Below are 144,179 nucleotides of genomic sequence, written 5' to 3' on the forward strand. Positions count from 1 at the left end.
GGGACGAAATACAGGGAGTGCAGGTTTATAGAAGTCAGACGGCATTTACAAGAGCCGAACAGCATGAAAGGGAATGAGTAGTTGAAAAGCTAATGAGACTGGGTTATAGACTATCCCCAACGTTTTTCAATCTCTACACTGAGCAAGCTGGGATGGAAAGCAAGGCGAAATTCTTTAAGGGAATTAAAGTTCAGGGAGAAGGAATAAAAACTTCGTATTTTGCCAATGACATTGTAATTCTGTCTCAGCAAACGCAAAGGACTTGGAAGGGAAGCTGAACAGAATTGGATCTTATCTTGATGAGAGGTCATGAAATGAACAACAAGAGAAGTAAGACAGTGGTGATGGAATGTAGTCGAATTGAATCAGGAGATGCTGTGTGTATTACGTTATCAAACTACTTGAAAAATCCAGCATATCTCGGGTATTTATTTATAGCTGTACCCGAGACTTTACACGCATGGAATTTATTTTCTTTGTATATAACATTTGAAGTAGTATGATTGGGGACATAAACGGATTGATGAAATGTAACATGGGAGAGCCACCCAGAGCTGGCCTTGCGAAAAGCAACTGACAATAAGGTCCGCACCTCCAACATGAAATATTTGGCCTTGTGCTTTTTTTATGGTCATGGTATTACATAGTCTCACCAAGAACGTTTAAAATGAAGTGGTAAACTATTATGAATAAGTGGGATCTGAGGTATAAAAATTCGCTCCCCTGCACCACTTCCTCTCAAAATTTGTACTTCTATGATGTTATGCTGAGAGAAGTAACTTTAAGCCACTGTGGGTGAAAGGTTCTGAGGAATGAAATAATGTATGATAGTCTCGATGAGAGTTATGTCGTACCTCGTTTTCGGAAGGAGTTTCCAAAGAGCGAATTGAAGCCTGATGTTGTCGAGCTGCCTCATGACCTGCATTGAATTCTTGAGAGCACATATCCTCTGCCATGCACTGAAAAGAGCTTCAATGTTTACGCATCAAGGCTGATAATGAGGTCTTGGGGTAGGACTTTACATTCCTCCACCAGTGTGGTTGACAATTGCTGGATGGGCGTTCGTGCATGTTGACGTGCTGCAGGACGTATTCCCAAAGTGTTTCTACACGTTCCCGATGGGATTTAAGCCGGGGGAACGGGTAGACAAGTTCATTCGCCTTATATCCTCTTGTCGCAAGAGCTTCAACACATGTGCAGGTAGATGCGGTAGCGCATTGTCATCCATAAAAATAAAGTCAGGGAGTCAGGGCTGGATGCATCACTGGAAAGTTGCACAAAGTATAGTATCACAATAACATCGATAGGTGAGTGTATCTTGTTCAAAAATTTGGACGTCAGTACGCGCATGCAACACTATGCCTCCCCACACCGTAACACCTGGACCGCTAAGACGATCATGCTCGACAACGTTCCTGGGTGCAGTACGTGTTTCCACCTCTCGCCAGATTAGGGTACGTCCAGAACTGTCATAGGCTCGTTTTGGTTCTACACGTTCAAATGTTCAAATGCGTGTGAATTCCTAAGGGACTAAACTAGTGAGGTCATTGGTTCCTAGACTTACACACTACTTAAACTAACTTATGCTAAGAACAACACACACACACACACACACACACCCATGCCCGAGCGAGGTGCTACAGGTGGAGGCAGAATGTTGTATGGGAGTTCTGACCTTCAGACCAGCGTGCGATTTGCAGGGGGGGGGGATGGGGGGGATTTCCCCCCCCTCTGCATCAGACCATCCCCTCCTCTGGCTGTAGTGTATGCATCCCAACCTGGGATGTTTATTTCCCACGCACTGGAGTAAAACTTTACATATAATTTAAATTTGTGGAGCCGAACACTGAAAGTTTTTAATACAGTCTATTAATACTATTAATATGTTTGCTTATTAATTTTGCAAAAGTGTTATGTAGTAGTTAAGCATTTCAAAACATTTAGAACTAAATCATCATTGTCATGTTGTCATTGTTGCTTTCGTCTAAGGTGCGTCATCCGTTTACTTGTGAGCTTGCGAGGAAAGTAGTGTGGCAGTCATACCGCAGCAGTCGTACCGCAGAGTTGGGTGAGCTGGGGGCTGAAAGTCCCACCTAGAGGGTTGTGACCGGCCCGGTACCTGTGCGAACATTTACCGTTAGGCCATCTTTTGGCAATGGTATGGCGCGGACTAACGCGCCTGGGACGAAAGCACACATTACTAAATAACGCACCATCGTCTGCTTCTAGTTCCTAGGATACTATTTCTCGGACCTTCTTGAAATGCTCTTCCACCATCGTTTACTTTTCCTTTGGTTTTCATTTCCGTTGTTAGCTGCATGTGCAAGTACCAAGTAGGCCGCCGCTGCGATACTTTATCATCCTTTATACTGCAAGACCGACACACGTGTGGCACAAATTCTGTTGCTTTGGTATAAATTAACCTGCCGCATGCAACGTACGCCGCAAGATGTTGCCTGTTGTAGCATGCTACAAGACGACGCACGCCCCATTTCTGTAGCATGCCACAATGTTGCAAGATGTCGCCCCAGCGTAAACGAGGCTTTAGAGCCAGGTCTGTATTGTATGATGGATGTGATGTGTTGCGTACGAAACTAAAACCTGCTATCAGATCCAAACGTCGTGGAAAACTGTGAAGAGGTGTTATCCTGCAGCAAGATAACGCTCGCCCGTATTCTGCCAAACAGACAGCAGACGCAATAAAGGAGTTGAGATTCGAGGTGCTGTAACATCCACCATACGGTACAGACCTGGCTCCAAGTGATTTTCACATGTTTCGACATTTAACGGAAGCACTACAGGGAAGAAGATTTAAAGGTGATGAAAACGTCATTGCTGCGGTGCAAAATTGGTTACAGATGCAACCGAAAAACGTGTTTTCTGATGAAATAAAAAAAAAAAACACTTAAAACGTCGGGAAAACTGCATTGAAGTCCAGGGAGGTTACGTAGAAAAATATCGCATGTTTCGGTTTTCTATCATCAGAATAAGTACAGCTTTTCACAAACGTGCCTTTACTTCTTGAATTCCCGTCGTATACCTGTATGTAGATGATTTTGTAAATAAGCTTTACCTATAATGTACTTATAAAGATATAACAAGGGATGGCTTCTCTGATAATGCATACGCGTTAATAGTGAGTTTCGGCATTAACATCTATTTATAAATAACTGTTTAACCATGGGTAACGCCACGGTCTAAGCTAGTGACATATATAATTATACTAACCCCCTAAGACATCCCCCCCCCCCCCCCCCCCCCCACTGGTAAAAGCACAAATCGCACACTGCTTCAGACTCTTGAATACGGTACACTCACTGGTCACTGTTATGTGACACGGTACTCCAACGCAATTTGCATCTTTTCAGAAGTTCGTTCAGCTCTGACTTCATTTTTATGGGCGTCAGTTAGAGTGTGCATCGAACTGCGCAGATGAAGGAGCTGTTGGAACGAACGGATATTTGACGAATTGACTGGACTACCCGTTACCTCAACTTAAATCCCATCGAGCACTTTTGGGATGCCTTGGGGAGACGTATCGCAGCAGCTGTCAACCGCATAGGTGGACGAGTGGAAGGCCCTACCACAAGACCACTTTATGAATCTTGTGGCCAGGGAGGGAACACATTGCAGAGCATGCATTGCCGTTCATAGTGATCACTCACTCCGATCCTCTTGTTTCCGCGATGAAATAAGTAAAGACAAATATTTTCATGATTTGTTTTATTGTCGTTTCAGATAATTACGTTATAAATTACATTGTTTCAATTTTTATTTTTTAAATTTTTCTGAAATGTTTAAGGTACACGTATGTGTACTTTAGGTCTTAACCAGTGGAAGAAAAAAATTTATAACGTATATTAATATTTTTGTTCGTGGACTTTTAAAAAGCAGTTGTTTTTAAGTACACTCATACATGTGTATTTCACTACTTGTATACATTTATAGTGCATGAAGTACATCCTTCACAGCTAAATTCAGAATCATTCTTCGCGATTCAGCTGAGTCGTATATTCAAAACATCGTAAGTCGCACTGCAAGCAGGACGTGGTGCGATCTAGCAGCAAAAACTGACACTACGCTACTTACACGGACGTGTGAAACAGGTCTTTAGTTGGCAAAATCCGTTCATTAATTTTGGGATGTGAATTCTCAAAGTCCAGATAAATGAACAAATTGATTGAAGAGGTTAACAACCATGTCCCACCATGTCCATGGAAACCACCATAAATCGTGATGACTTCTGTGTTATTACTGTCTTTGATTGTACATGTCATTTCTATTCGTCTCATTGCGTATTTCTTGCGGTTACCTTCTGTACTGTGCTGTACTGTACTGTAACAGTTCTTCCTGTGGTCCAAGTTTCATTGAGCTGTGTTGCTTGGCAGCGACACATGATGAGATTAAATTTTGCACATCAGCTTATTACTGGGAATTGGAAATATAATCTGTTAAATATTTTTTATTAAGAATAAGCCGAGCGGTCTAAGGCGTCGTGTCACGGTCCATGCGGCTCCCCCCGTCGAAAGTTCGAGTCCTCCTTCGAGCATGGGTCTGTGTGTGTTGTCCTTAGCGTAAGTTAGTGTAAGATTAAGTAGTGTGTAAGCTTAGGGACCGATGACGTCATCAGTTTAGTCTCATAAGACCTTACCACAAAAATATTAAGAATAAAGTCTGTTCTCTTATTAATTTTTCTCCATTCACACTTCATTATTGTTTTTTATTTATTCGCTATCGATGTCCAAGCAAGGATGAAACCATGGTTAACAAACAACATTAAAACGTAAACACAGATGAACAGCGACAAAAATGATTAAGAGATAGCGTTTATTCTCCATAACAAAATACACATCTTCACTGCACAAGCCACCTTTCGATATGTCAGACAGTACTTCTTATGCCTCTGTCATTTACCCCTCTTCTTGTTCCATTTACGAATGCTTCGCAGGTAGAACGTCTGCGCAGGTAGCCTTGGTATAAACTCGTATTTTGCGCTTCACTTCACGAGGCTCAGGTGAGATGAAGTGAGATATTGCCTGGCTGTTCTTGGAATGTACGCTCTCAGAATGTTAACACTAATCTCTTCTTGGTGCATAATGTTCCTCTTGTACTATATAACAAGCAAAACTCCATATATCAGACACTCAGATTGGTACCAAACATTGTATGTCGATAAAGCACCAACCAAAACTTCAATTTAGTTTGTACTATGTGCCGTCGTCTAGGAGAACCGGCGTAAATTTTAATTAAAAGTAACATCAGAACTACTGAGCATAGGAAAAGCATAATCATTAATAATCATTAGATATAGCTTCCGTGGGAAAGTTAGTGCAGCGTTTGATCTTTGTACCGAGGTTCGTGGGTTAGAACCCTAATGGTGACTTTTTTTTACTGTATTATGCGTGAAAGTGTTATACGGAACGACATGTTTATGATATGCAAAAGGGCTGTTTGGAGTTTACAGCAGTGTTCCCTTGGCTGTCTTCTTTCGCTTCGTTTCTTCGAAAGTAATAAACCTAGAGAATAAATTTGTAGTTTCACAGAATATACAATCAGAACAGAAAAATGAAGAAACAATTCCGTGACACGTGCTGAAGTAACGGCATTAATAGTAATAATAACAGGCGTAATAGAACTAACAGTGGCAATAATAAAGAAAATAATACGATGAATAATGAGTTCATCATGTTCAAAACTCAATGCTAACACGACCACACACACACACACACACACACACACACACACACATCCGTTTCACTCATTCAGGAACAGAGCAATGGTTGCATTTGCGAACGAAGAAGCGTGTCAAGCAAATTACATATAACAGTTCACGTGTAAACAGTTAAAAAAAATTGTCGTCATAGGATTTTAAACCCGGAATCTTTGGTACGGCGACCTGAAGCTCTACCAACTCGCCCAACGGAAATCTGTAACCATTTACTCACAGATAAGCATTTTCTGTGCTCCGTAGTTCTGATGTTACTTGTAATTACCTTTTACGTATATTCTACTGGACGACAGCACATAGCACGAACTAAGTCGGAGTTTTGATCGATACTCTATCGGCATACAACGTTCGGTGCCGATCTGCGTCTCTGACATCTGGAGATTTGGGTGCAAGATTGTAGTATGGGGGGCACTGCAGCGACGCTGTGGCGCTTGCTAAACGAACGCTAGACGTAAAACACCGCCCATCTTCGATGTTCTTTATTTCTTATATTAATCCTATGAGGTACTTAACGTCCTCACACTGACGAGGGACGTTGGGACGTTGAATACTCGTATCAGTGGAATGAAGCGTTTCTGACCTACCTATATCATGTGTAAATCACATTTATTTTGGATTCCTACAGTATTATTATTGTAATCGTATGTAACAGTTCCTCGTTATACCGCTACGAACGGTTGCTCCTAGATGTTTTCGGGTATTACTGTTTCCAGCGATTTATCGACAACAGCGTAATCAAACAGTAATGGGTACCCGTCATGTGATGTGTAGTATCATAGGAAGTGTACAGGGAAGTCCACAATTCCTATTTCACCTTCCTAGAAGTTATAGAAGAGACAAAGTTTTACGAAGGAGCATACACTATCTGATAAATCCGACTGCCTGTTAGTGGATACTAAGAGGAGGCCACTTTCTATGAGGTTTCTGAATGCCGGTGGAGGATGGCACCACATTCTTCTTCATGAGCCAAAACCAGAGGAGGCAATGTTGTTGGACGTTGGGACCTGGAGCGAAGTCAACGTTCTGACTCTTGCCAAAGGTGTTCCATTGAGTTCACGTCGGGACTCTGGGCAGTCCAGTCAATTTCAGGGATTTTTGTTGTCCACAAGCTGTTGCCTCGCAAATGCTGCTTTATGACAAGGTGTATTGTTGTGCTGTTACTGTAATCGTCTTAGAACTGTTCCTCTACTCTACACATAACACAGCATTCCAAAATGTTTAAATATCCTTCGTCGTTTAGCATTTTCTTGAGCACGATAGGGGGACCAAACCATAAACACGAAAAACAGCCCCACACTGCGACACATCCTCCTTTGCTGCTGGCACTACACATGATGGCAGGTAACGTTCTCCAGGATTTCGCCGAACCGAAATCCTTTGGATAGCCACAAGGTACACCAACATCCAAACCACTCGTTTCCAGATATCCACTGTCCAGCAGTGTCGCTCTTCACATCACCTCAAGTGCCGCTTGACAGTGACTGCAGAAATGGGGGACTTAAGCGGAACTGCACGACCACGACACTCCATTCTTTGTATTTCCCTACACACAGTCACCATCCTAGCTGTACTGCTGGCAGTACTTTGGACCTCACGGCTGATTGCATCTGCTGATTTAATGCGATTTTTTGCAACCAGCCTCCACAATGCTCGACAGTCCCTGTCCTTCTCCGTCAGTATGCAAGGTATACCTGGTCTTGGTTTATCTGTGTTTATTCTTTTTCTTCTTTATTGTGATTTCATTCCCCTGCTACATATGGGCAGCGAGGGCCGGCAGTGGCACAATCCGCAACTCTTCAGCCAAGTGACATGAAAGTTAATAAAAGGAGAAAACTATATGTATAAAGGGGTTAAAAGGGGTTAAAAACAGAATAACTGGAGACAATGGGGGTTAAAATATACACTGACATGGACATGTTCATTGTGGGAAAGTTAAAAAAGTCGACATAAAGTTAAAAAACACAATTGGCAATTCGTGAAGCACATAAAATACACTGAAGTCACACACACAGGTTAAAAGTTGCCCACAGTATTAAAACACTCCAGAACAAAGACACTTTAAAATCATTGTAAGATATGAAGCACACATCATGAAGAATAAAACCTGCTGAGGGAGTGGCCTGAGAGGAGGGAAAAAGAGGGCAGAGCAATGTGCAGTAGTGGAGGCGGCAGGATGAGAAGGAAAGCGGGGTCAGGGTGCGCACCAAGGGGCAGGAGATGGGTGGGGTGGGAGATGGAGAGGGAAAGCTAGTCAGGAGGGAGTGCAGAGACAAAAAAGAGGTGCGATGGAAAGGGAGGAGAGTACAGGTATGAAAACCACTCAGGGGAAGGGAAGAAGAGGGGAGAGGGAGCCCTGAGGAGTGGGAGGGGGGAAGGCAGGGTTATAGTTGGTAGGTGCCAGAGAGAAGCTCAATATCTGGGAGAAGTAGGTGCTGTAAGTTGCGTTCGGAAAGGAGATGGAGGGTGTGGAGATGGAGAAAGGGCAAGACACAACGGTAAAGGTGCGGCAATGGGCAAGGGGTGGAGAGGAAGGCAGGCAACAGGGGGTGGGGGGATCGAGTCGGCGGACAATGTACAGGGTGCAGATGTGTTCAAGGAAAAGAAGAAGGTGGTGGAAGGGGATGAGGTTGTAGAGGATACGTGTGGGGGACGGAAGTTGGATACGGAAGGCGAGGCAGAGTGCATAGCGTTCTAGGATTTGGAGGGCTTTATAGAATCTGGGTGGGGCGGAAATCCAAGTGACACTGGCATAACAAGGGATGGAACAGATCAAGGATCTGTAAGTGTGAAGGCTTGTGGATGGGTATGTGTATTCCTTCGCATTTCCACTTCATAATTATGTCACCAACAGCCGACTTGGGTACGTTCAAAAGATTTGAAGCATCCCTGAGGGATTAATAACCTAGGTGGCATTCAATGACTATTATGTATTCGCGGTCGCACTACTCTATTGACAGTACAACACTCTTTGCTTACTTTTATACTGGCGGGTCCGCCTCTCCTGACATCTAGCAGACGTTTCCGCACTGCACAGCGGTGGCTAAATGCTTCTGATCAGAAAGTGCAGAAACGAGCCTTACTGATGTTTCAAGAAAAACAAAACATATTAACTGTTTTAAGTCTTGCTCTGTTAGCAAGCCAGGGAGCCATGTTTGCGTCGAAGCAAGCCGTTGTTTCACAGTCTCTCCTCGATTCCGGTAGATTTCAGCGTCAGTGTGTGGGCGAATATCACTGATAATGTCCACAAAATTACTATGACTTGTAGACTGTGAGATATTAGAAAGTGTTCGTTTTACTTTATGTCGCGATCTACAACCGAGAAAATTTTGTAGAAATTGACTCCGATGGCGAAACACTACGGACGTAAATAACTGATAATGGTTTGATTAGACTGCACACATCTACCTGATTTTCCTGCAGTATGTGTGGACTGAGTTCTCGAAACAAGACTCACTCATAAGAGTTTCGTTCTGATGGGAAGGAAATCCATTTTGCTTTGCCGTGTTACACTATCCGAATTCGACATCTGGAGAGGGTGAGATATAGAGGTGGTACAGCGTTACACCCCCTGGTTCCAATGTAGAAGTCTGGCAGAAATTCAGTTTTCAGTCATCCTTGCTGTAAAATATTTGATTTAATTTTTCTTTACAGTGTTCGGGTTTCTGTTACCCAAGATATCAGTCACAACTTCATTTCTGAAGTTTGATGATAAGCAAACGTCGAAAATTTCTGTCTCGTGCAAAAGCACTTGCAGCAGCGCGAAGAGTTAAATTTTTCGAAAATTATCAGTGATAAAGCCATCTTTGAAACGGCCATAACAAATCTCTGTCTGAGCCGTCTTATTAGCGTAAATTATCAATCTCAAACTATTTTCTAATTCTCCACAGTACTTTTTGATCAACACAGAATATCTCTCTGTTTGGTTTTGTAAATAATAAACCACTGTATGGTTCTTAAATGGTAAACTGAACAACTAATTTTCACTTCTTGTGGACTTTATTATACAAAATAGTTCTTGATAGCAAGACGTCAATCAGCGTATTGATACACAGTAACATTACATGTTAGTCAGTTAACACAACGAATTAATTTATTTTTCAGTTACAATATTTTTCTTAAGTAATTCAACTGAGGGCAGAGATCAATAACAGTCGCCGGCAGGATCTTCTCTTCGGCGCAGGCCGCCGATTACTGTGTTGCGCTAGTCGACTTATTATCTCTGGCAACAGCGATTATACGAAAAATTATATAAAAATTGTCAAAGCAACATATTTAAATAAGAAAACAAATTCAGAATCGAGTAACTTGATAGCGCTAGAAACATTATTTATTATTTTTTGTTCTCACTTGGCCTGAACTGATTAGAGCTTAAGGTCTTCTCTTACATCTGACCAGGAACAACACATACCACAGATAGCAGAAAAACATTCACAGGAATAGTAATAATAATAGTAATAATAATAATAATTGACACTAATGATGGTAATAATGGTCGACGCTAGTGATAATGACGAAAATAATAAGTGACACTAATAATAGGACAGGGCATTAAGAATGATATAGATTAGTTTATCACATTTGAATACATCTTTAGTATTATAGAAGCGGAAGGGATAAGGAAAGAGGAGGAAATTGAAATGAGAGTGAGAGTGGTTGTTATGAATTTAAATAAAGAACTCAGCCGAAATGGGGGAGGGAAAAGCTGTGGGGGAGCGGTGATTGACGAGAGTGAGCTCACTATTGTAATAGAAGGTGGGCCACTAGCTGTCCTTCGAAGTTTGCAAGAAATTTAATTTAGCTCATTTTTTGAGGAAGATTGTTCCAAAGTCAAGTTCCTGATAAGGAAAATCATTTGTAGTATCATGGCAGTATTATCTGATGGTACAAAGAGGATTTTACTTCGTTGAGAACGAGTGTTTCCGCTGTGCTGACTGGACTCGCATTCGGGAGGACGACGGTTCAATCCCGTCTCCGGCCATCCTGATTTAGGTTTTCCGTGATTTCCCTAAATCGCTTCAGGCTAATGCCGGGATGGTTCCTGTGAAAGGGCACGGCCGATTTCCTTCCCCATCCTTTCCTCATCCGAGATTGCGCTCCGTCTCTAATGACCTCGTTGTCGACGGGACGTTAAACACTAAATCTCCTCTTCCCTCCGCTGTGCTGTTCGGATAGTAATGTGAGAGTTGAAGATAACTAAGAGGACTACAATGATTAAGAAGACGATAGAGCATACATAGATTATGATAGTCTGTACGCTTATCGGCACGTAGGCATGAGTGATATGGTCGAAATAGCTATGTCACAAATGCACACATGCATCCATCGCTAGTTCTAGCCTGCGTGAGCCTTCGGACGAAATTCCTTACGCTTCTCTTCTCACCTGCACCTACTGGGGCGGTGACAATCCTGATGTAACTGACGCTAATTTCCGTTACACCACAGTCGGCCGCTATGATCCTCGGATTTTCACTTCCTTAGACTTTTTTTCGTGACGCTTTTAGGAGGAGTCTTCCTTAAGTAGAGAAGAAGCTGGTTGCACACATCGTGTGGTTGGAATATTTCGCCATACACCAATGTATGAGAATTTACTTACAGCTACAGCTACATTAGGGGGGCGCTTAGTTAAGTTCAATTATATTTCTTTGTGGTACTACAGACTAGCTCGATTACACAAAAAGAATGTGCATAATTTGGGCTCAACAGGAAAAGGGGAAGCGGTGCCCCTGGGTTCTTATGTTTGGCAAAAAACGAAAACTCGCTTAAAATTTTAATTTCTTTCTCTTATACACAGTTGTATAGAAGTAACTGTCTAATTTAATTACTTTCAATTTGATTAATAATCTCGCTTTCTTATCTTTGCTAATAACTCTATAACATTTTTGTACAGATTTTCTTACAGTGCTTTGTAGTCCTCCAGGAACTTTTCTCATCCAAAAGATTGATAATTTTTCGGTTTATTAACTCGGTGTAGATCGTCAGCGAAGTTTTCATTGTAATTCGAATGCAAAATATCAGTCGGAATTTGTCACTCACGTCAAATTTGGTAAAAAGAATAGACTTGTTTTATTAGAAGCAAACAGCTCATTATCGATAATTTTTGGGGTTTAGTCGATTCCTACTTCAGTCCTTTTAGTACCTTCGTTTGACGATTATGTTTTTCGGTTCAGTGAGATTCAAACAATGCAAAAGTAACAGATTCAGGAAACAAGTTCCACAAATGATTTTGCAGTTTTTTGAGGCTACACTAAAAAAATAACCACCGACTACCCTATATTTAACAAATTTTGTAAAGAAGGTGAAACCAAATACGCCATTTTAGATACGTAAGGGGCACAGACTACACTTCATGGAAAATACGAATATCACAATCTGCCTACTCCTCTCGTGGAACTAATTAAAATTCGTCATAAAATACGAATATTTTCATGGAATATTTTACTCACTCCAATGATCTCTCATGATAAATAGCCTCTAGAATACAGAGAAATACCCCACAAGATGGTACTTTGCCAAGAATGATAGCATTTAACTTAAAAAGTTCTTCCTATTGTTGTAGTTGCCTTCGATTTTGATACAAAGCTTCTGACTCTCGACGACAGTGTCAAGATTCGTGTTTTTGTCCAAGAAATCGTCACTTTGACGCACATTTAAATAGTGCAAATTTTGGAATAGAACTCTGAAGTTAGTCCGAAGACGGAGTTTCCTTACTGTTATTTCATAGGGACCATACCCCAACAAATAAATCATCTCCCGTAGGAGAACTGGTGACGAAGAAATTACACTTGCCACGATTGCTGCCTGCCCTCGAGAGTGAAAGACGAGTGGGTTGGTGGGGGTTCTCATCCCTCTGTCTACCCACCTTTGAGTCACTGGCACGTCACGACGCCCGACAAATATGATATGTGAAATGACAATGCATTTAGTTAAGGAGATAAAGTAAACAACGTACTTAAATTAGGTAATGAATGAATGTTTCTTAAAGAAGCAATTTTTGTGAAGTTGTAGGTTTTATTTTTCTTTAGTTTTTCAGATTTTGAAGCCCTAAAGGCACCTCTTCACCTTACCCTACTAAGCGCAAATTTCACTCTGCTCTTTTTTTAGATGGAATCAAAGTGAACTGGCGCGTAGCCCAAAAGAAAGTGGGGGAGAGCGTTGTACTTTGGAACACTTCTCAGACTTCCGCCTCTAGCCAGACTGGAAATAGTAGATTAACATATTTTCCTATTCCATTTTGAAATTTCTAAATTCACTAGATGTGTGCTGCAGTTTTTTCTCAGAAATCACAAAAAAGAGCTCCGAAAATGTAAGGTTTCTGAAAATGTGAAAAACTCCTCCAAGGTACTACATAGTCATGTACATGGCAAAAAACATTCCACTCAAATTTAAAAGTGTTACAGTGGAGCAAATCTTGTCTATAGCGTATTTAATAGTCTATGTGTTACACCATTACTGTACAACACGCCAAACGTAACACGTGAAATCTTATCAAAAACCAGTTACGAGTTAAACAACATTTTTCAATAGAAGCTGTCAGCAATTAACTCAAATTTGCATTTTCGAGACAGGGAAAATTGTTGAAACATTAGAGAAACTCAGTTACTTTGCAAATACCGCGTGTTCCATCGTAAAAAGTCCTTTTTCTGTTTCAAAGTGCAAGATGGCGCACGACCGACGAATTATGGTTTAATTGTCCACACGTTACGTAACTGATATTTAAAATATGCAGAATTTTGCTCACCGTAAAACTCTGTAACTGATGGATTAACAGCATCTTCCAAATAGCTTTAATGCGCTATACGACACTTAAAATGTAGAACTCGTAATATTTACAAACGCTGCACGAAACACAATTTCGTGTCGCACAACGGAAACCAATAATCACCATTATTTAGACTGTCCTTGGATGCTACACTCACCCATACCACTGTATTCTGGATGTGATGATCCAGTACAAAAGCGGTGTCTTGATTCTGGCTTTCTTCTTTACCGCGTCATTTATTAACTTACCCGTCTTGATGTTGTAAATGGTGGATCTAAGAAATTTCATTTCCGATGCTTGAAGTCTCAATGACTGTTTTTGTGAGGGTGCATACCGTAGGTCAATATTAGTATAAAGCAAGTCCTGAACACCAATGATTTTGCTTTTTTTTGGAATCATGTTGTATCATAAAAGGGCTCTTACTTGTTGATAGAATTCGGAACCGTTTTGCACTTTGCTGGTAATCTCCCGTCTAATCACCTCTGGAGACTATACTTCCGAGATACGGAAAACTATCCACACACTCTGGCTGGTGCTCTCCTAGTTTCACAATTGCGAGATACCCATTTCTGTTGACTGCCGTTACCACTGTCTTGGGTGTTACTGACGTGGAGGTTGTACTCCTGAAACTGCGATTTCCACTCGTTGACTCTGGTATGAAATTTCTTTCTGTTTCATCCGAGATCATGACATCGTCGGCAAAGATTAAGTTCACCAAAGCGAGATATATGCAGTATGTTGACCCTTCTTAGAAAGTACACTCTCGGAATATTAACAGCAAACATCTACGTGATGCTCAACGTCTCTCTTATAATGTTTGCCACTGTTATTTGATGAGCACATCCCCCGATATTTTCGAGCGTACTAAAACGCCGCTCTTCTTGTGATCTTTTCTATCTTAACTCTCAGTCCCACCTGATAAAGGTTACAGGCTGACAAGGAATATAGAGGAACCGGTCAAGTGAAACGGAGCTACCCTTTTTTTTACCCTGGCGTCTATTCGTCACTCTTTAGGTAGCTCCTGATGTTTACTCCGATATGTTTTTAGTCGTTGCAGTTTCCAGTGGTTCATTGCTTGTAGTGTAACGGAATATTAATGGATTTATCCACCTATTTATACGCTATACGTTACATATAGTTATGTAGAGGGTCACCTGCTCATCTCAGTACCGAGCGATTTATCACTTATCTTAGTATCTGTCATTTCGGTGGTCGTACGACGACTGAAGAAGGAATCGTATTAGTTTGGTGCATAAGTTCGAAGCGTTTTTGTTTTGCTTGTTGGTATTCCGGTTGATGCGGATTTATTTTTCGATTGTCTGTTTTATTTGTAGTTCACTGTTGCTATCTGAGTTTACATATTGTCACTTTGTCATTTGGAGAGAGTGGGTGGAGCTTTGGAAGCTAGAAGACAGAGTACCAACTTGAGAAATCGCGACATTTCCGACGTATTCTTCCGTTTAAGTTCAATAGAGGGGTGACTGCAGCTGAGGCATCCAGAAACATTTGTGCAGTGTTTGAGGATAATGCCATTGGACAGAGAACGGCAGGAAAGTGGTTTTCTTGTTTTAATGAGGGTCGTTTTGACATTAGTGACCTCCATGTTTAGGAAGACCTTGAAAGGTCTCTGTTGGATTCCTTTCATGTTAATTTCTTAAATCTGTTGTCATTTACGGCATACATTCCACTTCTAAATTTACTGTAGTGTTTCTGACTATCTGGGAGGAGACTGAGCAGTGGAATGTGTTACTTTTACACATAAACAAGAACGATCAGTCACATTACTACACTTTAAACACAGTTTATATGTAATTCATGTCACACAGTCTTATATGGAACCTACATCCACTTTCTTTTATATGGTGTATATGATAAGATACTGTTATCCCCCTTCCCTTCTGTGTGAAAGGATGAATGAGCAAATGTATTTCTAGTTGCATGCTTGATGGTAGCAGAAAAGCCTGTCTGCTTGAGAACGGAAGGACCAACGTCGGAACAGGTAGCTATGCTTTCTAAAAGCAAAAGGGTTTCTATTCTTGGTATGGTCCTGTCTGTCCCTTGTCAGTTGGTATAGCAAGCTGCCTCTCTGGTCACTTCCGATTGTATCTGTGAGGCACCCTCGGTAGGGGCCCACGCCAGTCTGTCTGCGGCGAGTGTCTGAAGTGGTAAGATCTCTGGCTAAGTGCGTCTCTTTTTGTTTCAGGTTTAGATCTAAAATATCTTAGATCTTACGTTATCTTAAATTATAACGCAGTGTAATTCGAGTGTGAAGTTCAGAATATCTTCCAGTAGTTGCTTTGTCACTACTTTGTGAACAAAGTGGAACCACGTGTTGATGATCCGTAACTCTAATTAAGATCATCAATCTTAAATGTGAATGTGCGTGAGATTATGACATCTCGTCTTGACAATATTTTTCAATATAGCAACTTTTCTTTACGTTCAACCCACGTGGGGTGTACTTTGTGAGACCAGTACCACGTGCTTATGTAACTGTTTGACCCATCAGGTTAATAGTATGACGATAGTAACCAGTTCGAGGTTTTTCTTTTGTAAATTGCATTTCGATGTAATTTATTTTAATTATCAAAATTTATTTTGGAGTTACACTCTTTGTTTAAACCAAGTTGACCATGTGAAGCATGTGGTGTAATCATCAAAGTAGCCCTCAGCTATTCTTTTCGAGAAGATTTCACAGACAATTAGTATGAATTTAGTATACCAGTGTGTGGTAATTTCATGATGGGCAGGATTGCGCTATGACCGTAACTTCTTTGGGTGAAAATTGAATCGGTTGGTTGTGGTTAATTTCCTCTTGTCTATGTTTCTACGTTCTTCGTGTGTTATTTTATGAATGCAGTGTTGTATGCAGTCTCCCAATCTTGGCTCCATATTTGATGTGTTCCGTAAGATTACAAACTCACATTTTCACAATCCAGTTTAGTTATGAATCAAGGTTAATATGTTGAAATTTTAACGAAACAATGATCAATGTTCAAATATAAACTGATTTATTTCTTTTTATTTAAATTCTCTTGTCAGTTGTCGTAAGATGACTATTAAAAGGTTATAATTAATGTTAGTCTGGTTGGCACTTTGGTAAACTAGACTGGATACCTGGTGAAACAGTTTCAGTAATGCAAGGATAACTTCCCCAGGTAGCTCACAACTTTTAACCCGCTTTTATTATCTTGAATATCAGCACCGCTTTCAGAACAACTTAATGAATCAACTTTGCAACCTTCGGGATTTGATGAAGATCAGTTAAACACATTAATTCACAATGATCTACGTTAGGGTACTCGAGAACTGGCAAATGTGGTGAAATGTTATCGTTCCACCGTCATGCGACATTTGGTGCAAAAATCGGGTGTGTTGGTTCCGCATGCTCTAACACAAAATCACGAAAATCAGTGGGTGGCCTTATGTGCGGATCTCTGCCCACTCGTCATCAATTGGCCCGTGAACAACACCGACCATTCTTAGCTTGTATCGTTACCAGTGACGGATAAGGATGTCTTTATACTAACATAAGGAAAAGAAATGAATGGTTGGGGCCAAACGAAGCTGCAACTACCAGACCTGCTCTCATCCACAGAAGACACTGTTATGCATCTGGTTGAACAGCGGCGGTGTGGTGTACTACGAACTGCTTCTCCGCGGTGTAACCATCTCCGTTTATTATCAACAAATGAGACATCTTACAGTCGCAGTCCAAGAACAACGACCAGGAAGTGATACTACTACACGATAAAGCCCGTCCACATTCTGCTAGACTGACGGAAAGTTCATCTTATTCTTCTTTTCCTTTCTCTATCGAGCAATTTTCAAGGAACTTTCTATCCGGGTGAAAATGAGCTCCGAACGTGTCTCGACGAGCTCTCTGTCTCAAACGACATGATTTCTACAGTCATGGAATCGGAATGTTACCCTAGCGTTGACAGGCTTTGTAAATAGTGAATAGGAATGTATTTTTGATGAATAAAGTTTGTTTTATGTATATCTCTTGTGCTTATTGAACTTATGGAAAAACACTACGTAATCAGGCACCAATCTAATATGATCTTCTGCAGTCAAGCGGAATTCAGTTCTAGGATCTTCAGTGTGTCATTTTTCATTTCGATGCCAGAATGGTCGCTAATCGACAGTATTGATTATTTTTATCCGTTTTACGGTAGCCTAAAACTTCTTACGACAGAATTTCCTAGGATTTTCTATCGTATTAGACGATAATCATTTACTTTCTAATCCACTGAACGCTTCTCTCTTGATGCTCCTTAGTTATAATGTAGAGGATCTGATAGCGATTGCCGGCCGGAGTGGTCGAGCGGTTCAAGGCGCTACGGTCTGGAACTGCACGACCGCTACGGTCACAGGTTCGAATCCTGCCTCGGGCATCGGTGTGTGTGATGTCCTTAGCTTAGTTAGGCTGCAGTGGTTCTAAGTTCTAGGGGACTGATGACTTCAGAAGTTAAGTCCCATAGTGCTCAGACCCAATTGAACCAATTGATAGCGATTGGTGTTCGCATTAGACCACAATGTATTGTGGAATACGTGTAGCGTCATTGAATAAACAGTACCGTATAAATGATTTTTCCGATTTTTCGGTTTTGCTCACAAGGGGAAGGCCTCAGACACGGCCAACCGATTCGGCTCAAATTTGGCAGGTCGCTTGTGTACGACCTAAAATCTAAGATATTTTGGATCAACACCCCCTCGTTTTTGAGAAAATCACCCCTAAAGATTATGACGAGCAATCGACTCAAAATTGGCAGGATCGATAGATAATTGTAAATAGAGCATTTTTCATCATCAGATATGGGGTCCGAAAACACATACTTTTCCAGAAATCGAGGTAAGAAACATTTACAACTGCCCCTTCTCTACCCACATGGTAAACGCATTTCGCCGACAGCACCGACACCGTAACGGATAAGGTAACGGTCTGGGAATCGGTGAACACGTGTTTGAATCTCGAAGAAACCTAGCGGATGTTCTTCTTTTCTTTTGAATTTTTCCATATCTCAACTGACAGGGATAGGAGGGTTAATAAGGTAAGTAAATCAATAATGGAATGCTAGTAATAAGGTGGGCAAATAAATTTCTCAAACCTCTTGGGATATTAAACAACTAAAATGTTACTCCAGGTCACTTTACAATGGCTCTTTCAGTCACTGTTTCGTGCCCTCACTTTTCTTCGAACAAATAGATGGATGGTACTTGTCATATAAACATTCGAAACAAATGTACTCACGGCACCAAGAACATCTAATGAATGCGATCTTTCGACAGCTACAGTGCTCCTTCCGAAGAGTAGGCGGAAAACGAACTTGGTTTACATTTAAAAATATGTCTTTTTCGGGAATTACTTTTGATGCGTACCACGCATACGATATCGTTGCCTGAAAAATCGGTGCTGAAAGTTGGTTATGAATTATGCTGTGAATAGTTATTGCATCCGTGCGATTGTGCAATTCTCGCTAGGATTCCAGAAGCACACTGCAATTCTGAAGCCTGGAAATAAAGCTTTTAACCTGGTCATAGAAATAAACATCACACGGCTGGCACACAGGTGTGCAGTTTGGCGGTATTTTACTGTGCACGTAGTTTGACCCTCGCCATCTATAAATATTGTGTCATATATAGTAGTATTAATTTTTCCACTCCAAGATTCCAATAATAGACAAAACTTGTTATCAGAAACGTATGGTTTTAAAACATTCTCAAGAAATGTTCTGTAAATCGCATTCTTCAGTTTCCCGGATTTGGAGCAGGTAATGTAAACATTTTTCAACGAGTCGGTTAAACGATTGACCTCTTCTATAACCCGAGGACCAAATGCAAAATTCGTTTGTTGTAAACACAAGAAAACCTTAGGCAACACTTTTCCAGAGGCTGTGATGGCATATTGCGCCGTGTACGAATGTGTTAGTTTGTTTTTACTACCAGCTACGACAAGGGTTCGTTTTTCTCCCTTATACGATAGCGTGCGTCGAATGTTCACCCGATACTCGCACCCTGTTTGATCGGTGTTGATCACGTAATCACGATTAAAACCGGTCATAAGTGACGCCGTTTACGTGCTGAAAAGAGCCGCCACTTTCTGTATATCTTCTATATTTTGTACATCATTATGAGACAAGTATTTAGTGACGTGCCGTTGACGAATTTTATGCTCCGATTTGAAATTTCTTGCCCAAGATAATGATGCAGCAAATGTAAAATCCTTGTTGGCCGTATACTGAAGAGCTGCACCTGCAGCCCACTCCTGAAGTATTCTCGTTGTTACGTTCTCGTTACGTCAACGAGATTCGACAAATCGGTCGTATGTCCACTTATTTATCGCTTGGTATTTGTCGTATCTTGTCCCTCCTTTAACGATACCACTTTCCCACAATTTCAAGTCCTTCTTCCTTTTCAGGGTTGTTGTTGCTCCATTCTTTTGCAGTGTTTGTAGGTTCCAATTTAGATGATTCCTGACTAGCGCTACCGCCTTTACTTTTACTTCAAGGGGTATGGCGAGTTGTTCAATCGTTTAGTAACCGGTTCGTAATACTCATTGGGGACAGATGAAGCACATATTCCCAGTGACGTGGAAATTTCCAAAGTGTTATGACCATTTTGCGATTCACTAGTCGGGATATCTTCCACTGAATCACCTTCTGCTTCCTCTTCATGGTATAGTACTTCATTATCAACTCAAGTCATTTCGTTCGTCAGCTCCAAAAATCGCTCGACGGTAGCCGCTCCTATCAATCTGGAACGCCAAGAAACAGAACTGCCTGCTTCCGGTAGTGCACTGATAATGCATCAGTGTTGCAACACTTTTACAAACCAAAACACAGCGTCGGTAACTTCCCGCTTGCTGTCGTCTGTGACAGGCTCCCAACTACATATTACAGCGCTGGTCGAAGGGTGGACATCTTTCATTATTCAGATTATGCACTTGAAAGATATGACACAACAAATAATAGCTAGTTACTACGGCATAAACAGACGAGCTAATTACTACAAACTACATACAGTACTCGTCATATGTTACTTACGGAAGAACACTGTATTCATACATAAAACGTCTTTCATTCGGCGTATTAACGATGGAAAAATCACTACATGTATCGGCGAGGTTCGCGGCAGCCTAATGACGGAAAACAACTCTTTCCGATCGACTTCTATAAGGCTCGTGCTGGACACCTTCACTCTTCCAGGTTCACAAGTATGATATGACGAAGAGGCAACCGGGACAACATAACTCTCCCCGCGTGCATTCTGTCCCGTGCCTCGCTGTAAACAAGCGTCGCGCGGTTGGCTATTTGTGATCCCTCATGAGGAATTCGCAGCACTCTTAAGAACTCGGAGTTGTTTTCATGCGACAAGCCTTAAAAGTTTAATACTTTACTAACTCACGACGTTTGTGAAATTAGTTTGCCTACCTTATTATTATCATTTCTTATTGATTTACTTACCTTATTAACCCTCATATCCCTATCAATTGAGATATGGAAAAATACAAACGAAAAGAATAACATCGACTAGGTTTCTTCGAGATTCGTACCCAGTTTTTCCGATTCCCAGCCCACACCTTACCCGTTGCGCTATCCTTGCTGTCGGCGACAAGCGGTTACCATGTGGGTACAGAAGCGGCAGTTGTAAAAGTTTCTTTCCTCGATTTCTGGAAAATTTTGCGTTTGCGGACCCCATACCTGATGAAGAAAAATGCTCTATTTACCATTATCTATCGATCCCTCCAATTTTGAGTCGATTGCTCGTCATAATCTTTAGGGGCAATTTTCTCAAAACGTCGAGGGTGTTGACCCAAAATGTCTTAGATTCCTTTGTTTAAGGTTGTACACAAGTGACCTGCCAAATTTGAGCCGAATCGGTTGGCCGTGTCTGAGGCCTTCCCCTTGTCAGTTGGAATACTTAGTGTCTCTACTGTTATCGAGTGAATTAAGAATTTTCAATAAATTTGCAATGAAAATGAAGCCGAGGGACTACCACGTAAGTCAAAGAAGATTAAAAGAAGGAACACATTCCATGTAACTGCGAAAGAATAGAATACAGCGTAACTGGAGTGTCGTAATCACCATGAGGCCGTTCGAGGAAGATGCTGTCTATAGGGAGGTTACAACACCATCAGACTGTAGCCAAACGCAGAAAGACCTGCAGAGTATCGACTATTGGCTCAATGGTTGGCATTTGTCACTCTCAAAAACAATTATCTACATTCATAAGCTACTTTCATGTCAGCAATGATTTTTTTCTCGATGAAAAGTATTGTGTGAAACGCTGTACAGTTCCATCAACAGAAGTATTGACTCAAGGACTGCTTTCGAACACGCTGAGACACGTAACAAGCAAGAACAATGTACTGTGACCGCGCACGCTTCTACATTTACGCGGAAAATCGATATAGAGTCAGTTGCGAGCTATTTTTTCTTCGACGACCATGTAGAGTTTTCTAATGCCAATAATCTGTGTGTTATAGTGTACAGGCTGTCCAAGCAGTGCCGGTATTACTTTTAAAAAATCGCGAATAGTGCTTTGTTCAAAAATGTTTAGCAGCTCTCAAAAACTTTTTCTTTCTCTTTTGTTGCAGATTTAGCTTGAAGTGCATCAAAACGGCGATAAAGCGGAAGAAGGCACATCGTGTCATCCGCTTGCAAAACCCGAATGTGTGCCAACAGTACTGCGGAATTACCGACGTCAGCATTAGATGGCACCACCGGCAAAAACAAGGATAATGATGTTGTTTAAAAAGCTGAAAGAGACGGGCAGCTTCAAAGACCAAAATACATAGTGATTGCAGTTATGAAGAACTTAAATTGGAACGATTACATAGATAGCATGTAGGGAATGCGAACAAAAGAATGCGTTTTATTGGCGCCTATAACATAACAGATCTACTGAAGAGACTGCCTACACTATGCTTACCGTCCTACTCTGGAGTGCTGTTGTGCGGTATTGGACCCTTACCACATAGGATGACAGAGGACGTCGAGAAAGGTCAAAGAAACACAACTCTTCGTATTGTTGAGAAACAGGGGAAGAGTGTCACGGATATGATACAGGAGATGGGATGCCGATCAGTAAAACAAAAGCGTGTTCCGCTATGGCGAGATCTTTTCACGAAATTTCGATCGCCAACCACCTCCTCCGAGTGCGAAAATATTTCGTTGGTGCCTACGTACATGGGGTGATAGTCGTAACGTAGATATCGACGCAGGCGTCTCTCAGTCACGTGTTGACAGAGGGCACGCTGCATTTCAATGCAGCCTTCAGAGTTCTCATGCATCACGTGAATTTCAGAAGATCAGTTGTCATAAAGCGTTACGAACTGGCTACGCCTTTCGCGTACAAAGTGCAAATGGTGTACACATTATAGAAAAACGATCGTTTTCTGCAGTATACATACGCGTGTTCCACACTGGGCCCCATAGATACTGAGAATTATAACCTGGACAAGTGCCTGTTTTCAGATGAATCAATGTTCCACATTTCAGGACACATGAATCACCACAAGATTAGGGTTTTAGGGTCCGAAAACCCACCCAACACGCGATAACATATATGTGATAGGCCGTAATTTAATGCCTGGTGTGGCCCAATACACTAGATGGTGACAGGTCCATTTATCTTCGCAGGGAAACCATAACGGGAAATGTTTACCTGGATATAACAGTTCCTGCTACCAAAGACAGCAGAGCTACAGCCGTCCACAATCTTCCAGGGCGATGGTGCACCCCCACATTAGAGTTTTAACATGCGGGATATGTTGAATGACACGCTTCCTGAGAATTGGGTCGGTCCTGATGGTCCCATCGCATGTCCCCCATGCTCTCCCGATGTCAAATCATTAGACTTATTTTTGTTGGATTACGTCAAGGATCGCGTATACACAACACCAGTCCCTCTTGCAGAGTCAATGAAGCTATCAGAACTTTTGATGGTCCAGTGCTAACCTGTACACGGGAAGATCTCAAATAGCACCATGATGTTATATGAGAGACGAGCGGAGCATACCCTGAAATTCTGGCATAACAGAAAAACACTTTTGAGAGTTGCTAAACGCTTTACAACAAACCACTAACCTATGTCTCTAATAGTTTCCAAGGTAAGATTTTTTTGAAATGATAACCGCTCTTCCCTATATACAGGGTGTCTCCGTGATGACCTTACAAACTTTCAGGGATGATGGAGAAGGTTAGATGTATCAATCAGAGTTAAGGGACGCTGTACCGGGAACGACCGAGTCGACAGCTGTAAGCGAAAATCGCTCTGATAGCTCTACAGTGGAATACGTGTTAGTCAGATCCCTGGCTCGTGCAATATATCCCACTTGTTAGTCGTCAACGGATGTGGTTCCAAAATGATGGACCCCCGTCTCACTTTGAGCTAACGGTGCATAACCACCTCGATCAGACAATCCCTGAAAAGTGGGTAGGCGGAGAAGATCCTGTTTCGTGACCAGCTCGTTCAGCTGGTCTCACCCCATTTGGTTTCTTCTTATGAGGCCATGTGAAAAGTCTCGTGTACGTGACACCTTTCCAGGATCTCCTGGCAAGAATTCCCGCTGCTCCGTCCATGTTCAAACGACACCATGGATGCTAGAATGGGTGCAACAGAACTTTGTGCGACGACTCTATTGAAACGTCCCCTTAGAAAAATTAATGAATTACTGTGTTGATAAACCTCTTACATTATTTGATTTTCAAACAGCTGAGCGGAACTGAACGTACTCAGACATTTCGCTGTAGCCTATTCTGATCAACACTAAACTGACAGCCAATATTTTTTAGCGCAACGCAATCTGACTTTCAATAATCCCTACAAAAGAATGGCCCTGACTAACATTAACCTATACCTTTTATGTATCACTTACCTCACAAAAATCTTCGTTACTCGAACTACTGCAATACAGCGAGCGCCAATACTGCCAGCCAAATAAAAGATTCTAACTACTGAAGGCACTAACTACTGATAGGCATGGTTAGCAAATGAAAGATTTTGATAGAGAACAAACAATGTATTTACCTTAATAGTGTTCAAAAGTCATATATATCAGTCCATGATATCCAATATTACAAATTTACTCTTTCTGATGGACACACGTCCAGATCGTCCGCTCTCAAAATTCCACCATCTCTCTCCCCACATCCACCACTGCTGGCGGCTCATCTCCAACTGCGCAACGCTACGCGCTGTTAACAGCCAACTGCCCAACGCTACAATGGCGAGTATTACAACAATGACAACCAGCCACACACTGCACACAGGACAGCCAGTGATTTTCATACAGAGCGCTACGTAGCGTTACCAATATAAAAACCTAAACAGCCTACTTACACTCTGCCCGCATTGACGCTGGTGGACGCCGTTTTCAATAACTGCTGCAAACGTAGCACATTGTGAAACTTGAGCAGCTAAACGGGATTCATTATTACTGCACTGTACACTTCAGATCTTCGGTCTCTTTGACATCAAGTTACGTGCGCCGTCACTAGTCCATCAACAGAGACACTGTCTGAGGGTATTGGGGAGTATTCAGCGGGAACTCTGCACATGATCAAGGTTCGGAAGTTGGGGCCCTTAGTTTGAGCGCTGCGCGAAGCTAAAATTTTAGCTTATACTTTTCGTCTCGGTCGTTTCCAGATTAGGTTCCCCTACCTCAAACTCATACATTTACCCTTCTCCATCATTCCTGAAAGTTTGCAACATCATCACGGAACCACTCAGTAAAATCTACGGTGTAAGGCTTGTTTGAGCAACATGTGTCCCTCATTGTACTACAACTTTCTCAAACGATACTACATCTTGCGCGGCACGTAATTAATATATGGCCCACGAAAAAGACCTCAAAAGCTTTTCGTGGGCAGATTCACTGGAAATCCGTAGCAATTTAAAGCTTTACCTGAAGAGTGCAAACGGTCTGCTTTTTTAAAATCCTTTTTTTCCCGAGTGTGTAAGCAAGTATGATGTAACCTATTTTTAAATCTTTGAATAACTTTAAATGGACATCTGTAGGATGACGCAATATGACGAGAAATTACAAGAATTAGCCCAATGCATGTAACGACCGTCAAGCCGTGAGCATAGCCCGAGATGCTGCAGCAGGACCTAATAAAAATGTAATTAAATTATAAAAAGTTAGTAACAAAGATATGTTATTTAATTATATAAACGAGAGTATACGTCTATATTTAAGTGCGTTGAATTCGAAGTTGTGATACCTGTGGAATCAGTCCTGCAATAGGCCTACAATCATTTAGTTCCCAATCGCAGCGTAATTAAACCGGCTTCCTACAGAATACTTTTTTTTTTGTAGAGAACTGTTCTCTATTGTTATAAGTTTTGCTAATCAGTTATGACAGTACCTCGTGTCTCTTATTTTCCGTAAGAGACGTTGACGTAAGAATGTTTCTACATCTACATCTACGTGGTCAAGCTCTCTCTCTACTGTTCCACTCTCGAACGGCACGCGGAAAAAACAAGCACTTAAATTTTTTTGTGCGAGCCCTGATTTCTCCTATTTTATCGTGATGATCATTTCTCCCTCTGTAGGTGGGTGCCAACAGAATGTTTTCGCAATCGGAGGAGAAAACTGTTGATTGAAATTTCATGAGAAGATCCCGTCGCAACGAAAAACGCCTTTGTTTTAATGTTTGCCACTCCAATTCACGTATCATGTCTGTGACACTATCTCCCCTATTTCGTGATAATACAAAACGAGCTACACTTCTTTGTCGGACCCTGTGTAGGAGTTCGGTCGCCGTGCGGTTATATGGACTTCATTGCCTGGTTGCAGAATCCTTTTTCTGTAAAGCTCTTTTGGGACACAACTAGAAATAATCTATGATACGCATTTTTTGCTTCTGTAACTCACTTAAACACTTCTCTTCACGGACGTACGCACGTTTAACACTAACTTCAGAAGAGAAGGAGCAATTGCAGTTATACATAATACAGTCCGTAGGGTCTGCCTGGGCTCAACAACCACAGCAACAAGATCACATCTCAGAGATATACCTATCTTATCCAAAGAATACTCTAACTCAGTGCGGAACAGCAGGATTTTCTCTGGCGTACTCACGCTCAAGTTCAACATATTTACATACTATTTCAGATTATTTGATTTAATCACATTTCATTGAGAAAATAAATGCAATTAAATGAAGAACTGCGTAGATAATTTGTTCTTTAGACCCAGATAGTTGTTTCTTTTCATTGTGACCTGAAGTCCCACATCACAGTGAGTGTAAATAATTTAGAGACCGTCTAACAACGATAACTGCCTGTGAGCACTAGCATGTCATAGAAGCGTGTACGTACATGGAATGCCTTCAAGGAGTCGACGCAAAGCGGTAAGTCAGGAGAGCCAAATACGTGAGCTGTCGGCGGTACTGGTTCACGGAGAATGAATGTGGCTCTCAGAAAAATTTTGCGCCGTAGAAGGGAACGACCGCATTACGAAAAAAATTATCTCCATAGCTGCTGACCATTGCTGGAGTTGCCACCGGAGATTTAGAGCACCACTTTTTATCTTCGGGACAGCACGTGAGCTTCCCGTTCCCGCAGTACAGGAAAATGTGAGAAGTGTTCTCCGTAGAGCAGAATCCGTTTGCGAGACTGTCCATCGCCTTGGCCACTTTTTGGGCTCGGACTTTCGGAGTGATCTCACTTCCAAGAAGCATTTAAGAGGAACGGTACCATATTGGCATGAGCAGGTGCTGTGTGATGTAACGACACCTGTCTGGCTGGCGACAAGAAATGCAGACACAGTGGGGGACACTCGAGTTACAAAAGCTCATTCCATTGTTCTGTCCAAGTGTTGCTAACACCTGCAGTACATGCAGACTTCTGCTGAATCGACGAGACCTACGTAGACGAGGTTAGGTTAGCCGTAATCCTTCGCGGTTTCTCGTCCAGGGCTTACGTGAGGATAATGCAACGCAATACTTTCCGCATTACGTTCTACATTATATGGACGGCGTTGTGTGATATGGAGAGCTCGTGGATTCATCCCGTGTGGTTGCTCACCTCCTACGCGGCTCTGACTTCCTGCAGGAATATTTGCAGCTATATGGGCTGGAGAAATATATGGAAACACCAAAAACACATTACCATACCTCATACGGCGTAAGAAACCAGTAGGCGTCCAAAACAACTTCCAGTCATCTCGGAATGGATAAATACTGGTCCTTTATGGTTTTCGAGAGAATCTTTTACCATTCTTCCTGCAGAAAGGTGGCAGGACGATGAGGGAGATGGTCAGAAGTCACGCTCCTTCTCTTCGAGGTAGACAACAGAGGCTCAGTAACAACAGTAATAATGAGATCTGTTGACCGTGGGTGCCAGGGGAGAAGCGACAGTTCACCCTCGTGCTCACAAAACCAATCCCTGACGATGAGAGTTGTGCGAAGAGAGGCCCTGACGTCTTGGAACACAACGTCACCATTGAGGAACAAACATTGTACCATTAGACGGGTGTGATCGACCAAAAGGTTACATTATCTTTAGCAATAAAGCGGCTATGCAGAGTAAACATGGGGCCAGTGGAATATCACAATATGAGTGCCCAAATCATCACCGAAACCGCCCTACACGCTCCCCCCACGCCCCCTCCCCCTCACTCCATCTTGGGACAAATTCGACCAGAAACTGGAAACAGTTTGCAACAGGACTCATCTGAACAAATTATTTTCTTCTATCGCTCCATAGTCACGGTTTTATGGCTTCGGCACCACATTTTTCTGCTATGTGCATTTGCAAAAACGTTGAGAGGTTTGTCGAACTCCAGTTCACCCTAAATTTCACTGCTTTTGGAGCTTCCTTCGCGTTGTCTTGGTGTTGACAGGATTCGCAAGAGTGACATTCAGTTCTGCAGTGACTTTTACAGTTGTCATCATCTTATTTTTCCTCTCAATCATATTGAACGTCCGTCCGTCACAATTACTCAACACAGACTTCCGTCTGCCTTGTGATGTGTTTTCCATTTCCCTGTGAGCGGCATAAATCTTCGATACGGTGCCTCTTAGCAACACCAAACATTTTAGCTCTCTTGGTTACGGAAGCACCCAGCATACTAATACCAACAATTCACCCACGTTCGAATTTCCTTCGTTCCAACATAATGCACTCACAACACGGAACACTGTTATAACTGCGACTGACACTTCCAACGTACTAGGGGCATTAAGCAGATGCCGTTCGTGGTTAAATACAGGGTTATTACAAATGATTGAAGCGATTTCACAGCTCTACAATAACTTTATTATTTGAGATATTTTCACAATGCTTTGCACACACATACAAAAACTCAAAAAGTTTTTTAGGCATTCACAAATGTTCGATATGTGCCCCTTTAGTGATTCGGCAGACATCAAGCCGATAATCAAGTTCCTCCCACACTCGGCGCAGCATGTCCCCATCAATGAGTTCGAAAGCATCGTTGATGCGAGATCTCAGTTCTGGCACGTTTCTTGGTAGAGGAGGTTTAAACACTGAATCTTTCACATAAACCCACAGAAAGAAATCGCATGGGATTAAGTCGGGAGAGCGTGGAGGCCATGACATGAATTGCTGATCATGATCTCCCCCACAAGTTTTCCATCGGTTTTCCAATCTCCTGTTTAAGAAATGCCGAACATCATGATGGAAATGCGGTGGAGCACCATCCTGTTGAAAGATGAAGTCGGCGCTGTCGGTCTCCAGTTCTGGCATGAGCCAATTTTCCGCGGGCTACGCGTGAAACTTGCCCGCACGCGTTCAACCGTTTCTTCGCTCACTGCAGGCCGACCCGTTTATTTCCCCTTACAGAGGCATCCAGAAGCTTTAAACTGCGCATACCATCGCCGAATGGGGTTAGCAGTTGGTGGATCTTTGTTCGTCCTGAAGTGTCGTTGCACTGTTATGACTGACTGATGTGAGTGCATTTCAAGCACGACATACGCTTTCTCGGCTCCTGTCGCCATTTTGTCTCACTGCGCTCTCGAGCGCTCTGACAGCAGAAACCTGAAGTGCAGCTTCAGCCGAACAAAACTTTATGAGTTTTTCTACGTATCTGTAGTGTGTCGTGACCATATATTAATGAATGGAGCTACAGTGAATTTATGAAATCGCTTCAATCATTTGTAATAGCCCTGTACAGCAGCGCAGCCTGTAGGCTTGACTAGCATCTGAACTTACGTTCAAGCATGCATTTCTCACGCTGTTTCTATATTTTTGTGCAACCTCTATACGTGTGCGGGAACTGGCAGAACATTCTTCACGCAGAGTTGCGGCAGGGGAATATATCACTTGGGGCCTCTGTCGGTGAGCTAGTGTATCGATAAATTTCGTAAGTCATCAATTTTTCTCATCGGAAATTACATAAATAGTGGCTGAACTCAAATCAGAGCCCCGTCCTTAAAATTTCTGCCCCTGTTTGGGGAAAATTTCTGTTCTGGTTTAGCCCTTTTGCGACCAGCGGAATGTATGTACCCGCATACAAATTTACTCTGAGGTGACAAAGTCACGGGATGGCGGTACGCACATACACAGATGGCGGTAGTATCTAGTACACAAGGTGTAAGAGGACAGTGCATTGGTGAAGCTGTCATTTCGTGATTCGTGTGAAAAAGTTTCCGATATGATTGTGGCCGCATGACGGCAATTGACAGGCTTTGAACGCGGAATGATAGTTGGAGTTAGACTCAAGGGACATTCCATTTCGGAAATCGTTGTGGAATTCAATATTCTGAGATCGACAATGTCAAGAGTGCGTCGAGAACACCATATTTCAGGCAAAATCTCTCACTGCGGACAAGGCAGTGAGCGACGACCTTCACGTAATGACCGACAGCAGAGGCGTTCGCTTAGTGTTGTCAGTGATAACAGACAAGCAACACTGCGTGAAATAACCGCAGAAATGAGTGTGGGACATACGATGTACGTACCGTTAGGACACTGCGGCGAAATTGGGCGTTAATGGTCTATGGTAGCAGACGACGGCCGGGAGTGCCTTTGCTGACAGCACGACATCGCCTGCAACACCTCTCCTGGGCTCATCAACATATCGGTTGGACGGTAGGCGACTGGAAAACCGTGGCCGGGTCAGATGAGTCCTGATTTAAGATGATAAGAACAGATAGCAGGGTTCGAATGTGGCACAGACCACACGAAGCCATGGGTCAACAAGGCACTGTGCAAGCTGGTGGTGGCTTCATAATGGTGTGGGCAGTGTTTACATGGAATGGACTGGGTCCCCTAATCCAAGGGAAGTGATCATTGACTGGAAACGGTTATGTTCGCTTACTGAGAGGCCATTTGCAGCCTTTCATGGACTTCATGTTCACAAACAACGATGTCAAGTCACTGGGACACATTTGTTCGGCATTGGTTTGAAGAACATTCTGGACAATTCGAGCCAATGATTTGGCGATGCAGATCGTCCGACTTGGATCCCGGCGTACATTTATGGGACATAATCGAAAGGTCAGTTCGTGTACAGCGTCCTGCACCGGCAATACCTTCGCAATTATGAACTGCTACACAGACAGCATGATTCAATATTTCTGGAGGAGAGTTCCAACGACTTGTTCAGTCCATGCCACGTCGAGTTGTTGCACTGCCCCAGGCAGAAGGTTCGACGCAATATTAATAGGTGTCCCAAGAGTTTTGTCACCTCAATGTATTTCCCTGAGCCCACAGGGATATGAAAGGACCACGTCTGTGTGGTGCTGTGATCTAGCGTTAGATGTATCAACTGTCTGGAGCCAACAGGTTCATTGGTTCAAATGGCTCTGAGCACTATGGGACTCAACTTCTGAGGTCGTCAGTCCCCTGGAACTTAGAACTACTTAAAACCTAACTAACCTAAGGACATCACACATATCCATGCCCGAGGCAGGATTCGAACCTGCGACCGTAGCGGAACAGGTTCATTGTTTGGTACCTAGTGCGCGAGACGTCACTTAATTGTAGTCCGCATGCTTAGCTGGGAGGTAACGTGCTTGCTTCCCATGCACTGGACCCGGGTTCGAGATTTTCTCCGCTCGTGAACTGGGTGTTGTCCTCATCATCATTTCGTCCTCATCATCGGCCGCACGTCGCCTAGTGTGGCGCCGACTGAAATAAAACTTGCACTTGGCGACCGAACCCGAATGGGGCTTCGCCGGCCGAAGTGACCGAGCGGTTCAAGGCGCTACAGTCTGGAACCGCGCGACGGCTACGGTCGCAGGTTCGAATCCTGCCTCGGGCATGGATGTGTGTGATGTCCTTAGGTTAGTTAGGTTTAAGTAGTTCTAAGTCTAGGGCACTGATGACCTCAGAAGTTGGGTCCCATAGTGCTCAGAGCCATTTGAACCATTTTGAACCGAATGGGACTTCCTGGCTAACAATGCCATACGATCATTTCATATCATTGTTTCAATTCTGCATTGTGCGTCTTGTGTTTTGGTGATTCCATGTAATTTTTTTTCCTGTCTGAAATATATATGCTTGGTAGAGATCTGTTTATTGTCTTTTTTCACAGTGTTTGCTAGAAGTATCCAGATTTGTAAACTTATTTATTGATAAAACACTTTATGATTCGTCTAATGGTTTTGCCTTATGACGAGCGTGTACCAGATTTTCTATTTGTGCCTTTTATTCATATTTCTGGCTAAATCTGCACATTTATATATTTCTTTCGGTGCTGTAATCTACATCTACATCTACATGGATACTCTGCAAATCACATTTAAGTGCCTGGCAGAGGGTTCATCGAACCACCTTCACAATTCTCTACTTTTCCAATCTCGTATAGCGCGCGGAAAGAATGAACACCTATATCTTTCCGATTTCACATGATACTTCACATGATTTGGTATGACATGGAAAACTCCACAAACTCATGGTTTGTTTTTCGTGATGAATGTTCCGCTTTTCTTTAGATTCTCTCCCCCCTCCCTTCCCCCCCCCCCACCTCCCCAGGAGAAAGCTACCTTACAAGTGTGAGGTGAAGGGACTATTGGTCAAATTTTCCGTCGTAATTACCGTTTTGGGTGATTAAACTATTTACTGTTGCAACGTCTCAAATAAAGTAAATATGACGATGCCAAAATCAGAGTGATGTACAGCCAACAGCAAGTCTTTCTCTCTGCTGATGGATCCGGTCTACAGCTCTCATTACTGCTATGTACTCCGCTATGGATTGACAGCAGGATATAGCTGAGGTACCTTGTCTGTTTTTTCTTGTGACGAATTTTGTATCTTTCGCGTGCTGAGCACTTGACAAAACTGCCATTCTCTTGTCATTTTACTGCTGATAACACACGCTTTTGTATGGATGATGGTGTGCACTTATATGATGCTGGAAGACGTATTTCAACAAGAAGCACAAGGAGGCGGTGCATACAATGCAGCACACGGAAACAAGAGATAAGAATTAATTTCACATGTGGCTACTGCAAAATGCCACTCTGTATTCAGTTGTGTTTTAAAAAAGTTCATACAGATGTTAAGCTGTTAAGAAATAAATTTGTTTGAGACAACAATGATACTTACTTTCTTCTTTTTACATATCCTAATACCTAGTAAAAGATAGTGGGACATGTATGTGGCGCTGGTTTCGAGGGGTTGTTGGGTTGGGTTGTGGGGGAGGAGACCAGACAGCGAGGTCAGCGGCCTCATGGATTAGGGAAGGACGGAGAAGGAAGTCGGCGGTGTCTTTCCAAAAAAACCATCCCGGCATTTTGCCTGGATCGATTTAGGGAAATCACAGAACACTAAATCAGGATGGCCGGAAGATACCATCCGGTAACTCAGCTGTCGTTATCTGTGTTACAGCTGGCCTCGTCCAGCGCTTACCATTGCAGTCACTGTGGTATCGTCCAGAGATAGTGGTGGCACACCAAAGTCGGTAACGTGAATCGATAATACACAAATTTGCGAAGGCTCCCTGCAATCTGCGACGATGTATGAGAGACGCCCCAGAAGAACCCCTCCTCCCCCCTCAGCAACAGCAGCGCCCTGTCAATATAATGTTGAGCATACAAGAGCTCAGCCCCGTTCAGACTTCAGCTCCAACAGTCAACAACACCAAGTAGGACAGTGTTCGTGAACCTTCAGATGGACGTATACTTTTGTCGAGGTTGAACATTGTACCTCAAGAGAGCAGTTTGTGAATTAGTGCATCAAGAGATGCTTCGCTAGTCCATAACAGTTGCGAATTGTCCAGTACTCCTGTGGCAAACAGGTGTGTTAAAGCTAAGCAAATCATTGCTTCATCTACACTCCTGGAAATGGAAAAAAGAACACATTGACACCGGTGTGTCAGACCCACCATACTTGCTCCGGACACTGCGAGAGGGCTGTACAAGCAATGATCACACGCACGGCACAGCGGACACACCAGGAACCGCGGTGTTGGCCGTCGAATGGCGCTAGCTGCGCAGCATTTGTGCACCGCCGCCGTCAGTGTCAGCCAGTTTGCCGTGGCATACGGAGCTCCATCGCAGTCTTTAACACTCGTAGCATGCCGCGACAGCGTGGACGTGAACCGTATGTGCAGTTGACGGACTTTGAGCGAGGGCGTATAGTGGGCATGCGGGAGGCCGGGTGGACGTACCGCCGAAGTGCTCAACACGTGGGGCGTGAGGTCTCCACAGTACATCGATGTTGTGGCCAGTGGTCGGCGGAAGGTGCACGTGCCCGTCGACCAGGGACCGGACCGCAGCGACGCACGGATGCACGCCAAGACTGTAGGATCCTACGCAGTGCCGTAGGGGACCGCACCGCCACTTCCCAGCAAATTAGGGACACTGTTGCTCCGGGGGTATCGGCGAGGACCATTCGCAACCGTCTCCATGAAGCTGGGCTACGGTCCCGCACACCGTTAGGCCGTCTTCCGCTCACGCCCCAACATCATGCAGCCCGCCTCCAGTGGTGTCGCGACAGGCGTGAATGGAGGGACGAATGGAGACGTGTCGTCTTCAGCGATGAGAGTCGCTTCTGCCTTGGTGCCAATGATGGTCGTATGCGTGTTTGGCGCCGTGCAGGTGAGCGCCACAATCAGGACTGCATACGACCGAGGCACACAGGGCCAACACCCGGCATCATGGTGTGGGGAGCGATCTCCTACACTGGCCGTACACCACTGGTGATCGTCGAGGGGACACTGAATAGTGCACGGTACATCCAAACCGTCATCGAACCCATCGTTCTACCATTCCTAGACCGGCAAGGGAACTTGCTGTTCCAACAGGACAATGCACGTCCGCATGTATCCCGTGCCACCCAACGTGCTCTAGAAGGTGTAAGTCAACTACCCTGGCCAGCAAGATCTCCGGATCTGTCCCCCATTGAGCATGTTTGGGACTGGATGAAGCGTCGTCTCACGCGGTCTGCACGTCCAGCACGAACGCTGGTCCAACTGAGGCGCCAGGTGGAAATGGCATGGCAAGCCGTTCCACAGGACTACATCCAGCTACTCTACGATCGTCTCCATGGGAGAATAGCAGCCTGCATTGCTGCGAAAGGTGGATATACACTGTACTAGTGCCGACATTGTGCATGCTCTGTTGCCTGTGTCTATGTGCCTGTGGTTCTGTCAGTGTGATCATGTGATGTATCTGACCCCAGGAATGTGTCAATAAAGTTTCCCCTTCCTGGGACAATGAATTCACGGTGTTCTTATTTCAATTTCCAGGAGTGTATGTAATAAACTGAACTAATATTTCTTGTTGTTCTAGTTTGATGAGCATCCTTCCAGAGCAGTCAAAGGACCCACTGTTATGGCCGGACGAAAGTAGTTTCGCCTGGTCACAACATACACTACTGCTGTTTTCACACCACCTGCAGTTCCACAGCGCTCTCCTCGCCAGGGTTCGTCTTGTTTGCTGTCTGTTCACGAGCTGACAGGAAACTCATACGCGTCTTGTAAGACTTGCAGAAAGGCACTGAGTTCGATCCTTGTGACCTTGTGGAGTGTGCCAGCACAAACAATCAGAAAACTTTGCTGCAGTGGCGGGAAGTTTTAATGTTCCGCTCGTGGTTCACACTTTACACAACCATGCTATTCGATTCTATAATTTACAATAATAATTCCTGAGCTCCGTTTGTTGAGCTGTTACATGTGTGTGTCCACGAGTCTTTCATATCTCTCTCTGACACCCAAAACAGATCTCAAAAATCACATTTCCGCATCTTAAGTCTGCTGTCTCCCCTCACATTAAGCATGCTACACAGGCAACCCTTTGCATTCGTTGGTTTCTAAAATTTCAAAGCTATTCTCTCCTAGTTTTTTTACTCATTGTTGATGAAAGTATTACACATATATTTGAAGTTTCCCACTCTACAGTCGATATTTGTTTCGTAAATGAATGACACATCAATGTTGTCACTTGCGAAAACCACTTGTTACTGCTGAGGTTTCAACGAAGCACATTACTTTGGTTTTAAAACTCTGTTTTCAAGTACTTCACCTTGACTGCAGACTATCTTACACATGACTGCCACACTAGTATCAACCAGCAGCCTTCATTTCACATGATTTTGCAATTTGTATGTAATAAATGATTGATATTATACACTATACAAATTCATAAACCACCAGAAAGTATACAGCGCAAAATATAAATCACCTGTGTCGTGAAACGTTTTTTAACAGGCTTTCTTGGCTTATGTTATTATGTAGTACACCTACTACAACTGATCGTCGTCGTTCTGCAAAACTTTACCGCTAATGAAATTTGTATTTATTATTTTCTATATTGTTTTCTGTGTTAGCGCCGTTTATCTTGAACTATAATGATTTGTACCTACAGATGCAATGTAGTACATTATGTAGAAAGCCGGCCGCTGTCACCGAGAGGTTCTAGACGCTTCAGTCCGGAACCGAGCTGCTGCCGCGATCGCAGGTTCGAATCCTGCCTCGAGCTTGGATGTGTGTGATGTCCTTAGGTTAGTTAGGTTTAAGTAGTTCTATGTCTAAGGGACTGGTGACCTCACATATTAAGTCCCATAGTGCTTAGACCCATTTGAACTACATAGAATCAATATTATTTGTGGCATAATGTTGTTCTCACGTATTATGTAATTTCGTTGCAGTTCGAGGAACCTCGCCCCATTAGAAAAAATTAATGTACGTGGAACGTGCTAAAAAGAGACAGCTGAGGAGTAGTAGTGAGTGATGGGATGTTCCAATTACGAATAAAGTTGAACACTACGAATGAGACGGGCTGTCGTCATTTCAGACGGTGAACTGTGTATGGTCAGGTCCCGTATGCTTAAAATTGTATTTCAAATTTATGAGGGCCGAGTTCCTAAACAGTTTAATTCTGCCGTTGTGGAAAATAAACGGGCGGACTGCATGCCATGGTGGATATTCGGCCAGCCGTCAACTGTTCTCACTATTAAATTTATTCGATCGGCCCGTCCAGTACTTCTGAAACAGGGAAAGTTTATTATGGAGTATTTAGTCGGGTCAGAGAACAACGAGGCAATGGAGAATCAACACCAGAGATCCTACAGCAGTCGTCTCAGATAGGAAGCTGTAGCACGCACAGCTCTGCAATCACATTGCCGATTGTCATGCGACATTATTGTTTACGCAAACAAAGTTGGCACTCGGCGCAGTGGCTGATGGAAGTGGCTTTAAAGGCGTTTCCCATTTACAGTCCCTCCCAACAGAAAGCGCACCGAGTGTCAACTTTGTTTGCGCGAGTACTACATTGCTGCAAGTTGTCAGTACGAATTCCCATCGCTGAGCATTTTCAAATTTCATTAGTAAATTCAAATCAGTTTTCAACTTACCGTTCAACAGTTTTCCTCCAGTAACATCTCAGATAAAATTTACGTTCTGTGCTGTAACTGTGTCATAACTTTACGTAGTATTCTCAGAAGGAAATTGTGTTGATATAACAGTTTATACGGAGACTTTCTAATCATTTAACTCCAAGATGCTACTCCAGGAGGGTGTAAAAATGAATGTGCGCAACGGAAAATAAACGCTAAAATGATGATTTGGCCCTGTCTGACTACCCCCTGAAGCAGATCTTAGGACCTCGTCATTCTCTTATTGTATATCAATTACAATATAAACATAAATGTATGATGAAGGTAACTAAAACAACTAAATGATAATTGTTGTTGTTAAATATATTTATTATAGATTAAAATCAACCCTTTAAGTGCAAATATCTATATTTTCTAACTAAAATTATTAATCAATTGCCCAAATCTGCCCCTTATAAAGATTGCGCGATCTAATATCAATAATGCGAAATGACTGTATCATCTACGTACCAAACACTAGAAGACACTACTTTCAAAGATGATTTACGGTGGTGTGGAACCTCAGTGGAAATAAACTAATGTGATCACAGCTGTTTAGCTTTATAGCCCTGATAAGCCGAAGCAATTTGAGATGTCACAGTATGTACTAAGTCCGCTGCGTCGAAGTGATGGTTCTCATACTCGTCTGAGATGATGGAAATACTCCAGCCACAAATAAACTCTTTCAAACACTAGGACGGCAGAAGGCGGTCCTCTGACTAATATACTCTAATACAGTCTTCTCCTCTCTGTGTTCTACAGACGAGAAACGCGAACTCCCAGCCACAAGGACGGAGTTCAGATAACGTCTCAACATAAGTATAGGCAGAGGAAGTGCTCTCAATCACTGAACGCTGCGTACTCAACGACGACTTCCACCCGGGAGACGAAGTCCAGAATCGTATAAGTTCACAACAGTACAGTGCCAAACTATTCTAACTATAAAATCTCCTGAGAGCAAAGACAGCAAGTCCGTCTGTACCAACAAAGCTGATACCGAGTGACCGTCACACACGGGCGCTCACAATGGAAGACCTCGTCTCTCCACCGCTGGCTTCCCAGCAAGGCTCGGCTCCCCGCCCTCGTAATTCCGAAAACGAATCATATTCCCGAAATCACGGAATATTCTCCCACTCTACAGATTCTTCCGAACGCCGACCAACCATATTTTAGTCTTTTGTCGTCCATCGCGGAAAGTTTTGCGAAGAAAAACCTATACTCGTACAATGGTACGCTTCTGAGTAAAAAACCAGGCACTACAGTCTGGAACCGCGCGACCGCTTTGGTCGCAGGTTCGAATCCTGCCTCGGGCATGGATGTGTGTGATGTCCTTAGGTTAGTTAGGTTTAAGTAGTTCTAAGTTCTAGGTGACTGATGACCTAAGAAGTTAAGTCCCATAGTGCTCAGAGCCATTTGAACCACTTTTGAGTAAAAAACCGCGTAAATAACCCAGCCTGCGTGATTTCCAAGGTGACGCTTCCTCGCTCCTCTCAGCTGTGTCCAAGATTTCCGTAGTTTCCGAAGTATAATCCTTCCCGTCCGGCTACAATACCGCCCAGTCGCGACTCTATTGTGCTCCTGCGCTCAGGTGTCCCAACGTCCGTCTTGCTACTTCCTGTGTTTAAGCAGGACCGCCACACCTGTGTGGGCCTTCCACCCAGGGCTTGAGTTCCGCCTGCCGTTTCATTTACACTGTCGTTCCAACCTCTACTAGTATAGGCAATCATTCATTACGCTGTTCTGATAATAAAGACACTCTCTCACCTTTAATGTAATAAGCGTTAACAATTATTTACAAGGCATATATGACAACATCAGTCTCCTTTATATATTCATATATACGATGTACAACCTATCAAACGGTACCTAATTGTGTTTGTAGATCACGGCAAATATGTGAATGAGCGCTTGTAAGGTGTGAAATTATAGCCATCTTACACAACTACTCTTGAAATCAAAACTTTACCTAAAGCCAGGTCATCACTCATTCTTTAGTGCTGACATTAATTTTATTCCAGTCAGGGATCATTTATTTGTTTGTCGACTGCTCTGCTTAATAATTGAAGTTTCCTAGCAAGGACATTCTCAGTTCCAACTGATCGGAACTGCTAACATTCTAACAATGAAATTACTTAGTTTCCTGAAAGAACTTCTCTATAAGAGAAACTTACACTGCTTACCCGCGTTTCCAGAGTTATTTATTGCTACAGAACCTCTTGCTAAATAGTATTTTATTTGTTTATGTGTCTTACATATATATATATATATATATATATATATATATATATATATTGTTATTTATTTATTTTGTACATAATTGAAGTGTGCTTGTGTTCCATATCTGCGATCTCAGTCAACCATTTTTAGAGGCAGATATTATTAGACATATTAGTTTGAAACAGAAACTGTCTGCTTAGGAGGTGGGTTAAATGGACAGGTGTGTGACGCTTTAACCCCAGCAGTTGACGAGGTGTTTTGGTGAACGTCTTGCTTTAGAACCTTTACGTGTTACTTGCAGTAAGGTAGTTTCAATTTCTACAAGCTAATTGACAAGGTGGGAAAAGTATCAGCTGAGTATTTATTTGTAGGACGCTGCAGGTATCATTACAAGACACGTAGCCGAGTGACAGTGACAACAACTTTTCATAAACGGTATTAACCGAACAGCAGTAATAAGAAGAAGCTAGGACCGTTTTAGTTTCTTTCCCCGTCCGTCAAACCAATCGCCCATGCACAACTGTCTCGGCAGAGGACGTGTATAGTGGCGAGAAGTCAGACGCAGCGCTACACAGCGGTTGGCAGTTGGAAGTCTTCTTCCTCTGCTTTTTCTACTTTTTCTTCTTCTTCTTCTTCTTCTTCTTCTTCTTTTCCGTCTTCTACAGATTAGGCTTATCGACTTGTTCTGGCCCCAGTTCCATCCTTAAATTCACCGTCCTATGAGCCTCTTCCCTTTGGGTTTGTAATGTGAGGCCATCTCTGGAATCCTTGTTTGTTCCATTCGTTCCAGATGTTCCTTCCAGTTTCGTTTATGTACGCTCGGTAATTGAACTCGTTCAGTTTTGTTTAGGACTGGATGTTGTAAATAAATATTTTTTGTGGTCTTTTGGTTTGTGGTTTTCTGCCTCGCTTGCACTGTAGTTGTCTTTTTGAAATTATGAAGCAATGTGGTTCCTCCATTACACGGAATATCGCACACACACAAATAGTTTTTCTTTTTTATCTGTTGTTGTTGTAAGTGTAAGTGATGACTTGTCTGTGTGTGATATTCTATGTAATGGAGGTGACAAAATACCCTCTAAAAGTCAACTACAGTGTAAGAGAGGCAGAAAATCATACATGCAAATATCACAAAAAATATTTATGCAAGTAAATGCACTTGAAAATAATAAATTCTCAGTAAGTATTGTGCTAAGAATGAAAAAAATTAGGTAACTGGTGCAGTTTTCGTTATTTAAATCATGAATTACACAGTTGCAGGCTTTCCAAAAGCATCAGTTACGATGAAAGAAATTAAGTTAAAATAGGGGGTTCATTGTGGTTGCCTTACCACCCTGAACAAATACGAGGAACTTAAATATTCCCGTCAACTAATTTCACCATAGTCCCTAGGTAGACACATAGATGGCAACATTGAACATTCTGGAAACCATATGCATCGTCTGGAGCTTGGAAGGACTGTGGTTTTCCGCTGTGGAGAATGAAAAGGCATTATTCCGTGGTCCTGTCGAATCTCACTTTTCGGTGTTCCGTGTGTGGGTTATTGACTGCTCTTCGGCCTTCTAGACGAAGTTTCCACACTCCACACTGACCAGTCAGAATTCTAGGAATAACCGCTGACACACCTTAGAATTCAATGGTTAGAGAGCCCGGGTATTTTTGATATTTCTATAAACAAGGAAAAACACTGCGTTGTCAGTTTATTACGTGCGGCCACTCCTGTCTTTCTTGTTATACTCTCCGTGGTCACCTGCCCTAACCGGTTCTTACAGTCATCGGTGGGTGTGGCGGAGGACACGCTGAGTTTCAGACGCTATCAAAACATACGGAGTCAATGGCGCATCGTGCCTGCGGGGCTAAGTATTACGATACGTAATAATTAATTTAAATAATCGAAGTTTCGTATTTAAAGTGACAATAATAGGATGGCCACGTGAAGTGCTCTCAACCGATGCATCCCATAGCACAGTTTCAGAATTAGAACGTGACACTGATGCGTATTTGTTTGCCCTTGGCACTCCCACTCATTTTGTGTTATGCTGTGTTTCATGACGATTTGTTGATCTAGCCTGTGCGTCGAGTTTCAGCCGGAACACAGATCTTTGTTAGTGGAAGCTGACATGTCTACTGGGACGTTTTGCTGATGGTTCTGTGACTGCTTCAAAAGCACAAAGACCGTAGACGAGGCGCTATATGGTATTACAGTGGACCCATACCTGAGCCAAGGGTGTACGGTTACCTGATCTGCTAAGGCGCGAGATATCCTTTCGTTCTGACGCACCTGTTAAATGAATGCGAACATGCGAGGAAGTGCCACTTCGCGCTTGTTGAGCTATTACACGGTTTGTAAACTTTGATATCATTCGAAACATCAGTGACGCAATCATCTCGTTTGAACAAAAAAACTATTGTAAATCAAAAAGTGAAAGTACAGTAGAATTCTCAAATGTACAACATCTACTAGAAAATTATGCTTCGGCCTTATTTTTACATTAATAGCTGTGTTTTCTTATTCAGCTCATCATCATTATTGTCATCATCGTCATCATCATTATTGTGAATTATATACACTGAAGAGCCAAAGAAACTGGCATAGGCATGCGTATTCAAACATAGAGATATGTAAAAAGGCAGAATACGGCCTTGCGGTCGGCAACGCCTATTTAAGACTAAAAGTGTCTTGCGCAGTTGTTAGATCGGTTGATGCTGCTGCAATGGCAAGTTATCAAGATTTAAGTGAGTTTGAACGTGGTGTTACAGTCTTCGCACGAGCGATGGGACACAGCACCTTCGAGGTAGCGATGAAGTAGGGGTTTTCCCGTACGACCATTTCACGAGTGTACCGTGAATATCAGGAATCGGATAAAACATCAGATCTCCGACATCGCTGCGGCCGGAAAAAGATCCTGCAAGAACTGGACCAACAACAACTCAAGAGAATCGTTCAGCGTGACAGAAGTGCAATTCTTCCTCAAATTGCTGTACATTACTATGCTGGGCCATCAACAAGTGTTTGAGTGCGAACCGTTCAACGAAACATCATCGATATGGGCTTCGGAGACGAAAGCCCACTCGTGTATCCTTGATGACCCCGCGACACAAAGCTTTGTGCCTCGCCTTGGCCTGTCAACACCGACATTGGACTGCTGATGACTGGAAACATGTTGCCTGGTCGGTCGAGTCTCGTTTAAAATTGTATCGAACGGATGGACATCTACGGGTATGGAAACAAACTAATGAATCCATGGATCCTGCTGTTCAAGCTGGTGGAGGCTCTGCAATGGTGTGCCACGTGTGCAGTTGGAGTGATAAGGGACCCCTGATACGTCTAGAAACGACTCTGACAGCTGACACGTACGTAATTATCCAGTCTGATCACTCCATCAATTCATGTCCTTTGGGCATCTCCAGCAGGACACTGCGACACATCACACGTCCAGAATTGCTACAGAGTGGGTCCAGGAACACTCTTCTGAGTTTAAACACTAAAACTGGTGGACACTAAACTCCCCAGACATGAATACTATTGAGCATATCTGGAATTCCTTGCAACGTGCTGTTCAGAAGAGATCTCCACCCCCTCTTACCGATTTATGGACAGCCCTGCAGGATTCGTAGTGTCAGTTCCCTCCAGCACAACTTCAGATATTAGTCGAGTCCATGCGACGTCGTGTTGCGGCACTTCTGCGTGCTCGCGAGGGTCCTATACGATATGAGAAAGGTGTACCAGTTTTTTTGGCTCTTCAGTGTATATTAAATACAGGGTTATTACAAATGATTGAAGCGATTTCACAGCTCTACAATAACTTTATTATTTGAGATATTTTCACAATGCTTTGCACACACATACAAAAACTCAAAAAGTTTTTTTAGGCATTCACAAATGTTCGATATGTGCCCCTTTAGTGATTCGGCAGACATAAAGCCGATAATCGAGTTCCTCCCACACTCGGCGCAGCATGTCCCCATCAGTGAGTTCGAAAGCATCGTTGATGCGAGCTCGCAGTTCCGGCACGTTTCTTGGTAGAGGAGGTTTAAACACTGAATCTTTCACATAACCCCACAGAAAGAAATTGCATGGGGTTAAGTCGGGAGAGCGTGGAGGCCATGACATGAATTGCTGATCATGATCTCCACCACGACCGATCCATCGGTTTCCCAATCTCCTGTTTAAGAAATGCCGAACATCTTGATGGAAGTGCGGTGGAGCACTATCCTGTTGAAAGATGAAGTCGGCGCTGTCGGTCTCCAGTTGTGGCATGAGCCAATTTTCCAGCATGTCCAGATACACGTGTCCTGTAACGTTTTTTTCGCAGAAGAAAAACGGGCCGTAGACTTAAACCGTGAGATTGCACAAAACACGTTAACTTTTGGTGAATTGCGAATTTGATGCATGAATGCGTGAGGATTCTCTACCGCCCCGATTCGCACATTGTGTCTGTTCACTTCACCATTAAAAAAAAAATGTTGCTTCATCACTGAAAACAAGTTTCGCACCGAACGCATCCTCTTCCATGAGCTGTTGCAACCGCGCCGAAAATTCATAGCGTTTGACTTTGTCATCGGGTGTCAGGGCTTGTAGCAATTGTAAACGGTAAGGCTTCTGCTTTAGCCTTTTCCGTAAGATTTTCCAAACCGTCGGCTGTGGTACGTTTAGCTCTCTGCTTGCTTTATTCGTCGACTTCCGATGGCTACGCGTGAAACTTGCCCGCACGCGTTCAACCGTTTCCTCGCTCACTGCAGGCCCACCGTTGATTTCCCCTTACAGAGGCATCCAGAAGCTTTAAACTGCGCATACCATCGCCGAATGGAGTTAGCAGTTGGTGGATCTTTGTTGAACTTCGTCCTGAAGTGTCGTTGCACTGTTATGACTGACTGATGTGAGTGCATTTCAAGCACGACATACACTTTCTCGGCTCCTGTCGCCATTTTGTCTCACTGCGCTCTCGAGCGCTCTGGCGGCAGAAACCTGAAGTGCGGCTTCAGCCGAACAAAACCTTATGAGTTTTTCTACGTATCTGTAGTGTGTCGTGACCATATGTCAATGAATGGAGCTACAGTGATTTATGAAATCGCTTCAATCATTTGTAATAGCCCTGTATATGTAGCCCAAGTCCGTCCGAATGCTCATCATAGTATTGTGTAAAAATTTAAAGTACGCTCATGTTCAGAAAAAACAGAACACACTGAATGACTAGAGGTAGGATGTTAACATTCACAGGATATGTACATTAGTATGTTCTGTGGGAAAGATTAGCATTTGAACATGTCGGCCGACGAGTTAAGGTCAACACCGATATCGCGGCGCAACACCAAATACTGGTAAAAATGAGCCTGTTGATGTCGTTATTGCTACAAACAGAAATGACCAGTGTGACTTGAGCGCACGAGCAGGATGCCCCGCAGATGTATGAGCCGACGGTATCGTCAAATCTGTGAGTTTGAAGGAGGGTACCTCATTGACTGGTTTCCATCTGAGCTCAGATGGAAATCCAGTTCTAAGCAAAGAAGAGAAAGCAGAAAGGTGGAAGGAGTATATAGAGGGTCTATGCAGGGGCGATGTTCTTGAAGACAATATGGAAATGGAAGAGGAGGTAGATGAAGATGAAATGGGAGATATGATACTGCGTGAAGAGTTTGACAGAGCACTGAAAGACCTAAGTCGAAACAAGGCCCCAGGAGTAGACAACATTCCAAAAGAACTACTGACAGCCTTGGGAGAGCCAGGCCTAACAAAACTCTACCATCTGGTGAGTAAGATGTACGAGACAGGCGAAATTCCCTCAGACTTCAAGAAGAATGTAGTAATTCCAATCCCAAAGAAAGCAGGTGTTGACAGATGTGAAAATGACCGAACTATCAGTTTAATAAGTCACAGCTGAAAAATACTAACACGAATTCTTTACAGACGAATGGAAAAACTGGTAGAAGCTGGCCTCGGGGAAGATCAGTTTGGATTCCGTAGAAATGTTGGAACACTTGAGGCAATACTGACCCTACGACTTATGTTAGAAGCTAGATTAAGGAAAGGCAAACCTACATTTCTAGCATTTGTAGACTTAGAGAAAGCGTTTGATAATGTTGACTGGAATACTCTCTTTCAAATTCTGAAGGTGGCAGGGGTAAAATACAGGGAGCGAAAGGCTATTTACAATTTGTACAGAAACCAGATGGCAGTTATAAGAGTCGAGGGGCATGAAAGGGAAGCAGTGGTTGGGAAGGGAGTGAGACTGGGTTGTAACCTGTCCCCGATGCTATTCAATCTGTATATTGAGCAAGCAGTAAAGGACACAAAAGAAAAGTTCGGAGTAGGTATTAAAATCCATGGAGAAGAAATAAAAACTTTGGGGTTTGCCGATGACATTGTAATTCTGTCAGAGACAGCAAAGGACTTGGAAGAGCAGTTGAACGGAATGGACAGTATCTTGAAAGGAGGGTGTAAGATGAACATCAACAAAAGCAAAACGAGGATAATGGAATGTAGTCGAATTAAGTCGGGTGATGCTGAGGGAATTAGATTAGGAAATGAGACACTTAATGTAGTTAAGGAGTTTTGCTATTTGGGGAGCAAAATAACTGATGATGGTCGAAGTAGAGAGGATATAAAATGTAGACTGGCAATGGCAAGGAAAGTGTTTCTGAAGAAGAGAAATTTGTTAACATCGAGTATAGATTTAAGTGTCAGGAAGTCGTTTCTGAAAGTATTTGTATGGAGTGTAGCCATGTATGGAAGTGAAGCATGGACGATAAATAGTTTAGACAAAAAGAGAATAGAAGCTTTCGAAATGTAGTGCTACAGAAGTATGCTGAAGATTAGATTGGTAGATCACATAACTAATGAGGAGGTATTGAACAGAATTGGGGAGAAGAGGAGTTTGTGGCACAACTTGACTAGAAGAAGGGATCGGTTGGTAGGACATGTTCTGAGGCATCAAGGGATAGCCAATTGGTACTGGAGGGCAGCGTAGAGGGTAAAAATCGTAGAGGGACACCAAGAGATGAATACACTAAGCAGATTCAGAAGGATGTAGGCTGCAGTAGGTACTGGGAGATGAAGAAACTTGCACAGGATAGAGTAGCATGGAGAGCTGCATCAAACCAGTCTCAGGACTGAAGACCACAACAACAACAACCTCATTGACATGAGAGAATGTGATGCATCCATTCGGGAAATTCCTGCTCGTGTGAGACGAAGCGTTTCGGCAGTGCAACGGCGGTGTGTGCCGAATAGTTCACGGGAGATGAGTCAGGTCGCACCACCCAGACCAACCCCAGAGAAGACCGACACCTCATCCGAATGGCACTGCAGGACATATCTGCCACCTCTTAGGTCCTGGCGCAAGAGTGGAACAGTGTAACACATCGTACACTAGCAGGGGTGACAGTCCGTCACCGTTTATTAAGGCGTGGATTACGTGTGAGTCGTCCACTTCCCCGCCTGCCTTTCACAAATGCGCAGAGACATGAAACACTGCGATGGTGTGTGAAACGATGTCACTGGGGACAGCAATGGCATCAGATGGTGTTTGCGGACCAATCCAGTTTCTGTCTGTTTGAAAATGATGAGCCGGCCGCGGTGGCAGAGCGGTTCTAGGCGCTTCAGTCTGGAACCGCGCGGCCGCTACGGTCGCAGGTTCGAATCCTGCCTCAGGCATGGATGTGTGTGACGTCCTCAGGTTAGTTAGGTTTAAGTAGTTCTAAGTTCTAGGGGACTGATGACCTCAGATGTCAAGTCCCATAGTGCTCAGAGTCATTTGAACCATTTGAGCCATTTAAAAATGATGACCGAATTTTAGTTCGTCACAGACAAGGAGAGCGGCATCACAGTGATTGCATTCACAAAGGCCTTATGGTGTGGGCTGCAATTGGATACAACCACGAATCACAACTGGATCGTGTGCAGGGCACTGTGACCAGTTTTATCTACGTGAATGACATCCAGTGACTCATAGACATACCATTTACGCACAACACCCCATACGCCATTTTTCAGCAAGACAATGAAACACCATACGTTGCTGCGCGAAGACATGCCTTCTTGGTTTCACAGGTTATCACCATCTTTTACCCTGGCCCACTGGATATTTGTCACCAATCGAGAATAGGGGGGGGGGGGGGGGAAGTTGAAACGATGGGTGCAGCGCTGCTACCCACAGCCAACCATCACAAATGAACTTCTGTACCACAGGACGCCGTTCACGCCCTATGCGCGTCAATACCATCACGCATGGAACAAGTTATCAGGGCACTTGGTGGATCCTGTGCCTGCTAGCCAAAAGGACGCATGCTGAAAAAAGCTGCCTGAAATGCTAACATTCCTGCAGAACATTCTAACGTGCATGACATGTGAATATCGACGTTCTACCTCTAGTCGTTCAAGCTATTCTATTTCTTCTGAAAGCGAGTGTGCACGCTGTACGACATTCAGCTACACTATGTGATGAGAAGTATCCAGGCATCCCTTTGTAATAAGGAACTGATCTCACAAGATGCCGACACGGCAGTATTGAAGGAGGCCGCGAGTATTGTGTCGTCGGTGAAGACATTGGAGAAGGAGTAAAAGCAGAAAGGGTCGGAGAGCTCAGTGACCTCGAACATGGTCTAGTCATTGGATGTCACCTGAGTAACAAATTCATCTGTGACTTCCAACCCTTCTAAACCTGTCCATGCCGATTGTCGGTTATGTGACTGACAAGTGGGAACGCGGAACACCAACCAGGGCTAAAGCAAGACCAGCAGACATCCTGTACCGATGGATAGGAACCGACGATCAGTAGGGAGAGCGGTTGTAAAAAAATCGTATGAAATCAGCGGAAGGATGCACACATGAGTTGCAAAGTGATACCAGCAATCCAGCTAGTACAATGACTGTGCGTTTTTTAATTTTTATTTTCTGTGTGGCGTCGGTCCTTTGACTGATTTGATGCGGTCCGCCACGAATTTCTCTACGTCCTCAATTATTTTAGGGATGTATTCCAATCTCTCTTATACCCTCTAGTATCATGGAAGTTATTCCCTGATGTCTTAAATAGAGTCGTATCATCTGGTTCCTTTTCTTTGGTAGTGTTTTCCATACAGTTCTTTGCTCACCGATTCTCCAGAGAACGTCCCCATTCCTTATCTCATCAGTCTACCTAATTTTCAACATATTTCTGTAGCACCACATCTCAAGTGCTTCGATTCTCTTCTGTCCCCACAGTCCATGTCTCACGGTGTGTAGGAACCTAAAAACAGTGAGGTACAATGATCGAGAAGCTGCTCATTAACCACACCTTTCTGTAGTCAGTGCTAAGGTACACTTGAGGTGGTGTAAAGAACGATGCCACTGGTCAGTGGAAGACTGAAAACGAATACTTTCTCGTCATGAATCACTACGCCCTGAGGCAATCCGATGGCAGAGTTAAGTTGACGAATGCCTTGAGTACATTACCTGCCGTCATGCGTAGTGCCAAAGGTGAAGTAAACAGGAGGAGGTATTACGGTATGGTTGTGCATCTCGGTTAGGTATTGGTTCCCTTATTGCTCTTAAGAAAAGGCTAAATGCAGAAGAATATTAACACTTTTACTGCATAGTATACTGTGTACAATACAGGAACAGTTCAGGGACGATGACTGTCAGTATGACAATGTACCCTGTCAAAAAGCGGCATTTGGGGGACAATGGTATGTGAACAACACTATGAAACGGAATAGTCTTTTCACATTTCCGATGTGAATCTTGTGGAACACCTTTAGAATGGTTAAAAACTTGGAAATTTGTGGTAAGTTCCTATGGGACCAAACTGCTGAGCTGATCCTCCCTAGGCTTGCACACTACTTAATTTAACTTAAACTAACTTACGCTGAGGACAAGACGCCCACACCCATGCCCGGGGGAGGACTCGAACCTCCTATGGGGGGAGCCGCGCGAACCCTGGCAAGGCGCCTGAGACCACGCGGCTACCTCGCGCGGCAGAATGGTTGAATGAGAATACTTATCGTCCCCTTGTGTACATCGATCGTTGAATATAGGCAGTGGAGGAAAGAACAGCAATCAACGCGAAATCAGTCGTTTTATTACAGCAGATCCAGATTTCACCTGTTACATAGTCATCTTCAGCACTAAAAATTACAAAACAGGAGAATCAGGAACAAATATAAGATGTTTAACAATGAATCGTAGGTGCAGACATAAGCATGAAACATTTGCGTAAAATAAAATAACAGGCGCCATTAGTCCAGTGTGTCACGTAGTAAATAATATTGGCTGATTTAGGACATGTAGGGGTCTAACATGAACTGAAGCTGTTGCTTACATGGTTGAACAGGAATAAATGTTACATTAAGGTGTGCTGTGGCCTCTATTGAGCCACCAGTCAAAAGTTAAATAATAGTGAAATTATACAGGGTGGTCCATTGACCGTGACCGGGACAAATATCTCACGAAATAAGCGTCAAACCATGCGGTTCTAGGCGCTGTAGTCCGGAACCGCGCCACTGCTACGGTCGCAGGTTCGAATCCTGCCTCGGGAATGGATGTGTGTGATGTCCTTAGGTTAGTTAGGTTTAAGTAGTTCTAAGTTCTAGGGGACTGATGACCTCAGATGTTAAGTCCCATAGTGCTCAGAGCCATTTGAACCATTCAAGCGTCAAACGAGAAAACTACAAAGAACGAAACTTGTCTAGCTTGAAGGGGGAAACCAGATAGCGCTATGGTTGGCCCGCTAGATGGCGCTGCCATAAGTCAAACGGATATCAACTGCGTTTTTTTAAAATAGGAACCCCCATTTTTTATTACATATTCGTGTAGTCCGTAAAGAAATACGAATGTTTTAGTTGGACCACTTTTTTCGCTTTGTGATAGATGGCGCTGTAATAGTCACAAACATATGGCTCACAATTTTAGACGAACAGTTGGTAACAGGTAGGTTTTTTAAATTAAAATACAGAACGTAGGTACCTTTGAACATTTTATTTCGGTTGTTCCAATGTTCTACATGTACCTTTGTGAACTTATCATTTCTGAGAAAGCATGCTGTTACAGCGTGATTACCTATAAATATCACATTAATGCAATAAATGCTCAAAATGATGTCCGTCAACCTCAGTGCATTTGGCAATACGTGTAACGACATTCCTCTCAACAGCGAGTAGTTCGCCTTCCGTAATGTTCGCACATGCATTGACAATGCGCTGATGCATTTTGTCAGACGTTGTCGATGGATCACGATAGCAAATATTCTTCAACTTTCCGCACAGAAAGAAATCCGGGGACGTCAGATCCGGTGAACGTGCGGGCCATGGTATGGGGCTTCGAAGACCAATCCACCGGTCATGAAATATGCTATTCAATACCGCTTCAACCGCACGTGGACTATGTGCCGGACATACATCATGTTGGAAATACATCGCTATTCTGTCATGCAGTGAAGCATCTTGTAGTAACATCGGCAGAACATTACGTAGGAAATCAGCATACATTGCACCATTTAGATTGCCATCGATAAAATGGGGGCCAATTATCCTTCCTCCCATCATGCCGCACCATACATTAACCCGCCAAGGTCGCTGATGTTCCACTTGTCGTAGCCATCGTGGATTTTCCGTTGCCCAATAGTGCAAACTATGCCGGTTTACGTTACCGCTGTTGGTGAATGACGCTTCGTCGCTAAATGGAACGCGTGCAAAAAATCTGTCATCGTCCCGTAATTTCTCTTGTGCCCAGGGTAGAACTGTACACGACGTTCAAAGTCGTCGCCATGCAATTCCTGATGCATGGAAATGCGGTACGGGTGCAATAGATGATGATGTAGCATTCTCAACACCGAAGTTTTTGAGATTCTCGATTGTCGCGCAATTTGTCTGCTACTGATGTGCGGATTAGCCGCAACAGCAGCTAAAACACCTACTTGGGAATCATCATTTGTTGCAGGTCGTGGTTGACGTTTCACATGCGGCTGAACACTTCCTGTTTCCTTAAATAATGTAACTATCCGGCGAACGGTCCGGACACTTGGATGATGTCGTCCAGGATACCGAGCAGCATACATAGCACACGCCCGTTGGGCATTTCGATCACAATAGCCATGCATCAACACGATATCGACATTTTCCGCAATTGGTAAACGGTCCATTTTAACACGGGTAATGTATCACGAGGCAAATACGTCCGCACTGGCGGAATGTTACGTGATACGACGTATTTATACGTTTGTGACTATTACAGCGCCATCTGTCACAAAGCGAAAAAAGTGCTCCAGCCAAAAAGCTGGTCGTAGGTTGTGTCTAAAAATGAACAACATTGAGACAGAAGTGATGACACTTTCTGCAGGTACCGAGCGAGGTGGCGCAGTGGTTAGCACACTGGACTCGCATTCGGGAGGACGACGGTTCAATCCCGTCTCCGGCCATCCTGATTTAGGTTTTCCGTGATTTCCCTAAATCGTTTCAGGTAAATACCGGGATGGTTCCTTTGAAAGGGCACGGCCGATTTCCTTCCCCATCCTTCCCTAACCCGAGCTTGCGCTCCGTCTCTAATGACCTCGTTGTCGACGGGACGTTAAACACCACTAACCTAACTAACTTTCTGCAGGAGCTGACCATCATTTTGCAGGACAATGCTCAAGCATGTACAGTGTTAGCTGTTACTGATTTGTTTGACTGATGGGGCTGCTAAGTGCTATACCACCTACTGCACTCACCTGACTTAAGCCCTCGTGAGCTCAGTTCGATTTCTGCACTGAAGGAAACACTTCACGGCATTCACTTCAGAACTGCTACAAATTCGACGGCCAATAGACCGCGCCGCTCGAACTGTCAACACAACTGGCACTGCTAAGAGTATCCTACGACTTCCACATCGCTGGCAACGGGTTATACACAATGCTGGCGACTAATTTGAAGGTCAGTAAAACTTTGAAACACGTATCTACTTTGTACGAGCTGTAAATAAATAGTTGCCACTATTAAAGTTCCAACCCTCGTATATACGACTGTCAGTCAACATACTGATGACTTGCAGGTAATTTAACATACTAACTGCATACAAAGTAGGAGCGCTAGTGTTCAGAGAATCTTAATAGAAATGTGCGCAGTGGAAGCGTTAGTCCCTATTGCACCATATAGAATCATGTAAAATGTTTAACATAAGAGTATAAACAGGCAGTAAAACATTGCATCAAGTTTTAAACAAACAAACAAGTACAAAATTATCATTACGCGTAAAGGGAGATAATCTTAACAGGAAATAACTACTCAGTTACTTATTCTTAATTCTATTTTTTTAAGTAAACGGAACCGCTACGACATACAGAAATACTGCTACATTAAAATTAGTACAGCGTAACTAAAATTTAGCATTTAGGTAATCATTCACTTGGTATCCCTTACACCCCCTGTGGCTGTATCTAATTCAGTAGACTACAGCGCTAATATGCGATAGTGGCGCAGGCGAAGCTGACTATTTTAGCAGCTCTATTCTTCCGTCGTTACTGCAAGTAGTACTTCACTAATTTCGCCATCACTCACATCAACCAGGCTTTCAATTTTATCGGAACTTGCAATGACGCGACAAAACATTAGGACCATCTGCTTAATGGTAGGTTGGTATACCTTTGGGAAGCAAAACAACACCAGTATTGGGTTTCATGGATTCAGTAAGTGCTTGATAGGTTTCCGGATGTATGCGGTAACAAATATCGATCTATAGGTCACGGAATTAACGTAAATTAGAGGCCGGTGGTCCAAATGGTTCAAATGGCTCTAAGCACTATGGGACTTAACATCTGAAGTCATCAGTCCCCTAGACTTAGAACTACTTAAACCTGACTTAACCTAAGGGCATCACACACATCCATGTCCGAGGCAGGATTCGAACCTGCGTCCGTAGCAGCAGTGCGTTTAACCTGCGACCGTAGCAGCAGTACGGTTCCGGACTGAAGCGCTTAGAACCACTCAGCCACAGCGGCCGGCGGGCCGTTGGTTTGTGTAAGCGAAGTTGGAGCTCTATAACGTCCTAGACTTGTTTCAACGGATTCAGATTAAGTGAATTCGGTGGGTGTTCACGATCATGCTTCTCAAACCAATGTAGCACGTTTCGATGATGATGATGATGTTTTGTTTGTGGGGCGCTCAACTGCGTGGTTATCAGCGCCCGTACAATTATCCAATCTTTGCTCAGTCCAATTTCGCCACTTTCCTGGATGATGATGAAATGATGAGGACAACACAAACACCCAGTCATCTCGAGACAGGTGAAAATCCCTGACCCCGCCGGGAATCGAACCCGGGACCCCGTGCTCGGGAAGCGAGAACGCTACCGCGAGACCACGAGCGGCGGACTAGCACGTTTCCCTTGTGGCACGAACAGTTATGCTGCTGGAAGACGCCATCCCCATCTGAGTACACATCGAGCAAAAAGCGGTGCAGGTGGTCTACAATAATGCTCACGGAGTGGTGCCTTCCATTATTATCGCAGGTCACTTAAGCCCAGGTGAATGTCACCCATAACGCATTAATGCCCCTTCTGGCCTCTAACTTAAGCGCAGTACATGTTTCGAGTAGCCCTTCCGTTGGATGACGGTGTATCCGTACACGACCATTCACCTGCAGTCATTAAAAAAAAAGTGGTTCATCCGACCAGGCGACGCGTCTCCACTGACCTCACTCACTGCAGTAGTAGGTGATGATGTCATTGAGTCAACATGGGAACATGCACAGGCCGTCTGCTTCGGAGCACGTTCAACAAGTGCTTCGAAGCACTTTGCCTGCAGCAGCTCTGTCGTCAGATCGCCACAGATACCTGTCTCCCTGCTTTACAGAGCGGGCAAGCCTCCAGTCTCCACATTCCGTTATGAGGCTACTGGAGGTTTAACGCTCATTCAACCAAATTCGATACAGCAGGGGCGCGGAAGTGGCGAAAGCCGACGGCAATTGTTGAGGAACGACGCGTCATCAGGTGCTGACTGCGAAACAAGGACCCCTTGGAAGCGTCCAGGAGTCTGTTGAGTTCAGTCTGCAGAAGGTTCCTAGCTGGTGGGCGCCAGTTTAGGCCCCGGCAGCGTGAGGGGCAGGCACAACCTATAGACTAGCTGCTAGCGGAGGCAGCGCCAGTTGTAGATCAGATGACCCAAATTGGGTCGGCAGCTGGTATGGAGGAGGTGTTCTCAAACCAAGTGGCTCCAAGCACTATGCGACTTAACATCTGAGGCCATCAGTCCCCAGACTTAGAACTACTTAAACCTAACTAACCTAAGGACATCACACACATTCATGCCCGAGGCAGAATTCGGCCACAGCGGCCGGCTAGGTGTTCTCGGCGTAGGCAATAGACGACGACAGATACAGCATATTCGGGGAGCCTCCGGTGCTATTATGTGGAGGCGCCACTTCTCCGCCGGCCGCGGTGGTCTAGCGGTTCTAGGCGCTCAGTCCGGAGCCGCGCGACTGCTACGGTCGCAGGTTCGAATCCTGCCTCGGGCATGGATGTGTGTGATGTCCTTAGGTTAGTTAGGTTTAAGTAGTTCTAAGTTCTAGGGGACTGATGACCATAGATGTTAAGTCCCATAGTGCTCAGAGCCATTTGAACCATTTGAGCCACTTCTCCTCAGTACAGGGCCAGGTAGCAAACTTCATGAGGTAATTCAGCATCAAGTCACTTCAACAGTACTGCAGGTCTGCCAGCAGAATTTGGAGGCAACATGCTGGCTCACCTGTTCACAGGTTGCGAGGTTTGATATGGGAAATGGCTCTGAGCACTATGAGACTTAACTTCTGAGGTCATCAGTCACCTAGAACTTGGGAAGGTGCTGATGCAACAATATATGTAATCGTAAAATGGCCACATATATTTGGAAAAACAATCTTGTACAGCTATGAATTATTGTTGATGTAGCGTGGACTGTCCGTTTAGTATTAAGTTGTCTTGGGGTAGTCGACAAAGTCGGAAGCTGGTTAACAAATGAAATTAAAAAAAAAAAATTATTGTGCACATCAGTGCTGTGTAGTCGAGTTTTTATTTAACATACTATTAGTTAACTGTCTGGATGCAACAACGTTCCACACCTAATCATTATTTATGCAACCCCTAGATCAAAAGTGAATCTAGGATAATTTGTCAGAATTTCGCGCACGAAAATGTTTTAACTGAATTTATCGATACCGTCCTGTGGCGTAAAATGAAGAGCCATTGCCAATGACACGAATCCTTGTACTTTAGATACATCAAAATTGGCAAAATTGGAAGTTTGAAGGCAAGCCATGAATTGTGTCTGGACAGCGCAGTGGGTAAGGGCATTGCCCATGAGAGGTAAGGTTCCCGGTTCAAGTCTCGGTCTGGCACACTGCTTGAATCGGCCAGGATGTTTTAAAAAAGGAACACACTCCGATACATTCTACCATTAGAAAACTGCTGTGAACTGCCAGCAAACCTGCAGATTTTGATCCTACAGAAGAGATCTGCTGTTGATTGTTATTCCCGCCCTGCACGCGCATCCGAAACAGAAAGATCGGAAATGATACTGCCATAATAAGTACCTTCCATTGCACTCGCTATGGAGGCTTCCGGACTAGAGGTTCAATCGTATATGAGTCTCTTGAAGAAAGTAAATGCTATTATCTCTGTTTTCCAGATAATGCTACTGTTTTCGATAAACAACTAGTTCCAGGCAGTTAGTTTTCATTTAGACCGAGAAAGAATTTAAGAAAGAAGTTGGAAGAATTCCTGACTCGCCGCTACATGACTGTATACTTTATTAATATTGGTTATAATACTTGCTTGTCTCACATCCTTTGAAATATCGAATGAAGCAAAATGTATATATCTCTGTTCGATCTGAGAAAGCTCTATGCCTACTTGTACTATGTGAAGTTTCCACAAAAACGTGTTTCATTTTACTAGGCAGCCATTTCTTTGACTTTGTTTCCTGTGTATGATATGTAGTTTTTCATCTATTTCTCTGTAAGTATCGACTTAGCTGTGGGCGAATCGGAACATATTTTAAGGCCTTCTAACTTCAGATACAGACAAAGTGTTTCTCCTTAAAGCTGCTTTGTAGTTTATTCGTTTTTAGCATCTCTCGGACTTAGAGTTACTATGATTTATAACTTCAAAACTATTCTGATATTCGTTTGATGTATGGCACTTATGGAAGTATGTTCCAAAAGCCCACAGACAAATTTTACGCTATGATGGTGTTTTGCATTACATGACGTGGAGAAATCTGGTGCTTTCAAAGTTTTACCTTCCACACGATCATCGTCACAATGGTCCAGAATTGGAAAAACTGTGTACAACCGTAAAGTAGTATTAAAGTATGTAATAACGCAGCTGTGTGTCATGAATGTCGCCATGTTTTTAGCAGCTGTTGATAGTGACCTAGTTATAAATGTGAAAAATAGAGAGATTAGGGTTGTAATATTAGTAATTTTCGCCTCACAAACATTAATATACGCTCAATTGTAAACTCCTGATGGCCTAAAGTTATCGAACAATTGTAAATTAAAAGAAATGAACCACCGCATAGCAACGATAGAATCTATTATTACTTATCTTTGCAGTTCTTGCGCGGTGCCTGTAAATCTCTATGTACATGTATCGATTAATGATATAAAAAAGAATTCTGTTGTTTCAAGACAAATGAGGCATTGGGCGCCTCACCTTTTACTGTTTGTATTCCATGAAAGGCGTTTCTCATCGGTATTTTATATTTTATGTAAAAATATTCAGTAAATATGCTAATTGTTATTGTTCCAATCAGAAAACATGTAGTTTCGTGTAATTGATTACGAACAGACAGCATCAAGAGGACATTTTGACTGTTATGTATAAAGTATTTCATCACAATGGTCATCTATTGTAATTTAATATGAAAAGGTACGTAGCATTAAAAAACTTATGTTAAAGATAAGTGTGCTTACTTTAATAAATTAACCTTTATGATTTCCCTCTCCTCATTTACTTGAATGTTAATTATTTTGTGTTAGTTCATCACCAAAAATTACGATCATGCTGATGGGCCGAACGCAGCATGAGGCAGAAGGAACATTATCGTTTTCCTACTACTTCTGAAACAGCTCATTTTTTTTAAATTGTGTAGTGTTGCATTTCTTTTAAAGTCTATAAATCTTCTGGTCCCTTAGTGTTGTTCCGGGTATGTCTACATCGGGACTATAAAAATGCACAGAAATGATAATGTTTCTTCCGAACGATCTCAAATAAATCAATCTGCTGCTCTTGTTCAAAATAATACAAGCAGGTATTTAATTCTCAACCTATATTATAATAGTGTAATCAGTCCCTGATTCTGTTGCCAAGTGGCCCACCAAAATATTCACTTTTTGAAATTAAAAAAAAATATAAAATAACAATTCTTTTTCTTTTCGCCCCCCAAGGGCAACGCTACAGGGTTTAACATCCCGGCCACGACGAAATTGTCATTTATGGAGATGTACTCGAATTGAGGCAGAATGGGAGAGAAAACACGCCGCAGCCACTTCAGAGGAACCACTCCCACATTTGCCTAAAGTTATTTAGACGAACCAAGGAAGCATAAGTCTCGAATCCAGGCGGACATTAACTACGGTCTTTCGGAATACCAGTTCGCTGTCTTAACCACCGCTCGGTGAGTAACTTGAATAATACGAGAGCAAAGATTTTGAAATACGAAACGGTTCACCGGTAAGCAAAATGAAATAAGGGAGGATGGGATTCCTGGGTTGGTATCAGATGGTCCGGACTGCCAGCTGTGAGATTTAAGACACTCTGACGTGACCAGCGCCCGTAATGGTGGCGAATGGGACTCCCGCTGTCATGGCTTCCCAGAAAAGCAAAGACTCCGGGTGGCGTATCGATTAGAGCGATGTAAATCATTGTTTGTGTCCAATAGAGGGGTCGTAAATGCCAGGATATTTCGAGAGCTGCCCGCCCCTGGGACTACCTTGCAGTGCTGTCGCAGAGCGCTGTGGGAAAAACAGCTGCCACGGTGCATGATAGTCTTCCAGCTGTAGCTCGTAGGCGTTCCCAATTAGTTTCACGTTTCACGCTAAACGTTATTAAATAAAACGTATCAATTGAACAAAATATTGCAGGTATAGTTAAAAACGTAAATATTTATGTGGCTAAAGACTGGCCGTTTGCAGGTTTGCATTTCACTATTTATTTCCGATGAATAATTCCCATATAGTATAGAAGGAATCTTAAGTAACAACTGCGATATACATTCGAAACCACTTCTGCTGTCTGTCAGACATTTTATTTACATCGTCTGATTACACTGTACAACAAATTTGAAGTTAAAATGTGTAAATTGCCTGATTTTGAGTTAGTTATTTTTATTTCAGTATAAAATGATACAAAATGATCATCTTCATAAATATTTAGCTTTAGTTTCTTTTAAAAAAGTAATATACATTTTTCTATAAATAACTCACTAACTAAATATACATTCATGTTCCAAGATTCAGCATAACAAATTTTAAGTGAATAATTACTAGAATTATGTTATATGCTATGCATTGATAAATTTCAGTGTCATTGTGGAAGTACAAAAGTAAAATATTAAGAAAAATAGAAGGTAATATTACATGAATGAAAATATCTTGTAAGTCTGATTTGCCGGCCGGAGTGGCCGAGCGGTTCTAGGCGCCTCAGTCTGGAACCGCGCTGCTACTACGGTCACAGGTTCGAATCCTGCCTCGGGCATGGATGTGTGTGATGTCCTTAGGTTAGTTATGTTTAAGTAGTTCTAAGTTCTAGGGGCCTGATGATTTCAGAAGGTAAGTCCCATAGTGCTCAGAGCCATTTGAACCATTTTAAGTCTGCTTTGTACCAGAACTATGTAAATCACAAAAGAAAATAAGTAAATTAACTGGTCACGAATGTATATAAAGGGTTACAAATGTTAAATGTCCATATGTACAATATATACAATTACAAATTTTGTTCAGAGATAATTTCAGAAGATGACCGTTTTCGCTTGGCTTGATTTTTATACACAAACTCGGGAACATCCCTTATGACAGTCCAGCAGTAACCTGCTAAATTAGTAGGGCTCCACTTTCCGGCGTACCTCTTCTCAAATGTGGTAGTATCTTGATGAAATCGTCATTTACTGCACCACAACTTTGGGAAAGAAGTCAAGATGACTATGTAAGTAATGCATTTTCAATGACATGTTGCAATCAAGTTTTTCATAAGATAATATGTTATCTAGAATCTCCTTGTAATTTATTGCTCGTTTATTCCATAAGAACTGTAACAGACAGTCTTAAAACATTCCTATGCACAGTTCTCATCACCTTGTATGATTCCATCAAAAGTACGGTCTCCAAAAAGCTCTCGAATCTGTGGGCCTACAAAGATGCCCTTCTTTACTTTGGCATCACTTAAGTAAGACACTTTTTGCCTTAAGCACTTAAACGCGTCACCATCTTTGTTCATTCTCTTAACAAAGTTTTTGATGAGATCCAACTTGATGTGCAAGGGCGGGAGCAGAATCTTTTTAGGGTCTACTAGAGGTTCACTCTTAATGTTCTTTATACCTGGCTGATTTTCTGGTGGGCCATTCATGTTAACTGAATACCTAATAGCAGCGTAACCACTTTCAAGTCACTACAAATCTGCCATTGAGAGTCATATACTTGATGGCTTCTAGCAAAATTTTCATATTTTGGTATGACTCTTTCATATGCATAGTATGCCCAACTGGAATAGAAAGTAGCTCATTACCAATGTGTAAAGCTTCAGTGGCAGACTCTGCAAGAGAGGCGCTTTGCATCATGTTATGGTCTAGTGTCGAATTTCCGAGAGCCTACATTTGTAGAAGAGTATAAACCATATATCTTTCGAAAAGACCTTGAGGATAATAGTAGAAAGATTCGAGCCGCACGGGGTCTTACCAGCAATCGCTCTTCTCATAAACAATACGTGATTGAAACAGGAAGTGGGGGAAGTGATACTGGTATACAAACTACCCTTTTACGTAAGGTGGCTTGCGGAGTACAGATATGTAAATGTAGATGAATACTCTGTTTGTTAGAAAATGCCACGGTCCTTTGTATGCCCTATTTTTGCCCCGTCCGAACTTGTGTGCCATGCCTAGAGGCCCTGCCGTCAAGCCAGAGTTAAATCATAACTTCTATTGCTTCCTGTTCTTTGTTTGCCACTTAAAGATTGTTATGATTAACGTTTATTGTCTGGCAGCATTGCTCAAAGAAGCAGTCCTATTACTTCACTGCAATCGGAGAGACTGTCATCGTCATCCCACTAGGAAATTCAAGGTGTATTCAGCCTCCCAGCATTTACACGTCCTTCGGTTGCTGCTTACCTATCCTAACGCAACCGCTGGCACAGCGCAGCACAGTAAACGGAAGAGCCTCTACGTTCGGCGGGAATCGCGAGGTCAGTGACTATGCGTCAGTCTGCTTCCACGCATCCCACTCCTTCTGCGTAGTTTGGTCCATCTCGGCGGAAGGGACGAGTCCAGGAAACTTTACGGGTAGCGGCTGCCTCCATGAAATCGGCGGAAACTTTCTGTTGGGTAGATTACTGGCACATAATACTGGGAGAGAGAGAGAGAGGGGGGAGGGAGAGGGGAAACATATTACTGAAGCCATCAGCCTTAATGGCGCGATGACACAGCGTTGAGAGTTACATGAGCGAGGCGCTATTCTCGTGCTTGCTCCATTAGCAGGCGGTAAATAAATCCGCCGGTGGCCGAGCGGTGACCTGGCTTCCTGAAACCTTAGACTTTGGACACATGATGACGACCGGAAGCGTCTTTCAGCTTCCAGCACGTCCACTGCCCGGTGTGCGTCAGCCGACGTATCCTTCAGAAGAAATAGCGATGATCTCGCAGCCTCCTACTTGTCTGCCCGTTTTCGTCACACAGACACACACACACACACACACACACACACACCACACACACACACATTACAACAGATATTAGACTACTGGCCATTAAAATTGCTACACCAAGAAGAAATGCAGATGATAAACGGCTATTCATTGGAGAAATATATTATATTAGAACTGACATGTGATTACATTTTCACGCAATTTCGGTGCATAGATCCTGAGAAATCAGTACCCAGAACAACCGTCTGTGGCCGTAATAACGGCCTTGACACGCCTGGGCATTGAGCCAAGAAGAGCTTGAATGGCGTGAACAGGTACAGCTGCCCAAGCAGCTCCAACACGATACCACAGTTCATCAAGAATAGTGAGTGGCGTATTGTGACAAGCCAGTTGCTCGACCACCATTGACCAGACGTTTTCAGTTGATGAGAGATCGGGAGAACGTGGTGGCCAGGGCAGCAGTCGAACGTTTTCTGTATACAGAAACGCCCGTACAGGACCAGCAACATGCGGTCGTGCATTATCCTGCTGAAATGTAGGGTTTCGCAGGGACCGAATGAACGGTAGAACCACGTGTCGTAACATATCTGAAATGTAACGTCCACTGTTCAAAGTGCAGTCAATGAGAACAAGAGGTGACCGAGACGTGTAACTAGTGGCATCCTATACCATCATGCCGGGTGATACGCCAGTATGGCGATGACGAATACACGTTTCCAATGTGCGTTCACTGCGATGTCGCCAAACACGAATGCGACCGTCATGATGCTGTAAACAGAACCTGGATTCATCCGAATAAATGACGTTTTGCCATTCGTGCACCCAGGTTCGTCGTTGAGTACACCATCGCAGGCGCTCCTGTCTGTGATGCAGCGTCAAGGGTAACCGCAGCCATGGTCTCCGAGCTAATAGTCCATGCTGCTGCAAACGTCGTCGAACTGTCCATGCAGATGGTTGTTGTCTTGCAAACTTCCCCATCAGTTGACTCAGGGATCGAGACGTGACTGCACGATCCGTTACAGCTATGCGGATTAGATGCATTTCATCTCGACTGCTAGTGATACGAGGCTATGGGATCCAGCACGGCGTTCCGTATTACCCTCCTAAACACACCGATTCCATATTCTGCTAACAGTCATTGGATCTCGACGAACGCGAGCAGCAATGTCGCGATACGATAAACCGCAATCGCGATAGGCTACAATCCGACCTTTATCAAAGTCGGAAACGTAATGGCACGCATTTCTCCTCCATACACGGGCATCACAACAACGTTTCATCAGGAAACGCCGGTCAACTGCTGTCTGTGTATGAGAAATCTGTTGGAAACTTTCCTCATGTCAGCACGTTGTAGGTGTCGCCACCGGCGCCAACGTTGTGTCAATGCTCTGAAAAGCTAATCATTTGCATATCACAGCTTCTTCGTCCTGTCGGTTAAATTTAGGGTCTGTAGCACGTCATCTTCGTGGTGTAGCAATTTTAATGGTCAGTAGTGTATTAATTGTGAGTAGTACAAAGGTGTATCACGTTTCAAAATAATCTACCCCAAGCTCAATGCAATGTTCTAGCGCTTACAAAGTGCATAAATTCCTTTATAAAAAAATTCTTTTGGTAGTCCTCGCAACCACTCATGTACCGGGTGGCGTACATCTTCCTCAGAACCGAACTTCTTTCCTTCCATTGCGTCTTTGAGTGGTACAAACATATGGAAATCACTTGGGGCAAGGTCTGGTGAGTATGGTGGATGAGGAAGACACTCAAAATGCAGGGCTGTGATAGTTGCATCTGTTGTACGGGCAGTGTGGGGCCTTGCATTGTCATGTTTGCGGAAGGACACCTGCTGACAGCAATCCACGTCGCTTTGATTTGATTGCAGGCCGCAGATGATTTTTTAGGAGAGCTGTGTATGATGCAATGGTGACAGTGGTCCCTCTATGCATGTAATGCTCCAAAATGACGCCTTTTTCATCCCAAAAGAGAGTCATCATAACCTTCCCTGCTGATGGTTCTGTTCGAAACTTCTTTGGTTTTCGTGATGAGGAGTGGCACCATTCTTTGCTCGCACTCTTCGTTTCCGGTTGGTGGAAGTGAATGCAAGTTGCGTCCCCAGTAACGATTCTTGCAAGGAAGCCATAACCTTCTCGTTCAAAGCGCCGAAGAAGTTCTTCACAAGCATCAACCCGTCGTTCTCTCATTTCAGCAGTCAACTGCCGTGGCACCCATCTTGCAGATAATTTGTGAAACTGGTGCACATCTTGCACAATGTGGTGTGCTGACCCATGACTAATCTGTAAACATGCTGCAATGTCATTCAGTGTCACTCGGCGGTTTTCCTTCACTATGGCTTCAACTGCTGCAGTGTTCTGTGAAGTCACAACTCGTCGTGTCTGACCTGGACGAGGAGCATCTTACACTGAAGTCACACCATTTGCGAACTTCCTACTCCATTCGTAGACTTGCTGCTGTGACAAACATGCATTACCGTACTGAACCTTCATTCGTCGATGAATTTCAATAGGTTTCACACCTTCACTACGCAAAAACCGAATAACAGAACGCTGTTCTTCCCTGGTCCAAGTTGCAAGTGGGGCGGCCATCTTTATACTGATACTGCGACGGTATGTGTGCGTCTGCACTATGCTGCCATCTACATGCCATTGTGCACGCTGTTTGTGTCGTACGCTTCCCAACTTACAGGATAACGGCGCGAAATTTAGATTTGTTATTACAAATTTAAGGTTTTCATTTGAATCATCCTCGTATTGTATACTCCAACAGGAAAGGCGGGGAGGGGGAAGAGGAAGCGACGTGCCACAATGGAATTGGGACGGAAACTGAGCTAGTCAAAACGTCTTGGTCCCACTCTGGCCTTTGTGGAAGAAATTATTCGGCTTGGAATTGATAGACGCTGGATGTCCTCCTGAGGGTGATGGGGTGTATAGTGCTAAGTTCCGGCCAGTTAACTCGTAACATGATCAAAATCCTGGTTGGAGGGCCCCGCCAATAATGCTCCAAACGTTCTCAATTGAGGAGAGATCCTCCGACCCTGCGGGCCAGAGCAGAGCGACGGCAAACAGTAGAAACTCTCACCGTGTGTGGGTGGGCATTGTCTTGATACGTAAGCCCAGGATGGATTGCCATGAAGAGCAACAGAAGGGGGCGTAGAATATCGTCGACGTGCCGTTGTGCTGTAAGGGTGCCACGGATGAGAACCAAAAGGAGAAATGACACCCCAGCCCATTACTACTGGTTATCGGACTGAATGTTGGGCGACAGTCAGGTTGGTATTCCATCACTGTCTGGGGCGCCTACAGACACATCTTTGTTGGTCACCAGTGCTCAGTTCGAAGTGGGGCTCATCACTGAAGACGACTCCATTCAGTGAGATTCCAGGCCGATGACGCGCCTTGAGACGACCCGCCATAGTACCCGACAACCAGGAGTGATGGGTTGGGGTGGCATTTCTTCTCATAGCAGGACGTCTTTGGTTGCCATCCGTGGCACCGTTACACCACAGCGGCACGCTGACTATATTGTACCCCAGGTTTTGTTCAGTCCCGCGTCCGGCCATCCTGATGTAGGTCTTCCGTGATTTCCCTAAATCGCTCCAGGCAAATGCCGGGATGATTCCTTTGAAAGGGCACGGACGACTTCCTTCCCCTTCCTTCCCTAATCCGATGAGACCGATGACCTCGCTGTCTGGTCTCCTCCCCAAAACAACCCAATCCAACCCAGGTTTTGTTGCCCTTCATGTAAAGTCGCCTTGGACTTATATTTCAGCAAGGTAATGCCCGCCCACGCACGGCGAGAGTTTACACTACTTGTTTTCGTGATTGGACAGCAAGTTCACTGTATCCCTCCCCAATTGAGAACGATTGGAGCATTACGGACAGCGCCCGCCAGCCATTCCAGGATTTTGACGATCTAACGCACCCACTGGGCGGAGTTAACCGCTATATACCTCGGGAGGACATCCAACAACTATCAATAATTTCCAAGCAGAATAACTACTTGCTTAAGGGACAGATTATTTACTAGCACAATCTGTGAAGGCTTTTCCTCCTCAATAAATCATCCAGCTTTTCTGAAATGATAATAATTTATTTGTCTGCACATCTACATCACATATACAGATTTCCGAGCCACTCGGATAATTCCTTCGCGGTGCGTCGTTTTTGTTTTCTTTTGTTATGTATATTTGACGAATAAGTTAAAACATGGACCCCAAACAATTCCGGAATTGTTGTTGCTTGTTAAGTCCTATAGTGCTTAGAGCCATTTTTTTGTAGTTGCTTGTGATGTGCTGTTTTCACAGAAACGAAAGACGACGGCCGTCCATTGCACAGCACATGACCTACTACAGCTTGTGTTTACCGTTGTTTCCAGATTGTTGTATTGGACGGAGGGTATTTCTGCTTCGGCAAGTCCGTTCAGCAGAAATATTTTTTTTCTGTGGGGAAAGCTCAGAGAAATTGCTACAAGGATTCGAGTGATAAGAGCAACAAAATAGGACAGAGTAGCTCTTCTGGATAGCGGGAGCAGACAGGCAGCACGACGCAGGCTGTCACACGAGACGAGAGCCCGCCGTTGTGACCGAGCGGTTCTAGGCGCTTCAGTCCGGAACCGCGTGACCGCTACGGTCGCAGGTTCGAATCCTGCCGCGGTCATGGCTGTGTATGATGTCCTTAGGTTAGTTGGTTTAAGTAGTTCTATGTCTAGGGGACTGATGATCTCAGATGTTAAGTCCTATAGTATTCAGAGCCATTTGAACGAGACGAGAAGCGGGGAGACTGGAAGCGAAGTTTTGATTAACAGGTGTTTATCGGTATTTTGATGTTTCTTATTGTTGACGACTGTTACATGTAATGATGGAAAGGGATCTACGTAAATGCAGTACTAAAACATTCTGGGACTTTCGACAGGTTTTGCATATCGCCCTTCGTCTCCATATCACTAACACGATAACAGCTATTGTATCCACTGTTTTGAGATTAAAACGCATATTTCTCCAATGTCGTCTAGCGTTTATACCGACGGCGAATCTATGGCCCCGACTTCGTTACCAGACTCATACCTTCTCGTCTCGCTTGCCGACGAATGCCTCGCTGGCTGTCTACTGTCGCTATGCAACAGACTCACAAGGCAGGCACGGACCACGGATTTTGCACGGAGTTGTAATACGTGCTAATAAGAAATACTGCTCTAGTACGGCGCGGTGCTCCAGCCGTTCCGAGACTTATAGAAACAAGTTGCATAACTGGGGAGCTGAGAGTACAAGTGGTGCAAGTGACATTTAACAACAAAATGATCTAAGCACACATTTGTTCAGCTAAAGTGTGCATCTCTTCAGAGTAAAAGAATTCCAAACGATTTCCTGCGTAGTTAGGCGCTCTGTGATGAAAAAGTTTAGGCTCGAAACCAACGCCCGGGCTCCATCTAGAATACAATTAGTGCAAGTCAAATGGCGCACAGAACGAGAATAATTGTTGTGTTTCATGAAGATTCAGATACGCATTTTTTTGAACGTAGTGCAATAGCATAATGTGTGTGTTTTCAAGATTACTTAATGTAATATGTAATACACGTTTAAACAGGCTCTGTTTTCGAATGGTGCTAGTAAATATTCAGTCAAATGAGCATACTGACATAACAGATCGCAAGTTTCTTGAATCTGGCCATACGTACGTGGAATGTGACAATGCAAGGAAACAGACAGGATGGAATCAGTGAAGATCAGTCTGAAGTTTTCCGCAGCGGAGATGAAAATAGAAAACTTTCTTTCAACTGAAGCCACGGATACCATAGCAAAGGACAAAGTTGCAGAAGGCACTCAAGAAAACAAAATACAGTGGAAGAATATTAGTAGGATCAGAATAAGCAAACAAAATCCTCCAACAGTGCAGTTAAGGTATTCACTAGAACGTGATCTTGAATTATTTGAAGTGAATTTTAGGAGGCACAATATCGTCAACCATAAGTACCTCCTCTGCGGTCTTTGGGTCAAGATGAGTATGAAATAAAATTTGGGAAGTGGAAAAAACTTCAGGAAATGAAGAACTACAACCCTCCAATTTATCGATTCTATAACAGCATATCCCATTTCCAGACAGCAGTTTCCCTGGGTGTAAGAAGAGGGAGCGGAGAATGAAGAGGACGACGTCAAAGAAGGGGACAAGGAAGGCTGAAGAATGCACAACATAGTGGAACAGCCTAACGAATTTTGCCCCACGATGGATATTCTACAAGAGGTACCACGAAGAAAATGATTATTTTTCTGTATCAAGGAACTGACTGTTGGAGAATTATAGGAAGTGACCGTGAATAATCTCCCGTACGTGTTGTAACCACATCAAAACACTTTCGTTTTGGTATTTTTATTTTATTTGCAATTCAACTTTAATTTTTCAGCTTGTTATATTAACTTAGCTTTAATTACGCGCAGATTCTTGTTCCATAACGAATATGTGCTGTACTTTGAGTATCATGTGCGCTGTACAAAAAAAAAATCTTCAGCATAAGGCGCAGTAAAGAAAATGCTTTTGCATTTGTATCAGTTTTACTCTACAAAGTCTTAAGATGTAAGTAGTATAAGTACTTTTAATATATTATAAAAGATAATACAGAAGAACTACGATCTCGAACCCCATCTATATGTAGACACGGACTAACTGAACAATAGAAACAATGTTTCTAATGTGTAGATAGTAACTGACATAATTTATAAACAGCCGCTTAACTTCGGCAGTCATTTATTTCGTTTGCATCGCAAGCACTTGTACCACATGTACTCTCAATTCCTTAATTACTTTACTAAATACAGAAACGAACCACATTTTTTACGTATTTTTGTTTATACCAATAGGCCTTTTGAGCTTTCACCCATCACAGATTGGTGCAATTCATATTTCAGTCTTCAGTTAGTACATCGTTAAAAAAAATCGACTGCAATTTGGATGCTGCAGCTACCTCCCTATTTCGTTTGCTTTTGCTCAAATTTCCGCATTTGTAAGCGTGGTGCAAACACTTTCTCTTTGAATCATGCACGAAAACAGCGCAGTATCTGCCACATTGATGACGGACATGAGTACTTACATAAGAAAATTATGTCTATTGTCATAAATAAAAAACATAAAAATGGTTGGTTGCTATAGGTCTTAATGTACTGGGTGGTCAAAAAATCAGTATAAATTTGAAAACTGAATAAATCACGGAATAATGTAGATAGAGAGGTACAAATTGACACACATGCTTGGAATGACATGAGCTTTTATTAGGATCAAAAAAATATAAAAGTTCAAAAATGTCCCACAGATGGCGCTTCATCTGATCAGAATAGCAATAATTAGCATAACAAAGTAAGAGAAAGCAAAGATGATGTTCTTTAGAGGAAATGCTCAAAATGCCCACCATCATTCCTCAACAATAGCTGTAGTCGAGGAATAATGTTGTGAACAGCACTGTAAAGCATGTCCGGAGTTATGGTGAGGCATTGGCGCCGGATGTTGTCTTTCAGCATCCCTAGAGATGTCGGTCGATCACGATACACGTTCGACTTCAGGTAACCCCAAAGCCAATAATCGCACGGACTGAGGTCTGGGGACCTGGGAGGCCAAGCATGACGAAAGTGGCGGCTGAGCACACGATCATCACCAAACGACGCGCGCAAGAGATCTTTCACGCGTCTAGCAATATGGGGTGGAGCGCCATCCTGCATAAGCATCGTACGTTCCAGCAGGTGTTTATCAGCCAGGCTGGGGATGATGCGATTCTGTAACATATCGGCGTACCTCTCACCCGTCTTGCCTCTCTGTCTACATTATTCCGTGGTTTATTAAGTTTTCAAATTTATATTGACTTTTTGATCACCCGGTAATCTAATCCACAGTTATGGATCTCAGGAACCGGTAAAATGGGTGATAATAGTCTTACAAGGTTTTTAAATGCCATTCCAGAACGTCATTCGTCAAGCAGAGGCGTTATCGCAGCAGGATAAAAAAGGCGGAGTACAAGTACGCCCTATTGTGTTCGAGGATCGTCATTTTTAGGATTCTCTACCTCCGTCGGTAAAAACGGAACCCTTATTGGGTCACTCTGCTCTCCATGTGTTTGTTTGTCTGTTAGTTTGCCTGCCCAAATGTTAAGATCCTTTTTCTCAGGAACATGCAGAGGTATCAAATGAAATTTATGTTAAGTACTAAAGTCAACAATTCCTTGCAAGGTGTAAATAGTTTAAGCTTCTAAGTCAATACAGTCAAAAGACACTGCTATATACATTAATATTTTGATAATCGCAAACTCACTCATCGAAACCTATAAATGAACTATCTTTATACATGTTGGTCCCGGTGGTCTAACAGTAAAGCGTGTGCCTCGAAACTGGGAGGTTGCGGAATGGAATCTCAGTTGGATGGAGGATTTTTCAGTCTTTGTTTTAACCTAGCCGTCACCTCCCAACAATGTGAGTAATCGCCAGGAAGAGCATGTGGTTCGAATTCCAAGTTAGACTGTAGATACCCGACCTGGGGTACGATAGAAAAACTTGCAACAGGTCACTGAGCCGTACTTAATTGGCTCTGAGCACTACGGGACTTAACTGCTGAGGTCATCAGTCTCCTAGAACTTAGAACTACTTAAACCACACTAACCGAAGGACATCACACACATCCATGCCCGAGGCAGGATTCGAACCTGCGACGGTAGCGGTCGCGCGGTGTGAGACTGTAGCGCCCAGAACCGCTCGGCCACACCGGCCGGCGTACTTAATTATTATTATTATTATCTACATACATAGTTAAGTTTGTACGTGACTCACGGAGCGCGAGTTGTTTTTTTTCCTAACCTGTTGTGCAGTGGCGCTAGAAATGGTTAGCATAGCCTTAGATACCTACAGAGAAGGGAAGCTCCCAGTAAGCACGCGAAAATTTTAATGAAATACTGAAGTCGCACCATGGAAACGTCTTATTGAACGATAGTTAATACGGGCTCTAAAATCCACATTTTCGATTTCTGATGCATTGGAAAAAATTGTCTTGAATTTTGTTGTGGCTCTCTGTTTCAGGTTGTTCTAATAAATTGGCTGGATATATTCTCTCCTCTGTTCTCAGGATTCGCTTTGTCTCCCTTATGATGTCAAGTAAATGTTTCCTTTCCCCTCATTCTGCATGTCAGCCAGCCCCTTCTCCCTTATCTTTTTTCTCGTTTCTGTGGCCTTCTGGCAAGTCTCGTTGAACCATTTCCTTTTATTAATTTTCTTCTTTCCTCCAGCATATCCTCTGCTACACTTAATACCATGGACTTTATTTCTTTTCACTTTTCCTCGATGTTCTCACTTGCTTCCGGGTTTTCCAGGGACTCAAAAACGGTTTTGCAACATATTGTTATTTAATTGCACTTTCTCGCAGTTTCCCAACATTCAAAGCAGGTTCCAGTGTCTGATTCTTCTTATGCACGAAGATGAACACCATGTTAAGTCTTCACGTAACGAAGATGTGGTCTGATGCACAGTTCGATCCTCTATGTGACCTGACGTTCATGACTCTATGGCTATAACGCTGGTTTACCAAGATGTTATCTATCTGGTTGATTGTTTTTCCATCCGCCAGGATCACTTATGTATTCTCTTTGAGATGGCTAACTCGATCATCCTCTGACCATTATGATCAGTTTCATGATGCAAATATGCGTGATACATAGAATTCTTATTTTCCTGATTTTCCATTAAAATCTCCCAGAAGTACTTGATATTTCTAGTTGGTGTGGTCTCAATTGTTTGTTCTCATCAGTCATAGAACTCTTACTTTCCCTCATCTGTTTTATCTACTGTTGGGGCGTGAACGCTGATAAGACTGAGTGAGGTGGAGCAGTGATTAGTACACTGAACTCGCATTCGGGAGGACCATGGTTCAAACCTGTGTCCGGCCATTCCTTAGATTTTCCATGATTTCCCTAAACCGCTTCAAGCAAATGCCGCTGCGCGGGATTAGCCGAGCGGTCTGGGGCGCTACAGTCATGGACTGTGTGGCTGGTCCCGGCGGAGGTTCGAGTCTTCCCTCGGGCAGGGGTGTGTTTGTTTGTCCTTAGGATAATTTAGGTTAAGTAGTGTGTAAGCTTAGGGACTGATGACCTTAGCAGTTAAGTCCCATAAGATTTCACACTCATTTGAACAAGCAAATGCCCGTATTAATCCTTTGAAAGGGTACGGCTGATTTACTTCCCCATCATTCCCTAATCCAAGCCTGTGCTCAGTCTCTAATGACCTTGCTGTCGACGGTACATTAAACACTAATCTCTTCCTTCTCCTGCTCTTCCTCCCCCTCCTCAACACTGATAAGTGTCATGTCTATCACTTGCTTTCTGAGTACTCTGTAGGACATTCTTTTGTTAAGAGCTTCGAATTCCTTAACCGAATTTGCTACTTTCCCATGTGTTACAACAACATGCTCGCGATAAAAACGGCGGGTGTCTTGTTCTACCGTTTCTGAATGCTACACGCAGCTTAGATTTTGTGTTTCCTAAAAGGATTCCCCCTAGCGCCTTGAACAACACTGTTGTGTTGCAGGTAGATGCTTATCTGGGCATCCCGACGTGTACAGTTGGAATTAACTAAATTCTGCTTTCCCTAGTTATTCTGAAGGATAGCTTTCAGCTCTCAACAAATTTATGACTTTCCCCAGTCCCTTTATGTGTACCACCCTGTCGCGAGCTAGCTAGAAGAAGCTCTCCAAGGCTACAGAAAATGACAGGCCACTCACTGTAACAAATGGAAGGGAGAGAAGAAATAAATTAGCTGGGCAATCACGGGTAGTGTTAAATATTGTCTGTTGTTATTATGCAGCGTTAAATGGTTAACTACATTGGCCATGGGGACATGCATGTAAGATAATAGAGTATGTCGCTCGACACTTTGTTGATAAGCTGCTATGTAGCATTTAATCTAGCATTGTATGACTAGTACAAATCTGTTTTCTCGCGAAGGAACAGTAATTATAAAGCATTTATGACAAAGAGAAATTTCTTTACACAGTCTATAAATGTAAGTTTTAGGAAGTCTTTTTGAAACGTATTTGTCTGGCATATAGTCTCATATGAAAGCTGGCCTTAAACTGTTCAGACAAGAATAGAAAGAAGCATTTGAAAGGTGTTGCAGCTGAAGAACGTTGACGATTAGATTGCTAGATCAAATAACTAATGAGAAGGTACAGATCGATTTGAGGAAATAGAAAAATTATGTCACAACTTGTGTAAAAGAGGGGATCGGTTGATATGACATCAAAAAATCGTCAATAATGAAGGAATGTGTCAGGGGCAATAATTATGGAGGGAGACCGAGGCATGAATACATTAAGCAAGTTCAAAGGGATGTACGCTGCAGAAGGTATATAGAGACAGTTGCACAAGATGGATTAATGTGAAGAGCGGCATCAGACCAATCTTTGGAATGAGAAACCAAAATAACATAGTTGTACATTCCTAGTGAGATATAACTGAGGTATAATAAGAAATCATCATGAAGTAATACTGTTATAATTACGCACATGCCACAGCAAAGTCATACTGACCGGTACCTGGTTCGAATAATAGCTCTGTGGGCATGTCCATCTACCTGATGTAGCGAGAAACGCAATTCATAGACAAGGCGACGCTTTCGATCGATCGACGGACCAATCTTGATAACCCCGTGTTCACTGCAACCATAATTAAGAATATCGTTGGTCACCATGAGAACACAAAAGTCATTTGCTGCAGAACCCCATGTTCAATGACTTCCTCCGAAGAGTGTGCTCCAAAACATTTGTGTCTGCACCAACATTCTACTACGTTGTCAGATATGCCAATGCCACCTATCTTGCATTACAGAGCGGGTAAGCTTCCGACCACCACGTAGTTTGATGAAATGAGGGATGACAGCTGTGACCGAGCGGTTCTAGGCGCTTCAGTCCGGAACCACGCGGCTGTTACGGTTGCAGGTTCGAATCCTGCCTCGGGCATGGGTATGTGTGATGTCCTTAGGTTAGTTCGGTTTCAGTAGTTCTAAGTCTAGGGGACTCATGACCTCAGGTGTTAAGTCCCATAGTATATAGCAATTTGAACCATCTTTGGCTCCAGGCTCACGCGGGTGGCTTCAGCGCATGGGCTCAGGATTCGAGTCTTGCATCTGGCAGGCAGTTTTTTTCACCGAATTTGACAACTATGCGTTCATATTGAGTTAAGATTTATTATTTTATTTAGCAGTCTCGCGATCTCCTCTGGTTCATTTCAGAGCACAGTAGAACAAAAACCCACCCTATTGTGTCACAAGTAATTCAGTATAAGCTCCTGAACTGCGTCGTTTCCTTCACTAAATAATGTCTGCAACCAAAATAAGAAAGGATAAAAGGAAAAAAGACACAAAATGAGAACAGCTCTTGCTTGATTACAGCGAGGAAAATAATTTTGTGACTTCCATGTTTACAACAGGCCAAATTTACAAGAGGTGTTCGAAATCTGAACTATTTGCTCGAATGCGAGCACTTCATCTTCCAGTCGTTCCTTCACACCCAAATCCAACCACTGCACAGGTGGCGAGGAACATCATCTGATGATGTCACATGTTCAACATTTCTTCTCCACTTTGGGGTGTTTCCTGACATTTGTGACCCTATGTGTCTCATATTAATTTATTTGTCTCAGCGTAATCTATGTCGCTTCGGCTTTTTTTTTTTTTGCACGTGAATAAGAATCAGCCGTATAAACCACGCCTAACACGTTTAGCATATCTACGGATATGTATTCGATTAAATTCAAATGGAGTGAAGAGTGGAAAAATGCGACATGTGCAACAAAACTATTTTCAGCAAAATCGAAAAAACCAATAACCAAAATAAGGGCACTCTTTTCGAAAATATACATAATTTCACATCTGTGGAATCAAAATCGGCTGCTGGCTATCTTTCAGTACCGAGTTGCTCTACTTCATCTGGTAGGGGAAGTCAGGCTAAAATGACATTGTTGTTGTTGTTGTGGTCTTCAGTCCTGAGACTGGTTTGATGCAGCTTTCCATGCTACTCTATCCTGTGCAAGCTTCTTCATCTCCCTGTACCTACTGAAACCTAAACCCTTCTGAATCTGCTTAGTGTATTCATCTCTTGGTCTCCCTCTACGATTTTTCCCTCCACGCCTCCCTCCAATACTAAATTGGTGATCCTTTGATGCCTCAGAACATGTCCTACCTTCTTGTAGTCAAGTTGTGCCACAAACTCCTCCACAATTCTATTCAATACCTCTTCGTTAGTTATGTGATCTACCCACCTATTCTTCAACGTTCTTCTGTAGCACCACATTTAGAAAGCTTCTATTCTCTTCTTGTCCATGTTTCACTTCCATACATGGCTACACTCCATACAAATACTTTCAGAAACGACTTCCTGACACTTAAATCTATACTCGATGTTAACAAATTTCTCTTCTTCAGAAACGCTTTCCTTGCCATTGCCAGTGTACATTTTATATCCTCTCTGCTACGACCATCATCAGTTATTTTGCTCCCCAAATAGCAAAACTCCTTTACTACTTTAAGTGTCTCATTTCCTAATCTAATTCCCTCAGCATCACCCGACTTAATTCGACTACATTCCATTATCCTCGTTTTACTTTTGTTGATGTTCATCTTATATCCTCATTTCAAGACACTATCCATTCCGTTCAACTGCTCTTCCAAGTCCTTTGCTGTGTCTGACAGAATTACAATGTCATCGGCAAACCTCAAAGTTTTTGTTTCTTCTCCATGGATTTTAATACCTACTCCGAATTTTTCTTTTGTGTCCTTCACTGCTTGCTCAATATAGAGATTGAATAACATCGGGTAAAACGACATGTCAAGACTATGGACGAAACCAGCTGAGTGGCGACACCTAAACTAAGCTGCACAGAAAGATTGATTGACAAGCCTGTTCTTATGTATATGGCGACGAGCTGCTAGCTTCCGTCTTGGTACTGTGAACGAAAAACTTATAGGTGAGCCTCTAACTTTTTACTTTTATTCACATAAATTGATTTATTAGTATTGTAGGTAATAACATGTGTGAGAAAGTTGTAAGTTATCGAGTAAAGCATACTTTTAGCTGTGTTTTGAGAGGTAGAAGGTTCTGCTAGAGCACGCAGTAGTTTAATGTTTCTCGAACGAATCAAAGAAGGTGTTTTAGGTACAATGACATGTTACGCATCAGGGTAAAATGACATGTATGTCATTTTAGCCTGACGAGGACTCCAGTTCTTTTCTGTGTGATCTTTGGTATTAATTAAGCTATTTATTTTACGTACCTGTTTAAACTGAACAACAACAGCAACAACAGTAGGTCACTATATAATAAAATAAATTAAACGAAACATTAAACATAAATTGATAAATGTACAATGATACGCCGTTGCAATGAATTTACGTAGGCTAAATATAAGTATGTAAATTTCCCCTTTCAAAAGGCAAGCAATAAATTAAGGAAATCATCAAGACAGTCTTGGGATGCGGTCCAGATGTAGCAGGCTATAGAGGCTGTTACCAGAGGCGAGATGGGATGGCTGCAGGTGTTGAAGGAATTCGAAGTTCTCCAGGCTACACTCAGAAGACGAACTGGGAATACGAACAAAATCTTCCTTAATGTTCGGGAAGGCTTGCGTCCATACCTGCCAACTTTCAACATTGCATTGGGGCGTGAAATGGTACAACACTTGAAACTGCTGGAGTCTCACTAGTTTGGTATGACTATGAAGGATGAAGGAGGTGAGACGGCTTCCATTTTAAACAGCCAGAAAAGTAAAGGGGAAACTTAATTTAGGAACAGAAATATTGTTCGAAAAAGACCTTTTGGCGACAACAGTGATGGTTCCGAAGTTTGTCACTGTTTGTACTGCTTGGAACAATACTCGCATTCAAAACCTGGACAAAACTGGTTACACTGTCAGCAGTGTAACTTGTGGTTACACACTGAATTTGCTGGAGTATGCCACAGAAAAAAAACTGTATTTGTGATGTCTGCGAGTAGACAGGATTGGTGAGAATTGTTTTTTTTTTCAAAAACGGAAGTAATTTTTTTGTTTAATGAATTACCATTCGAAATTCTACTTTCTATCTTCACTTTTTATACGATTGAACTGAGAAACCTTAACTGATACTATTTCAGAACTGTTTCAGGAGTGTCTTTTTGTTTGTTGAGTACACACATACTAATACACTCCTGGAAATGGAAAAAAGAACACATTGACACCGGTGTGTCAGACCCACCATACTTGCTCCGGACACTGCGAGAGGGCTGTACAAGCAATGATCACACGCACGGCACAGCGGACACACCAGGAACCGCGGTGTTGGCCGTCGAATGGCGCTAGCTGCGCAGCATTTGTGCACCGCCGCCGTCAGTGTCAGCCAGTTTGCCGTGGCATACGGAGCTCCATCGCAGTCTTTAACACTGGTAGCATGCCGCGACAGCGTGGACGTGAACCGTATGGGCAGTTGACGGACTTTGAACGAGGGCGTATAGTGGGCATGCGGGAGGCCGGGTGGACGTACCGCCGAATTGCTCAACACGTGGGGCGTAAGGTCTCCACAGTACATCGATGTTGTCGCCAGTGGTCGGCGGAAGGTGCACGTGCCCGTCGACCTGCGACCGGACCGCAGCGACGCACGGATGCACGCCAAGACCGTAGGATCCTACGCAGTGCCGTAGGGGACCGCACCGCCACTTCCCAGCAAATTAGGGACACTGTTGCTCCTGGGGTATCGGCGAGGACCATTCGCAACCGTCTCCATGACGCTGGGCTACGGTCCCGCACACCGTTAGGCCGTCTTCCGCTCACGCCCCAACATCGTGCAGCCCGCCTCCAGTGGTGTCGCGACAGGCGTGAATGGAGGGACGAATGGAGACGTGTCATCTTCAGCGATGAGAGTCGCTTCTGCCTTGGTGCCAGTGATGGTCGTATGCGTGTTTGGCGCCGTGCAGGTGAGCGCCACAATCAGGACTGCATACGACCGAGGCACACAGGGCCAACACCCGGCATCATGGTGTGGGGAGCGATCTCCTACACTGGCCGTACACCACTGGTGATCGTCGAGGGGACACTGAATAGTGCACGGTACATCCAAACCGTCATCGAACCCATCGTTCTACCATTCCTAGACCGGTAAGGGAACTTGCTGTTCCAACAGGACAATGCACGTCCGCATGTATCCCGTGCCACCCAACGTGCTCTAGAAGGTGTAAGTCAACTACCCTGGCCAGCAAGATCTCCGGATCTGTCCCCCATTGAGCATGTTTGGGACTGGATGAAGCGTCGTCTCACGCGGTCTGCACGTCCAGCACGAACGCTGGTCCAACTGAGGCGCCAGGTGGATATGGCATGGCAAGCCGTTCCACAGGACTACATCCAGCATCTCTACGATCGTCTCCATGGGAGAATAACAGCCTGCATTGCTGCGAAAGGTGGATATACACTGTACTAGTGCCGACATTGTGCATGCTCTGTTGCCTGTGTCTATGTGCCTGTGGTTCTGTTAGTGTGATCATGTGATGTATCTGACCCCAGGAATGTGTCAATAAAGTTTCCCCTTCCTGGGACAATGAATTCACGGTGTTCTTATTTCAATTTCCAGGAGTGTATATCAAATATGTAATGTTTATCTCAATTTCTTACTTTTTCTTACTCCTATGTCATTTTACCCTGATATCCGTCTAAAATGACATAGTGTGTACAAGAATATAAAAAACGTATGGTTTATTATTAATTTAAAAACATAGCACAAAGATAAGGAAACATACAAGTGAATGAGGCATGGTCCAGATACAAATTTTATTTAACGTTATGATTTGTGACCTAAACACAAAATGGTACGTCATTTTAGCCGGACTTCCCCTACAGCTTGATCAGAACTTCCTTGAGATGCTAAATCTGACGCACTTTTCGATGGTGGACCTTTTGACGTCATGAGATGGATGAGGAAGATCCCTGAGACAATTCAAGTTTCAACAGGTCCCAGACGTGCTTAATCAGGTTCATGTCAACAGATAATGCAGACCATTCTATTCGTTGAATTCTTTCCTCTGGTGGCCAACGGTCTTGCATCATTGAGAGCGTGGGTTCTCAACAGATCACCTAAGTTAAGTACCGTTAGGTGTGGTCAATACAGATTAGCACCCCAGACATACCCTACACTGGAATCCGCTGCCACATAAGAGAAATCATCTAACCTGATGATTTCATCATTAGACAGTCGCCGAAATCCTCAATAGCCAGAGACTGTTGCATGGCATGTCCATATAAAATGTTTGCATACAAGAATAGAATGTAGCATGAGTGACTAGATGTTTTGTTGAACTTTTCACTCATTCATCTGTTTTTTGCATTGGTGTGACATTGGACTCTTTGGCAATGTCACCCGAGAATCAAGTGCTAAAAGTCTGATGTTGACTTCTATGCTTTTGAGCATTGCTTCCCATGAAAGCTCTGGTGAGGAATAATAGAATGCAGGATCCCATGCATACACTCTGGGATTTCTCGAAAATGTCTGCAAGTAAGCATGGATCTGCATCCATGCAAAGTTTTGTTAAACCACCTAAATTAGAGATGCTGAGCTCCTGGAAAATACTCACCACATACCCACTATTCTGCATGCATTATGGCTTTGCGTGTATGTTTAGTGGAAAATGCTGTTATCTCAGGCAAGATGGTTTCGTTAAGTTTCTCCATCGAATCCAGATATTTGCATGGGAATAGCCATTTCTTTGCCGTGAACCGAAAGTGATCATCATCATTGGGATGTACAGCTCAAGTGACATTATGTGCTCCTGGCACACAGTTTCAGCAATTTTCTTAAATGATGCATACATAATCCTTAGTGAGGCCCAGAAGTGCAGTGGAATTTTGTTGGTGATTCGCTCAGGTAGGACAGTAACCTTATTATTGCACAAACTAAAATCAACCAAGTGATCAACTACAAAATGAGCGTCGTGCCCACTCGAAGTATGGAAGAAAATGGGTATGCGTTGTGGTAGTTCGTAGTTGAGCTTGCAAGAGCTGTGAGCTGCAATGCAGGACTTGTCAGTTAGATGACAATAACACCTACGTGGCGTTTTAGTTTTACTGGCTAATGGCAACCCACAAATATATCATTTTACGGCATTCTTGTATAATTACATACTTTTCCGTGATTTTATCATTGGAGTGTTGGTGCAAGAAAATACATCAACTTTCCTTGTAAGTGCTTCAAGCTCATGGAGCATCCATCTGACAGGATTTTCGTAGCCACTTCGTAGTCAACACATCGTAGCCTCTTCATTAGCAATCTGCACGTATCTCAGAGAACAGCAGTCACTGCAGTTCAGTTGACAGACTTTGTTAGAAGCGGTCGCTAGGACCAGAAGTGTTACATGTGTTTGTCTGTTCTGAAGAAGACTGATTATTTTGTATGTAGCCCTTTGCTTGCAATACATCCGTGAAATTGCACTTGTGGATGATCATGTATAAAGGACTACTGAGATCAAAGTTGAGTATTTGTACTTGTCTTGTTGTAATAAAACTCATTATTACTAGTTGTTTGATTGTTTGTCTAGCTAACCGAGTATGCAGGATTCCTAGGCACAACAACATGGCAACGAGATTACGAATAACATGGTGCTGACGATATAGGAGCAATAACATGGCGACAACCTGTTAACGCTTCCAACCCAGAGCCACCAGATGCCACAGATCGTGTCTGTTTCTTTTGTCGTGGGCTGTTGTGTTTTGCTGGCACCTTAATTCTATCTTGTCTTTTCTTTGCAGGGGTGTGGTTATATGTTTTAACAGTATCCCTTATAGTGTTTTTTCTATTCAGTGTTTTCAGGTGCGCGTTGCAGAAATTTTCTTTGCTTGTGTGCTTATTTTTATTGCTTGCATTATCTGCTTATTGCATTTGGTTATTCCAAAATGAGCAACCCACCTCTCCCAGCCGCTGCTCAGGCGCCTCAGCTGCAAGCGACAGATGCAGCGCAGCTAACATAGATGTTTCAGTTTCAGATGCATCAGACTGCAACCCTTCTTGAGCCGTGGTAAAATTTGCTGTTTTGAAGAGCGCGCCACAGCGCGTAGTGTGAAGCAGTTGCCCTCCGTTTCTCTCGGTGGCGCCTCTGTGGCAATCGCAGCTTTGGTGTCTCCCTCTGGTCGAAAAGGGGAAAGGTTGTCTGTTCTCGTGCATTTAAGGGGCGCTATGAGCTAGCCAGGCGGACCTCGAACGAGCTTATGACCGCGTATGGCATTCCGGTCTCCTCTACAAGCTCCAAACCTTCGCCCTTCCCATTAACTACGTCCGTCTGATCGGCTCCTTTCTCTCCCACCGTCCTTCCTACGTCACCATCCATAACACTGACTCCTACACCTTTTTCCCCTCCGCCGGTGTGCCCCAAGGCTCCGTCCTCTCCCCCCTTCTGTACCTTTTGTATACAGCGGACATGCCGCCGCCGTCACCCCCCGTCCACCTCCTCCAGTTTGCCGATGACACTGCCTTCCTTGCCCTTGCCCCCACCCTGCAGCGCTCCCAACACCTTCTCCAATCCCATCTTGACCAGTTCATCACTTGGTGCAACCAGTGGTTGCTCAAGGTCAATCCCTCCAAAACCCAGGCGATCGTTGTAAGCAAAACTATCCCTTCCTTCCTCCTCCTTAATTTCTATCTTACCATCTATGGCCATCCTATCACCCTCACGCCCACCCTTAAGTACCTTGGCATCACCCTCGACCGTCGCCTCTCCTGGACTCCCCATCTCCGAACAATCCAAGCCAAGGCACGTTCCCGACTCCGTCTCCTCAAGCTCCTTTCCGGCCGTACGTAGTGTCTGGACCCTTCCACCATATTCCGCACCTATAAATCCCTCATCCGCCCTATCCTTTGTTACGCCCATCTGGCCTGAATCTCCGCCCCCCCTACCTTTTATAAATCCCTCCAAATCCTTGAACGCCACGCTCTCCGCCTCGCCTATGGCATCCGTCTCCCCTCACCCACGCAGATCCTGTATGATCTCATCCCCTTCCCCCACATCATCCTTTTCCTTGAAAGGATACAGATCCTGTACACCTCCCGTAAACTCGATCCTCCTCATCTGCTTGTCTCACCCATCCTCTCCCACCCCCGCCCGCTGCCGCGCCTGTATTCCCACTTCCCACCCGGTCTCCATCTCTCCATCCTCCTCACCCTCTCCCAAGATGGCTTCCGCCAGCTCCCCCTCCCTGATGATGTCCCCTCCATCTACCCCTCCTATCAACTTTGATCCTCCCCCCCACTTCCTGTGTCCTTTCCTTTAATCACCCTCCCTCCCTTCTCTTTCCTTTTCCCCCATCCCCTCCCTCCTTCCCTCTTCCCCCGGGCTTCCTCTCCCCCTTCCTCCCTTCCCCCTAGCTCCCCTGCCCATGGCATCTGCTCTCCCCTCTCCCTCTCCCACTCCCCCTCCTCCTCTCTTGGCAGGTCCCCGGATTCGTACACGGTTAGTGAACATTCGCGCGCCGGAGATCAACGCCTCGTGTTCTATGTGTGCCGTCGTTTTGTGTTTAAGTGATTCAGTGTTATTCGTTTTGTGCACCTACGTTCACGTGTGACAATTTTCGTCTCTGTCTGTGTCCAAGTGTCTGAACAATTTTATCTTGGACTCTACGCCCGTCTCTCAATGTCTTCATTTGTCTATTTGTGTTTCTCTGCGGCCAAAGAGCGGCGTCGTATGCTGCTGCAGGCCTGCCTGTATTGCAGGTTTAAAAATAACAATAAAGAAAGAAAAAAAAAACTCGCCAGTCGGTCAGTCGGAGTGAGTCTGAGTCGGTGCAGTCTGGGCAAGTCTGGGCAGTTGGTCAGCCGGGTCAGTGTGGGGCAGTCAGTGTCTATCTGTCTGTCGTCCGGAGTGCTGGTATGTGTTAGGCCGCCAGTCCGCTCGAGTTGCTCGGGATACGGTCATTGGCGGTTGGATCGATCGGTTGATCGGTCGCGTACTGAGACACAAGATGACTTGTCCGCCTTGAGCGTCGGCGCATGTGAGCTCGCCACGTGAGTCCAGTGGGCCGCGGTGTATAGCGAGGGATAGTGGCTTCGCGGCCGACACGAGAGCAACAGGAGCCAACTCACACGTCGGTCTGGCCGGCGCGAGCTGCGACGCCGTTAGACGGGAGATCGGCGCGCCTTCCTGTGTCCGTTGAAGCGGCTGGCAGCGGACGGTTCGGGAGAGCGTTTTGGGGGTGCTGCGCCAGGTCTTCGCCAGAAATCGCAGTTATTAGAAGTTAAGTGATTCGTGATACGTTGTTTCGGAAATACGGAAGCGTCCGATCCCGCCCGTCTGCTTTGACCCATGACGTCACAAATATGGCGGAAACAAAAACAAACACACACACTTTCCACAAGAAGCCTAATGACACTAACGGGACAAGCGCGGGAAATGGGGTGTTTTGGGTGGGGGGCAAACTAAATGTAAACAAATTTAGACGCCTTGTGTAGCTACAACGTGTAAGTGAAGACAGCCATGCATGAATACCCGCCCACCTCCCCAGGGGTCGTAACCCCTGCAACCCATAGAAGATAAAGATGCTTCAGTAGATGATTAGTGTTTTTTGTCTTTGAAAAAAATCTCACGGGATAGAACGAACAGATCAGAAAGATAAATATAATAAACTAAAACAGAAATTGGAGGACACAGATAATTAAAATAAGTAATAAGTGTTTTTAAATTTTAAAAAAATCTCACGAGATAGAACGAACAGATCAGAAAAGTAAATAAAATAAGATAAAACAGAACTGGAGACAGCCACACTCAAACCAAACTCCGCGCCGTCATGACATCACACACGACAACACCCTTACGTCACGGGTCAAAGCCAACGCGTGGGATCGGACGCTTCTGTCGACCCGTTGTTTCAGTTACTTGTTAAATTCTACTTGTTTTCTTGGTCAGTTTCTCGTCCCCAGCTTGCTCGTCTGTCTCTCGTCTGCATTTGTTAGTCACTTAGTGTCTGTCTGTCTGTCTGTCTGCCGGTCTGCCATACGTTACTAGCTGCCTCTGTCATGTTTGTCGGATTCGGTGTTAACGAATTCATTGCCTAAGGTGTAAAGGGCCGAATTCCGGAAATATGTTTTAATCTTGCCTATCATCTTGAGAGGCGGTATATATGTAATTTAGAGCATGTTGGTACATTTTATGTAAAACTGCATTCCATGGATTTTATTTAAATGGTCATTTTAGTATATAAGGTCCCACCCTTCCACCGTAAGAGTTCTTTCAAAATAATTTGCACTTTCGGTGGCAAATAATTTTAGTGTGTTTTGTACCATTTCCATCCCTCTTACGGGGTGCATAGTTTACGTGTTTGTGTGAGTTGTTAAAATTTTTAGTTTAAAGTAATCTGGTGTGTTGCAGATTTGCACCAGTGTAGTCTTTCAGAGGTTGTTGCGAGCGCTCGTGACTACGACCGTGTTAAAAGGGAGCGCCAACGTTCTCAGCCCGAATGCTCATACCACAAAAAAAAAAAAGTTTTATTCCTGCCTCTGAATAAATTGTAACTTAATATTTACAGAGTGCTTTCTGATTATAATTTTATATCTGTTAAAAAGAAAAAAAGGGGGGAGGGCTTTTAGGAATAAAATTTCCATTTATTGAAAAAAAATTTCTCATCAGTTACCCATTGGCAACTACTTCCACGCTCACGTAATGTGATTAAATGTGTTAATGTTCTTGATGAATCGCTAGTAAATAAAGTAAATTCTTAAGAATAGGTTTTGAAAGTAAATCCACGGTTCACTTCTAAACGCAGTACAGCAGTTACTGGCCAACTAAGAAACAAACTAGGCGCGACCACCCGACCAACGTGCAACAACTGTAGAAGTGCCATACCTCCTTCTCGCCAGTTTAACGAAAAAGTAGAGCAATGGCTCGAGTGGTTGCAACAGTATGAAGCACACATCATTGCTCACAAAGTATCAGGTACTGTGAAACTACATTACAGTGTTTCACCTCATTCAGAGATGTTCCCTAATGCCATTCCGAGCTTACTTTCCTACGATCAGGTTGTAGTTCTCTAACTACTATGACCAACAGTGCATATGGTGGCAGCCAGGTACCAATTCTTTCGTTGTAAGAAAAGTTCAGAACAAACTTATCACGAATGGGTAACAGATTTGCAGGGTATGACAAGGAAATGCAATTTCAAATGTGCTTGTGGTGCTTTATATTCAGATGTTACGTTGCATGATGCGATCATGTACAATGTAACTGATTTCAACCTTAGGTAATAGATTTTGAAACAGTACGATCCACCATTTCATCACGAAGTGAAAATTCTCGATCAGTATGATTTAGGTGCCATAGAGGCTGATAAATTTGAGCAGCCACCAATTTGTCGGGTTGGGTCGTCCCTTGCTCACGACCGGCCCAGTAGGCAGAAACAGCACGTGTGGGCCAAGCTGCATGAACCGTTCTCTGAACAGGTGGCTACATCAGTGAGTAGAATTAAGTCAGACCCTCGGTGCTATTCACGGCGCAAGCGACAAGATTGCACAGTGTTACGTTTGTGGCAAGAAAGGTCACGTACAATCCGTATGTTTGCAACGGAACAGACATAATAATTCTGCCCACTCATAAAAATCTAGTCACAAGGCCCAAGGAATCAAGGCAGTGTATTCAAAGCCTGCTGCAATAATTAGCAAAACAAGCTAAGTGCTACGCCAGTCCAACAAACTTTTTGTTCATTTGCACCTTTGTGAAATATCAGTTGGACACGGGTGCCTCTCATACATTGCTGAATCATAACACACATGAACTGTTAGGCTTCCCACCCCTGTCTGAAACTAGCACGCAACTGATGGCTTACAATGCACAAGACATTCCCATCCTCGGAAAAGGTACTTCGCGTGCCTTGTATCACTCGCATACGAGAACTGTGACTTTCACTGTGCTACAATCATGCGATTGTGAGAATATATTTGACCTTCATTGGTTTGATTTGTTTGGCTTTCAAATTCAGGATTATGTGTTGTTAGTGACTGCATTCAATGCACAGGACAGTGTAGCTAACTTGCTGAAAGAATTCCTTGAACTTTTTTTTTTTTTTGAAGGTTTAGACAAGGCTAACAATATTTTCGCCCATATAACTATGAAAGGCAACGCTCAATCGAAATTTCCGAAGAAGTAATAAACAAATTGTTCAAAAGGCTCTAAGCAGTATGGGACTTAACATTTGAGGTCATAAGTCCCGTAGACTCAGAACTACTTAAACCTAACTAACCTAAGGAGATCACATACATCCATGCCTGAGGCAGGATTCGAACCTGAGACCGTAGCAGCAGCGCGGTTCCGGACTGAAGCTCCTAGAACCGCTCGGCCACACCGGCCGGCAGAAGTAAACATATAATCTCTTTTCTTCGTATACAGAATTGTACATCTCCGTTCTGAAACATATAGATTTGTGTAAGCTACAATTTTTTCAGTCATATTCGTAGGAATGAATCTCATAAAAGCGTCCAATTCCAAGGAAATATTTCTGCCAACGCGAGTCGGACCTGGCAATACTTTAGTAATGTTTTTGATTTCGTTTTATTCGGTAGCGGTAAGGAATTGCTTATCCGAAGTGTTTCCCCATCTTTTCCGACGTAAAAGCGGTAATCATTGCGCTGAATGTCATCTAACGGATTGGAATGTTCGTCCACGGATTGTTCTGAGTTGCTACTGTTGACAATCCACGTCCACATTTTCTTCCTCCCCTTCATTTTCATCGGTGAAATCGTATGGAGGCTCCATCCCTTCACATTCGTCCTCAGACAGCCCACGATGTATGTGAGGTACAACTTCATTTATGTAGTCTCTATTCCTTGGAAAGCAAAAGGGAGCAAAGAAGTAATTATGTGCACTGAACTTATCGCAATATGCAGCGACGGTTAGCACAAACAACGTTGAAAGCAAATGGAGATACGACAAAGTAAACACGTACATGATTGACCGCGGGTGTATGGAGTGCTGTCTGTGCTATGTTTTCAGTTTCACGGGTATTTTCTCACTGACTATGCAAGAAAACAGGAGTCAGACACGTAATACTCGCGGGACGGGCGATCCTGGGAATTGCTATAAACTGAAAGTGAGGGAACTAAGGACTAACACCTACTTCCGCGAACACTTCGGTTGCGACGCTCTCTGCCGCCAATCGGTATTTAGAGGGTTAATAAAAGTGACGGTTAGTAAATTACATTTGTTCTTGTGGAAACTTTAAGCGTGAAACGGGAATGCAACCTTCCTCGGGTTATCAGCCAAGTCGTGGTGTCCTGTTGTCGAAATAAGATGACGAGCCCGCATCTCGTGGTCGTGCGGTAGCGTTCTCGCCTCCCACGCCTGGGTTCCCGGGTTCGATTCCCGGCGGGGTCAGGGATTTTCTCTGCCTCGTGATGGCTGGGTGTTGTGTGCTGTCCTTAGGTTAGTTAGGTTTAAGTAGTTCTAGGTTCTAGGGGACTGATGACCTTAGATGTTAAGTCCCATAGTGCTCAGAGCCATTTTTGAAGATGACGATTGGTAAATTTGTCGAAACGTTGCGTCAGAACAACGTCATGGCTCGGTTGATAACACTGGAAGATTTCATCATTGTAATGTGATGTTTTCGTCAGACTTTTTACTCACTGATTATGACCTGTCATCCCGTTTCGTATTTATGAAGGCTACTCTTCAATCCAGCCACACAGCTGGTCTGATATTCCGTAGGCTCTTACTTTGTTTATCAGGCGACAGTGCGGAACTGTATCGAACGCCTTCCGGAAGTCAAGGAAAATAGCATCTACCTGGGAGCCTGTATGTAATATTTTCTGGGTCTCATGAACAAATAAAGCGAGTTGGGTCTCACACGATCGCTGTTTCCGGAATCCATGTAGATTCCTACATAGCAGATTCTGGGTTTCCAAAAACGACATGATACGCGAGCAAAAAACATGTTCTAAAATTCTACAACAGATCGACGTCAGAGATATAGGTCTATAATTTTGCGCATCTGCTCGACGACCCTTCTTCAAGACTGGGACTACCTGTGCTCTTTTCCAATCATTTGGAACCTTGCGGTACACGGCTGTTAGAAGGGGGGCCAATTCTTTTGCGTACTCTGTGTAGAATCGAATTGGTATCTCGTCAGGTCCAGTGGACTTTCTTCTGTTGAGTGATTCCAGGTGCTTTTCTATGCCTTGGACACTTATTTCGATGTCAGCCGTTTTTCCGTTTGTGCGAGGATTTAGAGAAGGAACTGCCGTGCGGTCTTCCTCTGTGAAACAGCTTTCGAAAAAGGTGTTTAGTATTTCAGCTTTACGCGTGTCATCCTCTGTTTCAATGCCATCATCATCCCGGAGTGTCTGGATATGCTGTTTCGAGCCACTTACTGATTTAACGTAAGACCAGAACTTCCTAGGATTTTCTGTCAAGTCGGTACATAGAATTTTACTTTCGAATTCACTGAACGCTTCACGCATAGCCCTCCTTACGCTAACTTTGACGTCGTTTAGCTTTTGTTTGTCTGAGAGGTTTTGGCTGCGTTTAAACTTGGAGTGAAGCTCTCTTTGCTTTCGCAGTAGTTTCCTATCTTTGTTGTTGAACCACGGTGGGTTTTTCCCGTCCCTCACAGTTTTAGTCGGCACGTACCTGTCTAAAACGCATTTTACAATTGTCTTGAACTTTTTCCATAAACACTCTACATTGTCAGTGTCGGAACAGAAATTTTCGTTTTGATCTGTTAGGTAGTCTGAAATCTGCCTTCTATTACTCTTGCTAAACAGATAAACCTCCCTCCCTTTTTTTATATTCCTATTAACTTCCATATTCAGGGATGCTGCAACGGCCTTATGATCACTGATTCCTTGTTCTGGACTTACAGAGTCAAAAAGTTCGGGTCTGTTTGTTATCAGTAGGTCCAAGATGTTATCTCCACGAGTCGGTTCTCTGTTGGGCAGTTGGAGGTGAACAGCCGGCAGTGATGGATGTTAAATGTGAGAAGTTAGCGTTGATGAAGGGTAGAGTTCTGAAATGTTAGCGTAGGCTAACGATCTGTACATGTTCGACTTGGAGACTGAATATTATTCATGATGATGTACCTTTGTACCAGATGTCAATGATTTATGTTTGTGTCTGAACTGGATGTCACATTATTAAGGTAAAAAAAATATGTTATTTGGTTTGCAACAAAATCTTTCCTTTGATAACCACATGCCTATTAGTAGTTAGATGCTTTAGTAGTTAGACTTTTTTATTTAGCTGGCAGTATTGACGCTCGCTGTATTGCAGTCGTTCGCGTAATAAAGATTTTTGTGAGGTAAGTGCTTAATGAAATCTATATGTTATTGCTAAGATTTCTTTTTAGTCAGGGCCATTCTTTTGAATTAATTATTTGAAGTCAGGCTATCCTTTTTTGAGCAGTCAGATTGCGTAGCTCTAGAATATTGTGGGTCACTGTTGATATGATAAGAATAAGTAAAGAGAAAGCAGGTTCATTTGCATTCAGTTTCACTCAGCAGTTTAAGTAAAATTATTAATAAGGAAGTTCCAAGGTTCATGGTGGACAAGGAACACATACGTCAAACGAACTGATTATAAACTCACTGTGACAACAGCTTGTCGGTACCTGCCGCAGGAGACGAAAGACTAACCTGATGCTGACAGAACATGACCCAGGCAAGTCAATGCGTTCATACGTATTTCAAAGTAAGTTACCAAGCATTGTGTCAGCCGAGAGAGAGAATTCGGAAATACTTCCATTTCCAGGCGCATACTGCATCGGATCGTACACTGTACCGATTTCGTTACACATGACCGCAGTCACTACGCGAATGTTGTAACCACAGATACGGAAATCGAATACAGTAGAGCCCCTCTGTTCGGAACTAATTGGGACCGAATACTGTTCGGTTTAGCGGCAATTCGGAATAGGCGGATTTCATGAATAGTATCAACGTATTGACTTTCGGAACAGGCGGATTTCATGAATAGTATCAACGTACTGACTTTCGGAACAGGCGGATTTCATGAATAATATCAACGTATTGACTTGTTAAGGCGTAAATTAAGTGGTGGGAAGTTTGAAGGTGACCTTCGACAACTCATAGCGCAGGCGCCCTACCTATCCCTATCCCTCCTGCGTTCGAAACACGTTGTTGCAAATTTATTGTTAAGCTTTGTTCCGTCAGTGTTCAGTTACTTGACCCCGTCACTGCACCTTTTTTATTTATGTCCACAGTCCTTGACGTCAACTATTAAACATTAAACATGGCAAGTGAACGAAGTCCTTCTTCCTATACTTTAAAACAAAATCCTGGAGTGTTAAAAAAAAACTGGACAAGGAAGAAAGTGGTACTAAATCATCACTCGAACATGGTGTCGGAAAAGCAACGGTTAGTTACTCGAGACAATATATATATATATATATATTGTCGCTTTCCAAGTTATTTCACTTAAAGCAGAACGAAACTGCTCATCACGTTAAAACTGAGCTATATATATATATATATATATATATATATATATATATACAGGGTGTTACAAAAAGGTACGGCCAAAGTTTCAGGAAACATTCCTCACACACAGAGAAAGAAAATATGTTATGTGGACATGTGTCCGGAAACGCTTACTTTCCATGTTAGAGCTCATTTTATTACTTCTCTTCAAATCACATTAATCATGGAATAGAAACACACAGCAACAGAACGTACCAGCGTGACTTCAAACACTTTGTTACAGGAAATATTCAAAATGTCCTCCGTTAGCGAGGATACATGCATCCACCCTCCGTCGCATGGAATCCATGATGTGCTGATGCAGCCCTGGAGAATGGCGTATTGTATCACAGCCGTCCACAATACGACCACGAAGAGTCTCTACATTTGGTACCGGGGTTGCGTAGACAAGAGCTTTCAAATGCCCCCATAAAAGAAAGTCAAGAGGGTTGAGATCAGGAGAGCGTGGAGGCCATGGAATTGGTCCGCCTCTGCCAATCCATCGGTCACCGAATCTGTTGTTGAGAAGCATACCAACACTTCGACTGAAATGTGCAGGAGCTCCATCGTGCATGAACCACATGTTGTGTCGTACTTGTAAAGGCACATGTTCTAGCAGCACAGGTAGAGTATCCCGTATGAAATCGTGGCGGTGAATCGAGGAAGTACAGTATATACTGCCGCGCGGGATTAGCCAAGCGGCCTCAGGCGCTGCAGTCATGGACTGTGCGGCTGGTCCCGGCGGAGGTTCGAGTCCTCCCTCGGGCATGGGTGTGTGTGTTTGTCCTTAGGATTATTTAGGTTACGTAGTGTGTAAGCTTAGGGACTGATGACCTTAGGAGTTAAGTCCCGTGAGATTTCACACACATTTTTTTGAACAGTACATACTGACGAAACTAAAATGAGCTCTAACATGGAAATTAAGCGTTTCCGGACACATGTCCACATAACATCTTTTCTTTATTTGTGTGTGAGGAATGTTTCCTGAAAGTTTGGCCGTACCTTTTTGTAACATCCTATATATATATATATATATATATATATATATATATATATATATATATATATATATAGCAGTTTCAGCTGCTTCAAGTGAAATAACTCTTGAAAAGCGGCAAAAAACGACTGCGTCTCATAGCGCAGGCGCCCTACCTATCCCTATCCCTCCTGCGTTCGAAACACGTTGTTGCAAATTTATTGTTAAGCTTTGTTCCGAAAAGCTTGACGAGGCCCTATTCTTGTGGCCCACTCAAGAAAGGAATCCCCATTTCTGGTCCTTTGGTAAAAGAAAGGGTGCTTCAACTGAACAAAACTTATGGATGGTGACCCATCATTTTCAGTTAGCTGTTGTTATTTGGATACTTGGAAGAAAAGTCACGGAGTTAGATACTTCACGATTGCTGGGGAGAAGCTGTCAGCTGACAATGAAGCAGCTGCTAATTACCTAAAAAATTTAAGGACCTAGTTTCTTCTCAAAATTGGTCACCGCAGCAAGTTTACAATGCGCATGAAATCGGACTGAATTTTAAGGTTTTGTCTACCAAAAGCCTTGCTTCGCAAGAGCAGAAATCTACCCCAGTGTTTAATACGGACAAACAACGTCAAACTGTCTTAGCTTGTAGCAACACCTCGGCAACAAACTTCCGCTGAAGGTAAGAGGCAAATCGGCGAAACCACGAACGTTCAAAAACATTAACAGCAACTCGTTTTCTGTGTATTATAAGAATCAAAAAAAGGCTTAGGTGGAGCACGACTTGTTCAAGAATTGGTTCGAGCACCAGTTTGGTCCTAAAGTGACTGCCTTCATAGAGGAAACTGATTGCCTAATCGTGCTCTACTACTTATAGACAATGCTCCGTCCCACCCAGAAGAAACGAAACTTGTTTGTGAAGATATCAAAGCAATTTTTCTACCGCCGAATCCAACTTCAATTCTTCAGCCCATGGACGAGGCGTGTTGCAGGCCATTAAACAAAATTACAGAGAAATGCTACTTCGCACCTTGCTTGAGGAAAATGAAATCACAACCAATGTAAAAACTCAAGAAAATTACAATAAAAGATGCGATTTACTGGTTGGCTGAAGCACGGGGTAACACCACTAAAGGCGCATCACACAAATCGTGGAAAAATCTGTGGCCTACATTGAAATTTGTAGAAACAACATTTTACGCCAATGAAAGACCGTGACCTCCTTCCACTGCTTAACAAAATCCCTAGTTGTGAAGACACAGGAGAAAGGTGTGTTGAGGAGTAGACTGGTGTTGACGACAATGGCCACCACAATTATCACGGTTGGTCTCGCGGTAGCGTTCTCGCTTCCCGAACACGGGGTCCCGGGTTCGATTCCCGGCGGGGTCAGGGATTTTCACCTGCCTCGAGATGACTGGGTGTTTGTGTTGTCCTCATCATTTCATCATCATCCAGGAAAGTGGCGAAATTGGACTGAGCAAAAGATTGGGTAATTGTACGGGCGCTGATAACCACGCAGTTGAGCGCCCCACAAACCAAACATCATCATCAAACATCATCACAATTATCACGGAGACGAAGTCATCGTAGCAGTGGCGCAGCGCTCCTCAGCTCAGATAGACTTGGAGGAAAGCGAGGAGGAGGTGAACGCTCGCACTGAACTCGTATCACACACAGACGCGGCAAATCCTCTTGACCTCGCCTTACGCTACATTGAACGGAACGATTCATCAACACCAAATAATGTTATGTTCATGTGGCGGTGACGCAACATTGCATCCTCAAGTCAACTCAAGTGCTCGTCGTCTGAAAAAAATAACTGACTTTACTTCTTAAGTGTGTGTAAATTGGTTATTTTTTTGTGTTCAGCACTGTTAAGTTAAAAAAAAAACTTAATTTTTTCTGAACTCTGTTCGGAATAGTAGAATTTTCGGAACAGCGGGGTTCGTAATAGCGGGAATCTACTGAGTAGGATTTCAGTCGGATAGCGCAACTCAGATCTCTATGTACAGCTGACAGCACATAGCATCGGGGATAAACTTCCGAGGGCTAAACCCAAACGTTTCGCAAACGTGGCAGACGTAAATACCCCATTACTAATGACACGTCACGCCGGAAGCCTTGCCAAGCGATCGAAACTGTTTCGCTAGACGTGGGGCCAAACCATCGCGGCCACACCCTCGCTTACAAGTGCAAAACATGAGACCGACACAAAATTGAGAACTATTCTTAGCCGCGCAGTATTAGCCGAGCGGTCTAAGGCGCTGCAGTCATGGACTGTGCGGCTGGCCCCGGCGGAGGTTCGAGTCCTCCCTCGGGCATGGGTGTGTGTGTTTGTCCTTAGGATAATTTAGGTTAAGTAGAGTGTAAGCTTAGGGACTGATGATCTTAGCAGTTAAGTCCCATAAGATTTCACACACACACACACACACACACACACACATTAACTATTGTTATACGCGGTTCGCACACCAAACAAACACAACGCATACTCCCAATCACTAACCACGCGCCTGTTTGCTGAAAGTGGAGCCAATGTATTTCAGAAAACGTAGTTCATCTTAGATTAGGAACACACACACACACACTCACACACGCACACTACGTTGATGGCAAACCACGGGGACGTCAGAATGCCGGCCATCAGAAGAAACAACACTGCAGAAAGTCGAATTCAGGCATATGCTTACAACATTCATCGAATGAGTAACTACAATCAAACAGCAGGGCTAAATACTTTCAGCTCAAATGGCTCTGAGCACTATGGTACTTAACATCTGAGGTCATCTGTCCCCTAGGCTTAGAACTACTTAAACCTAACGACATCACACACATCCATGTCCGAGGCAGCATTCGAACCTGCGATCGTAGCAGCAGAGCGGTTGCGGACTGAAGCGCCTAGAACCGCTCTTCCACAGCGGCCGGCATACTTTAAGCACTTCATCTACACGGAAGAATATTAAACAGTACGAAACTCCACTATATCGCCTATGAAAGCAAGACGGAAAGCCCGTCTATTTAGATGACTTCACGCCTCGGCGATACGAGGAAAAGGTATTGGCACAACCACAATAAGCGGCCCATAGTGCTAGTTAGTTCCGCGCTACACCACCTCCGCCACGTCACTCGAGAGAAAGAGAGAAAACACGGGTTTGATTCTTGGCCGGGTCGGGGATATTCTCTGCCCTGGGTCTGGGTGTTTGTGTTGTCTTCATAATTTCATCATCATCACCACATCATCATCATCATCAAACAGTGGCTAGATTGGACTGTGTGAAACTTGGACTGTGTGAAAATTGGACTGTGTGAAAATTGGACTGTGTGAAAATTGGACTGTGTGAAAATTGGACTGTGTGAAAATTGGACTGTGTGAAAATTAGGACTTTGTATGGGCGCTGATGACCACGCAGTTGAGCACCCAACAAACTAAAGATCATCATCTTCCAGAGAAGACCAGCTCTGTCGTTGCACGACTCAAAAATGGTTCAAATGGCTCTGAGCACTATGGGACTTAACTGCTGAGGTCATCAGTCCCCTAGAACTTTGAACTACTTAAACCTAACTAACCTAAGGACGTCACACACATACATGCCCGAGGCAGGATTCGAACCTGCGACCGTAGCGGTCGCGCGTTTCCTGACTGTAGCGCCTAGAACCGCTCGGCCACACCGGCCGGCTGCTCGCCTCAGGTCCCGAAAATAGCCGCCAGAGAGCATTACTTTGACAGCGGCGCCTAAGGACCTTACACACGCACGAACCGATCGGCAAACCTACAAACTTGATGTGTGTAGGCGTTTTCGCCGACGAACTTTTCTTGTAAGGATGGCGGGCGGGTAGGACCACCAGACAGTCTACCCCCTTCCTCCCCCACCACTCCACGCAACAAATTATGCCGTGCGTTGCGCTATCGTGTCAACTGGCTGAATAAAGTTCGTGATTTTGGTCACTGAGCGTCAGATTAAAGGCTGTTCCAAAGTACATGTCAGGGTGTGAGGCGACAGTTTTTCTGGAGAAATTTAAAGACTGCAGTTGCTTGTGGGACACGTCGTGCGAGAGTGTAGAAATATAGATGCACGAAATGAAGCACTTCTTTCACTTTTTGACGAATCCTTAATGCTTTCGTGAGGTACATAGAAAAAATGAAAGTCCGATAACCTTCTGCACATTTGTTAGCCAGCCGAGGTGGCCGAGCGGTTCTAGGCGCTACAGTCTGGAACCGCGCGATCGCTGCGGTCGCAGGTTCGAATCCTGCCTCGGGCATGGATGTGTGTGATGTCCTTAGGTTAGTTAGGTTTAAGTAGTTCTAAGTTCTAGGGGACTGATGACCTCAGCAGTTAATTCATAAAATATCAGCAGTTAATTCATAAAATATCCTTGCTTCATTGTGATAAGTGTTAAAAAGAGTCCAGCCTATATCCAAGCCCTCTGCTATGAAGGACAGTGTGTGGGAATTATTTTTTTACGGTTTTGACAATTGCTAAATGCTTCATTTATTTATCTGTTGTTGTATTTATCAGATAATGTGCGCCATGTGCAGTATTTCTTCTTATGATTTAAAATGAATATCTTTAACACACAAGTAATCTTTTATACTACGTACATAAATTATAAATGGCTACATGAACGTCTATTGTTTTATTTATTTTTCCTTACAATGATGTATTTCCTCAGTCAGCTATAAATCAGATTGCAGGTTTCATGAATCATTTTAATCAGTAGTGGTGAGGATTCATCAGCTCTGAATTTGAGGTCCTCTTTTAACTTCTGGCAATGACTAGAAATAATGATGTGGCTAACAAACTCACCTCGCAGCTTACAGCCTGTCTCATGACTGTATTGTTTTTCGTTAAGAATGATTTGACAGTCTTGAGCAGTTCCGAATCCCTTCTTATATAATTAGGAAAATCAGTGGCTCACGGCTGCTTGAGTGGCAGAACGTGGGTAAATGTCGTTCTTTGCATTATCCACTTCTTTGCCCACGGCTGTCTTTTGGCCTTTTTGGCTTTGCTACCTCTACAATAGCGCGAACGCCGTTTTTGTTTCTGTATAAAACCAAGCGGGATATTTTAGAACATAAAATCAACGAATGTTAAGATACGAAAATCACAACAACAGGGTGGCGCTGTAATCCCTGAGTGCAGTCAGTCGGGACGTACGTACGCAGCCACGAAATCGGTGGGTCGCCCGATAGGTTGCAGCTTGTGTTAAGGCTTGTACAGGGCTGCTGGCAGGATTTCAAAAACATCGGCGGGCACGACCACACCGCACAGATACCGCGGACACATTTAGTTAATAGAGGCATAGTTCTTGTGATGTCACCGCCAGACACCACACTTGCTAGGTGGTAGCTTTTAAATCGGCCGCGGTCCGCTAGTATACGACGGACCCGCGTGTCGCCACTGTCAGTAATTGCAGACCGAGCGCCGCCACACGGCAGGTCTAGAGAGACGTACTAGCACTCGCCCCAGTTGTACAGCCGACGTTGCTAGCCATGGTTCACTGAGAATTACGCTCTCATTTGCCGAGACGATAGTTAGCATAGCCTTCAGCTACTTTTGCTACGACCTAGCAAGGCGCCCTGACCAATTGATATTGTGATTATAAAGCCTGTACAGTAACGAGAGATGTTCTACAAATGTGGATTAAAGTTAAGTATTCCAGAAGCTACTTACTTTTCTTTATAGCATTCATTACGTATCCTGTTTCAGACCTCACGCCAGCCTGCGTGAGCTTATAGCATGCATTTCGGTCTCCTCCAACAAAACAGTGTTGGCACGTCTGCCGACACTTAAGTTCTCATTCGTTGTATTAATGATGTTCAAGTATTTTCTTCTCTATAATAAGAAAACTAGGTTTTGTTTCATCTAGCCAAAGAGGGTTTCAGCAAGAGTTATCTGTGTTTGTATGTATAGCAGCGCTAGCCACGTGGGATGCCAAACCACACGCATGCCAGGTGCGCGAGCCGAGGCTTGGCTTTGCTCGGTCCCTCTCGGAAGTACCCGGTACAGCACAATTCATTTAACATTGCGATGTGGAATTTTTCCACGGTACAACTCTCTTCAGTTTGGCAGAATCGTGGTGTCAGCGCCGTTTACCTTTTGTAAGTAGGCTGTTTAGGTTTTTATGTTGGTAACGCCATGTAACGCTCCGTATGAAAATGACTGACTGTGCTGTGTGCAGTCTGTGGCTGATTTACATCGCTGGAGTATTCGTTATTGTAGTGGTGGGCAGTTGGCTGTTAACAGCGCGTAGCGTTGCGCAGTTGGAGATGAGCCACCAGCAGTGGTGGATGTGGGGAGAAAAATGGCGGATGATCTGGACGTGTGTCCATCAGAGACAGCAAATTTGTAAGACTGGATGCCATGAACTGCTATATATATATAATGACTTTTGAACACTATTAAGGTAAATACATTGTTTGCTCTCTATCAAAATCTTCCATTTGCTAACTATGCCTATCAGTAGTTAGAGCCTTCAGTAGTTAGAATCTTCTATTTAGCTGGCAGTATTGGCGCTCGCTGTATTGCAGTAGTTCGAGTAACGAAGATTTTTGTGAGGTAAGTGAATCATGAAAGGTATAGGTTATCGTTAGTTTGGGCCATTATTTTGTAGCGATTATTGAAAGTCAGATTGCACCGACCAGGGTGGACTCGGGTAGGCGCGCCGGTCCCAGAAACAATCCGCCCGGCGGATTAACGACGATGGACGTGGATTTTAGGCGGTTTTCCGCAAAAAAATGGCTCTGACCACTATGGGACTTAACATCTGTGGTCATCAGTCCCCTAGAACTTAGAACTAATTAAACCTAACTAACCTGACTGTAGCGCCTAGAACCGCTCGGCCACTCCGGCCGGCGGTTTTCCACATCCTACTAGGTGAACGCCGGGCTGGTCCCCTCGTCCCGCGTCAGTTACCCGACTCGCAGACATTTGCAACACATTCACACTATATCACGATTTACACTAGATGCAGACAGCTGGGGTACACTACTTACATCCTGGGGGTTATAGGGTGGCGGAAGGAAGGCCACCCCTTAAAGTTTAACCATGCCAATTCCGTACTTAACTCTGCCGACCCTGCGTACAATTCGGGATAAAGGCGGTAGCAAAAGAAAGAAAGAAAAAGAATTGAAAGTCAGATTGCGTTGCGCTAAAAATATTGCGTGTCAGTTTACTGTTTATCAGAATAAGTAAAGAGAGAAATGTCTGAGTATGTTCAATTATGCTCAGCTGTTTGAAAATCAAATAACGTAAGAGGTTTACCATCAGTCATTTATTAATTTTTTTTTAAAGGGGGCGTTTCACCTTTGCTATTTATTCGTGGTATGACGGACGTTCGCTGGTTCAGTGGTTGCTTGCACAAAATGAGGCAGCGATCCTTGATCACAAGCTTTCAAAGTGAACGAGATTTATAGAAGAGAGGGATGAGAATACTCAACATCTATTATGCAGTCGCATAATCAATCTGTACTGCAAATTTGCTATGAAACGACGTTACAGTACCACTCGGAAAGACTTTAAAGATGTAGTTGACGATGAAAAAGCAAAAAATTACAGCAATCGCCAGATGGGATTCATTATTCTGCATATCAAGAAGCACTTTGTGCTGAATTTTCAGGCATGGAGCACTTAAAAAATCTCGTGGTACGAACAGTAAAATTTCTGAAGTCGCACGTATTATTCTACACCAGTTGTATCAGTTTTCTATGCAAATGAACTAAGAGTATGGACACTTCATATATTACTTCAAAGTACGTTGGTTAAGTCAAGGAGCCTGCCTGGAACAATTTTTCGATTTAAATCTTGCTGTTGTTGAAATTATGGAGGAAAAAGAACTGCAGGAGCGAAAATTAGAACATGCGAAATGTATTGCAGACCTTGCGTTTTAAGTGGACACTACCCACAATAAGACATTGCAGGGTATGAAACAACTTATTTATGATTTGATTGGGAGGTATTTAGAAAGAAAATAGGGTAGTAAAAGGAACAAGTTTGACAAACACACTCCATCGAGAAAACGGGAGGTTTGAGGAATTCATTGTGACCTCGAAAGAATTGCAAGGATCGTCTTCTAAACGTGCCGAGGACGCTGCAAATCTTACATCTGTTCTTGAGACCGTTTGACATTTCAATTGAAAGCTCCACTGTACATATGCAGATGTAACTTATTGACCTGTAATGCCCAGGACGTCTATATTGTATTTCTCCGTTAGAGTTCCCACGTCTGCTTGACAAGGTTGGAAATGTGCTACAATATTTCGATCAACATATGTGCGTAAAAGACCTTTACGATTACGTGGCAACCTCAGTGCGTAGGTCTGCGAAATTGTATGAGTCTGTAGCATGCTAACAGTTTTTACCAGGTGAAAATTATGTCTTCAGCGCACCAAAAATAATTAAATAATACTGAAAAGTTGTTTTCTATGCGATCTATGTTCTTGGGAAATATGAAACATAAAAAGGCGACATATCCAGTGCGACTGCATTGCCATTTAAATGAGGCGAATTTGCAGTTTCCCCCTTCTCACGCTCAGACAGTGTGCCGTGGCTGTTGCTAAAGTGTGCAGCTAGGCCTCTTAAATGCCATTGCATTTATCGTGAATCTCTCGCCCAGCGCCATGTCCCAAGCGAAGGGAAAAAAGCGTAAGTGACTCATGTACGTAAGAAAGATGAAAGAATGGAGCCGCAAAATTATAGGCCAATGTCCTTAACATCAGTTTGCTGAAGAATCCTTGAACATATTCTCAGCTCGAATATAAAAAAAAAATTCCCTGAAAGGGAAAAGCTTCTGTCCATAAATCAACATGGTTTTAGAAAGTATCGTTCTTGCGAAACTTAGCTCGTCCTTTTCACACACAATATCCTGCGAATTATGGATGAAGGGCAACAGGCGGCTTCCATATTCCCACATCTCCGAAAAGTATTTGTCTCCCTGCCTCATTGCAGATTGTTAATGAAGGTACAAGCATACGGAATAGTTTCCCAGATATGTGTGTGGCTCGATCACTTCTTAAGTAACAGGACGCAGTGCTTTGCCCCCTTCATCAGAGAAGGCTTTCGTCAGGAGTGCCTCAGCGAAGTGTGACAGGACCGCTGCTGTTTTTTTATATAAATAAACGATTTTGCGCACAGAGTCAGCAGCAATCTACAGTTGTTCGCTGATGATTCTTTAGTGAGTGGGAAGGTGTTGTCGTTGAGTGACAGCAGGGAGGGGGGGGGGGGGGTTCAAGATGACTCACACAAATTTCTAGTTGGTGTGATGAATGACAGCTAGCTCTAAATGTAGAAAAATTTAAGTTAATGCAGATAAGTAGGAAAAACAAACCCGTAATGTTAGAATACAGCATTAGTAGTGTGCTGCTCGTCACAGTCACGTCGGTTTAATATCTAGGCGTAACGTTGAAAAGCAGTATGAAATAGACTGAGTATGTAAGGATTTTAGTAAGGAAGACGAATGGTTGACTTCGCTTTATTGAATGAATTTTAGGACAGTGTGGTTCATCTGTAAAGGAAACCGCATATAGAACACTAGTACGAGCCATTCTTGAGTATTGCTCGAGTATTCGCACCATGTCGGATTGAAGGAAGACATCGAAGCAGTTGAGAGACGGATTGCTAGATTTGTTACCGGTAGGTTCGACCAACACACGAATATTACGGAGATGCTCTGGGAACTCGAAATATGGGAATCACTGGAGGAAACGTGACGTTCTTTCGAGGAGCACTATTGAGAAAATTTAGAGAACCGCCGTTTGAGGCTGACTGCAGAACGATTCCACTGCCGCCAACGTACACATCGCATAAGGATCTGGAGAGATTAGGGCTCATATGGAACCATATAGACAGCCGTTTTCCCTCCTTGTATTTGCGTGTGGTACTGGAAGGGAAATGGCGTAGTGGTGCAGGGTGGCCTGATACGCATATGGTGGGTTGCGGAGTATATCGATATAGATGTAGATATAGGCTATAGCAGTCATGCCAGGTCAGGGCTTGGGAGCAGAATTCTTTGCCGACCCTGATACACAGCAATGCTTGTTGCGTACAACATTACACTCGCACCAAGGATGACTCAGATTTTGTTTCTTATTTTTTGAAAAAACGTTTGGCACCAATCTGGTTCATTAGGTCGCTGGGCAGAGTTTGTGTTTGCTTCCTGTGGCGGAAACGCGGATATCTAGTGGATGTGCGACTGGAAGCGGAATGCTGGCTTGTCGCCTGTGATGATCGAGGCGGACCCGCTCGCAGCGGAGGCGGACCGCTATTCCGTGAGGCAGTGTTTAGAAATGGTTCAAATGGCTCTGAGCACTATGAGACTTAATTTCTGAGGTCATCAGTCCCCTAGAACTTAGAACTACTTAAACCTAGCTAACGAAAGGACATCACACATATCCATGCCCGAGGCAGGATTCGAACCTGCGACCGTATCGGTAGCGCGGTTCCAGACAGAAGCGCCTAGAACCGCTCGGCCACTCCGGCCGCCGCAGCGTTTACACCTGGGGCTTTTGGTGGTGGTGTTCGCCAGTGCGGAGCGTGCAGTACTGGCTGTAAACTATGATTTTTGGAGACTCGCATGTGATGGTGGTTTGCTTGTGTCTAGAAGACGGATTGTCTATCAGCTGCTGTAAGCTGGTGTTTTGCTATTTCTTCCCTTGCTTAGCCACTGTTATTGAACAGTGTTCTCCATTGGAACCTTGTAACCTGTTGTGAGATGTACTGCCTGTTAGCAGTCAGATTACATTCCGCACTGAATCACGTTTTCATTACATGTGATTAGGTGCAACCTGTAGAATCAGTTGTTTTAATTATTTTAAAGTTTTTCATGAGAGTATTCCCAGTGGCCGGTGATCACTGTTTTGATGTACTACATACTGTCGGAGCTTTCCTCCAACACTGAACTGTTTCAGGTAGTCAGTTGGGTAATAGCTGATTTTGGTGTAAATTATTTGCACACAAGATGATTGACGGTTTAGATAAAATTACTGTTCAAATTAATACAGGAGGTAGAAAAAATCAGAACAAGTATGTTTCGACAAGGAACACATAGCCTCTGTAGCCAGTTTGTAATGTTGGGGAACATTTTGTTAGTGATGCTGACGTAAGATGTTGTGTCGGTCTCAAAAAAATGGCTCTGAGCACTATGGGACTTAACATCTGTGGTCATCAGTCCGCTAGAACTTAGAACTACTTAAACCTAACTAACCTAAGGAAATCACACACATCCATGCCCGAGGCAGGATTCGAACCGGCGACCGTAGCGGTCACGCGGTTCCAGACTAAAGCGCCTAGAACAGCACGGCCACACCGGCCGGCTGTGTCGGTGTCGCTGACTGCGAATGTTTACTGAAATTCAAATATTCGCATATTTGGGCACAAGTGAAACCACGATGTAGTCGACTTGTGCTCACCAAGAGCGATCCGGTGTTCATATGTGGGGCGGCATTATCTGTGATCGGTTGATTGGTTCACACATTCTTTCATTCCGCCTCAACTGACGGTGGCATCCCATCTTCGTGAAACATGTGTTGCCAGAACTGCTGGATAGTAAATATCCACTTCTGTACGTTAGACAAATAACATACTTCCAGCACGATGGGACGCCAGTCCATTTCGACATTGCTGTGAGGAGCCATCAGAGCCATCTTCGGGAATCGATGGATAGGCCTAGGTGGTGCTGTGGCCTGGCTACCAGGACCTTACGAGCCTCGATTTCTTCATTTGGTGGCATATGAAGTAGCTGGTGTAGGAAACCATTGTCCGCAGCTCATGGTCGTGCGGTAGCGTTCTCGCTTCCCACGTCCGGGTTCCCGGGTTAGATTCCCGGCGGGGTCAGGGATTTTCTCTGCCTCGTGATGACTGGGTGTTGTGTGCTGTCCTTAGGTTAGTTAGGTTTAAGTAGTTCTAAGTTCTAGGGGACTGATGACGATAGATGTTAAGTCCCAGCCGGCCAGAGTGGCCGAGCGGTTAAAGGCGCTACAGTCTGGAACCGCACGACCGGTACGGTCGCAGGTTCGAATCCTGCCTCGGGCATGGATGTGTGTGATGTCCTTAGGTTAGTTAGGTTTAAGTAGTTCTAAGTTCTAGGGGACTTATGACCACAGCAGTTGAGTCCCATAGTGCTCAGAGCCATTTGAACCATTTTTTTTGTTAAGTCCCATAGTGCTCAGAGCCATTTGAACCATTTAGGAAACCATTGTGGAAACATAACAAGATCTCGTCGCTAGAACTGCCGTGGCTGCTGGTGCCACTGCGGACATGCCAGGAATCTTCAAACGGACACGATAGTCAATGGTCCGACGATATACTGCGAGCCTAGAGGCCGGTCCGGTGCTGTACTGCGTGCATACAGGTCAATGGTCGCTCATTCGAGCAGTTCCTGTGAATGCCACTGGTGTAATTAGTATGCTAAACTAACCTCTGTGTAAATCGCCCTAGCATCAGAAATTGCCGTCAGGGGCCATATCTACCATAACTAAACATGTTTGTTTTGATGTTCCCTACCTCCTGTATTATTTTAAACGGATAGTTTCAGAAAATCCTGTTTTATCGCGCCACTTGGAACAAGGTAGATGTTTCATGGAAACACCAATGTCCAGGATCCTAAACCGGAACCAACTAAATTCATTATCAACGGGAACCCTTTAAAAGCTTGATTTTTAAAATTTTGAAAATTCTGCCGTGTTTGGTTTTACTAGCTTCAAGCCGTATTAAAAAAAAAGGGTCATGTAAGCATGGTGTTCAAACGCTTACTAATCTCCTAAAATTCTTAAGAGGTAGAATCATTTTGCTTGTGAGCGCCGTTTTTCTGTATGAAGATTGCTTGTTCACAAAAAAAAAAGAAAAACGGCGCTCTAAGGAGCGTTTTTGCAAAGTTGCGGTCTAATAAATGTACAAGATTTATTATTGGTAGCTCAGCTCAATCAATCGGTGCAGTCCTTTCATCCTATTGACCAGTACCGCCACACACTATAACTTATACAGGTGGCGACGGTGTCAGAAGCTGTATGCTCTGGTATTTTGTTCAGCAGCCGTCAGCTTGCTAGTGCGTATTGCCTTTGCTTCTTGAATTACCTCGAGCGAAAACAAATTCTTAACAACTTCCTAACGAGTTTCTCATGGGTATTATGCAACTTCTGTTGACTTCAGTGTTATCTCGAGCACATAACTGGTAACGGGAATGTTTCTCATAGCATCTAGAACATTGTAAACCAGGGGAAGATGTCTACACCACAACTGCCAACACGTGAAGCTCCTAAGAAGAATGCAACTGTTGGACAAGGGAATTATACATATGATAGTACGTCAACGTGACGTACTAACGTAGAAGCTATCTTCAGTGGAGATGATGTGCTTGATCGCCGTTGGAAGCTGTGAACTCTTTGCCAAAGCACCGGTTGTAAGGAAGGAAATTTAAAAATGTAACGTCCCGTCGACGGCTAAGTCACTATAGACTGAGCGGAAGTCCGGGTTGGCGAAGGGTAGCGGAAGAATTCAGCCATGTTCATTTCGAAAGAACCATCCTAACATCTGTTGCAGCCGAGTTAAGGAAGGCACGGAAGTGCTAGATTTGGATGACCAGACGGGGACGTGACGCGCAGTTCTCCCAAATACATGACCACCTGTAGGTAGAGGTCTGTATGTGAGAATTGTTACAACATCAGTCTGACACCTAACGATAATAAAAAATGTAAGAAGATAACATGAAAATAGGGTTGCATTCATATACAGTATGTTAAGACATTACGGGGATAATGTCGACCTTATGTTTAATTATGGATGCGAAAGCAAAGCAATGTATGACCTTCGTGGTTACGGAAGGCTTTCGGCTATAGGAGTCAGAATAAATATTAGAAACTAGCTGTTAACTGTCTCGTGTTGCTGTGACTCAGTATTGTTAAATGGAAAAGAAAGAAAAGAGAAAGGACACGTTTCTAATATGTCTGTGTCCATCACCTCCCTCTATTTCTCTGTCCATCATCTCCTTTGTTCCTCCCTCTTCTCCTCAGCCTCCTCTCTCTCCGTCTCCTTCTGCCCTCCCCCCACCCCTCCTCAGTCTCTCTCTTCCTTTCCGCTTTCTGTGTAACATTTCCTCCTATATCTCTTTCCATCTGCTATTCCTCCCTCTCACTATATTTTAAATATATATATAGCCTATGTCCTTCCGAATGCTCATCAAAGAACTGTGTAAATATTTGAAGTACATTCATGTTCAGAAAAAACATAACATCTTAAACGATTAGAGATAGGACGTTCATATTCACAGGACATGTACATTAATATGATCTGCACAGATGATTAGCATTTGAACCATGTTGGCCCACGGATTCAAGATCAACATCAATATCGCGGCGCAACACAACCTATCGGTAAAACGTGCCTGCGGCTCTTGTTCTCGCTAGGAGGATCAGTGTGACTTAGCAGACGTGCAGGATACTGTGGTGTCACCGCCAGAGACCACACTTGCTAGGTGGTAGCCTTTAAATCGGCCGCGGTCCGGTAGTATACGTCGGACCCGCGTGTCGCCACTATCAGTGATTGCAGACCGAGCGCCGCCACACGGCAGGTCTAGAGAGACTTCCTAGCACTCACCGCAGTTGTACAGCCGACTTTGCTAGCCATGGTTCACTGCCTACTTATGTTCTCATTTTCCGAGACGATAGTTTAGCATAGCCTTCAGCTACGTCATTTGCTACGACCTAGCAAGGCGCCATTATCAGTTACTATTGATATTGTGAATCATGTACCGTCAAGACCGACGTTCATCATTACTGGATTAAAGTTAAGTATTCCACCAGCTACGTCCGTTTTTCTAAATTCTAATTTCCTTGTCATGTTCCAGACCTCACGCCAGCCTGCGTGAGCTAAAACGCGTGCATTTCGGCCTCCTCTAGTAACACGGTGTTGGCTCTCCTGCCAACCACAACAGATACTTCGCAGACGTATGCGTGAACCGTAACGTCAAAACAGTGCCTTTGAAGGAGGGCGCATTATTGGCTTGACAGAATGTGATACGACCATTCGGAAGATTACAGCTCATGTGGAACGAAGTGTTTCGGTAGTCTATAGGGTGTGTGCCGAATGATTCATAAAAGGCCATAGAACACGTCGAGATGGGTCAGGTCGACCACCCAGACCCCCCCCCCCCCCTCCCCCCCGAGGAGGTCGACACCTCATTCGAATGGGATTGGTGGACAAATCTGCCGCCTCTTCGGTTCTGGCGCAACAGTGTAACACATCGTACACTATCAGGGATGACAGTCCGTAGCCGTTTCTTACGTCATGGATTACGTGCGCGTCGCCCGCTTCTCCGCCTACCTTTGACGAATGTGCAGAAATATGCTGGACAGCAATGGCGTGTGGAACGATGTAGCTGGGGACAGGAAAGGCAGCTTGTAAGTAGCGTGAATATAAGTAGCGTGAATAAAAGGACGCTATGTGCAAGAAGCATGAAGCGCCCTTTGAATGTATCCTGATAGCTAAAAGAGCCACGCGCACTTTGAATAAGAAAATGCTACTTGACACTGAAATCAATATAAAAGATAGGGTCGCCACCAACTCTAGCCACACGACAAAGAAGAAGTAGCACTGAGTCGGAAAATTACTTAATTTATTAATATGAAAAACTCACAAAAGAACATTCATTGTAAAGTCATTGATAAAGAATGGGATGTAGTTATTAATATGATCCAGGCATTCTTCCCGTGAATCAAATATTGAGTAAAGTAAATAGGTCGTGAACACCATGCGTAAGTGCAGCCTGCAGCAAGATTCGTGAAAACACGATCTATTCCAGAGCATTTGTTTCAGATAAAAAAAGGGACACTAATCACTACACCTGTGCACATGGAAACGCTATAGGTGGGCCAACAAGGAAAACTACAAGGTAAATGGCGAAGGTAACGGCGACGTAACATCGGTACACAAGATAAGATTGAAGGCAAAATTATTTATTCCTTAAAACATTGATGTAGTGCATCTATAGACTGCTGTTGCATGCTAACTATGTACAATTGCTTGTGAAATACTACACGTTTCATAACAGACTCGCGTGCCCACTCGGTCCGTGGAGACAATTTCTATGGACCGTGGCCAAATTTTAATCACATGAGACAAAGAAAATTCACAAATACACAAAAATTACCAAGATCCGGAAAAGATTAGAAGCATACACACACAGTTGTAGACACATAAACATTCACACTGAACCGAGGGCACTTCAACATATGCAACTCCTTTGTGCCGCGTTCCTCTCACGGATCAAAGTCAAGACTGCATTGGGAATCAAACTGAAAGTCTACAAAAGCCTTGCATTCCCTGCTGCGACCCAGCAAGTAAATCTTTATAAGACGAAATTCGAGACCAAAAGCTAAAAGCTCCCCTCTCTATGTGACAACGCGCCACGCGGTCAGTCCAACTCACCCTTCTTCAACTGGAGCACAGCTGTGTACGCTTCCCGTACCGGCGGCAGACTGCCTCCCGCTTCTCCAGCCTCTTCCACGCTCCGCGTGGACCGGAAAACCCCAGGATGCCATTTCCGCCACCAACCTAACGCAGGTGGATTTCTCCCAAGTAGCGGAAACCTCTTTGCCGACTTGACCACTACGAGAGTTGGCAATGAAAGGTGGCTACAGGATCCTTTCATCACCCCAAACGTCCCGGAGAAGACTGTGCCGCGAATTTTCTCACCATGCTAGGAGATTCGCCAACAGTCTTCGAAACAAACATACCCTAACGAGTAACAATTGCAACAGTAAACAGTAGCACAAAGGAGTTGATTAATCTCTTATATCCAAGTGAGCTTTATCTGACCTTAGTCAATAATTGTGACCTCATGCGGTCCGCAAAGCAAACAGAACAAATTAAATTAAGCGTGATATACTACGCTAACATCATGTCATCTGACCTATTACGACCACAACCATGAGATATTATTTTAAAGTTGCTTTAACCAACTATCAAAAGTTAACATAGAGACATAGGTGAACAGGTACATAATATATATAAATATATAAACAAATACAATGATGCAAAATCATTATCACGAACCAAAGCAGTATCATCTGGTGCTGACATATATAAAAACATGCAAGTGAAAGTGCAAAATACAATATTCACAACAAATACAGTGATACAAAATCATTAATGAACCCAGTGGTATGACAGCTGGTAAATAATCACCTATGGAAAATAAAACATGAGTACAAAAACACATCCAGAAATCAACTCGTTGACACGCTGTCATTTTTCAGTTTCGCCACATGGTTGTTTCACTGGGTATTCTCTTTAGGTGCTGGGGTGGGCGTCTCTTCTAAAGGCGACTTGGAGGATAAGCTACTAGGGGACCACAACACTGAACTGGGGAGTTCGCAGCGGCGTTGATTGTAATGTCCGTTGTAACCCAGGTTGTTCATCCTAGACAGCACCCCGCGACGTTGCCTCGTGCCCGTTTCCACCCTCTGCGTCCATACTGTGGGATGGTTCGGCGTTGCAGATTTGCAGGACATCGCCACTTGTGGGCCCTGCCTCATCATCGAGAAGGCGGCTTGGCGGTCGTCGTCCGTGTGTTGTGGAGGAATGTGTTTTACCGACACACGCCCCCGTCTCCTGTCGTGTCAATGGGGAGACACGCGCTCTTCTGCGTCGCATCGAGGTCGACGTAAACTCGTGCGGGTGTCGGGCTTGAGACCCGCTTATCACCTCTTTGCACCGTCTCAGCTGCTGCGTCAGTGGTGGGACCCGCGTCCCTCCGGGCAGTGGGCGTTACCTCACCGCAGCAGCCGTCTGGACTAGCGGCGCTCAGGGATCGGCGGCCTCGCCTGGTGTGCGTCATACTTTCCCTTTCGCTTGTCAGATGACTAGCGCATGGGGTGGAACGCCGGCCATCAGCTGGCGCTGCCGTGGTGACACGCCTGCGGGCTCCGGTGTGAGCCTGCGCCTGGGGGAAGACCAGCATCCCCTCCCCTCTGACGGGGAAACAGCTGTGACCGCTCGCCGCATCACTGCTTCGCCGTTGATACCAGGGTTCGGCAACGCCTGCCGGTGGACCAAGCCCTGTGCTTTCTGATGCGGAGGCTTCCTAGGCGGCCTTGCACCCACTTAAGAACTGCGCTCACAGGGATCGTTACAAAATATCATGTGTACAGATTACCACAAAATCTTCGGAGTTTCTCACTCCTGATCAATACATGGAATAGTGCCCAAAATTAACTTGACAAAAAGGGCCTTCTTAACATTACTAATAAAAAAAAACAATGAAGAAAATTAAATAACCAACATTCAAACAAACAAAAAATCCTTTTTATAAAATATAGTTCCAGCATTACATCTGCTGTCAATCATTCAGGGTAGACCTTGTACAAGGTTTGCTCAGGATTTGGATAGGATTTGGCGCCGCTGCTAGCTACAGACACAAAACTCTACCTGCTCCTAACTACGCTCTCACACACAATCTACACAGCTCGTACTAGTCACCATCACCATATAGCCCGACTACAATTCCCACATATAAACAAAATATTCCTTTCAACACCAATACCCATATCGTTGTTCATTGACTGCTCCTCCACGGTTTGCAGAACATGTTTGCTGATCTGTGAAAAACTTCCGAGACTTCTTTTCTATGGACATTGCATAATAAAAGTTATGATTAATGAGACACAGAAGGTTCATTCAAGTCACATCTGGAATGGTAAATGTTTCAACATCTATTCATCAGACTAATGCAAAAGGTCAGTGGTCATAAAAATGAAAATAAAAATCATCGTGTCCTATTAGCAAACACATAAACACTTCGTCCTATAAGTACATAAAAAATACTGTCAAAAGAAATCCATTGTCCAGGGCCATGAGTACCCAACTTACTGCTATCATAAGATACTCATAATGATTACACACTTACTCACCACATGTCCCCAGGGGTCCTCACCTACTGTCATGTTATTTTAGCTTGGAGGTAGTCGCATTGATTCTCTATTAAATATCAAGCTGCTTGAGTTTATAAACTGTTTCCATATACATCTTCTGGGGTTTCACACCCTGGTGTCCTCAACCGTACCTAGTAGTATGTGACGGCAAGTTACACTTTCCAAATATCTTATAAGATGGCAACTCTGAAAATCAAACACTATTAATCTCCCTTCATACACAAGTCCTTCACCTACAAGTCACCAAGTTGCTTCATTAACATCGCAGTACATTTGAAAAAATCTCACTATATCATGCTCACCTAAGGGGAATAAGAACACTAAAACTGTAATTTATCATCAAGAATTACCTTACGACCATTGACTCGCCACCCCGACACACCCGATACCTTTTTAGTCATCAAAGAACGAAAGCCATCTTACTGTAATAGGAAACGCTTCATATGAGCCTCATAATCATTCACATTCAGATGTTTTGAAACTGCACAACACTACTCCTTTCTGCTGACAAGAAGAAATAACTACACACATATTGGGGGACCCTTTACAATTCATAGAAAATATAAACTTTAATTTCAATCACACCAGAGTGAATCAAAACATTGGAAAATATACACTGTAATATTACGAAACAGAGGCGACTGGGTTTACCGCGGGCACACCAATACTGTGGCCCTCTCTCAACAAATCTTCCCTAATATCGTCTTCCTTTATTCAAATGCACATCAATATCATCAATAGCACCGGTCCTCATTAAGTTTGACGCCAACCGAGCCAGCCAACAGTCATTGATCCCTTTGATTAGAGGCATTTGTCGGATTGTGCCGCGGGTTTGCGGGACGAATTTCAACACCCACTGGCAGACCACCCATACTGTTTACGGCACCCCTGTTGTTGCTTGTTCGATAATTATTCTGGGGTCGGTCACGACTACCGTTCCTAGGTCCGCTGTAATTGCGCCTAAATCTCTGCTCATTACCATATCTTCTAAACTCCCAGGGGTGTCTTTGATTTCCTCTAGGCGAATGATGACCATTGGCATAGTTCGTTCTGCCCGCTTTCCGTGAGGAGTCGCGACGCTGCCAACGCTCGCGCATTCTGTAACTCTCAGGCGAGTCATTACGTCTGTATTGCCACCTGTCTCTACGGCTGCGGCTTCGCTTGCGCGGCCGCTGCTCGTAGGCGCTCTGACCGTAATTCTGCGTGGTGCCATTCGCATCGCACTCAAGCTCTAAAAGGAGACTGCGAAACCCCTCTACGTCATCCTGACATCGTCCTGCAAGGATAACGTGCCGCAACTGCATTGGAAACTTTCCCAGGCAAATACGAATAATTTCCGCAGGTCCATAAGGATCGTCAAGATGTTCATTCGCCTGCAGCATGTGCTCGAACATCTGCACAGGGCTGGAGAATTTTGACCTGTTTAACTCTGGTAGCATAATGAGTCCGTGTTTTACACGACTTTGCGCTGCCACTGACCAATAGATCGACAGGAAGTGTTGTCGAAACTCCCCAACACTGTAGCAACTGCGTGCAATTGACCTCATCCGCGCCGCTGGCTCACCTTCGAGGTAGCCGCACACATAATCTATCTTGTGCGCACTGGGCCACGTAGGAGGGAGGGAGAACTCTAACTGCCGTAACCAGGCCCGCGGGTGAATCCCCGTAGCCGAGTTACGGAAGACTTCAAACTTCCTCACGGTCAGAAAATGTTTAAAGTCAAATTCGTGAGTTTCCCTTGGCGAACGTTCCTGAGGGTATCCGCGCCGTTCCCACCTGGTACGAGATCCGCGATCATGACGATGATCAAATTCGCCATCGTTCCCGGAATCATCGTCGGAATAATGGACCTTTCGTTCATTTCTTTCAACTTCATGGGCCTTTAACCCTTTTAGGTGAAGTTCTAAACGGGCCATGCGCTCACATATTCCCTCGGTAACCCCTCTTTGTTGTATTTTTATTTCACACTGTCCACGCGGACATTTCGTTATCGACCGTATTTCGTCTGCATCCGTTGATGACGAGCTAATCGTTTCCCTATTATTGTCAGACTTACGCGCCACTGCGTCTGAGATCCTGGCTATTTCTTCTCGCATCTCACGGTGGGCCATGTCTTGTTTTGTTTGCGTAAGCCCTTGCTCTCGATCGAGAGCTATTATCGCCTGGCTGAGGGTTTCTACCTGCGCGCTAAGGTGGACCGGGCACTTAGCCGCAGTGTCCTCTATTCGGGACACAAGAGCCGCGTGGTCACTCCGGCATTGTTCTGCTAACGCGCGGAGATCCCTGGCCGAATTTCGTCCTACTCGGGACTCAAGAGCCGCTTGTTCACTCTGGCATTGTTCTGCTAGTATACGTATATTCCCAGCGAACCTTTCTTCTTGTTCCATCACCTGCTTGCTAATGACTTGGTGCCCCTCTTCTAAGGCGGAGATGCGTTGTTCAATGATCGCCAGTTTCTCCCCAACACCCTGTACTATTTCACTACTCAATCTTTTATTTGCTTCCTCGATATCCCTTTTATTACTGTCTAGTAATTGCCGTAGCATAATCTGTAATGAATTTGCATCTATCGACTGATTCGAAAACACTACAGCAGGCTCAGGATGGACAACACTTGTGCTTGCGTTTTCTGCGTTTCGTTCCTGGTCGGACTCGACGTTCTGATCTCGTCCTTGTTCAGAGTTGTTGTCTGACTGGTTTTTCCGATCGCGGCTCCCTGAACAGCTACGCGTCTCCATCATAAGGATAGTTACTCCGTGCTCCAAAATACAAGAATAGTACCAAAGTCTCCTAATGGACTCACAGTCCCCACAAGGCAGCCAAAATTTACTATATTACACCGATACACGACACAGGACAAGAATCAACCAACACTTGTAGCACAATGGAATACTAAATCACAATGTCTATACAGTAATACATAAACAAAATAAAACATGGAAGAAAATGCACACCTATATCCTAAATTCAAACAAATTCTGTGGTGCAGAAAGACAATATACCAATTAGCACCTCCAACCGAAAATAACTAATCCTCACTGCGCATCAGAAGATTCCTGGTTTACTGAAATCCTGGCAGGGTCGCCATGTGTAAGTAGCGTGAATATAAGTAGCGTGAATAAAAGGACGCTATGTGCAAGAAGCATGAAGCGCCCTTTGAATGTATCCTGATAGCTAAAAGAGCCACGCGCACTTTGAATAAGAAAATGCTACTTGACACTGAAATCAATATAAAAGATAGGGTCGCCACCAACTCTAGCCACACGACAAAGAAGAAGTAGCACTGAGTCGGAAAATTACTTAATTTATTAATATGAAAAACTCACAAAAGAACATTCATTGTAAAGTCATTGATAAAGAATGGGATGTAGTTATTAATATGATCCAGGCATTCTTCCCGTGAATCAAATATTGAGTAAAGTAAATAGGTCGTGAACACCATGCGTAAGTGCAGCCTGCAGCAAGATTCGTGAAAACACGATCTATTCCAGAGCATTTGTTTCAGATAAAAAAAGGGACACTAATCACTACACCTGTGCACATGGAAACGCTATAGGTGGGCCAACAAGGAAAACTACAAGGTAAATGGCGAAGGTAACGGCGACATAACATCGGTACACAAGATAAGATTGAAGGCAAAATTATTTATTCCTTAAAACATTGATGTAGTGCATCTATAGACTGCTGTTGCATGCTAACTATGTACAATTGCTTGTGAAATACTACACGTTTCATAACAGACTCGCGTGCCCACTCGGTCCGTGGAGACAATTTCTATGGACCGTGGCCAAATTTTAATCACATGAGACAAAGAAAATTCACAAATACACAAAAATTACCAAGATCCGGAAAAGATTAGAAGCATTCACACACAGTTGTAGACACATAAACATTCACACTGAACCGAGGGCACTTCAACATATGCAACTCCTTTGTGCCGCGTTCCTCTCACGGATCAAAGTCAAGACTGCATTGGGAATCAAACTGAAAGTCTACAAAAGCCTTGCATTCCCTGCTGCGACCCAGCAAGTAAATCTTTATAAGACGAAATTCGAGACCAAAAGCTAAAAGCTCCCCTCTCTATGTGACAACGCGCCACGCGGTCAGTCCAACTCACCCTTCTTCAACTGGAGCACAGTTGTGTACGCTTCCCGTACCGGCGGCAAACTGCCTCCCGCTTCTCCAGCCTCTTCCACGCTCCGCGTGGACCGGAAAACCCCAGGATGCCATTTCCACCACCAACCTAACGCAGGTGGATTTCTCCCAAGTAGCGGAAACCTCTTTGCCGACTTGACCACTACGAGAGTTGGCAATGAAAGGTGGCTACAGGACCCTTTCAAGCTGATAGTACACTCCTGGAAATGGAAAAAAGAACACATTGACACCGGTGTGTCAGACCCACCATACTTGCTCCGGACACTGCGAGAGGGCTGTACAAGCAATGATCACACGCACGGCACAGCGGACACACCAGGAACCGCGGTGTTGGCCGTCGAATGGCGCTAGCTGCGCAGCATTTGTGCACCGCCGCCGTCAGTGTCAGCCAGTTTGCCGTGGCATACGGAGCTCCATCGCAGTCTTTAACACTGGTAGCATGCCGCGACAGTGTGGACGTGAACCGTATGTGCAGTTGACGGACTTTGAGCGAGGGCGTATAGTGAGCATGCGGGAGGCCGGGTGGACGTACCGCCGAATTGCTCAACACGTGGGGCGTGAGGTCTCCACAGTACATCGATGTTGTCGCCAGTGGTCGGCGAAAGGTGCACGTGCCCGTCGACCTGGGACCGGACCGCAGCGACGCACGGATGCACGCCAAGACCGCAGGATCCTACGCAGTGCCGTAGGGGACCGCACCGCCACTTTCCAGCAAATTAGGGACACTGTTGCTCCTGGGGTATCGGCGAGGACCATTCGCAACCGTCTCCATGAAGCTGGGCTACGGTCCCGCACACCGTTAGGCCGTCTTCCGCTCACGCCCCAACATCGTGCAGCCCGCCTCCAGTGGTGTCGCGACAGGCGTGAATGGAGGGACGAATGGAGACGTGTCGTCTTCAGCGATGAGAGTCGCTTCTGCCTTGGTGCCAATGATGGTCGTATGCGTGTTTGGCGCCGTGCAGGTGAGCGCCACAATCAGGACTGCATACGACCGAGGCACACAGGGCCAACACCCGGCATCATGGTGTGGGGAGCGATCTCCTACACTGGCCGTACACCACTGGTGATCGTCGAGGGGACACTGAATAGTGCACGGTACATCCAAACCGTCATCGAACCCATCGTTCTACCATTCCTAGACTGGCAAGGGAACTTGCTGTTCCAACAGGACAATGCACGTCCGCATGTATCCCGTGCCACCCAACGTGCTCTAGAAGGTGTAAGTCAACTACCCTGGCCAGCAAGATCTCCGGATCTGTCCCCCATTGAGCATGTTTGGGACTGGATGAAGCGTCGTCTCACGCGGTCTGCACGTCCAGCACGAACGCTGGTCCAACTGAGGCGCCAGGTGGAAATGGCATGGCAAGCCGTTCCACAGGACTACATCCAGCATCTCTACGATCGTCTCCATGGGAGAATAGCAGCCTGCATTGCTGCGAAAGGTGGATATACACTGTACTAGTGCCGACATTGTGCATGCTCTGTTGCCTGTGTCTATGTGCCTGTGGTTCTGTCAGTGTGATCATGTGATGTATCTGACCCCAGGAATGTGTCAATAAAGTTTCCCCTTCCTGGGACAGTGAATTCACGGTGTTCTTATTTCAATTTCCAGGAGTGTATTTTATGACGAATCCGAGTTCTGTTTGCCTGAAAATGATGGCCGATTGGTTCGCCCCAGAAAGGGGGAGCGGTATCACAGTGACTGCATTCGCACAAGAAATACAGCGCCAACTCAAGACCTTATGGTGTGGGGTGCTATTGGATAGAACTACAAATCACAGATGGTGCGCGTCTAGGGAAATGCGACCACTGTGACATACGTGAATGAGTTTTAACCGTAACCTTTCTGCACAACACTCCAAACGGTATTTTTCAGCAGGATAATGCACGACCACTTGTTGCTGCATGAAAACGTGCCTTTTCTGTGTCACAGGATATCAGCTTTTTGCCCTGGCCCGCCGTATCATCATATCTGCCGCCAATGGAAATTGTGCGGGGTACGGTGAAACGACGGATGCAATGCTGTGGCCCGTTGCCAACCACAACAGATGAACTTTGGAACCAGGTGAATGCAGTATGGACAGCTATACCACAGGACGCCATTCGCGTTTTATACGCGTGGAACACGTTATCAGGCTATGACGGATCTTGAGCCTACTAGGCAACAGGGCACATGCTGAACCGAGCTGCCTGAAATGATACTCATTTCTGCAGAACATAATAATATACATGTCCCGTTAATATGAACACCCTGCCGGCCGTAGTGGCCGAGCGGTTCTAGGCGCTACAGTTTGGAACCACGAGACCGCTTCGGTCGCAGGTTCGAATCCTGCCTCGGGCGTGGATGTGTGTGATGTCCTTAGGTTAGTTAGGTTTAAGTAGTTCTAAGTTCTAGGGGACTGATGACCTCAGATGTTAAGTCCCATAGTGCTCAAAGCCATTTTTGTTTTTTTATGAACACCGTCTCTAGTAGCCCAAGGTGTTCTCTTTTTATCTGAACATGAGTGCATATCAGTCAAGAACTTTTCGAGATTTATGGTAATAACTTTCCCTCTTTATATATTACTTAATTATCTATATATTGTATATATTAAAAATAAGTATATAAAAACACGCTCGTATTCGAATGAAATGGGTGAAAATCTTTCGGAATTTAAGATTTTGAGGAAAAGGAACGTTTACACCTTTATTTATGTGGGTGAAGATGTTCGTTTGTTCAACGTCTTTTATATCGGAAAGTTTTCCACCGATTGTCGATTGCTTTAAAATTTTGACACAACGTTGCATTCCAATATGCCCATGTTTTTAAATATCTATTCGAGCGATGTATATATATATATATATATATATATATATATATATATATATAAGTTCTGCAGTGATTCCTTTGGAATGTTGACACAACGTTGCATTCAAATACGGGCGTGGTTTATATACCTACGGGACCGCCAGGAAAGCTCACGGTGCCTGGAACTGCTTATGAATGACTGCGTTTGGTGTATATGTGATGTCGAATCTTTGATCATATCTCAACATTATATGTAGAGCTGACTTGCCTGTGGGCAAGCAAGCCCAGAGATTTCCATGCCCTAATATCTCTCCTCGACCTCGACTGTCTTGTCTGAACAATACGCCAGAAACACCCGTTCACATCGGAGCAAAATTATTTCTACCCCTCTCCATCGTTCAGACACTTTCTCGTTCTCAGTAGTATGAACCCGAATCCGGAATAATCTCCCGCATTAGATTAGAGAACTGAATAATATGTGGAGCTTCAGAAGACAGTAATGACGTATCTACTGAAGCAATAGTAATAATTCCCATTGTCCCTGTATGCACTCGTTACCCTTGTACACCCTTCTTTCCAACCAGGTCTCCCTCATTTTCTTAGCTGGTGCAGTCTCCTTAAATTTTCTTGACCCAGAACTCGCCCTATCGGGCTGCCATAATAATAATTATTATAATTATATAAATAATATTTATAACTATAATTATAATCATAATTATTAACACCGCCATAGCCAGTCCTAAGCGCGGTTGAGAAAGGGGGAGGGGGAGCTGTAACAACTCGTTAAAAAACCTTGGTTCACCTGGCCCGGGTGATTGTACATCGTGAGAGCCCCTTGCCAGGGATATGGTGAAGACCTCAACGACAGCGAAGGTGGAGAAGATGGACTTCGGAGCTGGCGAAAGAGGCAGCCTCTTCTCCAAGGCCAAAATGGACAGAGGGCACGACGGTTCCACGTGTTAATAGCGGCACCACATGCTAGTGGCTGCCGAGTAAGTAATATTCCAGGCTAACAACCTGGTCTTACTTTGAGAATTCAGGGATGACTTTGGATTCCCTACTCTTTACAATTTACAAATTCAAGTCGCAAAATAGAAAGTTCGCACAATGGATACTCTACCCCAGGTGGTAACTCTGATGAGGAATCCACCATTATGTCATGTAATAAAATGGGACCTACGATTCTGGGGTCCCAACATTCGCGTTGAAGAAAAGATGGAATACATTGAAAATCCTTCCAAGTTTCAGTTCAAGAACAGGTACTACTTTGGAACATTAAATGTAAATTTTCTTCTGAAAATTGGGAAACAAAAATAATTAGAATTATTTCTGCAGAAAAACGATACACAAATTATAGCAGTCCAGGAAACACGATTTTTAGATGAGAATGTAGTTGATGACAACATTATAGAGTTTATAATGGGAAACCAGCAATGAGAATAACGGAAAACATGCCAATGTTTGGAACAAAATTTTTTGTAAACAAAAAAATCGTACAGAGTGTACCAGAATTTATATCGAATTCAGAAAGATTATCCATGTTAACAATAAAGTGCAAGAATAAATGTTACACCCTCATAAACTGTAATGCACATATAAATGCTGACAACAAAAGAAATCTGGAGAAAATAAATCAATTCTTGGATCTCTGAGAATCTGAAATTTCTATCATACCTAGGAAGAACGTTAAAATATTTCTTGGTGACTTCAATACGCAAATTGGGAGGGAAACGACATTTAGGACTATTGTAGGTGAATATCCAGCACACTCAAGAACAAATAGAAATGGTGAAAGACTGATCAATTTGTGTAAAATGTTCCAGTTAAAACTCATGTCCACACGTTTCCACAAACTTCCAAGAACAGCCAAAACTTGGAGACATCAAAATCCAAACCTAGGAGAACTTTAACTGGATCACGTAGCCATATCTAAAAGGTATATCATGGAAATTATGAATGTTAAAATAGAAATAGGGAATTAGATTCAGATAATTATCTCTGTAAGATTAAAATCAAATTTCTCCCATCTAGAATAAAAAAGGCGACCAAGAAAGTGATCAGATACAACACCACTACAGCTATTATTACAAAAGAAAACATTGAAAAATTTAGAGATGAAATTGAGACAAGTAAAGAAGGTGATTGGCGTGAACTCCAGATGCAAATAACTCAAGCAGCAGAGAAAACTTTAGGATTGGCCAAGAATGGAAAGAAGACATGGTGAAATGAGGAGTGTGAAGAAGCACTAATACAAAGAGCTCAAAAATGGAGAAAATGGAGATGTTCTAAAAAAAAAAAGAGGAAGATCTTCAACAATTCAGACAACAAAGAAAAGAAACATCCAAAATAATCCGGAAAATAAAAAGAAACTGAAAATTCTCAGCTTATTGAAATAGAAGAAAATTTCACCAAAAATAATACTAAAAATTTTCACCAAACTTTTAAACACATACTTAAAGGATATCAGACACCAAATATTTGTTTCAAAGATGAAAATGGCAAAATGGGATTAAATAACAAAGAAAATTGTGAAATTTTAGCAAAATTTTCTGTAAAGCTCTTAAACTGTCCAGTTCCAGGAGATAAGATAGAATTTCCAGTGACACCTCAAAATCTAGAGGAAGAGTTCCCACCAACAGAGTTAGAAATTCATGACGCCATCAAAACAATAAAGCAAGTGGTGAAGACGCCTTTACAGCAGAATTATTGAAGTGGTCAGAACCAAAAATCATAGAGGATCTACAGCTGCTTTTTGAGAACATTTAGGAAACTGAAAAGATTCCAGTTGAATGGAAAACAGCATTAATCCACCCACTACATAAAAAGGGAGACAAACAAAATGTCAATAATTACAGAGGAGTACCACTTCTGCCAGTGGCATACAAAATATTACCAAAAATTCTCCTGAACAGAGTGGTAGATACTTTAGACAAGCAACTGGGAGAATATCAGGGTGGTTTTCGAAAGGGAAGATCCTGTGCAGAACAAACTTTTAACTTAAAGTCAATAATTCGCCATAGAATGTTAACAAGCAAACTAATAATAGTGTCATTTATTGATTTCAAGAAAGCATTTGATTGAATAGACAGAGAAAAAATAATAAGGTCATTAGAGAATTTTGTGTTAAATCAAAATTAGCAAATATAATCGTGAAACACCAATAGGTACAATATATTAAGTCAAATTTATGGGAGAAATATCTTAGTCATTTGAAATAAAAACTGGTGCTAGACAAGGTGATGGTTTATCAACTTTACAGCTTAATTGTGTTCTAGAAAAAATTGTAAGGAACTGAAATTTGGAGCTAAAAAATCACAAAATTGAACCAAAAACTCTGGGAAGGAAAGTAAATGGAATTAAGGTAGACTGCGTGGCTTTTGGGGATTATTTTGCAGTACTTTCAGAAAACCTGACAGAAGCAGTTATCCAAATAAACCTTCTGGAAAAAATATCAAACAGAACTGGTCTCAAAATTTCAGATGAAAAAACCAAATTCATGACAAAATATAAAAAATGCGCCAAAACTCACAGAAGCACAAACAGTTCAAATAGAGCGAGTTAATAAATTTAAATCTCTTGAAGAAACTATACAACAGAACGGACTAGAAAAATCTGCAATAAATGTAAGAATTGACAAAATGGAAAGCGCATATTGTTTAACTAAAGATATTTGCAACAAGTAATGTATATCTAGAAAAACAAAAGTAAAACAGTATACAACAGTGGTATGACCAGAATGTTTATATGGATCTGAATGCCTAACGATGAACTATAAGAAGGACAAACTAGAGGTACTGGAAAGAAGCATTATTAGAAAAATCATGGGTGCAATAAAAACTGCAGATGGTTGGAAAATAAGAAGTAATGAGGAGATCTACATAAATATAGAGAAAATATCTGAAGTAATGCCCAAACGAAGATTAACCTTTACCGAATGGATGGAATTAGACTAACAAAACAAATACTCCTATATTTCTGGAAGAAGAAATCGACAATATCATGGAATACAGAAGTAATGAAAAATATAGAAAGAAACAACTTCAAAGAATCAGAAATAGCAGAAAGAAAACGTTTTAAAAACAAAATACTGAATTTGGAAGACTTTCAAAGCAGAAGAAATAAAAAATCGGGAACAACATGGACAGAAGAAAGGAAGAGACTTCATGGGGAAAAAACGAGGGAATACTGGAATGATCGTAGTTGGTCAATACGTCTGTAAAAAAATTATGATAATAATTATTGTTATCATTATTAGCGGCAGCAGCAGCAGTAGTAGTAGAAGAACTGCCAGTATTAATTCTATTACTTCACAGTCAGTATAATTTACTCAAATTTTTACTACGGACACTCAAATCACTTTCATACTATTTGTCATATTAAAATTTTTATTTCTTGGGTAATTATGATGTAAAAAGGGTACTACATGTGTGAACCTCTGGTCTCTAGGAAGAGAAGGCTTGATGGCTCTAAACTACACTGAAGTGTCAAAGAAACTGATATAGGCATGCGTGTTCAAATACAGAGATACGTAAACAGGTAGAATACAGCACTGCTTTCGGCAACGCCTATATAGGAGTACAAGCATCTGGCGCAGTTGTTAGATCGGTTACTGCTGCTACAGTGGCAGGTTATCAAGGTTTAAGTGAGTTTGAACGTAGTGTTATAGTCGGTGCCCGAGCGATGGGACACAGCATTTCTGAGGTAGCCATGAAGTGGGGATTTTCCCGTACCATTTCACGAGTGTACCGTGAATGTTAGGAATCCGGTAAAACATCAAATCTCTCACATCGCTGCGAGTGGAAAAAGATCCTGAAAGAACGGGACCGACGACGACCGAAGAGAATCGTTTAATGTGACAGAAGTGCAACTCTTCCGGAAATTGCTGCAGATTTCAATACTGGGCTATCAAGAAGCATCAGCTTGTCAACCGTTCAACAAAACATCATCGATATGCGCTCAAGGAGCCGAAGGCCCACTCGTGTACCCTTGAAGACTCCACGAAGCCTCGCATAGGCCCGTCAACACTGACATTGGACTGTTGATGACTGGAAACAAGTTGCCTGGTCGGACGAGTCTCGTTTCAGATTGTATCGATCGGATGGACGTGCACGGGTACGGAGACAACCTCATGAAGCCATGTTCAAGCTGGTGTAGGCGCTGTAGTGGTGTGGGGCATGTGCAGTTGGAGTGATATGGGACCCCTGATACGTCTAGATACGACTCTGACTGTTGACTCGTACCTAAGGATCCTCTCTGATCACCTGCATTCATTCATGTACATTGTTGTTTCCAACGGACTTGGCAATTCCAGCAGGACAATGCGACACCCCACACGTCCAGGATTGCTACAGAGTGGATCCAGGAACACTATTCTGAGTTTAAACACTTCCGTTGGCCACCAAACTCCTCAGAGACGAACATTACTGAGCATATCTGGAATACCTTGCAACGTGCTGTTCAGAAGAGATCTCGAACCCATCGGACTCTTACGGATTTATGGACAGCCATGGGGAATTCATGGTGTCAGTTCCCTCCAGAATTACTTCATACATTAGTCGAGTCCTTGCCACGTAGTGTTGCGCCACTTCTGCGTGCTCGCGGGGGTCCTACACGATATTAGGCAGATGTAACACTTTCTTTGGCTGTTCAGTGTAGATCAATTTAAATAAATAAATAAAAAGTAAATAAATTATACTACAACTACAACAGGATCCATCCTATGGGACCCACACCGAATCGGACTAATCAGGGGTGTTAAACGTCAACAAATAATGACAACACAAATGGTCATGTCTTTTGAGCCACGAGTCAGCATCACAGGAATGCTGGTATACCTGAACTGTCGCACGCACGAAGCTAGAGATGCAAACTACTTTATATACTTAGTACCAAGTGAGGAATCTAAGAATGTGCTAGACCCTTATGTATTGCTCCTGTGGTGACGGCAAAGGCAATTTTAGACTAATTATAGCACGTACAGCAGCGTTTAAGCAGTCTGTCTGCAGCCGTAGAGATAGCCGGTGAGTACAGCTTGGGAGTGAACTGGCCGGCAATTGGAAACGTACTTCAAAGTTGAAGTGGGCGGGACAGTAAGATTGTTGAAGGGAAAATGTCTAAATTGCACACAGATTCAATCAGAAATTCTGATTGTAAATGGACCAAATATAATGTCGCGTGGAGCCATTGTGAAATGGTGCCAACGGTTCGACCATAGCCGCACAGTTGTGGGGGACGCTGATCAGAAAGGAAGGCCATCTACATAGATCACAGAAGACAATGCGCAAGCAGTCAAGGAACTAATTCGCAGCAATCACAGGTTTTCCGACGAGGTGGGCACGACGATTATTGCTGGAACAACTGATTGCCGGTTGTACTGTTTTTTGCAAGCCTATTTAACCTGACTGTTAAAGCCGCTCAAATATCCGATTTCCAAAACGACTGATTTTCAGTTATTTTATTCCGCTCATTTCCTGTAATAAACGTAGAAATTGAACGAAGATGGAAAATATTTGATTCTCTCAGTTTCAAGATACATAGAATCAAAATATTAAATTAAATAGACAAATAAAAGAAAACTTAGCCCGTACACCGTTCGCTGCCTTTCTCGAAGAGTGATATGTGGTTGAGTAGTATAAAAATCAGCAGTATTCACTATTGATTCCGATTGTTTGAATCTCTGCTCAAAAATCATGCCAACAGGGATTATACCACTATTAGGGCACTACAAATAGTCAGTGTTAAAGGGTGAAAACAGAGATTAAACAAGTCTGTCATTCGTGTTAATTTGCCTGTTTTCTAGCGCTACAGCGAGACAAAAGCATATTATATAGACTAGGTAGCAGTACAGCTACTTTCTATTTTTATTGTATGCTATCAATGAATGGTTAACATAATTCCCTTCCTCTTGTATGATTTCGTAGAAATGGTGGACAAATGTTTAATGTTTTGAAGCAAATGAAGCATTGTACATCGTTGTTATGTCACTTCAAAAAAATATTTCCAAACTAGAGTTGGTGCCATTCTGTAATATAACGGATGTCTAGCAACGACAGTCTTGCAAGTCTTGCACACTGCACGCACACGCGTCTGTAACACGCGATAACACAGACTTCAATGTCTCAGCACTGCTGTACCAGTTCTTATGCCACGTGTTTGTTGCTCGTTTCTGTTGGCGTTGCTTTTAAAATACCACTGATTGTTTTTCCCATTTTCTGTAATAACGCAATATTTGAAACTAAAGAAAATCTTACGAGAAGAATTACTCCTTTTTTAAAACTGATTAATTTAAAAACGAAGAACTTTAGCATTATCGCTATGGTTAACTGGTATTTAGGACTTTTTACCCAGTTATTACCAAAAATAAAAAAAATACGTGTTATAGCCGAGACCTAACAAATACTTAAAAATGCAGATTATTCAAAACTAAGACACCGGTATCGGTTTTAAACGATCGGTTTTTTCCCATCCCTGCGATGAGGACGTTCACATAGCTGTTTTCGAATTGTCCTGTTGTAACGATTCATGTTGAATGTCACTTAAGTTTCTTCTGCCTGGTCCATTGATTAATGAATGTGAAATTTTTATGCTTCACAAAATTAATTCACATTAATTGACATCCGAACTGCACACTCGTCATGTAAACAAAACACGGTCAGACTTCACTGATCTCTTTGACTTTCAAAAGTAACTTCAAAACTGACCCCCGCAGCATCGCTGCGTCACTTTATATAGAATTTTAACAATAACATTCAAAATAAAGCATTATTAATTTTGTACCATTTTGATGTTATAATTAAAATTTACAAAACGCAAAGAAACTGATGTTACAGCCGAATAAGGTATAAAATACAATATTCAATGATATTCTTTTATAGTGATATTGGTAGTTTTCCATTAGAAAATCATTCTGAAATTTAGTTGCAATAATGTCTCGTATTATTTTAGTTACGTAATAAATTACAGTTTGGATTTGGTTACTAATATTCAATTGTAGTACAGAGTTCGAGCTTTATCCGATTACGTACATAAAATGCTCAAATAAGGCGTTAAATTCTGGAAATTGGAAAGCTGTGAGGTGCAAACAATTGAAGGGTTAATTAGAAATGTAATTACAGAGAACATTAATTACATAGGAAGACATAAAAATAAATTACAAATGAAAATACATTGCTTGGTAATAACTTTCAAGCTGTTTCTCAAGATAGTGACGTCTTCTGTTACTGAATTTTTAGATTACTATTTTGTTAATGAGAAGCATTCATTTTTCATGCTAACATCTCTGCAGTCTCTATTTATTTATTGATAAGGACTTATAACTTCAATTTTTTGATTAGTTACTTAATTTAGTACATGTACATAATTTTATCAACGACAACAATCCACCGATAAATATGACAACGCACGTCCTTCCAGAACATTGCACACGCCTTCGCGATGAATATCAAGTTTTTTTTTATCAAATACGACAGAATGATGTATATAAAGACACACTTATAAGGCCTTAGGAAGCACTAAATTGTCCGATAGTTATTCGGATGCATAGAAAAAAAAGTGGTATCAGACATTTCGTATGAATTTTGGGGAAGGCTGTATCGTTATACTGTGGTCAAGCAGTGAATTTCTGTTGTTGAGGAACTGAAACATTTGTTGAGGAGGAGGAGATAAGTGTTTAACGTCCCGTCGACAACGAGGTCATTAGAGACGGACCACAAGCTCGGACTGGGGAAGGATGGGGAAGGATGGGAAAGGAAATCGGCCGTGCCCTTTCAAAGGAACCATTCCGGGATTTGCCTGAAACGATTTAGGGAAATCACGGAAGACCTAAATCAGGATGGTCGGAGGAGGGTTTGAACCGTCGTTCTCCCCAATGCGAGTCCAGTGAGCTAAAAATATTTGTTGAACACTCTGACGGTTCTTTGTAGAGACCTGGCGACTATGATGAAAAAAAGTGTTATTTACTTGGATCTTTTTGAAGTGTAGGAGAGCATTCAATAAAAGTGAATTGGGCTGCCACGATGATGTGTTGATTGTTTGTTGAAGTCCCCTCGTAGAGTGGGAAGTATCTGTCATTCACTTCGCCGTGGCTTGCAGAGATAGATATGGCGAATTTTGTGTTACGAGCATTAGTGGTCCAGTGCGTATTTCTGTAAATAACTTTTCGCCTACTAGTGATGGAGACATTCTCCGAGATTTATAGCCTTTGATGATGCTCGCATCATTTGGAGACTGAACGTGAGGCGTAGGAATAGGCCTTGCACCACGACTCCTCTTTATTCTTAGTCTACTCAAAGTAAATTTTATGGGGCAGGGACGAGTAAACACAAGTAAACAGCTGTGAACGAGAGTGGCGTGGGGCCATCGAGATATCACACCCACATACGCGAACAAACTCGGATCTCGCAGCAGTGGTGAGGAAAATTGCTACCCACATGGACTCTTTCTGGCGTTAGATTGTCCGGTGCGAAGTGGCTCAGGGTTCCTATTCGTCTGGTCGTTGAGTTTACAGCGCAATGTGGGTTGGTACGCGGAGATCTCGTGGAGAGTGAGATACAGACGCTGAGTCTCAAGAAGCTCGCCGTGTGCAGACGAGGGTGTCCAGTTCCACACTCAGCAGGTACACGTAATTGTCCTAGCATGCGGGCTAAGAGTGCCTGGGACAATTGATACGCTGATTCTCTGGTTTGTGGCGAGGTTTTTTCGCGCATACCGGATGAGCGAACGTGGTTAAATCCTCACATGTTCATGTATGATTTGAGCCAGTGTCATCATTGTTAATACAAACTTATCAGATATTATCTCATGTACATAAAGACGAGACTACGCCACAAGGACTACCTTATCTTACAAGAATGTTTTCTCAAGGATTGGTTGCACAGTAGTCACACATTATTTTCTTAAAAGATGCTCTTCACTTTCCGCGAGTCTCTAACTTCTTTTTACACTAAATTTATGAGTAAAACTTTTGTAATCTAAATGTAGCTCAATGTAGAAATACATTATATGCACCATATTCCCAGAATGACCACTGATGGTGATTTTTAACTAAAAGGTAAATGTTTTTGGCTAATAACTTGCAGTAAGCTTTAGATGGAAAAGGGCTATAATAATTGATATACAGTAACTACGGAAGTCGGGTGATGCTGAGGGTATTAGATTAGGAAATGAGACACTTAAAGTAGTAAAGGAGTTTTGCTATTTGGGGAGCAAAATAACTGATGATGGTCGAAGTAGAGAGGATATAAAATGTAGACTGGCAATGGCAAGGAAAGCGTTCCTGAAGAAGAGAAATTTGTTAACATCGAGTATAGATTTAAGTGGCAGGAAGTCATTTATGAAAGTATTTGTATGGAGTGTAGCCATGTATGGAAGCGAAACATGGACGGTAAATAGTTTGGACAAGAAGAGAATAGAAGCTTTCGAAATGTGGTGCTACAGAAGAATTCTGAAGATTAGATGGGTAGATCACATAACTAATGAGGAAGTATTGAATAGGATTGGGGAGAAGAGAAGTTTGTGGCACAACTTGACCAGAAGAAGGGATCGGTTGGTAGGACATGTTCTGAGGCATCAAGGGATCACCAATTTAGTATTGGAGGGCAGCGTGGAAGGTAAAAATCGTAGGGGGAGACCAAGAGATGAATACACTAAGCAGATTCAGAAAGATGTAGGTTGCAGTAGGTACTGGGAGATGAAGAAGCTTGCACAGGATAGAGTAGCATGGAGAGCTGCATCAAACCAGTCTCAGGACTGAAGACCACAACAACAACAACAACTACGGAAGATGCTCATGCGGGCAAACATATTATTTTTCAACAACTTACGGGAATGAAGCTGATTGACGTCTTCGACAACCGCCGGTAATTCGACAGGTGAATACTCCACAATTTTCTAGGAGGAAATGAAACGAGAGAACACTTGAGAAAGGCAATTTTGGGTAGGCGGGGTGTGACGACCAAAAACCATTATACGGCATATACAGAAAGACAACACACACCGTAAGTAACTACAGTCACCACACTACCAAAGATGAACAACGTCAGAAATTACTAACAGTGAATATTAATTACCAACGGGTGAACAAGTAACAGAAATATTGTCCTCTTATTGTCTGACCAGGGAAAGAGCAGGATACCAAGCAGAATTTAAGCAAAAACCTTCGTCTCTATTTATGAGGTCACTTGCTAATTTAATCTCAACTGTTTCCTTAGTAACTCTATCTCAAAAGCTGTAAGTGCACGTCACTGTCTCTACTCCACGATCCTGATGAACCGACCAACGCACAACATTCAACAAGTGCAAAGCATACGGTAGACATCCACCTTACGCAAACCAAGAACATCCTTTAGAGACATTATAAGGGCCCTAATCTGGATGGTGGCCGAAAAAGGCACTTCGCAACGTGTTTCGGCCAAATATTACCAATTCTGTTAGAAACACTACCTGCTTAAGGCAAAAAGGTCGTAGATGATAACTCGTTGTTTATATCACTCCCCCAATTGTTGGTCGATAGCTCAACGCGCGTCGGATCTATCTTTCACTGAAACCACACTGGCGAAAGGTGATTTCGAGGTGGGCTAACTCAGATGACGTGTGCCCTTTATACTAAGGTACGAAGTACCTCTTGACGATGAACCGGATGGTGAGAATTAACTTCAAAAATGGCTCTATGAGACTTAACATCTGAGGTCATCAGTCCCCTAGAACTTAGAACCACTTAAACCTAACTAACCTAAGGACATCACACACATCCATGCCCGACGCAGGATTCGAACCTGCGACCGTAGCGGTCGCGCGGTTCCAGACTGAAGCGCCTAGAACCGCTCGGTCACAACGGCCGGCTGAGAATACAAATCAGTGTGAGTAGGCTTCCTATAAACGGCATGTCCCAACGTACCATCAAACTTCTTCGTGCCCAGTACATCAGGGAAAAGAAAGCCATCAACCTTTTTGAACTCCACAGCGAAGCAAATACACAGGTGGACACCCATGAACAGAAATATCGCCTAGGTTCGCAGAACAGCTTCTGTGAAGTTTGGAAGGTAGGAGACGAGGTAATGGCAGAATTGAAACTGTGAGGACGGGTCGTGAGTCGTGCTTGGGTAGCTCAGTTGGTTATAGCGCGCGGTGTTCGCCTGTTACCTTGACACGAATGTTCAATCTGTCTGGTACCTAACTGTCAATGGTCAGAAAATCAGCCAATCTCGCCTTCATCGTATCTACCTCGCCTAATCACCTGTATGTTCCACGTGTGGAGTGCCAGACAATGACGAACATCGGTTTGTTTGCGGACCGGCGGCGGAGGTTTGGCAATTGATTCGTCGTATTGTGGCTTTTCTAACGTGGGACATTCCGGATCGGATTACTCCCCTTTCATTATTATTCTCGGAAAGTGACTTTTTTCCTCGGACAAAGACCAATGCTGTGAATTGGATTCGCGGACATGCCATTCACTACCTATTTGGACAAACTGTAGACTCTGTACTCGATTTTTGGACATACCTCAATGGCCGTCATTATGTCGTTGTCCGTCACCCAAAATACAGACAATTTTTCTCGAACTTCCTTGGGAGAGCTTTCCACGACCCGCCTCGCAGCTGGAATGTGTTAAACCAAGAGAGAAGAAGGTTTCCTGTTTGAACCAATGAACATTTCTGAACAATTGAACGGAACACATCAATTTCGAGAAGACGTGACTTAACATATTACCAGCGGGGCGCAGAAGGCTTCTGATCAATTACACAACAAAAATTAAAAAAATTAAAATAAAAATAAAATTCAGAAAAAGGAAGATTTTGTTTTGTTTGTAAGGATAGCCCTGACCATGAATTCCCATATTTCCCCTGGTATAGAGGCAGCTCTAGGGGGTAGGTTTAGCCAACGCCTGAAGTGGACCAGATGTTTTTGTTAAAGGATGAAAAGTGGCGGTGGCACTTAGTTTCTTTTTTTAGTTCCATTTCCCTAAAAAAAAAGTTGGTAGAGCACTTGCCCGCGATAGGCAAAGGTCCCCAGTTCGAGTCTCGCTCTGGCACACAGTCTTAATCTGTCAGGAAGTTTCATATCAGCGCACTCTCCGCTGCAGAGTGAAAATCTCATTCTGGGTACATATTTAATAATTATTTAAATTAAATTCAATTTGTAATACACGACGCGTTAAAAAAAAGCATAAAATAACCCGATACAGATAGTCCTGAAAATTTCTGATAGTGAATTTTTAATAGCTATGGAAAGAGCTGTAATATTTAAAAAGGAAAAAGGTGGGGCGCACGCAATACATAATGAATGCATGAATAGTTTACCATCTTGGTATTATATATTGCATACGCCCCACCTTTCAGTTTTAAGTCTTAAAAGTGTTTTCATAGCTATTAAAAATTCATAATCACAGATTTCAGAACCATCTGTAAGGGGCCAGGAATCTGTATGGGGCTAGAAAAAATTATATTAAATTTTTTGGTACAATTGAAAACATGGTATATTAAACAATGATTTTTATTTAAATAACAATTTTCTGCCTTTTAGTCTTACGTGTGTGACATTTTTCAATCGATTTCAAATATTTTGATGAGATTTTAACTGCGACTTGTAATTTTCAGGTTTCTTTCAGTTTCTCTTCATCTGAGTCAACCATTACTTTGCTTCCTTTTCCGTATATGTCGCGGAAAGACCGTAAAGGTGATTAGAGCTCACACGCAGGCTTACCAGCAGCCGTTCTTCCTGCGACCTATTCGTGACTGGAACAAGCAAAGGGGAAAATGGTAAGAACCCTCTGCGACACACCAGACAACAAAGGGAGTTAATATTGCGTTGTCATCCAATTCTGAGGTACACTGAAAGCGTTAACTCTTTAGGGAAGTTAATTTAAAATAAACTGCAAAATATTTATACCGAACAAACAACCAAAAAAGGGACCTAAAAAGAACGTTTTAAAAAACTATGCACATATCAATCTCACCGCCTCCAGTGCACATTCATCGAAATCTTCAATAAACAAATTGACAATAATAGGTGACAAAGGCCTTCCTATCGTAAGTCCATCCGTCTGTTCAGAGAATTTGTCTCTGAACAAAAAGTAAGTGGAAGTCAACACATGTCGAAATAGTTTAGTTGATTGAACATCAAACACAACCTCAGTTAGCCGTAACTAATCAGATGGAGGAAAGCGAGTGAAGGAAAAGATCAGCCCAAAACTTACTAAAATAACAGAGTAATTGAAATAAAATCCCTCTAATCGAAGATAAGAATTTCGATTAACAGTCTCCGAATCTTCGCATTTGCTGCTCCATTATACTGATGTGCCGGTATAGAAGAAACATCCGACAACGAAAAGCGCTGCAAGGTGACAGTAATCTTTACAAAACTTCTGATACGGTATAGACAATATATATATATATATATATATATATATATATATATATATATATATATATGTATGTATGTATGAATAAATATATGTAAGGAGAATCAAGAAAAATGGAAAATCAAAAGAAAAGTTGTCTGAATACAGAAATGAGATAAGGAGCAAATATAATATCAGAATTGGGGACCACGTAGTGATGCCATTCTGCTTTGTTTGAAGCAAACTGACACGTTACAGGGGAAAGAAGGCACCGGGAAAGAGAACATTCCTTGCAACGGGAAGTCTAGTACTATCAAACATAGGCCTTAAGAAATTTCTTGCAATGTTCGTATATACAGGGTGATCAAAAAGTCAGTATAAATTTGAAAACTGAATAAATCACCGAATAATGTAGATAGTGAGATACAAATTGACACACATGCTTGGAATGGCATGGGGTTTTATTAGAACCAAAAAATTACAGAAGTTCAAAAAATGTCCCACAGATGGCGCTTCATCTGATCAGAATAGCAATAATTAGTATAACAAAGTAAGAGAAAGCAAAGATGATGTTTCTTACAGGAAATGCTCAATATGTCCACCATCATTCCTCAAAAATAGCTGTAGTCGAGGAATAATGTTGTGAACAGCACTGTAAAGCATGTCCGGAGTTATGGTGAGGCATTGTCGTCGGATGTCTTTCAGCATCCCTAGAGATGTCGGTCGATCACGATACACTTGCGACTTCAGGTAACCCCAAAGCCAATAATCGTACGGACTGAGGTCTAGGGACCTGGGAGGCCAAGCATGACGAAAGTGGCGGCTGAGCACACGATCATCAGCAAACGACGCGCGGAAGAGATCTTTCACGCGTCTAGCAATACTTCGTCTTTTTGGGTTCTAATAAAACCCCATGTTATACTAAGCATGTGTGTCAATTTTTACCTCTCTATCTACATTATTCCGTGGTTTATTAATTTTTCAAATTTATACTGACTTTTAGATCACCCGGTAAGTAAAACAAGCACTGCGGGAAACGGGAAAATATTAGGGAATCGAAATGTTTCAGATAAGAAGGTGGTTCTCTGTAGGAGGCGAGGAAAGGAATATCTTGAAAGCTATTCCTAGAAGAAGGGGTACGTTTATAGGATGTATGTCAAGAAGTCAGGAAGTAGCCAGTGGTACCAGAAGGAGGCATAGGGAGCAAAACATATAGGAGAAGATGGACACTGGAATATGTATGCAACAAATACGTAATTCAGAACCGGGATGGTTCCTTTCAAAGGGCACGGCCGACTTCCTTCCCCGTCCTTCCCTAATCCGATGAGACCGATGACCTCGCTGTCTGGTCTCCTTCCCCGAAACAACCAACCAACCAACCAGATAACCGCCGCGCGAACATCTGAAAAACGTTCTGACACTTCCACTTAGGTTTGACTCTAGACGCAGACAGATGGGGTACCAGATTCCATCTCGGTGGGGGAGAATAAGAGACTGATCACATTGGACGTTCAGCCTCTTCAAATCCTTAATCAGCAACAGCGGAAAGTAAATAGTATTAAATCAACCAGCAGTCAGAAGATTATGAAAAAAATCTGGGACTGCTTGTAGTTTGCATGTCTATATAGGAATAAAGGAGGACAAATTTTCTATTCCTATATAGGCATGCAAACTACAAGCAGTCCCAGATTTTTTCATAATCTTCTGACTGCTGGTTGATTTAATACTATTTACTTTCCGCTGTTGCTGATTAAGGATTTGAAGAGGCTGAACGTCCAATGTGATCAGTCTCTTATTCCCCCCCCCCCCCCCCCCCACCGAGATGGAATCTGGTACCCCATCTGTCTGCGTCTAGAGTCAAACCTAAGTGGAAGTGTCAGAACGTTTTTCAGATGTTTGCGCGGCGGTTATCTGGTTGGTTGGTTGGTTGTTTCGGGGAAGGAGACCAGACAGCGAGGTCATCGGTCTCATCGGATTAGGGAAGGACGGGGAAGGAAGTCGGCCGTGCCCTTTGAAAGGAACCATCCCGGTTCTGAATTAGCGTTAATAGTGATAAGTGTTGTGGGTTGGCAGGAGAGCCAACACCGGGTGTGAGAGGAAGCCGAAAGGCACGCGTTTTAGCTCACACAGGCTGGCGTGAGGTCTGGAACAGGACAAGGAATTTAGACTTTAGAAAAACGGACGTAGCTCGTGGAATACTTAACTTTAATCCATTAATGATGAGCGCCGCTCTTGACGGTACATGATTACAGTATCAATAGTAACTGGTACTGGCGCCTTGCTAGGTCGTAGCAAATGACGTAACTAAAGGCTATGCTAACTATCGTCTCGGCAAATGAGAGCGTATTTTGTCAGTGAACCATCGCTAGCAAAGTCGGTTGTACAACTGGGGCGAGTGCTAGGAAGTCTCTCTAGACCTGCCGTGTGGCGGCGCTCGGTCTGCAATCACTGATAGTGGCGACACGCGGGTCCGACGTATACTAACGGACCGCGGCCGATTTAAAGGCTACCACCTAGCAAGTGTGGTGTCTGGCGGTGACACCACAATAAGGTCTGAGGAATATTTCTGTCATTCTCTTGCACCGTCAGAACTCTAGGCCTCTTTGGTTACAAATCAATCCTAGGAGATCACATTCAACACTAGGTGAAGACTGACTTTCATCAAGATGAGATCTTTCGATAAGAAGATACATGGATGCAAGTAGTGGGAAGGTCGCGATCTAGACTTTCCTAGTTTCCGAATTCCCCGAATCTTTGTTCTACTGATCATCTGTGAAACCACGAAGACCGTCTTTCGTGCACGTGGTACTAGCTGGTGGTGATCTAAATGTGACTTCATAGTGCGTGTAACATTGAGCCGTGGCGGGAATGGTGCCAGGGCTATCTTTGATTAGGCACTATCGATTCCCTCTGGCAGAATTTTGTCTTTGCAGCCTGGGCCGGCTCAGGATATAGCGGGCAGTACGGAGTGGAAAGGGACAGCAACGTTGGGCACGGCACGCGGAAGTGCGCGTATTAGCGAGACGTTGGAGAGACGACAGCGAGCACGGTGTGCCTGAGTACGGGCGGCAGTCAGCGCTTGATCGTGCTGGGGTCAGTAACAGCGGGCCGGCGCTGTGGCTGCTTGGCAACCTCGTGAAGCTATGCATGTGCTCGCTTCCGTGAAGGAACACGCTGTTATTATCGAACTAAGCAGCTTCTGGTGTCTTCGCCACATCGATCCAGCAAACTGTTCAAACGTTCAAATGTGTGTGAAATCTTATGGGACTTAACTGCTAAGGTCATCAGTCCATAAGCTTACACACTACTTAACCTAAATTATCCTGAGGACAAACACACACACACACACACACACACACACACACACACACACACACACACACACACACCCATGCCCGAGGGAGGACTCGAACCTCCGCCGGGACCAGCCGCACAGTCCATGACTGCAGCGCCTTATATCGATCCAGCAGATGGCATCAAGTTAAGTAATTAAAGTCCTATCAAGGATTAGTGAAATATGACGATTGCTCTTGAGGCAGCAAAGCGTTGCAAGGACTGTGATGTGATATTTCATGCCTCTTATTAAGTGTGTGCTTCGCTCCTTATCGTTCTTACTTCAGCTGGCAAGTGTCTAAAACATTGATACGTGTGCGCAGCCTTACCGACGATCTATATTCCGCGTCTAAAGATTGCCGTGTGGTACCTCACGGGCACACATAAGGTGCTCCATGTGATGCTTGGGTTTTAATGAGCCAGTTCCGTTTGCATCATTCGTGTACGTGGTTCTGTTCAAAGGAATGAAATCAGTTTTATTATTGTCAACTGTATCGAAGTAGTTTTCAGTATATGAGTATTAACGTGAAGGAAGGGTTGTTTGGTTCCATGTTGTCGCTTCTGATTTATGTTTCAGAGATCGGAAGCAGTGGGCCACCGAAGTGCAGAGCCTCCCCTTTTAAATTACTAGCGGGCGTACGGACGGTGGATTTCGCCTGAGCTCGCGTGTGCTGTTTGGTTCCGATTTCGGTTTTCTGAACGGGGTGCAAGTACAAACGGAGTCCACATCTTAATTCGAAGATAAGTACTCAGTCGCCTCTACCGTTCGTGGTCAAGTCGCGGCCTCATAATCTCGGGCCTCAGTTATTGTACAAGCAGCAGTTTTCTGAAACTTGTGGTGGCTCTGCAAGGTTTCCCGGGTTAAATGTTTTAAATATTTGTCTTAAGAATTTTGAGGGATTTATAGAAGAATGTGTCTTAATTGAAACCGTTTTCTGAAATTGCGGTACAATTCAACCTTAGTGGCGTATGTCAATTTTGATTGAGAAATAACTGGGTTATTATTGATCAAACTGTCTATAACCTTGTTTGGTAATATCTCGCCCGGGAGGGGCGGTTTTCAATCTATGTGGAAATAATAATTGATTTCTTGGTTATTTGATGTAAAGTTTATTTTAAATGATTTACTTGGGCCGAGTGGCGGTTTTTTTAAAAATGTTTTTAAAGAGATTACTTCATTTGTGGTTTTATATAACAAGCAGTTTGTAAAGTTTGCCTGAATGGCATATCTTAAAGAAATTGTTATCTGATTTATGACCGTAATTCTGTTAATGATTTATCTGTGGTGCAAATAAATATGTTGAAATGAAATGGTCACTGTATGGGTCAAGTCCTTCCACTCCCTTTATATTAAAGGTTTAGGAAATTGCAGTTTAAAATAGAAATAACGTCCCACATATAAAAGGAGTTTAATTTATACAAGTACAAACGAAGGGGACGAGCAGAGGTCAATGACACAAGCAACCTAGTAAACATAGGTTCGGATACCACTGGTTTCCCCGATACGAGTTAATACGACAGTGTAGGTGAATGAATATCTCATAACTGAGTCCACGATGATCCAAATTGCGGATATGCACTTCAGGACAAACACATTACAACAAATATTCCACATGATCAACGTTCATGTAAAGGATGGCTTTAGCAGGTCTCCACAACAATGCCCGTACACGTTAACAAATCCCTGGTATGTTCCGGAAGCACTGATCCCCATCCACAATACGTTCACAGAGTTCATAGACACAATCAACAGGGCTGGGATATAGCAAAGCTTTTAAATATCTCTAAGAAAAAAATTCAACGGATTAAAATCGGGGGACCTGCAGGGCGATGGTACTGGCGAGCCATGACGGATATACTTTCTGTCGAAGAGTCGCCCTACGTATTCCCAAACAGCCATATGAAAGTTTGTCTGTAGAACATCACGCATGTACAACACATGTATCCTTTCAACATAAGGAACATCATCCAATTAGTTGATCAGATTGTGTTGCAGAAAAATCTGCATGCGTTGTAGAGGGGAAGCCATTGGTTTCTGAACCTCTGTCAATTAGGCTTGTTTATGAGGATTTTCTTTTGCTCGGCCCTTTGTTACCCATAACCCTATATAGGGTGACCAAAATTTTAGCTTAAAAATACGCAGCCGGTGGATCATCCAGTGGGTACTCAAAGGAACTGTTGACAGGAAATGAATTTTTGTTTGTTTATTAACATACACTTAAAACAAAAAGGTCATGGCAGATGTTCAAAGTGACGATCGCCATTCTCAGTGCATGCATTGGAACATAATCTTTGGGCAAAACTGACGTTTGGTCTCACAGCTTGCACAGGTTGTGTATGACAAGTAACTGCTTGCGCTCTCTCCATACTGTGCTCTTAGAGAGATGAACTTCATGGGCTCAGTTGACAAGCACTAAGTGATGAATCGTCACCCACACGACTGACACAATTTCCTCAAACTGAACTGTTCAAACAGTTGTTTATCTAGAACCTTTACTACTTCTCTTGAACGACTCTGTTTCCTGCTCGTTTCTATCTGCGTAGATAAATTTCGTCAGTTTGGGTGACGCATGTTGCGTAAATCGTCTTTGTATACGTTCGTTCTCTTGTGCCATACATTTTACGCATGTCTGGTAACGAGTAATACTCCATCATCAAGAGTAAACCGTGACCTGGAAGCAGTGGTAAACTGCATGATGAAGACATCACAGACGATTGTGTATTGTCTTTTAAGGTAGCGCCACCAACGTCGATATGGCAAACACTGGTCTTTTATATGTAAATCATAAGCAGTTCACAACCACGTACCCCACACGCAATCGCTCATTCTAGATCTCATACCGGCTGAAGTATTAATTTCTTACCATTTTCAGTTTATCTCAAAATACTCAGTTTACGGGTCTAATGTCGTCCTAGCATCCAGATTTAGAGTTTCCATTTACCAGCTCTAAGGTCTGGCCGTGATGGGCCGTCCAGAGCCGAACTCAAATCGCTTAACGAAAATACTGGTACGGATCCTTTTAAAAAGGATTTCCTTTCCTATCCTTCCGAATTCCAAATGATACTGATGTCGTTGTCATCAACGGCATGCTAGACCCTACTATCCCTTCCAGCGTCCGTATAATTTTCAGCTAAAAGGTGAAAAAATTGGCGCACTCATACGCCAAAGCGCTGTTTCTTGCATAGTAAATTCACAAAAATGTCTAACGAAATGTCGTCACGTGCATATTTTCGGTAGAAAATGTACGTCAAAGGATAGCAGTTTGACAACTTAATAATCACACGAAAGTCAAGAATCTTCATCAACCCTACATAGCTACGCTGCCTTTGTTGCCGTGGACATACTGTTGCGTTAGAATACTCCGGCTGCATTTTGTACATGTTACGCTAAATCTAACTACGATGACAGTTCGATCCAAAGTCAACCCTTTCAAGCACAACAGTTTCTTAGTAGGAAGGCCTGACGAATACAGCGATAGAATTGTTGATTTATTGTTGTTAAAATTCACAAAGTTATTGGGCAGAATTTATAAAAACTCAATTTTACCATTTTTAAGCCTTTGGAGAAATGAGGCTAGTCAATGAGGATAAAAAGGGTCGAATATGGGAAATAATTCATGCACTAACCAATTTTTGTGCAGTGGTAGGAGGGAGTGCCATGAAAAACGTACTAGGAATTCTGACCGGTGGGGGCTGAATGTGGGTGTGTTTGAAGGTCACTTTTGTACGTTCTTCTTGGATAATTCGAGAACTACGGGCTCCAGCGGAAACGTATCTCAGTATTAAATTTAACTATATTAAATTTCCTTTAAAAAGGTACTGTTCACTTTTTCTGTAGAAGTATCAGTGTGCGGGTAGAGAGAATATGAAGATATATAGGGAGACGCTTCTTCTCCGATGTTCCGGCGGGTGTTTGCAATTTCGTCTAGTAATAAGTAGCTGGAGTCAGCCTAAAAAAAACTGCTTATTGCGTCTTTCACGAGACCACTGGTGTTCCGTTACAAAGAAATTATTTTTGAAGTGCAACTTTACGTGCGCGTTCGACAGCGCGGTCCGAAATTAGCCTAGTGCGATTGTACTTTTATCGATGTGTATTAAGAGAAGTAGCAGAAATGAGAACAGCGAGAAACTTGACATCAAAACTGGTGGTCACGAAGTAGGTGACGCTAATGAATTCTGCTACCTAGCAACAAAATAACTCAGGCTGGATGAAGCCGAAGTATACAAAATGCAGGCTACCAGATGCAAAAAGGGAAATCTACTAAAGAGAAAACTAGTATCAAACAGAGGCCTTAAGTTGCGGAAGAAATTTCTGAGAATGTACGTTTGGAGCGCAGCATTGTATGGTAGTGAAACATGGATTGTGTGAAAATTGGTACGGAAGAGAACCGAAGCATTTGGTATGTGGCGCTACATAAGAATCTTGAAAATGAAGTGGACTGATCAAGTAAGGTATGAGGAGGATGTCTGCACAATAGGTAAGGAAACAAATGTATAGAAGACACAAGAAGAAGGGTCAGGATGACAGGAAACTTGTTAAAATATCAAGGACTAACTTCTATGGTACTAGAGGAAGCTGTAGAGGGTAAAAACTGTAGAGGAAAACAGAGACTGGAATACACCCAGCAAATAATTGGCTTAGGAGAGGATCTCTTGGCGGGTCGCATCAAACCAGTCAGAAAACTGGTGACTCAAAAAACTTAAAGAGGGGCAGTAAAGCGACAAACGGCGACTCGCGAGCGCCCTGGCCGCGTTGACTAGTACTGCAGTCATGGATTGTGCGGCTGATACCGGCGGAGGTTCGAATCCTCCCTCGGGCATGGTTGTGTGTGTTTGTCCTTAGGATAATTTACGTTAAGTAGTGTGTAAGCTTAGGGACTGATGACCTTAGCAGTTAAGTCCCATAAGATTTCACACACATTTGAACATTTTTGACTAGTACTGCCATGCAGCAGCCTTTCTCAGTTGCTGTTATCCTTCCTATTTTATTGTCCCCGTTAATACATATCCACAAAAAGAATATCGCGCTGGACGTATGTGGGACCACTGAATTGAATGAACACGTAAATTTCCGCTTTAAAAATAATTTTGTTTCTAAAGGGACACAAACCTTTCTCTTTCCGTCGACACTCGGCGTTACGTGAAGGACGTGATGAGCGATTCTTGTTTGGGCTGGCTCCAGTAGCACATTGCAAATATGAAATTACGAATATCTGGCAAAACACTAGAGAAAATGCACCTGACGACTTGTAGCAGACACACCTGGTATATACACAGACCATCCAACACATTATCACTACCTGTTTAATTACTTGTTTCTCCGTCTTTGGAACGAAATACATCACTGATTCTGCGTATCAGGGATCCGAAAGTTTGTTTGTAGGTTTATGGAGATATGTGGCATTATAGGTCACGTAATCCGCGTAAATAATGGGTCGCTGATTTGCGTACGCTGTGATGACACCCGATAGCGACCCAGATTGGTTCCATAGGATTTACATCACGCGAATTTGGTCACCGACACATCAATGTGAGTTCACTATAATGCTAAAACCACAGTAGCACTGTTATGACTCCGAAACACAATTATATTGCTGAAAGATGACATCGGCGGAGGGGAAAGACATCAAGTATGAGGGGATGCATGTAGTTCTCAGCTGTCAGCGGGTCTTCGATTACTACACAAGTACTTCACAGCATAAAGAAAATTACTAAAAAGTCCACAAGTATATGCATTATATCTGAGTTTAGCACCTCTGACAATAAAATTAAAACAATTTGGAATATTTTAAAAGGGAAACAGCGCAACCAAGAGCGCAGGAAGACTTTATTCCTATCAACCTCAAAGAAAAGTTTGTTAATGAAAAGTCAGAAATAGAAAACATTTTAAGTAATTGTTTTTAAGTGTTGTAGAGAAAATAGGATCCAGTTATTTTGTATAAAATGCAAGGCATTAGATGAAAGAGGCGATATTTATGCAATTTGATAAAATTGAAATTCGATCCACCTCTGCTACTGAAATTAGGAAAGTAATAAATTCACTCAAAAGTAAAAGCTGCAATGGTATTTCCAACACAGTACTAAAAGCTTGTTCCCAACAGATAAGTACGATTCTCAGCCACATATGTAGTAGCTCAGTGAAACAGGGCATTTGTCCAGACAGATATGATATTGTTAAGCCATTGCATAAAAGAAGGGACACGTCTGATGCTAACAAATAACGCCCAATCTAACTTCTGGCAGCTTTGTCCAATATTCTTGTAAAAGTAATGAATTCGAAAGCAGTATCACATGTTTGTAGAAAGGGAGTACTAAGAAAATGTCAATTTGGTTTTCAGAAAGGTTTTTCAACAGAAATAGGTATATATGCTGTCACTGATGAAATATTAAATGCTCTAAATAACCGAACATCACCTGTTGGGATATTTTGTGATTTCACAAAGGATTTTGTGTGAATCATGAAATTCTTCCAGATAAGCTCAAGGGTTGTGGTATGAGCGGAACAGTACACAAATGGTTTAATTCATATTTAACTGGAAGAATGCAGAAAGTTGAAATTAACGGTACAGATAGTCTGCAAAAATCAACAGAGTCCTTTAACTGGGGAGATACCAAGAATGGACTCCCACAGGGTTTAGACTTGGATCCTTTATTGTTCTTAATATACATTAATGACTTGTCACTCAACATTCACGAAGATGCAAAGCTAGTTCTTTTTACTGATGACACAGGAATAGTAATCACATCCAACAAATAACAATCAGCTGAGGAAATTGTAAGTAATGTCTCTCAGGAAATTATTAAGTGGTTCTCTCCAAATGGACTGTGACTAAGTTTTGAGAAAGCACAGTAATACAATTCTGCACAGTAAATGGCATAACACCATTGATAAATATAGTCTTTGATAGAAGTCTGTTGGTAAAACAGAATATCCAGAATTTGAGAAATTGAAATGGGAGAAACACATTGATGGTCTGCTGAAGCTGTTCAGCTACTTATGCTATTAGGATTATTGTAAGTTTTCGTGATCAACATGTCAGTGAATTAGCCTACTATGCCACTTTTCATTCACTGCTTTCATACGGCATCATAGTTTGGGGTAATTCATCATTGAGAGAAAGAGTATTCATTGCACAAATCAGAATAATAGCTGGAGCCCACCCAAGATCACCTTGGAGACATTTATTTAAGGAACTCGGGATACTCACAGTACCTTGGCAATACATATATTCACTTATGAAATTTGAAATTTGTTATTAATAACCCAACCCAATTTAAAAATAATGGCGAAGTGCATAGCTCAACACTAGAAGAAAGGGTGATATTCACTATTATGGGTTAAATCTGATTTTGGGAAACAAAGAGGTGAATTATGTTGCCACAAAAATCTTTGGTTATTTGCCAAATAGCATTAAAGGTGTGACAGATAGTCAACCAACATTTAAAAACGAGTTCAAAGAATTTCAAAATAATAGCTCCTTCATCTATTGAAGAATTTTTAGACATGGTGTAGTAACTGCAAAAAAAATTGTATTGTGTAAAGAAAACTTATGTTAATCTAACATGTTCCACATTACTACGAAATGCCGTATTCATGATCTATGGAACAAGTAGTTATGCAATGTACCATACAAGTGCGGGACAATGTCTGCCAGAGCATAATACTGCCCCCACCACCCTGAGTCCGTGGGACGCTGCACGTTTCGAGCCGCCGTTCACCTCGATGACGGCGTTTGTGGACACGTCCATCGACCTAGTTTAGCAAAAATGTGATTCACCCAATGAGCCTAAACATTTCCGTTGATCATCGGTCGAATCCGGATGGTTCCGTGCTCACTGCAATGGTAACTAACACTGTCGTAGGGTCAACATGAGAACACATAGGAGTGATCTGCTCCAGAGCTCCATGTTCAGAGATGTACAATGAATGGTGTACTCGGAAACACTTGTGTGTAAACTAGCATTGTGCTCTTTCGGCGTAGATGCCACATATCACCGTTTATCCCACTTTACAGAGCAGACAAGCCTCCTAACCTTACGTTCTGAGAAGAATCGTGGGCGTCCAGCCATCTAGCACCTAGTTTCGCTGTCATCCTACCTCTTTCCACAGATGCTCACGACGGTAGCACGTGAACATTCGACCTGCTTCGCCGTTTACGAGATACTCGTTCACAGGCACTGCGTAATAAAAATTTGTCCTTTGTCAAAGTCGCTTATCTCCATAGATTTCCCGATTTATAGCTACTTCTACATCTGCATCTACATGTACATCTACGTGACTACTCTGCTATTCACAATAACGTGCCTGGCAGAGGGTTCAGTGAAACACCTTCAAGCTGTCTCTCTACCGTTCCACTCTCGAACGGGCGTGGGAGAAACGAGCACTTATTTTATCGCGATGATCATTTCTCCCTATGTAGGTGGGTGCCAACAGAATGTTTTCGCAATCGGAGGAGAAAACTGGTGATTGAAATTTCATGAGAAGATCACGTCGCAAAGAAAAACGCCTTTGTTTTAATGATTGCCACAATTCACGTATCATGTCTGTGACATTATCTCCCGTATTTCGCGATAATACAAAGCGGGCTGCCCTTCTTTGTACTTTTTCGATGTCATTCGTCAGTCCCACTTGATGCGGATCCGACACCGCTTAGCAATACTCCAGAATAGGGCGGACAAGCGTGGTGTAAGCAGTCTCTTTAGTAGTCCTGTTGCACCTTCTAAGTGATCTTCCAGTGAATGGCAGTCTTTTGTTTGCTCTACCCACAATATTATCCATGTGATCGTTCCAATTTAGGTTATTTGTAATTGTAATCCCTAATTATTTAGTTGAATTTACAGCCTTCAGATTTGTGTGTCTTATCGCGTCATCGAAATTTAGCTGATTTCTTTTAGTACTCATGTGAAAAACTTGACACTTTCCCTTATTCAGGGTCAACTGCCACTTTTCGCACCATACAGATATCTTATCTAAATCATTTTGCAGGTCGTTGTGATCATCTGATGACTTAACAAGACGGTAAATGACAGCATCATCTGCAAACAATCCAAGACGGCTACTTAGATTGTCTCCTATGTCGTTAATATAGATCAGGAACAATAGAGGGCCTGTAACACTTCTTTGGGGAACGTCGGATATTACTTCTGTTTTACTCGACGACTTTTCGTCTATTAATAAGAAGCTGTGACCTTTCTGACAAGAAATCAATAATCCAATCGCACAACTAAGGCGATACTCCGTAGGAACGCAGTTTGGTTAGAAGATGCTTGCGGGGAACGTGTCGAAAGCCTTCTGGACATCTAAAAATATGGAATCAATTTGACATCCCTGTCGAGAGCACATATTACTTCATGAGTATAAAGAGCTAGTCGTGTTTCACAAGAACGATATTTTCTGAATCCGTGCTGACTATGTCTCAATAAATCGTTTTCTTCGAGGTACTTCATAATGTTCGAATAAAGTATATGTTCCAAAACCCAACTGCAAATGGATGTTAGTGATATGGGCCTGTAATTCAGCGGGTTACTCCTACTTCCCTTTTTGGGTACTGGTGTGACTTGAGCAATGTTCCACTCTTTAGGCAGCCCACATCTTCGCCAGGGTGGTCTCCCCCGTCCGTGTCTGCTCCACTTACATACTTCTGGTACGGTGTCTCGTGCCCGAGACGCCACCTGGCGGCATCCAACGTCGTGGCTGATCGGTGTTTACATGCGTAATTCTGCATCAGTCTCGAAGTTTTGGCATCCCTGTATGATTTGGCCCCTCCTCCTGGAAGGCGCAGACACGTAATAGTGCTTGGTTGAAACATGTTTGCCTTTCCGTTTACCGCGTTTGTCAGTCGTACGGCTGGACAGCTGATAAGT

Source organism: Schistocerca cancellata, chromosome 9 (genome assembly GCF_023864275.1).
Source record: "Schistocerca cancellata isolate TAMUIC-IGC-003103 chromosome 9, iqSchCanc2.1, whole genome shotgun sequence".
NCBI lineage: Eukaryota > Metazoa > Arthropoda > Insecta > Orthoptera > Acrididae > Schistocerca > Schistocerca cancellata.